The sequence below is a fragment of the Mobula hypostoma genome, chromosome 13, assembly GCF_963921235.1.
Source record: "Mobula hypostoma chromosome 13, sMobHyp1.1, whole genome shotgun sequence".
Classification (NCBI taxonomy): domain Eukaryota; kingdom Metazoa; phylum Chordata; class Chondrichthyes; order Myliobatiformes; family Myliobatidae; genus Mobula; species Mobula hypostoma.
The window spans coordinates 10,198,050-10,328,324 of NC_086109.1; the positions used below are offsets into that span (position 1 = coordinate 10,198,050).

Here is a 130,275-nt window from a genome sequence, read left to right on the forward strand (position 1 = left end):
CTCCCTTAATATCAACATGCTCCAGAACATCAACCTCACTCATATTGCCCTCACCATCATCAAGTTCCTTCTTATTGGTGAATACCGAAGAGAAGTATTCGTTGAGGACCTCGCTCATTTCCACAGCCTCCAGGCACATCTTCCTACCATTATCTCTAATCAGTCCTACCTTCACTCCTGTCATCCTTTTTTTCTTCACATAATTGAAGAATGCCTTGGGGTTTTCCTTTACCCTACTCGCCAAGGCCTTATCATGCCCCCTTCTTGCTCTTCTCAGCCCCTTCTTAAGCTCCTTTCTTGCTTCCCTATATTCCTCAATAGACCCAGCTGATCCTTGCTTCCTAAACCTCATGTATGCTGCCTTCTTCCTCCTGACTAGATTTTCCACCTCACTTGTCACCCGTGGTTCCTTCACCCTACCATTCTTTATCTTCCTCACCGGGACAAATTTATCCCTTACATCCCGCAAGAGATCTCTAAACATCGACCACATGTCCATAGTACATTTCCCTGCAAAAACATCATCCCAATTCACACCCGCAAGTTCTAGCCTTATAGCCTCATAATTTGCCTTTCCCCAATTAAAAATTTTCCTGTCCTCTGTGATTCTATCCTTTTCCATGATAATTATAAAGGCCAGGGAGCGGTGGTCACTGACCCCCAGATGCTCACCCACTGAGAGATCTGTGACCTGACCCGGTTCATTACCTAGTACTAGATCTAGTATGGCATTCCCCCTGGTCGGCCTGTCCCATACTGTGACAGGAATCCGTCCCAGACACACTTAACAAATTCTGCCCCATCTAAACCCTTGAAACTAATCAGGTGCCAATCAATATTAGGGAAGTTAAAGTCACCCGTGATAACAACCCTGTTATTTCTGCACCTTTCCAAATTCTGCCTCCTAATCTGCTCCTCTATATCTCTGCTGCTACCAGGGGGCTATATAATACTCCCAGTAGAGTAACTGCTCCCTTCCAGTTCCTGACTTCCACCCATACTGACTCAAAAGATGATCCTGCTACATTACCCACCCTTCTGTAGCTGTAATAGTATCCTTGACCAGTAATGCCACCCCTCCTCCCCTTTTTCCGCCCTCTCTATCCCTTTTAAAGCACTGAAATCCAGGAATATTGGGAATCCATTCCTGCCCTGGTGCCAGCCAAGTCTCTGTAATGGCCACTACATCATAATTCCATGTATGTATCCAAGTTCATCAGCTTTGTTCCTGATGCTTCTTGCATTGAGGTTACACACATTTCAGCCCTTCTACCTTACTGTCTTTACACTGTTTATTCTGCTTCTCTTTCCTCAAAGCCTCTCTGTATGTTATATCTGGCTTTACTTCATGCACTTCTTTCATTGCTCTATCGCTCTGGGTCCCATCCTCCTCGCAAATTAGTTTAAACCCTCCCGAACCATGCTAGCAAACCTACCTGCAAGGATATTGCTCCCCCTCGAGTTCAGGTGCAACCCATCCAATTTGTACAGGTCTCACCTTCCCCAGAAGAGATCCCAATGATCTAAAAATCTAAAACCCTGCTCCCTGCACCAACTCCTCAGCCAGGCATTCAACTGCCATCTCCTCCAATTCTTACCATCTCTGTCACGTAGCACTGGCAGCAATCCTGAGAACGTCACCCTTGAGGTCCTGTTCTTCAGCCTTCTGCCTAGTTCCCGAAACTCACACTTCAGGACCTCATCCCTCTTCCTGCCTATGTCGTTGGTCCCAACATGTATCACGACTTCTGGTTGCTTTCCCTCTCGTACCAGGATGTCGTGCACCCGGTCAGAGACATCCCGGACCCTGGCACCCGGGAGGCAACAAACCATGCGGGTGTCCTTCTCACGTCCACAAAATCTCCTGTCTGCTCCCCTGATTATAGAGTCTCCAATGATGACAGCTCTCCTCTTCTCTGTCCCACCCTTCTGCACCACAGGGTCAGACTCAGTGCCGGAGGCCCTGTCACCGTGGCTCACACGTGGTCGGTCGTCCCCGCCAACAGTATCCAGGACGGTAAACTTATTATTCAGGGGAATGACTACAGGGGTGCTCTGCACTACCTGTCTGCTCACCTTCGCTTTCCCCCCTCTGACTGTCACCCAACGACCTGCTTCCGACAGCCTAGGTGTGACTACCTCCCTGTAGCTCTCATCTATGACTGCCTCATTCTCCCTTATGAGTCGAAGGTCATCCAGCTGCTGCTCCAGATTCCTTACATGGTCTTCCAGATCGCCCAGCCGTATGCACTTCTGGCAGATGTGACTCTGCGGGAGAGGGGCGTTCCCCCAAGACTGCCACATCTCACATGAGAGGCATATCACCGTCTCAGGGGACATTATAAAAGCTAACTGTGAGCTAGCTTGTCCTCCGCCTCTTCTCGTCGAAGCCTCTCGAGTCAAAGCCTCAAAGCTCCACTGTGTTCAGTTCTGGTCGCCTCTTTATAGGATGGAAGTGGGAGCTTTACAAAGGGTGCAGAGAAGGTTTACCAGGATACTGCCTGGATTAGAGGGCGTGTCTTAGGCTACGTCCACACTACGCTGGATAATTTTGAAAACGCCGGTTTCGAGTAAAAACGACAGGCGTACACACTAAGCATTTTTCAAAATATCCCTGTCCACACTAACACGGATATTTGGGTGAATCTTCTCTATTGAGCACGCGCAGGACACACAGAAAACAAGCGAAGAGGAAACGGTATACTTAGTGCACGTTTGTCCAGTTACAGAGTAGAAAAACATAAAAGGAATTGCTCTTGGCTCTCGTGCAAGAGGACTTAAAACTAAAAAATAACAAATACTGGAGCATATGGAGGCAACCAACAGGGAGTTCACGGACAGTATGACCCGGCTGACAACGAACATTGAAAAACTAACTAACTCTGTTGCAGTAATATAGCACCTTGTTAAATGTATAAAACATGTCTGCATCAGTATTATCCTGTATTTCCATACAATGTTACATTAGGCTGTTACACATCCAGTGTCAGAGAAGTACTTGTATAAATAGATAAACCACCTTCATACAAGCAAGGACAGAAAATGGGGCAAAGTGAGTACACTTATTTATTCAGTAAACTATGGGTCAAAGTATTTGGTGAGTACATGTCTAACCCTTCTGGCTTCAGTCTCGTTGCCGTCTGTTCTGAAATTGTTAGGTTATGTGGGGGGTTGCGTTCGAGAAAACAACGAAATGCCGCGCTGCGGCCATCTGTTCTGGCACGTCATGACAGCGTTTTTAAATAGTCAAAAAAGCTCACTTTACAATTTAACTGTCTCACCGTTCACACTGACTGCGCGTTATAACAGCCGTACAGCAGTGCTTGTGTAGTACCAAGCAGAAGCAGAAAAAGCATTGTTGTTGTGATGTTGTCATGACAGCGTTTTTAAATCTCTCCGTTTACCCTGTACACACTACAACGGATATTAGGCGTTTTCAGATTTATTCACTCCGGAGACCGTTCCTGAAAATCTCCGTTTTCGGGGGATGAAAACGTCGCTTTAGTCTGGACAGAGGGTCAAAACGAAGAGAAAAAGCTTCGTTTTCAAAATTATCCGGCATAGTGTGGACATAGCCTTAGGAGGATAAGCTGAGAAAGCTGGGGATTTTCTCGTTGTAGTGAAGGGGGATGAGAGGTGGCTTGATAGAACTTCACAAGGTGATGAGAGGCAACGTTGCAGTGGACAGCCAGCATCCGTTTTGCAGAGCAGCAATAGCTAAAATGAGAGGACATACTTTTAAGATGATTGGAGGTAATTTTATTTTTACACGGATAAGTTTATTTTTACGCAAAAGTTTAAGTGCATGGAACTTACTGCCAGGGTGGTGGTAGAAGCAAATGCATTGGGGGGCATTTAAGAAATTCTTAGATAGGGACATAAATGAAAGAAAAATGGTTATGTGGGAGAGAAGAGTAGGATTGATTTTGAAGTACGTTAAACGATTGGCCTGTACTGTGCTGTCTATGTTCTATGTTATACTGCAATGCTGCAACACAGGTCTATCAACTCCCGTTTGATGCTTCTGGCACTTACGTTACTAACAGGCAAGTTAGCACGGACGACCGTGAGAATAGGCCCTTGGGCCGAATAGGTCAGTGCCAGCTATAAAGCACCCCTTTAAACCAAACCCTCTCCAGTTTGCCTCCGTTCCTAACAGTGTCCCCAGATACTACCATTTCGCAACTACACTAGGAGTAACTTAGAGCAACCAATTAACCCACCAACCCCATACCTTTGTGGGACATGGGAGGAAACTGGAGAAGGTACAATTCAACGCATGAAATATAATATATAATACCTCCTATACCTAATAAAGTGACCACTGAGTGTATGTTGAAAGAAAAGCACGTTTATTATCAAAGAATGTATAATAATGTATAATGGTCCTTTTCATTGACTACAGTTCTGCCTTTAATACCAACATTCCAAATAAACTGATTCCTGAGCTCCGTAACCTGGGCCTTAGCACTCAGATCTGCAGCTGGATCTTCAACTTCCTCACAGACAGGACCCAGGCTGTAAAAATAGGGGACAAACTCTCCTCTACAATCACTCTGAGCACCAGTGCCCCACAAGGCTGTGTACTCAGCCCCCTGCTGTACTCACTGTACACCCATGATTGTGTAGCCAAGTTTCCATCGAACTCAATATATAAGTTTGCTGATGACACAACAATTGTAGGCCATATCTCGCATAATGATGAGTTTGAGTATGGAGAGGAAATTAAGAACCTGGTGGCATGGTGCAAAGACAGTAACCTATCCCTCAACGTCAGCAAGATGAAGGAATTGGCTGTTGACTTCAGAAGGAGTAGCGGACCGCATGACTCAATTTACATCGGTGGTGTGCAAGTGGAACAGGTCAAAAGCTTTAAGTTCCTCGGGGTCAATATCACAAATGACCTGACTTGGTCCAACCAAGCAGAGTTCACTGCCAAGAAGGCCCACCAGTGCCTTTACTTCCTGAGAATACTAAAGAAATTTGGCCTGTCCACTAAAACCTTCACTAATTTTTATAGATGCACCGTAGAAAGCATTCTTCTAGGGTGCATCACAACCTGGTATGGAAGTTGTCCTGTCCAAGACCGAAAGAAGCTGCAGAAGATCGTGAACATGGCGCAGCACATCACACAAACCAATCTTCCGTCCTTGGACTCACTTTACACCGCACGCTGTCGGAGCAGTGCTGCCAGGATAATCAAGGACAAGACACACCCAGCCAACACACTTTTCGTCCCTCTTCCCTCCGGGAGAAGACTCAGGAGCTTGAAGACTCATCCGGCCAGATTTGGGAACAGCTTCTTTCCAACTGTGATAAGACTGCTGAACAGATCCTGACCCGGATCTGGGCTGTACCCTCCAAATATCTGGACCTTCCTCGGTTTTTTTGCACTGCCTTACTTTCCATTTTTCTATTTTCTACTTATGATTTACAATTTAAATTTTTAATATTTACTATTTTTTACTATTTTTACTATTTTTAATATTTAATATTTGTAATCCAGGGAGCAGAAAGCGCAGAATCAAATATCACTGTGATGATTGTACGTTCTAGTATCAATTGTTTAGCGACAATGAAGTATAAAGTATAAGTGTAATTATACACCTTGAAGTTTATCTGCTTACAGGCAGCCCAAAGCAAGAGAGGGTCTTCTGAAAGGTCCCAGCCCAAAACGTCGACTGTTTACTCTTTTCCATGGGTACTGCCTGGCCTGCTGTGTTCCTCCAGCATTGTTGTGTGTGTGGCTTGGACTTCTAGCATCTGCAGATTTTCACTTTTTTGGAACTGGCGAGTAGATGCCTTGGTACAGATCTGAAGGTAAAGCATCTGAATCCCACTATAGCACCTGGTAAATTCAAAATACCATACTAACTTGGAACAAAGCGATGGAATTGTAAATATGAAGCGCCAATTAACTCAATTCAGAGAAAAAAATTTGCTGTCCTTTCCCAGCAAAGCCTTTCTAAGACTTCAGAGCAAAAAAAACATCTCACTTCAGGAAATAATTAGAGATGGCCATTAAATGCCAGCTTTGTTGATAATATCACTGAATAAACAGAAAGATGAATTTATCAGCGAAACTGAAGAATGAAAATAAGATTTTTTTTCCGGTAGTTTTATTATCCTGACTTCTCTGCCTGAAAATAAATCCAATATAATCATAATGTGGAAGATTGCAGATGTTACTCAAAGGAAGATTATCACAGGTCCCAGGGTAAGATGTTTGAGAAAGGCATCTAGTTGTACCATTACAACAAAACACTTTAAGTTGAAGGTCTGGACCTCCTCATATATTTTTTAAATATCTGGGAGAACTTAAAACACAGTGCTGAAAGCCTCTACTTTTATAGACAAATGTATTCAATCTAGAACTCTTTCTTAACTTCAAATTCTTTTTTTTTTGATCCAGATGTTTATTCAAACTTGCTCAAACTCTGTAGGTGCCAGGAAAACTGCTATAAAGGACATTTTAGCATTTTCTATTTACTTTAGGGCTGCTTTGGCAGAGTAAAAACAGGAATGGTTCTCACAATATTCCTGCCCTTGATGCTTATCCTGTTTTTTTTTAAACAGCATCGTAATTGTACTAAAATGGAATGTGATTCTAAATCGTAAACACAGCACCGGCTCCTTCCAGTCCTGACGAAGGGTCTCCACCCAAAACTTCAACTCTTTATTCCTCTACATAAATGCTGCCTGACCTATTAAGTTCCTCCAGCATTTTGTGCAGTTATGAAGGATGATTTCAGATTCCAGAGCACTGTGTCACAGAGAGCCACTGCTTCACAGTGCCTCCGCCCATTCTGCTGCTCTCTGTGAAGATGTACTTGTTCTCCCTGTGACCATGTGAATTTCCACTCAGTGCTCGAGTGTCCTTCCACATCTGAAAATGTTCGGGTTGGTAAATTAATTAACCCTAACGTGCACAGAGTGGCTGAACATGGGGAGGACAAGTGAGATTGATGTTGATAAGGATTTGAGGAGAATAAAAAGCATGAAATAGATTCTTGATGGTGGATTTGGTGAGGCAAAGAGCTGGTATCTGTGCTATATGAATCTATTTTCAGTTCAAATCAAATGCTAAACACCTAAACTATTAATTTCATTCTCTATGGATTATACCTAACCTCCGGTATTTTCTGATTTTATTTTAGGTTTCTGGGGGTGCAGGAGAGGTTTACCAGGATGCTGCCTGAATTGGAGAGCAGGGGATATAAGGATTCAAATTCAGATTTATTTATTTATTTATTTATTTATCACAGGGTTGCTCTGATGTGTCAAGTGTGCTAGAGTAGTGGGGTAGTGCTTGTCGCTCTCACTTTCAGCTTCCACCGCTGGCTGGCAGTCTTGCGAAAAGGAGAGCTGAATGTACAAGTCTCTCTCTGCCAGTACATGGCCTCTCCAGCAGCAAGCCTCATGTAGAGCCTCCTCGCTGGCGACACACAGAAACTGAACTCCCTTCAGATTTGGGATGGCCTACAGAGAACGGGGAGGAGATCTGGCCCCTGCACACATGGATGAAGGCCACACAGGCCCACAAGTGAAGGCTACGGGAGTAAGCCCAGTCAGCAAATCCGGAGTGGAGCCTGTAAGACGGCTGGACATCATTGAACTTCCTTGCGGCAGCTCCTGCAGCCAGGCTTGTGCCAAACGTATTGCTTCATGAGCTTTCCTTTGGACTACGCTGGTGAGGCCGAGAGGGAGATCTTAGCGACTGGGCATCTCAGGATCTCCATACCTTCTGCCCAGGCTTGTGATGACGATCATCGGCCATTGTCCTTCAAGACAGACCAATGCCAGCCAACCAACCAACCTATTTATCATATGTACATTGAAACATACAGCGACGTGTGCCATTTGCATTTACAACCAACACAACCTAAGGATGTGCTAGAGGAAGCCTTGCAAGTGTTACCACACGTTCTGACAACAAAGTACTGTTGTGACTGCAAACAAAGTCACCAGAAAGTCACTGAAGCTGGCGGGTATAAGAGCCTATATTCTGCAAAACAAGCAGGCATCATACTGGAGACATGCTTGGAAGAAGAGGCTCATAAACCCAACATGCATCACATTTTTAAACCCTTAAGATGAATGGTAACTCAATACAGCTTCAGTAGGCGCAATGACATCATTTACTTCAGCATGACAATGCTTCCATTGAGTAACATAGAATTTGCAAAGACCTAGATCTTCACACAGACACTCTAGGTTGAATGTTAAACCACAACTATTTCAGAATCAGGTTTATTATCACCGGCGTGTGTCATGAAATTTGTTAACTTAGCAGCAGCAGTTCAATGCAATACGTTGTATAGAAGAAAAAATAAACAAATAAATAAATTACAGTATACGTATATTGAATAGATTAAAAATCGTGCAAAAACAGAGTTGCATTCATGCATATGTAGACATCTCAGGTCGATGGGGTGTTTCCTGGTTTGCAACCAACCCCAGTCTGCAGCTCCAGGAAGACCGAGCTGCATTTTAAACTCAATCCACAATCTGCATTCACATCTGAGCACTGGTTGCTGCTGAAATTTTTTTAGGCATCCGTTAGTCTCATGAGACCATGGATTTGCGCTTTGGAAGGTTTTGAAGTTAATATTTGTGATATACTCTGACTCCAGAAAGCGGGCTGACATTAGCCTGCCCACAATGTACAGCAGAATCACAATGTTTAACAGAAGGGATTGGATAAACTTGGGTTATCTTCTCTGGAGTGGTGGAAGCTGATAGAAGTTTATAGAATTATAAATGTATGAAGTTATGACTTATAAACTTATAATTATAAAATTATAAACATACGGGTGTTATAAACATATGAGAGCCATAGATGGAGTGGACAGCTGGTATCTTTATCCCTAGGGTCAAGATTTCTAATACCACTGAGCATGCGTTTTAGTTAAGAGGGAATACGTTCAAAGGAGATGTGTGGGGCAAATTTTTTGAGGTGAATATGCTACCTGTGTGGTGGTGGAGGCAGATATGATGCAGGCATTCAAAAAGCTCTTGGATAAACCCCTGATTATGCAGAGAACAGAAACCATGTGCAGGCAGAAGGGATTAGTGTAATTGGGCACCATCAAGCTCAGCATAACATTGCTGGCAAACGGCCTGTTCCTGTGCCTCAGTTCTTTGTTCTATTTCCAACATCTGCAGGTTTTTATTCGACAAGTGATTGTAGAATATCAATTAGAACTCGTACGGCCAGATTTGGGAACAGCTTCTTTCCAACTGTGATAAGAATGCTGAACGGATCCTGACCCGGAGCTGGGCCGTACCCTCCAAATATCCGGACCTGCCTCTCGGTTTTTTTGCACTACCTTACTTTCCATTTTTCTATTTTCTACTTATGATCTATAATTTAAATTTTTAATATGTACTAATTTTTAATATTTTTAATATTTAATATTTGTAATCCAGGGAGTGGGAAGCGCAGAATCAAATATCGCTGTGATGATTGTACGTTCTAGTATCAATTGTTTGGCGACAATAAAGTATAAAGTATAAGAATGTAGAATTGTTTAATTATTCTACATTTCTACAAATTTAGGGTGGAAATTGCGAATAGTGGAGGCATAATTTTAAGGTGATAGGAAGAAAGTATAGGGGGAAAGTCATAGGGAAGTTTTTTACACAGACAGTGGTGGGTGCTTAGCACAACCAGCACAAACTAAGGCAACTTGCAAGTATTGCCACGCATTCCAGTGCCAACATAGCACGGGTGGTGGTAGAGGCAGATACATTAGGGGCATTTAAGAAGCTCTTCGATAGGTACATATCTGATAGAAACATGGAGTGTTATTTAGAAGGGAAAGGTTAGATTGATCTTAGAGTAGGTTAAAATGCCTACTCTATGTGCCACAGTGTTCTATTTTCTATGTTAATCTTTCATAGCTGTTCTAGAGTTGATAATAAACAGGATGAAAAAGGGGAATGAGTTAGAAGGAAAGAAACAGGGAGGGATTTCAACAGGAGTTTTTGAAGTGAAGCACACCTGCAGAGAGAGTTGAAGAATAACCAGTAATATCTCATCACAGCTTGAGATATAATCATATAATGAAAGGACAGAATAGATGCTAAGCTTGATTGCAGCTGCAACATGTTATGTGAAGTGGTATTACCAGAGAAATCCACAAGAATGAGAGATGCTGTTTTCTCATTGGAGGCTGGAGTGGTTTATTTTAATAAACCTGAGGCTTCAAAGTTAATTGTGTGCCAAGTCTTCACAACATAACACCATTCTATCTCAGCAACCTCTGTCATCTCTACTGTCGACACTGGTTAACTGGGCTCTGAAAAATCACCTTCGGTCCTCAACCGTACTTTATTTATATGTGCACAATGAGAACAACCCCGGCCCCTGTCGCCACGCTGCTCTGAAGTCTGAACAGAGAAAAAACATCTTTGTATAGAATTGACTAACAGTTACTGATATAGACCAATCGGTAACCTTGTTCATATTTCCTATTTGCAAGATCAATTGCTGTTCGCTATACAGGTGTTAAAATTCAATTGAAACTACAAGATAACAACTGATTAGAAAAAGAGAAGATTTGCAGTTGTGAAGTTAGTAAAGTTATTTTAGTTGGTGTGTGCAACTTGAATCTTTACATTACATTCTTATTTTGTCTGTGTGTGCCAAATGGCTCCAGTCCACTGCTGTGCAAAGGGAAGCTATGCTCTTCAAATACCTTCTTCAAAAGACCTTTCTTGCCTGGGCTGACCGCACTCTATCTGCAAACTATCCAGGCCTGGACATTGTCTAAACCCTTGCCTTGTCACAGCTCCCACACTGCAGGCTTTGAAGAGTCATGCTGCAAAGCGCGTGCCGTTGAGTCAAGTTTGTTGTCATATGCACGTGTGGTGAGGCACGATGCGGCGTGGTAGTGTAGCAGTTAGCATGATGTTTTACAGGGCCAGCGCTCCGAGTTCAATTCCAGATTCTGTGCGTAAGGAGTTTTTACATTCTCCCCTTGAGTGTGTGGGTATCGTCCTCGTGCTTCATTTTCCGCCCACATTCCAAAGACGTACGGATTAGGGTTAGTGAGCTGTGGGCATGCTACGAAGCAAAGCGACACATGCAGGCTGCCCTCAGTACATCCTCCAACTGCGTTGGTCATTGACGTAGGTGGCGAGTTTCACCGTATGCCTTGATGTTTCAGTGTACAAGTGACAGATAAAGGTGATCTGTTTAGGTACAATGAAAAACTTGCCGCAGCGTGCAGGTTTAGATAACACACAATATAAATTATAGAAGAGAAAACACTGTGCAAAACAATACAGTACTGCAGGAAAACACACAAGAGACAAGTCCAGAGTACTGCAAGAGGTGGGGTTAGATTTGTGCAAAGCAGTTCAAGAAGCTGATGGCTACAGGAAATGACTGCTCCTGAGCCTCATGATATGGGACTTTGGTAAAAGTAGGAGCACTGAGAAAAGGACATGGCCCAGCTGGTGGGGACCCTTGATGATAGACGCCGCCTTCTCCCGGCAGTGCCTCATAAACTCATTCAAAGTTCAAAGTGCAAAGTCAATTCGTTATCAACGTTTGCGAATGTCACCATATAACAACTTCAGATTTAATTTTCTTTCAGGTATTCACAGTAGCACAAAGAAATAGAATAGAATTAATGAAAACCCTCACACAAATACAAAGACTGACAAACAACCTGTACGAAAGAGGGCAAACAATGCAAATACAAAAAGCAATAAATAAATATATATATGTTCACATACATAAATAGATAGACAGATAAATAAATAAATAGATAGATAGATAGATAATAATACTGAAAATATGCATCGCAGAATCCTTAAAAGTGAGTCCATGGGTTGTGGAATCAGTTCACATTAATCGTACTCCGATCCCAATTTATTAACAACAACCAAATTCTGTCATTCCCACCCCATTTCAGAATCAGAATCATGTGTAATATTGTTGGCATACGTCGCGAAACTTGTGAAATTTGTTGTTATGGAGCAGCAGTACTTTGTAATGCATAATAAAAGACTGCAAATTACAGCAAATATATATATATATATAAAAATGAGAAAAAATTAGTAGTGAGACAGTGTGCATGGGTTCAATATCAATTCAGAAATTAGATGACAGGGGAAGAAGCTGTTCCTGAATCATTGAGTGCGCACTTTTAGGCTCCGGTACCTCCTTCCTGATGGTAGCAATAGGAAGTGTGTATTAATAGAGACCAATTGACCTACTAACCCACTGGATACATTCAGGAGGTCAGACCACATCTGCAGGAAGAAAAACAGTTTTAACGTTCAGCTCGAAGTTGAGGGGGTTTTCAGCCGTTTCACTTCCCATATACGGGATCTGGCTTTGAGGAATTCCCAACATTTCCCGCTGCTGTTTCAGCTTTCCAGCATCTTCAGTCTTGCTCATTTTAACTTACAGACCTGAATGCTTTTGGGAAACTGGAGCACTCAGAGGAAACTCCTGCCGTAACAGGAAGAACAGGCAGAAACCGGCCAGAGGTCACGAGTAAATTCAGGGCCCTGGAGATATCAGGCAGTGACACTGCAATGTGCAACTTTGCAACAGCCCAGTACAGCTATATCCCTCCCATTCGGGATGCTTGACCGTCCCTGCATTTCAGTACTTCTCCAAAGGCTGCTGAAGCCCACAAATCCCTGCCTCAGCTTTTCTGACACTCTCTCCTCTTTTAAGACAGCATTTAAAATATAAGACATCCATTAGTCTTAAGAGACCATGGATCTTCACCTGGAAAGTCTTCACTCTCCAGGGCGCAGGCCTGGGCGAGGTTGTATGGAAGACCGGCAGTTGCCCATGCTGCAAGTCTCCCCTCTCCACAACACCAATGTTGTCCAAGGGAAAGGCATTAGGACCCATACAGCTTGGCACCAGTGTCATCGCAAAGCAATGTGTGATTAAGTGCCTTGCTGAAGGACACAACACATTCCCACGGCTGGGGCTCGAACTCACAACCTTCAGGTCGCTAGTCCAATGCCTTAACCCCTTGGCCACGTGCCCACAACAACATTTATAGTCCAGCCAAATATATCAGTGGTAAATTTTGTTCATTGACCCTGCTGTTCAAGGTCTCCATTTAAATTTGAGTTGTTTCTGTACATTATCTGCAAAAGATAAAAGATAAACATGCGAGATTCTGCAGATACTGGAAATCCAGAGCAAAGTAAAGCAATCCATTTTCAAATGGCGATGCCTCTAAAAAGTGGTATCCATCATTAGCGACCCCCATCATCCAGGACATGCCCATTTCTCATTGGACTTCATTACTGAAATGTCCTTTGTGGGATCACGCCAGGTTCAGCATACCAGAGATAAGGATCTGAGGCACAAGAGACTCTGCAGGTGCTGGAAATCTCGAGCAACGCAGACAAAATGCTGGAGGGACTCAGCAGGTCAGGCAGCACCTACGGAAGCAAATGAACAGTTGGTGTTCTGGCCTTTATGGTGGGCAGGTCATGTCAGACAAATTTGATGAAGTTTTTTGATGAGGTGATGAAGATGACCGGTGGATGTTGTCTACTGGACTCTCTAAGAGAGTAAGGTATTTGACCACATCCCTCTTGGCAGGCTGACCCAGAAGATTTACATGCTTGGGATCCACAGAGACTTGGTAGTTTGGATTCACAACTGGCTTGCCCACAGGTGACAGATACATATATATACAAACATATGCATATAGGGTTTCCAACGAGGGTTATCACCTCTGGTAAAGGGGCTTATCATGTTTACACTGGGGTAGCTGAGTGACCTCTGAGTGACCTTTGGTTCCCATTGGACACTCAGCTCTCACCTGTGCCTCCAAGTAGCTGTTTGCATACAACAGCGGCCACACCTTGGTATAGAGGCGGGCTGAAAGAGCTGAGGGTAGCCGGCAGCCCTCATACCCCCGGTGAGGTAGGAACACCCCTGTCCTCGCTTGCAAAGACACCTCTGGCAGACTGGGCGGATGTGTTTCTTCTCCAGGAAGCTGTATCAGTAAAAAAAAATAACTAGTCTGTGTAGACATCAACTGGTTTGTGTAGATTTTCACAAACAAGCTCGAAACATCGACTGTACTTTTTTCTATAGATGCTTTCTGGCCTGCAGAGTTCCTCCAGCATTTTGTGTGTGATTGCATGTAGATTTTAATGGTTTTTAACACCTGAAGAATACATTGCATATGAAAATAAGGAATTAGATGGTGCTCAAAGTTTTCAATCAAGCTAACCTTGGTGTAAAATAAAATTGACAATTCTGTGCTGAATGAAGTTTTAGAACAATTTGGTGACGGGGATGATTCCATGATCTGGTGATTATTGAGATGACAGCAGCAATAAATATAGTCTTTATTGGATCAGCATAACATAGTCACTGCATTAAAGCACCAATTAAATGATTCATGGAGATACCTCTGTTTGTGTAGAAGAGTGCATTGCTTGGTCTCTACTGCAGAAGAGGTTCACCAGAGTGCTTCAGTTAGTCCTGACGAAGGGTCTCGGCCTGAAACGTCGACTGCGCCTCTTCCTATAGATGCTGCTTGGCCTGCTGCGTTCACCAGCAACTTTGATGTGTGTTGCTTGAATTTCCAGCATCTGCAGAATTCCTGTTGTTTACATTTAAATTCACCAGAGTGCTGCCTGGATTAGAGAGTGTGTACTATAAGGAGAGATTAGACAAACCTGTTTTCACTGGAGCAGCAAATCCTGAGGAAAACCTGACGGACAGAATAGACAGTCAATATCTTTTGCCCAATACCAGATGGCATGCATTGAAAGTGAGAGGGGTGAAGTTTAAAGGAGACTTGCAACCTATCATCTACCGTCCCACCAGCCTCCACATCCAGCACATAATTCTCCGCAACTTCAGCCATCTCCAACAGGATCCCAGCACAAAGTACATCTTTCCCTCCTCCAAACTTCCTACTTTCTGCAGGGATTGCTCCTTACTCAACTCACTTGTCCATTCATCCCTCGCCACTGATCTCCCTCCTGGCACTTACCTTAGCAAGTAGTTAAAGTGCCCCTACACCTCCTCCCTCACCAGCATTCAGGGCCCCAAACAGGTGACACCTCACCTGTGAGTCTGTTGGGGGGTCATCTACTGTATCCAGTGCTCCTGGTATGGCTTTCTGTATATCGGTGAGACCCGACGTAGATTGGGAGACCTCTTCACGACATATGCCAGTGATGTTAAACCTGATTCTGATTCTTTCAATGGTTCAGAGGTTCCATTTAATATCAGAACGTATACAGTATACAGCCTGAAACTCTTACTCTTCACCAACATCCGCGAAACGGGAAAAAAACCAAAGAATGAATGAGAGAAACAGCAGAAACCCAAAGCCCCCCTCCCCCCCCACAATCTATGGTACTGTTCATATGTTACTGCTTCAATGAACAATGGCCCTCCGTTTAGACATAATAGATAGATAGATAGATAGATAGATATACTTTATTGATCCCGAGGAAAATTGGGTTTCATTACAGCCGCACCAACCAAGAATAGAGCATAAATATAGCAATACAAAAACCACAAACAATCAAACAACAAAATGCAAACTATGCCAGATGGAAATAAGTCCAGGACCAGTCTATTGGCTCAGGGTGTCTGACCCTCCACGGGAAGAGCTGCAAGTTCGATGGCCGCAGGCAGGAACGACCTCCCGTGCCGCCCAGTGTTGTATCTCGGTGGAATGTGGTCAAAGTCCAACAGTAGAAAGTTCAATATCCGGTCTACAAGCAAGTTCCTCGATCATAATATGACCCGGATTGCACCATCTGTTGTTAACCAGAATAGTAAGCACCCAACTCCTTTACGCTTACCGCTCTCAGTGCACTTCCGGTCAGCCGGAACAGTCTGGAAGCCGTCCATGGAGAAGTTTTGATCGGGTATGTCCTCGTGCAGCCCCTTTCCAATGAAGCACATAACACTGCACTCCCGAAATCTTCTCTGACACCTGGCTAGCGCCGTGAACTCGTCCATTTCATTACCCACTGAACTCCTCTTCTCCATAAGTCTCTGTTGTCTCGACCTGGTCCTCTTTCCTCGACTAAATACCGGAGATTCGGCAGATGCCGGTTTTTCCTGAATAATACACATACACACACACGATGCTAGAGGAACTCAGCAGGTCAGGCAGGATCAATAAACACTTGATGTTTCAGGCCGAGATTCTTCATCAGGACTCTGTTTAATGTCTCACGCAGCAAGTGGAACCTTCCCTTGATGTTGCCTGTTTTTTGTTCGGAAGCAGGATTTGAACCCACAATGCTAGTGATTCCAAGGGTGTGTGTTACCACAAAGGGTGTGCTGACACTAACACTGTTTGACATTGTAACTCAGTGATGATTGATGAAACTGCAAGTTCAATTCTTCCTTAAAAATAAGCATTCTGGACCTAGTCTTCTGCCTAGCCTTACCATCCTCTGGTCCCATTACCCTTCTCTTGCCTGTCTGGTCTTAATGAAGAGGTTGGATCAAGTGATCTCGCAAGATGTACTCTCAGTGACGGGCAGATACCAAGCCCCTTTCCTCAGAACCCCCGACGGACTCCGACAGGAGGAAAGAGTGGGCGGACCACAAAGAGAAGATGGAGTTACATGCAAACTGTCATTTTAACCATTGGAAAGATTACAGAGAATGATGAAAAATAACAAAATAAAAATGAAAGAATTAAAGTGTTGGTAAATAAGTTAAAAACATAAAACAGAAGTATTAAGAAACTTATAACAACACATATGTCAGACTGCTGGAGGAACTCAGCAGGTCAGGCAGCATTTAATGAGAGGAATAAATAGTTGATGTTTCAGACTGCAACTTTTCATCAAGTGTCAGTCCAAAATAGCGACTGTTTATTCCTCTCCATAGATCAAACAAAACTGTTGAAGGATCAGTCCTGAGGTGTAGGCTCTTGATCCTCCATCAACTGCTTCTTCCCCTCCATAGATGCTGCTTGACCTGCAAATGAGTGTGGAACAGTAGGGGTCAGTTGTCCAGAGTAGTTGGCAGTTGAAGTCTTATGATTTGCATGGGATTGGCTGAGTGTGAGACATACAGCACAGAAACAGGCCCTTCAGCCCATCAAGCCCGTGCTGATCCATCAAGCACCTGCACACTGATCCCATTTCATTCTCCCCTCGATTCTATTAACTCCCCCTTGATCAAAGGTTCCCAGACTTTTTTTTTAAATGCCATGGAGCCTTACCATTAACAGAGGGATCCGTGGACCACAGGCTGGAAACCCCTGCCCTAAATTTGACCTCCCACTTATACACTAGGGAACAGTTTACAGCGGGTAAGTAACCCACCACACTTCTGAGACGGGAGGCTGGAGGCCTGTCTCCTGTTTGGGTGGGGGGGGGCGGGGAAAGGAGACAAGCTTAGCAACAGATTCAAAAGGGAATTGGATTGGAATCTGAAGAGAGTTGCAGGGCTATGGCGACTGGGGAATGGAAGTGTTTGGACCGAAATTGCATTGAGCTTCAAGCACCATCTGCAGTTTCTTGTGGTCTCTTGCCTGGTATGAGGGCTGTGATGCACAGGATTGAAAGAAGCCGCAGTGGGTCATAAACCCAACTATGCCCATTGCGGGCACTAACTCCCCACCAATGAGGATGTCTTCAAAAACAAGTACCTCATGAAATCGGCATCCATTCAGGACATGCCCTCTTCTCATTACAACAATCAGGGAGGGGGTACAGGAGCCTGAAGACCCATAAGACCATAAGACAAAGGAGCAGAAATCGGCCATTCGGCCCATCGAGTCTGCTCTGCCATTTTATTATGAGCTGATCCATTCTCCCATTTAGTCCACTCCCCCGCCTTCTCACCATAAACTTTGATGCCCTGGCTACTCAGATACCTATCAATCTCTGCCTTAAATACACCCAATGACTTGACCCGCACCGGATTTTCCGTCTTCCCCATCAGACTTATACATGATACATAAACCCTGGAAGACAACATCGCTATTCCTCTTTCACACAATATCTATCTATTATCCACCCGTCTGTCTGTCTGTCTATCTGTCCGTCCGGCTGCCCATCTATCTGCGTTGATATCAGAATCGGGTTTAATGTCAAATATGAATTTTGTTGTTTTGTGGCAGCAGTAGGGTGAAGTAGGTAAAAAAAATGCTAAAAATCACAATAAGAAATGCACAGTGTAAAATTAAATTCAATAAGTAGTGCAAAAGGTGTGTAAAATAGTGAGGTGGTGTTCCAGGGTTCATTGTGCATACAGAAATCTCTAAAACGTTATGTGTGTGTCTTCAGGCTCCTATACCCGCTGCCTGACGGTAGTAATGAGAAGAGAACTGTATAACTCAAGTGACTGTTTTGATCTATTGCGACCGACAGACTTCTCGCCGCATGTCAGTGATAGTGAGCCCAATTTGCACTGTGTCTCCCTCCCCGTCGCCTGCAAAGAGAGTTGGACCTCGTGAGAGCGGAGACAGTTCATTGGCTGGGAGGCTCGGGGCGGTGTGCAGCGAGAGTGCACAACGTTATATAAAATGCTGGACGCTCTCCGATCTCGTTCCGTTGGAACAGCACTCCGCAGTGACCGAGCCGGACAGTGGGAAATGTCCACAGCCGATGCACTGATGCCACGGCCGGGGCCGAGAGAAATGAAGTGCGCGAAGACCCGAGTTAAAACTACGGCGCTGGTCGCGCTGGTGTTGTTCTCGCTACTGCTTATCTTCCTGGGCGCCCTATTGATCAGGACCTACACGTTTAGGGCCGAGCAGCAGACGGCAATCGGTCAAAGTGCAGCCCTCGCCTCGGATTTCAGCCTGAACGAGAAAAGGCTGATGCTGGACAATTTCAAGGGAGCTCTGAGGATTGCCACTGTGTCTTGGGACGACTCCGACTTCAACACGTCCGCACTGCGAGAGTTCAGCCACTATCTGTCTCGAGGTAACTTCTGCCGCTCTCTCCCGCTCTCTCTCCCTCTCTCGCCCTCTCTCTTAGACCATCTGTCCACTTGCCAGCATCTTGCACCCGGACTTGCTGATAGAAGGTGAGGGATTGCCGCAATTGTTGTCCCTAAAGAGGCATTGAACTTCGAAGGGAGAAGGTTGTAGATTATTTGTCGACAATTTGTGTGTGTGTGAGAGAGAGAGAGAGAGGAGGGCACACACACACACACACACACACACACACACACACACACTCACACGAGACTGCGGATGCTGGATTCAGTAGCATCAAACAAAACTGTTGGGGATCAGTCCTGATGACGGGTCTCGGCCCAAAACATTGACTGTTTATTCCTCTCCATAGATGCTACCTGGCCTGCTGAGTTCCTCCAGCATTTTGTGTTGCTCTGGTTTTCCAGCATCTGCAGAATCCTGTGCATTTAAGAACCAGAGGTTCTTCCACGACTGGACAGGAACCAAATACCTCAGTTAGTGCAGTCGTGTACCACCCCGGGGGGGGGGGGTCACATGACTGCCTACAGTGCTACTGTTTTACTAATCAGACAGAACACCACTAAATGCCTTTACTATTAATCTCTGACCAAAACATCGACTGCTTTTCATTTTCATAGATGCTGCCTGATCTGCTGAGTTCCTCCAGCATTTTGTGTGTTTTGCTCTGGATTTCCAGCATCGGCCGGATTTGTTGTGTTCACGAAAAGGCGTTGCACATTTTATTATTGTAAATATTTTTATAATGAATAAAGCCTATTTTGGTTAAGAAAGGAATGCTCAGTCAACAATCGCTATCCCAGCTCCCATGTGCACGGCATTTCGACTCCCCTACCTATTTCCATACTGACCCATTCATTCTCCGACATCCCTACTGACAGGGTGAAGCCTAACTCAAACTGCAGGGACAACACCTCATAGTCTATCAATTTTCCTCCCCTATCTCTCTTTCCCTCCTAACTTCTGATCTTCCATTTTTATCCCCTCTCTCCCCACCTCCATATTTCTCTCTCTCTATCCCTCCCTCCCTCTCTCTCCCCCCTCCCCCTCTCCATTTCTGGTTTTGCCTGCCATACACATCTCTCCTCATGTTTGCCACTATCTTCTCCTTTGTATGATCAGAGTCCAGTGCTTATATCCCTGTGTCCCTGCTCATCTCCCTCCAGCAGATGTCTCTCCCTGCCCCACCTCATTCCATCAGCCTCTTGTTGTTTGCCTCTTTTTCCTTTACTTGCCTCCATGGAAGATGTGTAGAACATGGAAATTTGGGCATACAGCACAGTACAGGCCCTTTGACCAACAATGTTGACCTTTTAACCTACTGCAAAATCTATCTAACCCTTCCCTCCTACATAGCCCTCCATTTATCAATCATCCATGTTCCTATCTAAGAGTCTCTTAAATGTCTTTAATGTATCTCTCTCTGCCTCTACCCTTGCCAATACATTCCTTGCACCCACCACTCTCTGTGTAAAAAAAAAATGACTGACACTCCCCCTGTAATTTCCATTGGTCACCTTAAAATTATCTCCCATTATATTAGCCATTTCTATCCTGGGGAAAAAGTATCTGGCTGTCCACTTATCATCTTATATACCCCTATCAAGTTACCCCTCCATTCCCTGTTCCCATTCTGGCGTATCGACCCATGGCCTCCCACTTTGCCACAATGTGGCCACTCCAATGGTGAAGGAGCAACACCTCATTTTCCGACAAGGTAGCCTCCAACCTGATGGCATGAATATCAATTTCTACTTCCTGTAAACTTCCGCTAATGCCCCCATTGACTTCTCAAACTTCCGATAATGCCCCATCTCCCCCTCGTACCCCATCCATTATTTATTTATTTATATACACACATTCTTTCTCTCTCTCTCCTTTTTCTCCCTCTGTCCCCCTCGCTATACCCCTGGCCCATCCTCTGGGTTTTCCCCCCCTCCCACTTTTCTCACTCCCTGGGCCTCCTGTCCCATGATCCTCTCGTATCCCTTTTGCCAATCACCTGCCCAGCTCTTGGCTCCATCCCTCCCCCTCCTGTCTTCTCCCCCTCCCCCTCCCACTTTCAAATCTCTTACTAACTCTTCCTTCAGTTAGTCTTGACGAAGGGTCTCGGCCCGAAACGTCGACTGTACCTCTTCCTAGAGATGCTGCCTGGCCTGCTGCGTTCACCAGCAACTTTGATGTGTGTTGCTTGAAATTCCAGCACCTGCAGAATTCCTCGTGCTCTCCTTCCTGTAACTTTTTTCCCTACCCCTTCCCTCTACTTCTATTCCACACTCTGGCCTCTCGCCTCTTCTCCTCAACTACCTATCACCTCCCCCGGTGCCCCTCTTTCTTCCTTTTCCCCTATGTTCCCCTCTGCTCTCCTCTCAGACTCCTTCCTCTCCAGCCCTTGACCTTTCCCACCCACCTGGCCTCACCGATCACCTTCCAGCTAGCCTCCTTCCCTCTTCCCCCACCATCCTTTTTATTCCTTCAGTCCTGCTGAAGGGTCTCGGCCTGAAATGTCGCCTGCACTCATTTCCACTGATGCTGCCTGGCCTGCTGAGTTCCTCCAGCATTCTGAGCATGTAGCTCTCAACCTCCGTCACTCCAAAAGGAAAAGCCCTCGCTTGCTCAGCCTACCTTCATAAAACATGCTCTATAATCCAGGCAGCATCCTGGTAAATCTCCTCTGTAAATCCACCCATTATCCACCTTCCTCCCTCCCCTACCCGGGACTACTGGCATCCCCTCCTCAGTCTACTAATCACCTCAGTTTCCAGTCTCACCAGTCCCCCTTTCCCAACAGGCCCTTCCCCCCCACAGATGCTGCTTGATCCACTGAGTTCCCACAGCAGATTTTGGCTCCAGGTTCCGGCAACAACAGCCTCTTCCTGTTTCTATCCTTGGAACTGTTGTTGAGGGGGGTAGTAGGGAGAAGTTAAATATCAAATTTGCTCATAAGGGGGGATGGTTAGTGGCAGTGGGTGAAAGAGACACAAAGACGCTGCAGAAGCTGGAACCTGGAGTTACAAACAAATGGCTGTAGAAGTCATCGGACCAGGCAGTATCCGTGAAAGTAGAGGGGATGGTCACTGTTTCATTCCGAGACACTGCATCAGGACTGAGTGGAGTGGGGGCATGTGGCCTGGTGAGACACGGACTTGGAGTTGATAAACGTCAACTGTTTATTCCCCTGCATAGAAACTGCCTGACCTGCTGAGTTCCTCTAGCATTTTATGCGTGTGTTTCCCAGGATTTCCAGCATCTGCAGAACCTCTTCTGTTTGTATTTGAATCCACTTCCTCTGTGGTGACTTTTTCCCCCTTTCTCTATCTATCTATTTTTGTCCTCCTCCCCTCCCGGTCCTGTTCAAGCACCACAGACCTAGTTCACCACAGGGTTCCCTGTCCTCTGCCCCTCAACTTCCTGGTGACGCATGGAAAACCTCATTAATGTCCTCCAAGGAAGGAAATCTGAAACATTGTGCAGCCTGGCTTAAACGTGATTCCTGACTTGTGACCCCAGACTTATCTGGTTTAGTTTCTATATAACGTCAGAGGTGAGTAAAGCACGGTAGGGTAACACTGTTAATATACCAGCTGCCTGACTTTAATCCGCACAAAATGCTGGAGGAACTCAGCCAGCCAGGCAGCACCTATGGCAAAAAATACAGTCGACATTTCTGGCCGAGACACTTCAGCAGGACGGGAGAAAAAAAGATGAGGAGTAGATTTAAAAGGTGGGTGGAGGGAAGACAGAAACACAAGGTGAAAGGTGGAACCTGGAGGGGAAGGGATGAATTAAAGAGCTGGGAAGTTGATTGGTGAAAGAGCTACAGGGCTGGAGAAGGGGGAGTCTGACAGGAGAGAACAGCAGGCCATGGAAGAAAGAAAAGGTGGGGGGGAGCACTAAAGAGAGGCAATGGGCAGGCAAGGAGATAAGGTGAAAGGGGGACTGGGGAATGGTGAAGGAGAGGGCGAGAGGAATCAATGTTCATGCTATTGGAACATCAATTTCTCAAACTTCCAGTAATGGCCCCTCCCATGGATCTCAAGTTGGGAAACCCTGCTCTAAATAAAGTTAACTGAAACACACCTCGGATACAGACCCATCACTGAGCAGCAACATGCTTGTGATGTAGCCTTTCTGTACCCTTTCCAGCTTAATGACATGCTCCCTGTTGCTTGGTAACCAGCAATGCACACAGTACACATTGTGGGGGTGGGGGTTAGTGTCACAGTTTATAGTGCCAGCAGTCAGGGTTCAATTCTCAGCACGGTCGGTTTAATATCAGAGAATGTATATGTGATACAGCCTGAAATTCTTACCCTTCACAGACATCCATGAAGCAGAAGAAAATCTCCAAAAATGAATGATAGAAAAATGGTAGAATCCCAAAGCCCCCCTCCCACCTCCACACACAAGCACAAGTAAAGACATTAAACCTCCCCCTCCCCTTCCCCCAGCCCCTGCACCACCCGCCATGCAAGGAATAGCAAAACTCCCAAAGAGACCATGACCTAAAGTTCATCAGAAGCCAGTGTTCACCCCAGCAGTTCAACATGCTTCAGGCCCTCTCTGCCGCTAACGAGGGAGAGAGAGGAATTGAGGGAGAGTGAGGTATGGCTCAAACCACAGCAAGAGCTCACTGTTTTGATGTTACAGTCTCGAGTGTGGCTTATTTCAACCGCAGCGTTTACTGCTGTCTCGACGTTCCGATCTCCTGCAGTTTCCCCCGGATGCTCCGGTTTCCTCCCATGTTCCAAAGACGTACGGACTTGGTTCAAGAGTTGTGGGCATGCTACATTGGTGCCTGAAGTCTGCCAACTCCTGCAGGCTGCCCCCTGGCACACGCTTCAACTGTGTTGGCCATTGGTGCAAACGGCGCGTTTCATTTTGTGTTTCGATATACTGTCCGTGTGACAGTAAGCCAGTCTTGAGGCTTCCTGTCAAAGAGTTTCTGACAGTCTAGTCAAGGAATTGTCACATGGCCTTCTCCCATGATGCAAGCAGAATGTCCTATGCTTACTTTGGTTCTGAGCAAGACTCGGTGCAGTGGGCTTAATGCCATAGTGGGTTGGGAAAGCTCTCCAGTTGCACCCTATGAGTCAAATACTGGAAATACTTCAGGAAAGAATTGCACATTGCAGAGAAGGATGGTAGGATCTTTTTCCATGGAATATTAGCTCCCTGTGCCAAATAGCTTCTCCTGTATTAATCTACTGCTCTTTAAAAAGTTTGTGGTGGATAGGATTGTGGTCTTGCTTAGATTAAAGTAATCAAATACTTGAACATAAATTTCAGATCTCAGCCAATGAATATCTGTTTGGTTAATTAAATGCATATGGAATTTGCAATTGGTTTATAATTGTTACAAGCAATGTTCCCTCTAACTTGTAATGACCAGTGGGCACAAAAATCTTGGGCTGTGCAATTTTTTTGCCCAGTGACAACAACATGTGCGCATGAATTTTTAAGTGAAAGTAAACCGAAGCTGTTCTAAGGATAGTGAACTACCAAGCCCAGTTTGTTGTTCGTTGCTTAAATGAAATAAAATAAAATAAAACATATCAGTGAATCTTAATGCTCACATAGTATACAACAGCATGTAAGAATACCAGTCTTTTCACGTGTTATTAAAGTTGTTTGAAATGGTCAAACAAAACTTATAAAATAACAAAGCTAGTTGACTAAATATCCAGATGTGTATCTTATTTGGAAATCATTACATACAGAACTAATTTTGAAGCTTAATTACATAATATACTTAACTGTTTAAAAAAAGGTTGGGGACCCCCGACTTAACATGCCAACGAGGTGGAGGATGACGACTTTTTTTTGCACAGCTTGAATTCCCTTGTGCACTAGTAACAAAAGCTGTGTGCATGCGCACACCTTAGAGGGAGCATTGGTCACATGTAACAATGCGCAGCGAAATGCTTATTTCGCATACCATCCAGAGAGATCATTTCATTGTAACTGAACAGAGGAAGAATAAAGTGTTAGATTTACAGAGAAAATGCAGGAAGCCAATAAGATGCAAGGTCAGAACGAGGTAGATTACGAGGTCCAGTGCCCATCTTATTTATATATTGAGATACAGCACAGAGCACATCACCTAGCAATCCCCCAGTATAATCCTAGCCTAACTATGGGACAATTTACAATTGAGCAATTAACCAACCAACAGGTCTTTGGTACTGTGGGAGCAAACCAGAGCACCTGGAGGAAACCCACGTAGTTACGGGGAGAATGTACAAACTCCTTATAGGAAGTGGTGGGAATTGAACTCGGGTGGCCTGTACTGTAAAGCTTTGTGCTAACCATTACACTACCGTGCCGCCCTAGTCTTATCATAGAAGGGAACCACATAGATGGGTAGATGCTGGTCTCAAACCTGAAGGTACATTCTTTTAGGCTCATACTTCTTCTACCTGATGCAATAGGGAGAAAAGAGAACGTGTAGGATGGGTGGGATCTTTGATTACGTTGTCTGCTGTACCGAGGCAGCAGAAAGTGTAGACCAGGGTTTCCCAACCTGGGTCCATGGATCCCATGCTTATTGGTATTGGTTGGGAACCTCTGCTGTAGACTGTGCAGATTGTGAGGTCAAGAGTTCATTAACGTACAAGAGGTTTATTCAAAAGTCTTATAACAGTGGGATAGCAGCCCTCCTTGAGGCTGGTGGTTTCAGGCTTTTGCATCTTCCGCTTGTAAGGAGGTTGAGAAGAGCTAATTCCACAGTGGTGGGGCCTTTGATTATTGTTGTTCTTTTTCGCACCTTGTGGCATATCGGGGAGCACTCTTTTGCCGTTTCCTTAGCATTTGTCTGTTTTTATGAAGCCGAATTGCTAGCTCGACAGATGGAGAGCATGCTGGGAGCCGGCCAGATTCGAACCAGGGACCATTCACCTTGAAGTCCAGTGCTGATGCCACTACACCACTGGCCGAGGGGCCTTTGATTATGTTGACTGTTTTACTGAGGCAGTGAGAAGTGTAGGCAGAGGCTGGTTTTTGTGATGTACACTTCTCCACAGTTTCTTGTGGTCATGACAAGAGCAGTTGCTATACTAAGCTGTGATACAATCAGAATGAAATATTGTGGTGGAAGCGAGCACCATTGATCAACGAACTACAGGGCTGTCGCTAAAGAACAATTTGGTTCAATCACGTCCATCAGACAAAGAGATATTCCATCCTTATCTATCGAGACCCATCAACTGTCAACTGTCAATTGCTATTTCCTTTTCTCTGTTCCTCCGTCTCATTCTCAGAATGAGGCTTTCCTTTCCGAACATATGAATCAAAGTCAGAATCAAGTTTAACATCACCAGCATGTGTCATGAAATTCCTTAACTTTACAGCAGCAGTACAATGAGATACATGAAAACTAAATATAGAGAAAAAAATACTGAATTACAGTAATATATATACATATATATCTACTAAATAGTTAAAGATAGTGCAAAAAAAACAGAAACAAAAAAAGTAGTGAGATAGTGTTGATGGGTTCAATGTCAATTTAGAAATTGAATGGCAGGTTGGAAACAGCTGTTCTTGAATCGCTGAGTGTGTGCCTTCAGGCTTCTGTACCTCCTTCCCGATGGTAACAGTAAGAAGAGGGCAAGTCCTGGATGATGAGGGTCCTTTATGATAGATGCCGCCTTCCTAAAGCACCACTCCTTGAAGATGTCTTGGATACTGCTGAGGTTAATACGCAAGATGGTGCTGACTAATTTTACAACTTTCTCCTCTTACTTCTTCTCTGACCTTCTCCTTCTTCAAAGAACAAGGTTTCTCTTCCTCTGCCATTAATGCTGCCCTCCCCACACATCTCCTCCATTTCCTGGGCATCCACCTTTGTCTCATCTTCCCGCGACCATAACAGGGATAGAGTTCCTTACCAACCACCCCACAAACGTCCGCATCCAGCACATCATTCTCTATAACATCAGCCTTCTTCAATGCGATTGGACCACAAAACACATCTTTACTTCCCCCACTGTCTGCTTTCTAGAGGGATCGCTCTCTGTATGACTTCCTTGTCCACTCATCCCTCCCCACTGATCTCCTTCCTGGCAATTATCCCTGCAAGTGGAACAAGTGCTCCACCTGTCCATTCACCTCCATTCAGGGTCCCAAACAGTGCCTCCAGGTGAGGCAACACCTCACCTGCAAGTCTGTCGGGGTCATCTACTGTATCCAGTGTTCCTGGTGGAGCCACTGGTACATTGGTGAGACCTAATGTAGATAGGGGTGGAACGCTTTGTCAAGCACCTTCACTCCATCTGCAATAGACCATAAGACCATAAGATAAAGGAGCAGAAGTCGGCCATTCGGCCCATCGAGTCTGCTCCGCCATTTTATCATGAGCTGATCCATTCTCCCATTTAGTCCCACTCCCCTGCCTTCTCACCATAACCTTTGATGCCGTGGCTACTCAGATACCTATCCATCTCTGCCTTAAATACACCTAATGATTTGGCCTCCACTGCTGCCCGTGGCAACAAATTCCATAGATTCACCACCCTCTGACTAAATAAATTTCTTCACATTTCTGTTCTGAATGGGTGCCCTTCAATCCTTAAGTCAAGCCCTCTCGTACTAGACTCCCCCATCATGGGAAACAACTTTGCCACATCCACTCTCTCCATGCCTTTCAACAGTCCTGATGAAGGGTTTCGACCTGAAATGCCAACTGATTATCCTTCTCATAGATGCTGCCTGACCTGCTGAGTTCCTCCAGCGTTTGGTGTGTGTGTTGCTCTGTCAACTGTCAATGTTAACTCCCTACTGAGTTCTGAATTAGGCCAAGAAGAACAGTTGGTATCTGTTCCTAATGGAACTGGAGTGACTCACTGATGACAAAACTGTTGCATAACACACTCAAAATGTTGGAGGAACTCAGCAAGTCAGGCAGCATCTATAGAGGGGAAATAAACAGTCGACATCGCTGGCCGAGACCCTTCATCGGGACTGGATAGGAAAGGGAGAGGGAGGGCATCAGTTATCAGGGAGTAGGGGAGTCCGAGTGGGGGGGAAAAGAGGAGCAGCAGTTGGCTTGACAGGTATTAGGTGAGTCCAGGTGAAAGGAGTTGGGGGGGGTGGGGAAGGAGCAGCGGCTGGCAGGTAATAAATAGGTGAGTCCAGGTGAGGATGGTGAGGGAGGGGAAATACTCGGTAGATCAGGCAACACTGTGGAGAAAGAAGCTGAAATATCATGGCACCGTAACGTTAGAAAATGAACTTGAATTAAGATGCAAAGCAGGGGGAGGGATGGAACAGGAACAGTTATTACCCTACATTAGGCCCGGACCAGTGCGGTTAACTTCACTCACCTCAACACTGAACTGATTCCACAACCTACAGGCTCATTTTCATGGTTTCTGCAACTGATATTTGCAATATTACTTAATTTTTTTTTTGTATTTGCACAGTTTATATTCTTCTGTTCTTTGATTGTTTGTCAGTCTTTGTGAGTATTTTTTCACTGTATTTCTGTGTTCTACTGTGAATGCCTGCATGAAAACGAATCTCAGTGTGGCATATGGTGACACCCTCGTACTTTGTTAATAAACTTACTTTGAACTTTGAGAGAATGATAGGGCGGAGAGCAGGAAAGACTTAAAGGCATAGATGGTGGTGACGGCTCCTTACATTGCATGCTCTCAACCATCACCTTACTGAGGTTAGGCAGCTGACCAGAGACCTCTGTCCTGGTCTAGTCTTTCAAGTTGTCTCAGGTGTAGCCCATTACTGCACTTGATGTCTAAAAATCTTCATCTCCCAGGGATGAGGTCTTTGGAACTTCGGTTGATGATCCTGTAGCTCTGGGCTTTAATGGGATGAGGTTGCTAGCCCCTTGCCCAACCCTCCTTCTTTCGTAGCTCCAGGGTGGAGTTTTACATCGCAGTAGTAATGTTAAATTTCTTTTTGTTGTCGGGGTTAATGAAGTCAAGGAGGGAACAGAGATATGGCCAGTAGGGGTTTCAGGAAATCTGAAATAAAGAACGTTGTGTGCCAGAGTTAATTTATCTTTCATTGCTCAGATTCAGATTCATTTATTTACCACAAGCATGTTGAAGCATCCAGTAAAGTCTGTTGTTGGCACTACGGTAGAGTAGTGGTTAGCGTGATACCACTGCAGAGCGGGACATCGGAGTTCCGAGCTCAATCCCTTGCGCCCTCTGCGAGGAGTTTGTGCATTCTCCCCTTGACCGCATGGGTTTCCTCCCACAGTCCAAAGATTGTACCGGTTAGTAGGTTAATTGGTCATTTTCAATTGTCCTGTGATTAGGTCAGGGTTAAATAGGCAGGCTGCTGGGCAGTATGGAACCACTGTATCTCCAAATAAAAATAAATTTTGCCTTTAGCTAAACCTGAAGCCAATTACAAGTGTGCATCAAAATAAATTAATTTCACTTGAAACAAATTGAAGAGCTACAGGGGGAAGTTCCCCATCAGAATACAATTGAAATCTGGAAGCGGACTTGCCTTGTTAAGAGTGGAGTCTTCTGTGTGTTACCTGATCATCTCCATGTGCAAACATTTCCATTGATCATGATACTGTCTTGCATCATGTCTGTATTTTCAGCCAATAATTTAGCTAACAGAATATAATGGTAGGAAGTGGGCTTCTAGGTCATATAATCATCAGTTCCAACTACTGCAATCGGCTGTCTGGTTGAATTAAGCTCCTAAATTCAGCTCAGAAACATTGGAAACTGTTCACGTAACCTGTCCTTAAGTTACAGATGGTCCATCAAGTCTACGTATGAAATGTGATGTTATTTATCTCTGCTTGGCTGCTTGCGTCACTCTAATTCTCTGCCATAGTCTCACTCCAGGTCCCTCACTCTCCTTCTCGTCTTCCCTCCTTCAATCTCCTCCACCTTCTCATCCCTCCCTGTACTTCAATTCCCTTCTCTCCCTCATTCTTTCACTCTTCCTTCCTGTCCCTCAGCAGGTCGGGCAGCGTCTATGGAGATATCCATAGATAGTGCAGAGGTAACCATAGATGTTGTTAGGGCATTCTTTGCACATATTAAAAAACAACTTCAGCAACTAACTTCATCCACCAATTTTCAAATCTGAATATAGACTGTAGGTTAAATTTAAAATGCAGCTCTGAACAATAAGTTCCTAAGAACTGTGAACCACAGTTAATTGGAAGACCAGATAATGCTGATTTAAATTCATTCGGGTACCTGTAATGTGGGTGCAAAGAGGGAAGTGTAAAGGTGGTGGATAGTTCAAAGGAAGCATTGTGGATGCATTGTAAATATGGAATTGTCCTTTGATCTTTAGCACATAAAGTGCCATGTAGTGTTGGGTCAAGCAGACCTCTTCTTCGGAAAGGGGTCGCAATATGATGCCTGCTATGTCTTATTTTGTCGAATAAAGTGACTGCTTCATATCTACCAGTACTTCTCTGCGGTGACTTTGTTCTCACGACAACAGATGCTGCCTGACCTACTGAATTCCTCTAGCATTTCGTGCGTGTTGCTCTGGATGTCCAGTATTTGCTGATCCTCTTGCATTTATGACCTCTAGCCTCGCCCAACCCAAGGAGAAAAAGCCTGCATGTATCCAACTGTCTATGTCCCTCATAATTGTGTATTCCTTTTTGTTTCCTTGCAGTGTTTCCAAATGTGTTTTCCTCACGCTTTGTGCACCATGAGATAGTTGCAAACTATAGTCACCTGTTCACTGTCATTGGCTCCAATGACTCTCTCCAGCCGTACATCCTGACCGCCCACCTGGATGTGGTCCCTGCAGTAGGAGAAGAATGGGAGGTCCCACCATTCTCTGCGGAGCAGCGCAATGGCTACTTGTATGGACGGGGCACTTTGGACGACAAGCTATCTGTCATGGTACTGGTTCTTTCAGTTAGTTTTAAACATAGAACATAGAATAATGTGTTTTTTTAAAATTATTGCATTCTTTATCTTATTGTGTTTCTTTTTGTGCTGCGTAGAATCCAGAGCAACAACTATTTCAGTTTCCTTTACAGTTGTGTACTGGAAATGACATTAAACAATTTTGAATAGCAATTACTGCACTCTCAGGGCCCAGCTCCAACTGGCATCAAGGTGACGATTGTCAGTGGATGGAAAGTTCAAACTTCGATGCCAGGGTCAGCAAGGACTAGTTAGACAAAGTTCCCTCTCAATTGTCTTGACACTCCCAGGATAGGGAAGGGACCATAGAGCACTACAGCACAACACAGGCCCTTTGGATCATGATGTACCAACTTTTTAACCTACTCTAACATTAACCTAATCCTTCTTTTCCACATAGCCCTCCATTTATCAATCATCCATGTTCCTATCTAAAAGTCTCTTAAATGACCTACTGTATCTGCCTCTACCACTACCCCTTGCAGGGCATTCCACGCATCCACTGCTCCCTGAGTAAAAAAAAACTTACCTCTGATATCCCCCCTATACTTCCCTCCATTCAACTTAAAGTGATACCCTGTCACATTAGCCATTTCCACACTGGTTAAAAAGTCTCTGGCTGTCCATGTCATCTATGCCTCTGTTGGATCTGTTTAATTTCTATCCTTAGGGTTCTTCCAGGAGGCAAAATCCCAAGATTTCTGTTTATTTTAGAGTACAAATTAACCAATTCCCCCTGGGATTAATAAAGTATGACTATGACTATGAAACAAACATGCAAGTACTAAACAAACTAAATAAAAAGCTGAGAAACAATGTTAAAAGGGGAATTACTGTTAAGAGGTTTAAGCCAAAGGAATAAAATGTGGCACTTCTTAAAAAATCACTTTTATTGATAAAAGAAATTGCTTAGATACAGCTTAAACTAGCTAACAGGCTACATAGTTACAACAATTGCATCATGTTGATAATGTGCTAATACTTAGCTATGAAAAATGAGAACGGTGATGAACTGTTAGTTTAGCTGCTATACCGCTTTCTGCCAGTGTGTGTGAAAAATACATGAGCTTGTTAAAAAGTACAAATCTTATAAAAAGTATTATTAAAAAGTAAACAGTGGTTTCCAATACCTCTTATCACCTTGTACATCTGTCAAGTTACTTCTCATCCTTCTTCGCTCCAAAGAGAAAACCCCTAGCTCGCTCACCCTACCCTCTTAATCCAAGTAACATCCTATTAAACCTTCTCTGCACATCCTTCCTATAATGAGGCGACCAGAACTGCTTAAATTGTGTTGTGAGAGGTATCTATTGCTTTGACAGAACTATTGTATGGGAATTATGATATAACCACTTAAGCCATTGACCCCACGGACTGTTCTGCTACAGACTTTAGAACATAATGGGCAAAAGATATTGAAAACAATATTTCAATGGCAAAATCGAAATTATTGTCTCATGCACAAGTACATGTGTGCACATGTATAATGAAAAACTTACTTGTAGCAGCTTCACAGGAATAGATCAAAAGATAAGCAGCATTCGCAAGAAAAGAAAACGTAGATGAATCATAAATACTTATTTTTCAAGAAATAATACAATTAGAACACAAAAAACCCCCAGTCCATTACAGTACCAGTGAAGGCTCATGTTGCATGTATTTCTGGGTTCTGGTTACTCGTTTTTTTTTGCTGTTTCTTTAATGGTTTAATCAGTGTGATTGATGCAATGTAATCAGCAAAGGATGCTTTGCCCTGCAGCCTGCAGCAGGCTAGCAAAGCAACACTGAGCTGAACTAAACTGAATACTACTGGACTCCTGGTTTCATGTTTGGTGTTCTGTGCGTTGTCTCCTCACTTTCTGCCATTGGCGCAATTTGTCCTTTTATCGCGCTTTCTGTGTTTGATGTCTTCTTGAATGGGTTCCATGGTCTTTGTTTCGCGACTGCCTGTGGGAAGACCAATCTCAGCGTTGTATTCTGTATACGTACTTTGATAATAAATAGACTTTGAATCTTTGAGATGCAAAACGCTGGGCTGGCAGGTTTTCCAGAATATTTCCATTAATCTTCCACAACACTCTTTTACTGCCTACAAGTGTCACACGGGATTATGATAAATTTCCCAGTGAAAGCAGTGAGTTTACTGAGATCGTAGGAAGCAGAGTCACTGAGTTTAAAGTGAGCACAGGAAGCAGGGTTCCGGTGTGTTGATAGGAAGTAGGGCTCTCATGAGGTTATAGTGAGCACTCAGTGTGCACTGCCTCTTCACCAGGCCTCGCCAACAGGCACCAAGACCTTGCCTGGCTGGTGGTGAGAGGGCTCCTCCCTGTGAGATCCTGCCTGCATGTCTGGAACTTCCGGAAGCATCACTTCCACTGCGGGATGAATGTAGTGGGGAAGAGATGATAGCTCACCTTTTTGCCGACTGTGGGTTTGAGGAGAGGATGTGGAGAAAGGTGCAAGGGTCTGTATCATGGTTCATCTTAAACAGGGAACACTCTGCTCTACAGGCTGTTCCCAGGGACAGACAGACAGAGACACACACACACACACACACACACACACACACACACACACACACACACACACACACACACACTCTCTCACTCTCTCTCTCTCTCTCAGCATAGTGAGGTGTCTGTAAGGACGGGTTCAGTCCAGGCAGCAGGTTGATGTCCTGAGGGAAACTTGATGAAGCCAATACTAAGGGTCTGAGGGGAAGCACCACAGTCAAGGCTCCTTGTGCTACCAGACATGGAGGGGCAGGTGTTGGGTTGGGAAGCTCCTGAAATAATGAAAGAGGTATTAAATCAGATTAAGGATTATAGATTAGATTTATTTGTCACATGTACACTGAAATATTGAAGCATACAATGAAATCCCTCCTTTGCACCAACGACCAGCACAGTCCACGAATGCTACAGGTGGCAGCCTGCAGGTATCGCACACTTTTGGCACCAACACTGCATGCCCACAACTGACTAACTCTAACCTGTTCGCCTTTGAAACCTGGGAGGAAACCAGAGCACCCGGAGGAAACCCACACGGTCACGGGGAGGACATCAGATTACGTGTTGGGTGTTTATTGTATGCCTCCGACACAAAGACACGTTACGCTGGGCTCTAAATGCAAGAGGTTCTGCAGATGATGGAAATCCAGAGTATCACACACAAAGAGCTGGAGGAGCTCAGCCGGTTCTGTAGACGGGAGAATGGTCTCTGAACAAAACATCGGTTGTTTATTTCCCTCCATTGGTGCTGCATGATCTGCTGAGTTCCTCCAGCGTTTCGTAAGTTATGCTAAGTTTTTATTAGTGGACTCTTCTAACCAGAAGCTTTGTTTATACTGGAGAGATGTTGAAAATTATTAAACACTTGTGCAGGAACACTGCAGTTCCACGCCAAGACTGAAGTGGAAAAAGCGATCAAGGCAATAGGTCTCAGGCTTCATGCTTGGAGTGAGGAAGGAAAAATATCAGCTGTTTGTACAGAGATTATCTTGTACAGTAAATCAAACAAGTGGAGCTTTATAAATACCAGCCTAAGGCCAGTTGGGTCAGGCTCTTATTGAGCTTGCAGGACATGCTGTCAGCAATTTATCTGCGTGACAGAATCCGCCATCAGTAATCAGTTGCTTTCATGTAATTGTGCATTGTTCAGTGAACCCAGGAGAGTGAAGAGAATCACCTCCAATTGGATCTTACCAAGTATTGAAAGGTCTAGATCAGAGGTTCGAGGTAAAGAAACTCCAAGCCAATGTGCAACTCCATTTTGCTGATTAAAACTTCCATTATTCGCTGATTAAAGTGAATAATGAGGTGACTGTGGAAGGTGAGCGCAAACCGCCTGCCTTCTGTTCACTGAACCGGAGAAGGAGCCTGTGTAGCCATTCGCTGTGCCTGGAGGATAGGCCTCGGCGCCTCCCTCTCTTTCAATGATCTTGGAGGATGTTGCCGAGGTTCTGCTTTTATGGATTTGAACTATGGACTATGGAGTTTTTCAGTCTTACGGTTTTTATATTCTGTAATCTCTCCCATTCTTTCTCATTGCTTTTTGTGTGGGGGATGGGGATTTGGGGCCGATGTTCTTGTTACGTTTCATGCAGGGGGAGGGATGTTTTGGGGGGGGTCAATGGTCGTGTTGACCTTTTTTTCTGCGGGGGATGGGTCTGCTGGTTCTCTCTGAACTGACTTCCATGGTTTTTCTTTGTTTTGTTGCTAACTGGGGAAGAAGAATCTCAGAGTTGTATACTGCATACATACTTTGATAATAAATGAACCTTTGAACCTTTGAATCTGTGAAATTCATTACCATAGATGGTGGCGGCTGAATCATTGGATATACTTAACACGGAGGTTGATAGGTTGTTGTTTAGTAAGGGCATGCATCAAACGTTATGGGTTGAAGGCAGGATAATAAATCAACCATGATGGAATGGTGGAGCAGACTCAATGGGCTGACAGTCCTAATTCTGCTTCTAAGCCTTATGATCTAATTATGCTCCTGTGGCAGAACATAGTAATACCTGATGAATAAGCTTTGTGGAGTAGGGCAAAGAAGACAGGCTGTGTTAAACTGCCCTTCGATAGATGAAGCTGAGGTTCAAAGAGCTTTAAACAGAGTAAATGAGCCACAACTTTTTCCAGTAGCCGATTGGTTGGTGGTAAAAATCCAGAGGTAGAAAATAATTGGCCAGAAATTCAGACACGCCAACTTGTTACAATCAGGGGTGCAAGAGCGGTGAACATGAGTTCAGGAATAAGTTTTAGTTGTCCACGTCATTGGTGGGGCCACACTTGGAGAACTGCGTCCACTTCTGATCACCCTGGTATAGAAAAGACGTGGTCAAACTGGAAAGGGAGCAGAAAATGCTTACGAGGATATTGCCAGGACTCGAGGAGCTGAGTTACAGGGAGAAGTTGGTCAGGATCGGTCTTCATTCCATGGAGAATGAGGGGTGACCTTATAGAAATGTTTAAAATGATGAGGCATGGATAATGTGGCTGGTAACTGACTTTTCCCCAGGGTAGTGGAATATTAAACATGGGGGCATACATTAAGGGTGAGGGGGAAAGGCTTAAAGAGATATGAGGGGCAACCTTTTCACACAGAGGGTGGTGATTATATAGTATGAGCTGACGCAGGAACTGGTTGAGGCAGGTACAATAGTATCATTTAAGAAGCATATGGAGGGAGGGGTCTTAGGGGGATATAGGCTGAATGCAGGAAATCAGAATCGGAATAAGGAAAGGGAGGATTTCTCCTTTCTGATAACAAGCTCCCCATCCCCACCCCTTCCTGTATTCCTCACTCTGACCGTTCACTTCTTCTCACCAGTTTATTACTTCCCCCTGGGTCCACTCCTCCTTCCCTTTCTCCCATTGTCCACTCTCCTCTCCAATCAGATTCCTTCCTCTCCAGCCCTTGACCTTTCCCCACCCACCTGGCTTCACCTATCACCTTTCAGCTAGCCTCCTTCCCCTACCCCCCCATCACCTTTTTATTCTGGTATCTTCCCCCTTCCACCTCATTCCTGAAGAAGGGTCTCGGCCCGAAACGTCGACTGCTTACTCTTTTCCATAGATGCTGCCTGGCCTGCTGAGTTCTTCCGGCATTTTGTGTGTGCTGAATGAATGAGTTCAGCACAACATTGTAGGCCAAAGGGCTTGTTCCTGTACTGTCCTGCTTTATATTCTAAGGGACCTGTATTGTTTCTGCAGGCCTGCCTGATTCACTTGCTCTGTGAGTTCCAGTACTCTGACAGTGGCTCATTGTTCTTGTGGGAAAGCAGTTGACTTTTCCCCCAGCGGAGCAGTAAAGACCAAAGACAATGTAATACGCGACAGCATAGCACCACGCTCTCCAAGAGTATTAGGGCCCAAGAGGCTCCAGGAAGCTAAGAAACTTTGTTTTGCAAAGGTGAGAGAACTATTTGTGCAATATTTTAAAGAAAAAGAGCAATTTGCCCTGGTTGCTGAGAGAGCCATTCAAGGGCAGGATAAGGAATAACAGAGAAACCTTCCCTTACAGAGCAAAAACAATTCAAGAGCATGGACTCAGCGTGGACAGAGTGGAATAAACAGGCTACGTTTCGGGCTGAGACCCTTGTCTTGGCACAAAATGTCCAGATTTCTGCATCTGCAGAATCTGCATCAGTATAACCGTGCCCTCCAGCGCCCACAAACCATACTCACAGCGTAGCACCCAGAAGAAACCCACATGGTTCACGGGAGTAATTTATGATCAAAGTATGTACATGTCACAATATACTACCTTGAGAATCATTTTCTTACAGGTTTTCACATGCAAAAAAAGAAATACAGTAGAACGACACAAAGAAAAACTATAGATGAGCATACACAGACTGACAATGTGCAACAGAAGACACTGCAAATGAAAAAATAATTTTGAGAATAATAAAGAGTTGTAAAACTTTGTTGAAAGCTCTTTACTGTACCCTTCCTTCTTGAACTTGTTTGGTCTGTTTTTACCCCAGGGAATTCTCCAAAGCTTGGAATTCCTTTTGGAACGAGGCTACAAGCCGCATCGATCTTTTTATATTGGGTTAGGACACGATGAAGAGGTGAGTCAGTTTTTGTTACCCTGGGTGTTTAAACTCCAAAGAGTGCAGAAAATATTTGAGACATTGCTAGCTCCAGAGGGCCTGAGTTACTGTATAGGGTAAAATGGCCAGACTTTCAAGGCTTTTATTCTGTCAGTGAGTGTATTATTTTTTTTTGGGGGGTGGTGTTAGTAAAGATGTTCTCATGATTTTATTTCTAATTGCCTGGATATTGTACATGGTGGCAAAGTGATATTGCTTGCCAATGGCCTAAGATTCTCTGTTGGAAGAATTACTGTGAAAGTTCAAGATATCTCTGGCAGCCTGCTGAAAGGGCTCCTCGTGTGATCTGAGCCACCAATGACAATGCAGGTTTCTTACACAGTCAACAAAGAAGAGAAAGGGGGGAAGGAAGCCTTGAAGCAGTGGAGTTGTTGATACAGCTCCAATAAAGTCGAGTTTATTGTCATGTGCACAAGTACATGTAAGCACAGGTGCAATGAAAAACTCACCTGCAACAGCAGCACAGGCATATCAAATCATATAAGCAGCATTTGCAAGAAAAGCATGAATTAAACATAAATAATACCCAATTTTTAAATAAAACACAATTAAAGCATAAAAAGACCATTTTAGTGCAGAATGATTAAAGTGACCCCAGTGCTGCCAAACTGTAATGATTAGGAGCAACACCACCTCACACAAAATGCTGGAGGTGCTCAGCAGGTCAGGCGGCATCTATGGAAAAGAGTAAACAGTGGACATTTCAGGCCAAGACTTGTCCTTAGGACTGAGAAGGAAGGGGGAAGATGCCAGGATAAAGAAGTGGAGGGAGGTGAAGGATAATAGCTGGAAGGATATAGGTGAAGCCAGGCAGACGGGAAAGGTCAAGGGCTGGAGAAGAAAGAATCTGATAGGAGAGGAGAGTGGACTACAGGAGATAGGGCAGGAGGAGGGGAGGGGATCCAGGGGGAAGTAATAGGCAGATGAGAAGAAGTGACAGGTCAGAGTGTGGAATGAAGGAATGGAATTTGGTCACTGAAAGGAGAAATTGATATTGATGCCATCAGATTGGAGGGTACCCAGACTGAATATAAGATGTTGTTCCTCCACCCTGAGGGTGGCCTCACCTTGGTACAAGAGGAGGCCATGGATCAATACATGGGAATGGGAATTAAAATGCTTGGCCACTGGGAAACCCCGTTTGTGGCGGACGGTGCAGAGGTGCTCGACGAAGCGGTCCCCCCCAATTTACGGCAGGTCTCACCAATGTGGAGGAGGCCACATCAGGAGCACTAGACAAAGTAGATGACCCCAGCAGATTCACGGGTAAAGTGCTGCCGAACCAAGAAGGACCATTTGACTTAATGCTGACTGGCTGGAGGGAAGTAGCTAATCATAAACTCAGGAGGTTCTGCAGATGCTGGAAACCCAGAGCATCATACATACACACCACAAAATGCTGGAGGAACTCAGCAGGTCAGGCAACATCTACGGAGAGGATAAAGAGTTGATGTTTATGGCTGAGACCCTTCATCAGGACTGGAGACAAAGGGGAAGTAGCTAAAATAAGGTGGGCAGAGGGGAAGGAGGACATGCTGGCAGGTATAGAAGACTTGGATCTCACACCACCAGGTTCATGAACAATTAATACTCTTCAACCATCAGGCTGCAGAACCAGTGTGAGCACAACCTATGGATTCACTTTCAAGGACTCTACAACTCACATCCTCAATACTATTTATTTATCTATTTATGTCTCGTACTGTGCAAAAGTCTTCAGTGTGTGTGTATAGATAGAGAGATATAAATATATAAATATATATAAATATATATATAAAAAAAAAATTAGGGTGCCTAAGACTTGTGCACAGTACTGTAGTAATTTTATGTATTGCACTGTACTGTGGCCAAATTTCATGACATATGTGGGTGATGATAATCTTGGTTCTGCTATGGGTCTCTGTTGTGGACTGAGAGTGGGAAGGGGGCAGGGAGAGGGGAGTCATGGTTGGGACAAGGGGAAGGGAGAGGGGGCAGAGAGCGGGAAGCACCAGAGAGACTTTCTGTAATGATCAATAAACCAATTATTTGGAATCGAATGACTGTGCCTGGTGCCTGAGGGCTGGGTGTGTCTGCCCCTGAGCAATCCCCTGGCCCTGGCACCCCTTCTCTGCCACTTGTCCCACACCCCTCCCGTGACACTCCACACTCCCATTCCCGCCAGGTTTTAAAATTCACTCTCCACTCCTCGTTGACAAATATAGTACCGTGCAAAAGCCTTAGACAACTTAGCTATAGATGTGAGGGTGGTGAGTGTATGGGAAGAGCTGCCAGAGGAAGTGGCTGAGGCAGCTACAATAGAATCATTTAAGAAGGAACTGAATGGGTGCGTGGATGCCCAAGGTCATGCTGGGAGCAGCCCACAAGCATTGCCACACATCTGGTGCCAACATGAGCATGCCCACTACGTTTCACAGCGGCAGCAGCAACATCAAGACCACAGGCCCCTTTGCCATCCCTCCCACCCCTTCACACACCCAGACAGGCCTCCAACTCCGGAAGATGGGTGGACAACCTGATCAGGATGGGCTGTACCTGTTTTATTCTATGGCCCTAAAAGGAATGGCCACAGATGGTGGAGGAATTGAAGATTCATTGACGCTGAGAGGCTGGAATTTGAAGAGTGAACATATCTAAGGAGTATAGGATTAGAGAGGAACTGTAAGACCATGAAGGGATTTGAAAGACAGGAGCATAGTTTAAATTGTAACGGTGCTCACCTAGGTGCCCGTATAGGTTAGCAGGCGCAGGTGAGAGTGGGAAAGGGGATAATATTTGTTTGGATGCCCTCAGTTTGTTGGATGAAAGCCAGCTAAGAGAGCGATGGAATAATGACGGTTTCCTGAGTGAAGGAATTCTGTGGGACTTTTACAAAAGGGGGATTTTTTCCAGTGTTCTGGCTGTCTGCACAGATGTCAGGAAACCACAGATCATTTTTTAAATGATTAGATTTATTTGTTCACACAGTAATAGTGATTAAATTGGTAACATTGTTCATTAGGAACTTTGACACCACATTTGCTGTAACTGGTTTTGACCATAAGATAAGTAGACTTGGGAGAAGAATTAGTCCATTTGGATCATCATGCCTGCATGCCATTCCATCATGGCTGATTTATTTTCCCTCTCAACCCCATTCCCCTGCCTTCTTCCCGTAACCTAATCAAGAAACTATCAACCTCTACTTTAAATATACCCAATAACTTGTGTTGGCGTGTGGCCAAGTGGTTAAGGCGTCGGTCTAGTGATCTGGAGGTCGCTAGTTTGAGCCTCAGCTGAGGCAGCGTGTGTGTCCTTGAGCAAGGCACTTAACCACACCTTGCTCTGCGACGACACTGGTGCCAAGCTGTATGGGTCCTAGTGCCCTTCCCTTGGACAACATTGGTGGTGGCATTGAGAGGGGAGACTTGCAGCATGGGCAACTGCTGATCTTCCATACAACCTTGCCGTGGAAACCTTCCAAGGTGCAAAACCATGGTCTCACGAGACTAACGGATGCCTATATATATAAAAAAAACTTGGCCTCTACAGCTATCTGTGGCAATGAATTCCACAGATTCACCACCCTCTGGCTAAAGAAATTTCTCCTTATCTCTGTTCCAGAGGGATATCCTTGTATTCTGAAGCTGCCCCACTATTAAAAACATCCTCTGCACCTGCACTCTACCTAGGCCTTTCAATGTTCAGTAAGTTTCAGTGAGATCCTCCCCACTAATTCTGCTGAACTCCAGTGACTACAGGCCCAGAGCCATCAAAGGCTTCCCAAGCATTAACCCCTTTATCCCTGGGATGATTTTCATGAACGTGTGCTGGATCCTCTCTAATGCCAGCACGTCCCTTCTTAGACATGGGGCCCCAGAGCTGCACACCATACAATAAGTACAATGCTCACAATACAGAGGCAGCACAGTAGCATGGTGGTCAGCATAATGCCAGTACAATACCAGCTGTAAGATTGGGGTTCGATTCCGGCTGCTGTCTGTAGGCAGTTTGTGCATTGTCCCCATGACTGTGTGGGTTTCCTCCAGGTGCTCCAGTTTCCTCCCACATTCCAAGGTGTTGTAGGCCACGGGGAGAAGGCAGGAGAATGGGGTTGGGAGGGATAATAAGTCTGCCATGATGGGATGGCAGATCAGACTCATCAGGCCAATTGGCCTAATTCTGCTCTATGTCTTATGGTCTTATTCCAAGTACCTATGTTTAGGATTAGTGACTTGTGAGCATGCCATGCTAGCACTGGAAGCATGGTGACACTTGTGGGATGCCCAGCACAGCTCTCGCTGATTTGATTTGACCCCTTTCATATATGTTCATGTGAGAAATCATGCTAATCTTCATATATCTATATAAGTGGAGCCTGTCTGATTAAAAGGCTTAGAAAAGCTGCTCTTCAGAGAATTCTCCCTGCCTCTCCTTCCTTACTGTGCAGCACATGCAGAGCACTGTACAGCAAGGGCAACTCACCAAATCCACTGAGTCACCATCCCAGCTTAATAGAAATTGTATCTCACATGATACCATCAAATAACCATGGAATTAGTGGTGCTCAGATCAATTCTGCTCACAAAATCTTCAATGAATGAGGCAGATTATTTCAACAACAATGAAGATTTAAGTGTGAGAAGTCCCAAAGGCTGTCAAAACAGCGACAGATCATGTTGTCTTACCCCACCCTCTCAGCAGGGAAAATGTTTAAATCCATCATGTTGCTGTCAAATGGAATTAATTTGTTTCTCTAAGCAAATAATTCTCTGCAGCAACTCCAGCATTAAACTTGAGAGGAATAAATACGACTGTTGCTATGGTAACACCACACAGGACACTGCCATCTTAAAATCCAGTGCAAGGAATTATGGGCAAGATTAACAGGCATTGAAGCCTCAGGGAATTAGCTCACGATGGGACCTCATAAAAAGAGTTGAAAGATGTAAGTTAGGGACAGAAGCTGTTAAGGACATAAATGCATTGCCTTTCTTCTTTCCTGGCGTGCAGGTCGGAGGGAACAATGGCGCCAGGAACATTGCCGCGGTCCTGCAGTCCAGAGGAGTGAAGCTCGCCTACCTCCTGGATGAGGGTTCAGCCATCTTTGACAAAATCATACCTGGACTGGAGAAACGGGTTGCAATGTAGGTACCAGAGACCCTTGTGTGAGCAGAGACTTCAGCTGCCAACGCAGAATCATAGAGTTATTTCAGACCCAACTGGTGGCGTAGTGGCATCAGTGCCAGACTTCAGGACAAAAGGTTCAGAGTTCGAATCCAGCCAGCTCCCCTGCATGCTTTCCATCCGTGCTGGGTTATGAACTGATGATCTCTTTGGAAACTCACCCAGCAGAAGGCAATGGCAAACCACTGCTGTAACTTGCCTCGTGTGGTTCCCCACTACGTCAGAGAGGCGTGGAGGGAAATCGTCCACTAACCGGAGAAACTCCGGATGCGATGTACCTTTCCTTTATTCAGCAATAAAAAAAACAGGCTGAAGACAGAAAAAGAATCCAGACGCAGGAATCCAGAGCAACAAATAAGATTAAGCAGCATCTGTGGAGCAAAATGGGCAGTCAGCATTTCAGGTTGAACACCCTTCACCTGGACTGAAAGATAGAGGGGAGTTACCTCATGTGCGTGTGAGTGAGTGGGAGGCTTGTTTTGTTGTTGTTGTTTTGTTGATGCTTGTTCTGTTCTACAGAATATTGTGGACAAGTTGGCACCAAAATGAGTGGCAACACTTGCGGGCTGCCCCCGGCACATCCTTGGACTGTGTTTGTTGTGAATGCAAACGATGCATTTCGCTGTACGTTTCGATGTACATGTGATAAGTAAATGAATCTGATTCTAAAAAAAAATGCAATCTTGGGGTCCAAGTCCATACCTCGCTGAAAGAGGCAACGCAAATAGCTGGTCTGATTTTTTTTAGAAAAGGCCTATGGTGGGGTTGTCTTACATGCCTTGTGAAACCTATTAAATACTGAAAGGCCTTGATAGAGTGGATGTGGAGAAAGTGTTTCCCATGGTGGGGGAAGTCTCGGACCAGAAGACACAATCTCAGAATAGAGCGACGTCCCATTAGAATAGAGATGAAGAGGAACTTCTTTAGCTAGAGGGTGGTGAATCTGTGGAATTCATTGCCACAGGCAGCTGTGAAGGGAGAGTCATTAGGTATATTTAAAGTTGGTAGGTGCATGATTAGCCAAGGTGTCAAAGGTTACGGGGAGAAGGCAGGAGAATGGTCTTAAGAGGAATAATAAATCAGCCTTGATGGAATGGCAGGTATAATCGATGGGCTGAATGGCCTAATTCTGCTCCTCTGTCTGATGGTCTTACAGTCTTCTACATGTAGAATAAGTGTAAGGAGTTATTTATGGTTGTCTAAAATTATGGTTAGCCCACATAATACATGTGTCATCAGGGACCCCGACCACCTAGGACATGCTGTCTTCTCACTGCTGCCATTAGGAACAAGCCTCATATTGAGATATAGCATAGTAACAGGCCCTTCAGGCCCAATGAGGCTGCACTGCCCAATTACACCCATTAATCTACTAATTTATATGTCTCTGGAATGGGGGAGGAAACTGAAACACTCGGAGAAAACCCACATGGTCAAGGGGTGAACATACAAACTCCTTACAGACAGCAGTGGAATTGAACCTGGGTCGTTGGCACTATAGTAGCATCAATCCTCAGACTCTGTTAGTTGTTGAGACAAAATTACATGTTCCCCTGTATGTTTTAATATTTCCATTTACCTATGACAAAGAGAGCTAATCTAATCTCTTTAAGATGTTAGATAGGCGCATGAGTATGCAGGGCATGTCAAAGATAGAATCTGATAAGAGAGGAAAGTAGAACTTGGAACCAAATAGAAAGTTGGGGAGTGCAGATGGGAACAGTGGCGGGGAGGGGACCCAGTGGGAGGAGTGTGTGGGTGATGGACAGATGGGAACAGTGGTGGGGAGGGGACCCAGTGGGAGGAGTGTGTGGGTGATGGACAGATGGGAACAGTGGGGGGAAGGGACCCAGTGGGAGGAGTGTGTGGGTGATGGGCAGATCGGATCAGTGGGGGGAGGGGACCCAGTGGGAGGAGTGTGGGGGTGATGGACAGATGGGAACAGTGGGGGGGAGGGGACCCAGTGGGAGGAGTGTGTAGGTGATGGACAGATGGGAACAGTGGGGGGGAGGGGACCCAGTGGGAGGAGTGTGTAGGTGATGGACAGATGGGAACAGTGGGGGGAGGGGACCCAGTGGGAGGAGTGTGTGGGTGATGGACAGATGGGAACAGTGGGGGGGGGGAGGGGACCCAGTGGGGGTGATGGACAGATGGGAACTGTAGAGGGGGGACCCAGTGGGAGGGGTGTGTGGGTGACGGACAGATGGGAGCAGTGGGGGGAGGGGACCCAATGGGAGGAGTGTGTGGGTGATGGACAGATGGGAACAGTGGGGGGGAGGGGACCCAGTGGGGGTGATGGACAGATGGGAACTGTAGAGGGGGGACCCAGTGGGAGGGGTGTGTGGGTGACGGACAGATGGGAGCAGTGGGGGGAGGGGACCCAATGGGAGGAGTGTGTAGGTGATGGACAGATGGGAACAGTAGAGGGGGGGGACCCAGTGGGAGGAGTGTGTGGGTGATGGACAGATGGGAACAGTGGGGGGAGGGGACCCAGTGGGAGGAGTGTGTGGGTGATGGACAGATGGGAACAGTGGGGGGGGAGGGGACCCAGTGGGGGTGATGGACAGATGGGAACTGTAGAGGGGGGACCCAGTGGGAGGGGTGTGTGGGTGACGGACAGATGGGAGCAGTGGGGGGAGGGGACCCAATGGGAGGAGTGTGTAGGTGATGGACAGATGGGAACAGTAGGGGGAGTGGACACAGTGGGAGGGATGTGTGGGTGATGGACAGATGGGAACAGTGGAGGGAGGGGTCCCAGTGAGAGGAGTGTGTGGGTTCTGGAGCATGATGGTATAAGTCCTAAGGCTCCTGTAGCTTGTTCCTAATTGCAGCAGTGAGAAGAGAGCATGTCCTAGGTGGTAGGGGTCCCTGATGACACTTTCCTGCGATGATATTTTGTGTAGGTGTGCTCACTGGTGGAGAGGGCTTTGCCCGTGGTGGACCGGGCTGTGTCCACTACTTTTTTGAAGGATTTTCCCATTCAAGGACGTTGGAATTTCCATACTAGGCTGTGACACAGTCAATTTACTCTCCACCACACATCAATGTAAGTTGGTCAAAGTTTTAGATGTCATGCCGAGCCTTTGCAAACTCCTAAGGAAGTCGAGGTGCTGCCGTGTTCTTTTCATAATTGCATCTGTGCTGGGCCCAGGATATGTCCTCTGAAATGGTAACACCGAAGAATTTAAAGTTGCCGACCCTCTCCACCTCTGATCCTCCGATGAGGACTGGCTCGTAAACCTCTGGTTTCCTCCTCCTGAGGTCAATAATCAGCTCCCTGCTCTTGCTGACATTGAGTGAGATGTTATTGTTGTGGCACCACTCAGCCAGATTTTCAATCTCCCTCCTATATGGTGATTCATCACCACCTTTGATTCGGCCTGTGACAGTGGTGCCGTCAGCAAACTTGCATATGGCATTGGAGCTGTGCTTAGCCACACAGTCGTAAATGTAAGGCGAGTAGAGCAGGGGCTAAGCACACAGCCCCTGATCGTGGAAGAATGTTGTTGCCAATAGAAACTGACTGTGGTCTGCAAATGAGGAAATCGAGCATCCAATTGCACAAGGAGGCATTGAGGCCAAGGTCTTGGAGATTATTGATTAATTTTGAGTAGATGATAGTATTGAAAATTGAGCTTTAGTCAACAAATAGCTTTCTGGTGTATGCACCTTTGCTGTCCAGCTGTGCCAGGGTTGAATAAAGAGCCAATGAGATGGCATCTGTTGCTCTTGTAGGCAAATTGGAGTGTTTCTAAGTTGCTTCTCAGGCAGGAGTTGATATGTTTCATCACCAAACTCTGAAAACACTTCATCACTGGATGATGGTCTTTGAGGCAGGTTACCATGTTGTTCTGAGGCACTGATGTAATTGAAGCCTGTGTGATGCAAACTGTTGAAGCAAAAAGTTAAAGATCTCAGTGAACTCTCCAGCCAGTTGATCAGCACAGGGTTTTAGCATTTGGCCGGGTACCCCATCTTGGCCAGATGCTTTGTATGGTTTCACCCTCTTGAAGGCTGCGTGTATATCAGCTTCAGAGACTGAAATCACAGGATCATCAGGGCTTGTAGGGGTTTGTGATTGTTCCTCCATGCCTTGACGGTCAAAGTGAGCATAGGAAGCATTGAGCTCATCTGGAAACGAAGCCTTGTTGTCACCTGTGTTGCTTGATTTAACATTATAAGAGGCAATAGTATTCACCCCTTCCCTTTTATACAGAAACAGACACATTGGCCCACCATGTCCATGCCATCAAGTGCCCGTCCACTTCCATCCCTTTTACTAACCAGTGGTGTAACATTATGATTGTTTGCAGAGTGGATGCACCACCGGTGGGGGGTCCTTGATAGATGCCCATCCTCTTTCACCCCCTTCTCTTCACTTTTTTTATACAGAAACAAGCACATTAGCCCACCACTTCCTTGTCAAGAAGCACCCGTCTACCCTCGTCCTTTTACAAGCCAGTGACATCGTATGCCCTGGAAATTTCAATGTTCCTTAGATGTTGTGAGTCTCAGTTTCCTATGCCCACTGAAGAAGCGCATTCCATATTCTCTGCTGGAAAAACATTCCTGAGTAATTGGCAGTTGGTTTATTATTGTCACATCTACCGAGACAGAGTGAAACGACTTTGTTTTGCATGCCATTCAGACAGATCATGCCAAAACATAAGCAGATGAGGATAGTGCAAAGGGAAACACAATATCAGAGTGCAGAATAAAGTGACTGAAAAGTGCAGTGAGGTGGACAGGAAGGAGCAAGGCTGCTGAGAGGTCGATGGTGATGTAAAGAATTCAACTTTATTGTACAATATGTCCATTCAAGTAGTTTATAGTTGTAGGATAGAGTTAGCCTTGAGCCTGGTGTTACAGGTTTTTAAGCTTTTGTATCTTGTGCCATAAGACACAGGAGAAGAATTTGTCCACTTGATGCATCAAGTCTGCTCCATGATTCAGTCATGGCTATTTTCCCTCAACTCCACTCCCCTGCCTTCTCCCCGTAACCCTTGACACTCCACGATCTTTTGCCTGAGTGGAAAGGTGGGGAGGGAATGGGGAGGATGAAGAAGCCTGGGATGTGAAGGATATGGGATTATGGTGGTCGGCAGCAGCAAGTGTAGCCAGAGAGTATGAAGAGGAGGTTTCATGTTAGACTGGGCTGTGTCCAGAAATCTCTGCATTTTCTTGGCTCTTGGGCTGAAAAGTTGTCATACCAAGACATTACAACTCTTGGATAGGATGCTCCCTATGGTGCCTCTGTAAGCATTGAGAGTACTTGGTAACATGCGAAATTTCCCAAGACTTCTGAGAGCATAAAGGCACTGGTGAACTTTGCTGTGGCATCTACGACTGGACCACCACAAGCGATTGACGTTATTGTTTACTGATGCTTACTGATTCCCAAGAGAGTGCGCACCTTTAAAGATGGAATGCAGAACCTAGGAATCTGTTCCATCTCAGATTCATTCTTTCCCAGAGATCAAGATGAACCCTTCATCTTTCAGTCTGTCTCCTTACGGCCCTTGCACGCTACTGCTACCGGCACTGCACTTCTGTAACTCAACATCTAATGTTGTTTCATGTCATTTCCAGGACACAGGTGTAAAGGAGAACAAAACAGTTGTTACTCCGGATCTGATGCAGCACAAACAAACACACAGTAAGATAAAGAACTCAATAATTAAAACAAAAAAAAATAAATATGAATACAGAAGATAGCTTATAGAAACCATAGAAAAGCTACAGCACAGAAACAGGCCCTTTGGCCCTTCTTGGCCGTGCCGAACCATTTTCTGCCTAGTCCCACTGACCTGCACACGGACCATATCCCTCCATACACCTCCCATCCATGTATCTGTCCAATTTATTCTTAAATGTTACAAAAGAACCTGCATTTACCACCTCATCTGGCAGCTCATTCCATACTCCCACCACTCTCTGTGTGAAGAAGCCCCCACTAATGTTCCCTTTAAACTTTTCCCCCCTCACCCTTAACCCATGTCCTCTGGTTTTTTTCTCCCCTTGCCTCAGTGGAAAAAGCCTGCTTGCATTCACTCTATCTATACCCATCATAATTTTATATACCTCTATCAAATCTCCCCTCATTATATACATAGATTGATTGTCTTCCCATAAAGTGATACTAGGCACAGGAATGTCTATACGTAAGATGACACTGAAAGGAAATGATAACGCAGTGGGGAGTATGGAGGGGGTAGGTTAGTGGCTGGAGGTGTTGATCAGCCTTACTGCTTGGGGAAAGTAACACAATATTCTGCATTCTGTTGCTCTTTGTCCTTTAGGACTACCTCGATGTGCTTTTGTAAGGCACGCTCCATCTGGATGACAAAGAATTTCACTTTATCTTGGTACTTGTGACAACAGTAAACAGACTGCATTCAAAAGTCCCTGAAGTGGTGTACCACACCATCTGTTCCTGGAACACCACCAGGACTATTTCCAGTTCGGATAACAGCTCTCCGAAAATTTGAGCTGACTCTTTTTTTTAAACAGTTTCTCCCCACTCCAGCCTACCCGGCTCCTCCTTTTTGAGTTCACCTCAGCGGGGTCCCAACCTTCAGCCTCTCCATCAACTAACCCAGCTTCACCACCTCACTGAACCCTAGAATGGGGAACTTGGAATAGTACATCACAGAACAGCCCACAGTGTTGTGCCAACCCTTGACCCTACTCCAAGATTGTCAGGAAATGGGAGGCTTGACCCCCCAAAAGCAGAGCAGCAGAGATGATTTAGCAGTAACTGGTATTTTACTAATGAACTGCAAAATAACAAGCTGCAACGGGCCGCAGAACAAGAGAGTGTAGATACTTAACATAACAAGGTAACTGAAAGCTAGGAATAACTGATTGATCCTGGTTGGTTTGATGGGCTTCCAAAGAACTGTGGATTAAAGCTGGGTTTAAATCGCCTGCAGGTGATGAGTTGGAAGTGAGTGGCAATTGACTACTGTTGGCTGGGTGAAGACCGAGAGGTGCCTGCCTGTGCAGGCCTGACAAAGATCAACCTAACCCTTCCCTCCCACACAGCCCTCAATCTTTATTTCACCCATGCACTAATCTAAGAATCTCTTAAATGTCTCTGTTGTATCTGCCTTTACCACCACCATTGGCAATGCATTCCATGCACCCACCATTCTCCGTGTAGAAAAACCTACCTCTGATATCCAATCACATTAAAGTTATGCCCCCTCAGATTAGCGATTTCTGCCCTGGGAAAAAGTCTCTGGCTGCACATTCTTATCTATCTACCCTCGCCTCTTCTTCTATTGCCCACTCTGGCCTCTTGTCTCTTCTCACTTGCCTATCGCCTCCCCCTGGATCCCCTCCTCCTTACCTTTCTCCCATGGTCCACTCCCCTTTCCAATCAGATTCCTTCCTCTCTGGTCCTGTACCTTTCCAACCTATCACCTTCACCTATCACCTTCTAGCTATCATCCTTCCCCTCCTCCCACCTTTTTATTCTGGTGTCTTCCCACTTCCTTTCCGGTCCTGAAAAGGGTCTCAGACCATAACTATTTATTCATTTCAATAGATGCTGCCTGACCTTCTGTTTTCCTCCAGCATTTTGTGTGTGTTGCTTTGGATTTCCAGCGTCTGTGTGCCTCTTAACATCCTGTACACCTCTATCAAGCCACATCTCTCCATCCTTCACCCTAAAGAGAAAACCCCTAGCTTACTCATCCTTTCCACATAAGACATGTTGCATCTCTTAGCTGCAGCTTCTGTCCAGATGTTGCATTCTGATGCACACGCTCCACACTTCCAGCAAGTGGTTAGGATGAAAGTACTCTGATCCTATCAATCACAGTTGGAAGTGTAGTGGAAAGGTTTACAAAATTATTTTAATTGAACAAGATGCTTTCCGGAGGACAAATGACCAGGGTTTTCCAGTGCTTTGAAGAGTGCACTGTTTTCTGAACTCTAGCGTGATTAATGCGAACTGAAAATCTGAAGTATGTAACTGGAAGACATTTGTTGCTTGAAATGATTAGAGCCACATTCCAGCACTTCATCCAGCAGAGGATCCGAGAAACTTACACTAAAGAATCTACAATTCAAGCAACACACTCAAAATGCTGGTGAACGCAGCAGACCAGGCAGCATCTATAGGAAATACAGTCGACGTTTTGGGCTGAGACCCTTCGTCAGGGGTAACTGAAAGAAGAGATAGTAAGAGATTTGAGAGGGGGAGGGATGGAGCTAAGAGCTGGAAATTTGATTGGCAAAAGGGACACAGAGCTGTAGAAGGGAGAGGATCATGGGACATGAGGCCTAGGGGGGAAGAAAGGGGGAGGGGAGCACCAGAAGAAGATATAATGAGAGGGACAGAGGGAGAAAAAAGAGAGAGAAAGAAAGGGGAAAAAATAAAAAATAATACATAAATAAATAAGTGATGGGGTAAGAAGGGGAGGAGGGGCATTAACGGAAGCTAGAGAAGTCAATGTTCATGCCATCAGGTTGAAGGCTACCCAGACGGAATATAAGGTGTTGTTCCTCCAACCTGAGTGTGGCTTCATCTTGACAGCAGAGGAGGCTGTGGATAGACATATCAGAATGGGAATGGGACGTGGAATTAAAATGTATGAAATGACAACTACAGGTCATGGGTTAAGGGTGAAAGGTGCTTAAGGGGCACCTGAGGGGTAACTTTTTCACTGAGGGTGGTGAGAGTGTGGAACGAGATGCCAGTGGAAGTGGTGGACGCAGGTGTGATTTCAACATTTAAGAGAAGTTTGCATAGGTACATGGATGGGAGGGGTGTGGTCCGGGCGCAAGTTGACGGGACCAGGCAGATGAATAGCTTGACACGGAGTAGATGAACTGAATGGCAATCCTATCGTATTCTATGGCTCTATGGCTCTCTGACTCTGAAAAGAGGCCAATCAGCCCAACAGATCTATGCTAGCTTTCCGAGGATTTCCGTGAGTCGCATAGAAACACTGATTTCCCTCTCACGTACACATCAACTCTGCCTGATTCTCCTTCCTCCCACCTACAAAAAGGGCTATTACAGCGGCCAGCTAACCAAGAAAATCTTTGGGATGTGGCAGGAAGCCAGAACATCTGGAGGAAACTCCAGATAGGCCACATCTGGAGTATTGCATTCAATTCCCTTTGCCCTGTTATAAAGTCAAAAGTCCATGTCAGTATATTGTCACATACCCAAATATGTATATGCATACATGCAATGAAAACTCTGCTTACAGCACATGCCCGCATTCACAAAAAGCATAAACTGGACATAAATGATGCATAAATTTATAAGAACATCATTAGAGCAAAAAAAGTCTGTTTTAGTGGAAAGCAATCAACATTGTGACAGTATTGATAAACTGTAGTGATTAGAGTTGCGCAAGTTGGTTCAAGAGTCAAATGGTTGTAGGCAAGTAGCTATTCCTGAACCTGGTGGTGTGGGACTTCGGGCTTCTGTACCTCCTGTCTCATATAGTAACGTCGAGAAGATAGCATGGCCTAGGATGGTGTGGGGATCTTCAAAGTTCAAAGTGCAAAGTCAATTTTTATTATCAGAGTACATATACGTCACCACATATAACCCTGAGATTCATTTTCCTATGGGCATACTCAGCAAATCTGTAGAATAGTAACTATTACAGGATCAATGAAAGATCAACCAGAGTGCAGAAGACAACAAACTGTGCAAATGCAAATAGAAATAAATAGCAATAAATAACGAGAACATGAAGGAACAAGATAAAGAGTACTTAAAATGAGGTAATTAGTTGTGGGAACATCTCAATGGATGGGTAAGTGAGTACAGTTATCCCCTGTTGTTCAAGAGCCTGACGACTGAGGGGTAGTAACAGTTCTTGAACCTGGTGGTGCGAGTCCTGAGGCTCCTATATCTTCTACCTGATGGCAGCAGCAAGAAAAGAGACGGCCTGGGTGGTGAGGATCTTTGATGATGGGTGCTGCTTTCCTACGACAGTGTTTCTTATGAAGAGATGTTGCAACACTATTATCACTTTGATTACCTTGCACGACTTTTTTTATTATACGTACTGTCTGTTTCTTGTATAAATCTGTATACAGTATGTTCTCCTTGTGAGTCCTGTTTGCCTGACACTATGTGCCTGTGATGGTACTGCAAATAAGTTTTTCATTGGCTTGTGCATTTGACAATAAATTTAACTTTGATTTTCACTCTGAGTCATTTTGCCAGGCAGTATATAAATGGAAGTTTATTGGAGTTAGCAAGGGATATGAGTTTTGTTTAACACGGTGACAGTGAGTTGAAATCTAACTTTTAAAATGTTTGACCCTGTCCAGGATTGCCACGTCTGAGAAGAGCTCTGCAACTATTGGTCTGAGTGTGACCACAACTTCTGGCCACTCCTCGATGCCACCGAAGGAGACGAGCATTGGAATCTTGGCAGCAGCAGTGTCCAGGTGAGTGAGAGGCTGTGCGCGGCGATGAATCACCCTAGCACTTTCAAAACTTTCAGATGCCTTCTGTGCTGTGGCTTTGTGTGTGCGCACATGTGGGTGTGTGTTTGTGTGTTAAGTTTCACCGGATTCTAATGTTGTTTATGAACCAGTTTCATAGCCTCTGACAACCAAACCCAACACCTGGCTTTCACATGTGGCTGAGGTAATAGGCCCAGCAAAGCTGACACCTTCAAACCAGTCACTCTGGGCAGATGGGGCTCATCGGCCGTAATTGGCAGCTCATCTAGGAGAAGGAAAACTCTCATCTCAAACCTCCACTGCCTTGCAGCGCTACCCACTCATGGGGAAAGCTTTGGGGGTAAACCCCGTGGAGAAATCCAGAGCTGGAGTCCCTAAGGCAGGACTATGTTGAGTTCAGCACTGATTAGCAACTCCTGCAATTCCACTAGTGCCAACCTGTGTTGGTCTCTGCCATTCCTTTGGACTCACCATCTGCATGGGGAGAGGGAGCCTGTTACGTGGGCACCAGCTTGCTCTCTGTATCATACTGCCCAGGCTTGCATATCATATAGACAGCTGGGATGCAATATCCATCATTGACCCCGACCGTTGTGTACTGGGAGAGGGAATGTCCCATTGGTATCACCTTCATCTTTGATGCAGAAAGCTGTGCCAGCCATCTAGCGAGTCTCTGGGTAATCCTCAGCAAAGTCTCTCCTTCCCTCCCCAGAACTTTCCTGTCTCTGTTTCTTCCTTGCTCTTTCTTTTTTCTGTCTTTTTCTTTCTTTGTCTCATTCTCTGTCCCTATTTCTATTTTCTTCTCTGGTTTTCTCTCTCCATCTTTTTTTCAGCCCTCTCTTTCCATTGTTTTTCCCTTCTATCTTATCGGTTTCCGCTACAACCCAGAGCAGCCCATCCCAAGCACCCACCACACTTTGTGTTTTTTAAAAAAAACTTCCCCCATTAACTTAGCCCTCTCACCTTTGACGTACATCTTCTAGTACTTACCATTTCTAAGATAAGGTTAAGGTAAGACCTGAATGCATCAATGCATAAAGATTGAAGGTGAGCTTTATTTGCCATACGTATACAGTGAAATGTATCATTTGCATGAACGATCAACACAGTCCCAGGAAGTGATGAGTGTTGCTTTGCTTCTGGTACCAACATAGCACGCCCACAACTCACTAGCCCGTACACCTTTGGAATGTGGGGGGAAACCGGAGCATCCGGTTTGTTAATTTTTTTTTGTGTGAGAGAGGGGTTTGATGTCCTAGTTGCTGTTTTCCGTGTGGAGAAACCTGCTAGTTTCTTATGTGGGGGGGGCAGCTGGGGTCAGCGATTTGTTTTCTTTTTTGTGCAGGAGGGGTTGGTGTTTTTCTCTGAATGACTTCCACAGTGTTCTTTGTTTCGTGACTGTCTGAGAAGACAAATCTGAAAAATTGTATGCTGCATCTGTACTTTGACAATAAACGAACCTTTGAAACCCTTGCAGTCACAGGGAGAACTTTAAAAAAACTCCTTACGGACAGTGAAGGGAATTGAACCCTGATCACTGACACTGTGAAATAATGTGCTAGCCACTAAGCTAGCGTGCCATCCTCATTTCCACCCTGGTTAAAAAGATTCTCGCTTGTTTACCTTATGTGTGTCTCTGTTAATGTTATGAATTTCTATCATATCTCCTCCCTAGTTACATCGCACGGTTAGCACGTCTCCACTCATGGCCTTGAGCGAGGTTCATGCTGAGTGCATTTGAGATGGATGATGTCCAAGGAAAGGGGAGGGAAGTAGGAACTGATATTAGAACGTTATCAAATGTCTGATCTGGCCGCCAAGTCAGATAGAAATAAACAATCGTCTGCATGGCACTGCCTCCCCCCAGCTAAGTACTTCCATCTTCCCCTTGGATACAGAACAAGTGCTTCCTTTCCACCAGCCAAATCTTTCCAGACAGGCAGCTGGGAATCCTTGTGATCTCAGCAATTTTATCAGGCATGTGATAGTGTACACAGAATGATCGGGAATAAACAGGGGACTGTAACGGAAGAAGAAAATCTCTCAAGGATGGATCAAAGGATCCAAAGGAAATGGTAAATAAACTGTGATGATGCCTGGATGATGATTGAGAGCTTTGCACTGGCAGATCATTAAAACAGTTCTGTTTTAAATTGTTATGTTTCTTTTTGATGCTGGCAGCTATCTTTTTGATGTTGAAGAGGCCTGATGTTAGAGAGGCGCTAAATTTGAAGGTCAGGCTGTGTAGGAGGCAGAGATGGCAGAGAAGTCAGAAATCCAGCCACCATGCTCCCTCGGGGAAATCCCTCCTAACTCCAACATAATTGCAGTGTAATTTAGCATGGAACAGGCTCTTCAATCCAGAGTCGGAATCAGGTTTAATATCGCTGTCTTATATGGTGTGAAATTTCTTGTTTTGCACCACCAGAGATATAAAATTACTATAACTTTTAAAATAAACAGAGCAAAATAAAGGAATAACGAGGTAGTGTATGGGAGGTTTGTGGACTGTTCAGAAATTTGACGGAATAACTCAAATATGTCAACCAAGGTACTTATCTCAGCTGGTTCCATTTGCCTGTGTTGGTCCATATCCCTCTAAACTTGATTACCTGACTGGCAGACCACAGTACGTGTGCTTGCAACACTGTGTGTCCGACAGAGTGATCAGCAGCACTGGGGCTCCACAGGGGACTGTCTTGTCTCCCTTTCTCTTCACCATTTACACCTCGGACTTCAACTACTGCACAGAGTCTTGTCACCTTCAGAAGTTTTCTGATGACTCTGCCATAGTTGGATGCATCAGCAAGGGAGATGAGGCTGAGTACAGGGCTACGGTAGGAAACTTTGTCACATGCTGTGAGCAGAATTATCTGCAGCTTAGAGTGAAAAAGACTAAGGAGCTGGTGGTAGACCTGAGGAGAGCTAAGGTACCGGTGACCCCTGTTTCCATCCAGGGGGTCAGTGTGGACATGGTGGAGGATTACAAATACCTGGGGATACGAATTGACAATAAACTGGACTGGTCAAAGAACACCGAGACTGTCTACAAGAAGGGTCAGAGCCGTCTCTATTTCCTGAGGAGACTGAGGTCCTTTAACATCTGCCGGACGATGCTGAGGATGTTCTACGAGTCTGTGGTGGCCAGTGTGATCATGTTTGCTGTTGTGTGCTGGGGCAGCAGACTGAGGGTAGCAGACACCAACAGAATCAACAAACTTATTCGTAAGGCCAGTGATGTTGTGGGAATGGAACTGGACTCTCTGACTGTGGTGTCTGAAAAGAGGATGCTGTCTAAGTTGCATGCCATCTTGGACAATGTCTCCCATCCACTACATAATGTACTGGGTGGGCACAGGAGTACATTCAGCCAGAGACTCATTCCACCGAGATGCCACACAGAGCGTCATAGGAAGTCATTCCTGCCTGTGGCCATCAAACTTTACAACTCCTCCCTTGGAGGGTCAGACACCCTGAGCCAATAGGCTGGTCCTGGACTTATTTCATAATTTACTGGCATAATTTACACATTACTATTTAACTATTTATAGTTCTATTACTATTTATTATCTATGGTGCAACTGTAACGAAAACCAATTTCCCCCGGGATCAATAACGTATGACTATACTATACTGACTATACTAAACTCTCCAAAGAGGCAGGAAGTGTTGAGGAAGCAGGGAGTCTACAAAAGTTCTTAGACATATTGTGAGAATGAACAAAGAGGTGCCAGATGGAATACAATGTACGGAAGTGTATATTCATGCACTTTGGTCGAAGGAATAAAGATGTGGACTACTTTCTAAATGGGGAGCAAATTCAGAAGACAGGGGTGCAAAGGGAACTGGGAATCCTCGTGTAGGTTTCCCTAAAAGTTAACTTGCAGGTTAAGTTGGTGGTGAGGAAGGCAAATGCAATGTTAGCATTCATTTCGAGGGGACTAAGATATAGACAATAGAGAATAGGTGCAGGAGTGGGCCATTCGGCCCTTCGAGCCAGCACCACCATTCACTGTGATCATGGCTGATCATCCACAATCAGTATCCAGTTCCTGCCTTATCCCCATAACCTTTGATTCCGCTATCTTTAAGAGCTCTATCTATCTCTTTCTTGAAAGCATCCAGAGACTTGGCCTCCACAGCCTTCTGGGGCAGAGCATTCCATATATCCACCACTCTCTGGGTGAAAAACGTTTTCCTCAACTCCGTTCTAAATGGCCTACCCCTTATTCTTAGACCGTGGCCTCTGGCTCTGGACTCACCCATCAGCGGGAACATGCTTCCTGCCTCCAGCGTGTCCAATCCCTTAATGATCTTATATGTTTCAATAAGATCCCCTCTCAGCCTTCTAAATTCCAGAGTATACAAGCCCAGTCGCTCCAATCTTTCAACATATGACAGTCCCGCCATCCCGGGAATTAACCTTGTGAACCTACGCCGCACTCCCTCGATAGCAAGAATGTCCTTCCTCAAATTCAGAGACCAAAACTGCACACAGTATTCCAGGTGTGGTCTCACCAGGGTCCTGTACAGCTGCAGAAGGACCTCTTTGCTCTTATACTCAATTCCCCTTGTTATATAGTAGCAAGTATGCAATGCTGGGGCTTTATAAGGCATTGGTCAGACTATACTTGGGAGTAGTGTGAGCAGATTTGGGTCCCTTATCTGGGAAAGGATGTGCTGGCATTGGAGAGGGTCCAGAGGAGGTTTACAAGAATGATCCCAGGAGTGAAAGGGTTAACACATGAGCGTATGACGGCTCTGGGCCTGTACTCAGTGAGTTTAGAAAAATGAGGAGGAACCTCACTGATACCTACTGAATATTGACAGGCCTACACAGAGCAGACATGGAGGTGTCTTTCCTATAGAAGATGAGTCCAGGACCAAAGGGCACAGGCACAGAGTAGAACAGCATCCGCTTAGAAGTACCGTGCTGCACCCCCTATATGCCACAAGTGAATTCCCTTGATCCCAGCTGCCTGTACCTGACTCATCCTTTCCCTGGTCATCCAGAGTTCCCTACTCCTGCCAAACTTGCCCATCACCTTAACGGGTACATGTAGACATTGATCCCATCACTATCTCACCTTTAAAAGTCTCCCACTTGCCTGTGGTCCCTTTCCCCGCAAACAACCTACACCAATTGACTTTTACAAGCTCCTGTCGCATACGCTCAAAACTTACCTTGCCCCAGATTAGAACTTGATCCAGTGAACTAGTCCCATCCCTTTCTGTCTTGAGATAAAATCAGGCCCTCTTGCTGCTCCAAATAAGGAGCCTAAATTTGGTTGGGTTCTGGTCAGAATAGGAGGACATCCCTTTAGAACAGAGATGAGGAGGAATTTCTGTAGCCAGAGACAATGTTCCCTCTAAAATGTGCACGTGTGTGTGCACACACATCTTTTGCTACTCGCACACAGAGGAATTTAAACTGCGCACAAAAGGTTGTCACCCTCTTCCTCGTTGGCATGTTAAGTATATTTCAGGATTGTACACAATCGCATTTCCTTTTCCAATTTCTGATGCAGATGGTGTTGACAACGTGGAGTTTACGATGATTTGTCTGCAGATTTTGGAACTGGCTTACTTATACTGATTTTATTGAAAAAACTATTCAGTGAGCACATGTAGTTGTCACAGGGCAAAAAATTGCACAGCACAAGATTTTTGCGCACACTGGTCATTAGAAATTCGAGGGAACATTGGCCAGAGGGTGTTGAATCAGTGGAATTCATTGCCATAGACAGTCATGCAGGCCAAGTTATTGGGTATATTTAACGTAGAAGCTGAGCATTTCTTGATTTGTAAAAGGACATCAAAGGTTACTGAATCAGTGTAATTCATTGCCACAGAACCCTATGGAGGCCAAGTTATTCAGTATATTTAAAACAGGGGTTGATAGATTCTTGATTAGTGAGGGAGTCAATAGTTACTGGGTGGAGGAAGAAGAATGGAGTTGAGAGCGAAATTAAATCAGCCATGATCATATTGCAGAGTAGACTCGGTGGGCTGAATGGCTTCCTACGTTTTAAGGGAGGCAGTCACGTGTTTCTGGCCTGAAATACCAGAAGTTCTTCCCACACCCTCTTGATTTAGCTACATGTAATTTCCATTGATTTGCATCCATTGGTTAGTGCTTCCCTTTTTCTCTTTGTCCATTCCCCATCCTAGTTCCCCTCTCACCAATTTTCTTCTCTTCACCTGTCCATCACTGTCCTCTGGTGGTCCCTCCCTTTCTCCTTTCTCCCATGATCCACTGACCTCTCCAGTCAGGTTCCTCCTTCAGCCCCTTACCTCTTCCACCTCTCAACTCCACACCCCCCTCACCTATCACCTTCCAGCTTGTACTCTTCCCCCCCGCCCCATCTTCTTATCCTGGCTTCTTCCCACTTCCTTTCCGGTCCGGATGAAGACTCTTTGTATTGCTTCAGTATATTTACTTGCCCAATAATAAATTATTCTCCTGCTGTGGCCGGTGAAAAGAAGTGATGATAAAACACCTTTTTGATAATCTGACTTACTTACAAAAGAAATCCAAACAGTCAGAAATTGATGTTGCAAACCACCCACCTACCATTTGAAAAGAAATTCTGGGAGGTTCAAACAGTGGGTATGGTTGTAAATCTGCATTAATCTGCACCTCAAAAGACCATGGGCTAGACTAAACAAGACCAAGAAAGTTTTGGATATCACAAAGAAATCCACAAATGCTGGTAACCAGAAATAAAAATAGACAATGCAGGAATAGTGCAACAGCTCAGGGAACATTATGGTGCTGTGTGTTTCCAGCATTTGCTGCACTTATTTTATCAAGAATACATTTAGGTAAATAGAACGATAGTATTGACAGCAGGTAACACTGTGGTTAGTAGAACACTATTACAGCACCAACGACTCGGCTTCAGTTCCACTGCTGTCTGACTAACAAGGATTTTCTCCTAGTACTTGCTTACTGCCCATTATGCCACTGGCGTTTAGGGCAGCAATGAAGGTCCTGCGTCTGTCCTTGGCCATGAAACCAATTTTGGCCTTGGTCTTGGCGACATTCAGGTCTTCCTTCCTCAGGCCAGTAGCTTCCCCTTGCTTTTCATTATCATCAGCCTTGCATGTTCTGGGGGGAGTCTTAAAAATACCATCGCACTCAGATGCAGAAGGATTCTTCATTGCTGTTTCCGTAACAGCTTTGTTTTACCATTCAGGGTTGTTAGCCCCGAACTCAGCCCTCCCCCGCCAGCCTGGAGGACCAGTGGACCACTCTTAGCCTGGCCTCTATGTTATTCATCTGACCCTATCAAGAGCCAAAGCATAAAGCCTTGACTCCAGCCAGCATAACTCTCCGAGTCATTGAGGCATGCAAACCTCCAAACCCAATGGCAAGGTTATGGTCCTCTTGGAGGTTGCTCTTCCAAGTGGACTGCCCCCGGGTGTTCCAGATCTCTCCCACGTTTCATAAGACCATAAGATATAGGAGAAGAATTGGGCCATTTGGCCCATCGAGTCTGCTTCGATCACATTTATTATCCTCTCAGCCCCATTCCAAAGATGTAGAGATTGGTACGCTAATTGGTCACATGGGTTTGTTGGGCTGGAGGGGCCTGTCAGTCTAAGTACAGAACAGAAATGGGCCCATTTGGCCCATCTTATCTATACTGATCAGGATGCCTTTCTATTTTAATACCATTCACCCACATTATCCCCATACCTCTCAATTCCCTCCCAATCCCTATTCACCAGATTGATTCCTGGGAAGGCAGGACTTTCATATGATGAAAGACTGGATCGGCTAGGCTTATACTCTCTGGAATTTAGAAGATTGAGGGGGGATCTTATTGAAACGTATAAAATTCTAAAGGGGTTGGACAGGCTAGATGTAGGAAGATTGTTCCCGATGTTGGGAAAGTCCAGAACGAGGGGTCACAGTTTGAGGATAAAGGGGAAGCCTTTTAGAACCGAGATGAGGAAAAACTTCTTCACACAGAGAGTGGTGAATCTGTGGAATTCTCTGCCACAGGAAACAGTTGAGGCCAGTTCATTGGCTATATTTAAGAGGGAGTTAGATATGGCCCTTGTGGCTAAAGGGATCGGGGGTATGGAGATAAGGCAGGTACAGGGTTCTGAGTTGGATGATCAGCCATGATCGTACTGAATGGCAGTGCAGGCTCAAAGGGCCGAATGGCCTACTCCTGTACCTATTTTCTATGTTTCTATCTCAATACCTGCTCAAATGGCTTTTTAAGTAAACACAAGAGATTCTGAAGATGCTGGGAATCCAAAGTAACACGCACAAAATGATGGATGAGCTCTGCAGGTCAGACAGCATTTAAGGGAAGGAATAAACAGTTCATGTTTCAGGCTGAGATCCTTCATCAGTTTTGGGCTCCTTATCTCAGAAAGGATGTATTGTCGTTGGAGAGAGTCCAGAGGAGGTCCATGAGGATGATTATGGGAATGAAGCGGTTAATATATGAGGAGCGTTTGGCAGCCTTGGGCCTGTGCTCAATGGAATTTAGAAGAATGGGGGGGATCTCAGTGAAACCTACCGAATGTTGAAAGGACTTGAAAAGGTGGATGATGAGAGGATGTTCTCTCTAGTGGGGGTATCCAGAACTAGAGGGCACAGCTCAGAATTGAGGGGGTGACCTTTTAGAACAGAAGTAAGGAGAATTTTTTTTAGCCAAAGAGCAGTGAATCTATGGAATGCTCTGCCAAAGAAAGTGATGGAGGCCAAGTCCGTGGGTATATTCAAAGCAGAAGATGATAGAATCATGATTGGTCGGGGCATCAATGGATGTTGTGAAAGAGCAGGTGTATGGGGTTGAATGGAATCCGGGATCAGGACTCGATGGGCTGAGTGGCCTAATTCTGCTCCTATGTCTTATGGTCTTATGGACATTCAAGAGCTGCAATTGTACCTGCCTCCAGTGCCTCCTGTGGCAGCTCGTTCCAACCACAACCCTCAGTGCAGCAGTCTGTCCCTCAGATTAGCTTAAAATTTCTCTCCTCTTGACTAAAACTTTCCCCTCCAATTTCGAACTTCTCAACTTGGATACCTCACTGAGTAGTTAGAGTTAGGGATTTCCAGTTCAAAGGTACAATGATAGTGCAGGGACTTGAGGACCTGAGTTATAAGGAAAAGTTGAATGGGTTAGGACTTTATGACCTGGAGCATAGATAGAGGTATACAAAATTATGAGAGATAGAGATAGGGCCAATGCATGTAAGCTTTTTTCACTGAGGCTGGGTAAGACTATAACTACATCATGGGTTAAGGGTGAAAGGGGAACCTGAGGGAGAACTCTTTCACTCAGAGGTTGGTAAGAGTGTAGAACGAGCGTAGGTGGTGGATACAGGTTCAATTGACCCACTTAAGAGAAGTTTGGATAAGTACATGCATGGAAGGGGTACGGAGGGCTACGGTTTGGGTGCAGGTTGATGGGGCTAGGCAGAATAATAGTTCAACATTGACTAAATGGGCTGAAGGGCTTGCTTCTGTGCTGTAATAACCTTTGACTCTAAAACTGCAGCAATGACCAGAACCAATTATTTCCACTTTCTCTAGACTGGAGCATAACCCGATGCCCAGAATGTTTGGACAGGGTCCAGAACGTGGATTGTTCGAACACTTGACTCCCCAGGTATAGTTGTGTCTGTAGCAAGTTGTTTCATTATTTGCACTAATCATTTATTTTATAGTTTATATTAATTGTGGGTTGGCAGGGTCTGCTAAGACCACAATCGCAGACATTATACAACATAGCACATAATGAATGAATGTTAATTTTGTCTTTGTACCATACTGCTGCCGCAAAACAAGACATTCCATTAACAGTAAGACAACGATAGCAAACCCAATTCACATTCTGATTCTTTTGCTCCAGGGAAAGCCATAGGAGCAGAATTAAGCCATTCAGCCCATCGAGTCTGCTCCGCCATTCCATCATGGCTGATCCCGGATCCCACTCAACCCCATAAGCATCTTCTCGCCGTATCCTTTGATGCCCTGATCGATCAGGAAATGGTCAACTTCCACCTTAAATATACAGATGGACTTGGCCTCTGCCACAGTCTGTGGCAGAGCATTCCACAGATTCACTACTCTCTGGCTAAAAAAATTCCTCCTTACCTCTGTTCCAAAGGGTTGCCCCTCAATTTTGAGGCTGTGCTCTCTCATTCTGGATACCGCTACTGTAGGAAACATCCTCTCCACATCCACCCTACCTTGTCCTTTCAACATTCAGTAAGTTACAATGAGATCCACCCACATTCTTTTAAATTCCAGTGAGTACAGTCCCAAAGCTGCCAAATGTTCCTTATATGTGAACCCTTTCATTCGCGGAATCATCCTCATGTACCTCTTCTGAGAGATGGGGCCAAAAACTGTTGACAATACTCCCAAGTGCGGCCTGACTAGTGTCTTATAAAGGCTCAGCATTATCCCCTCGCTTTTATATTCTATTCCCCTATAAAACAAATCCATCCCATCCAACCTCCGCAGTACCACTGTCTTCCAATTCAGGCAATTGTCATGTTCTTTGGGTTGAGCTGGATTGCGTTAGAACTAACAAATGCCTCATGGTTACTCCTCCTCTACACTAGCCCTCCATTCCACTGTCGCAACTACAGTATGAGACACCTAACACACTGCTGGTCAACCCTGCTTTCAGCTGTCCCACGGTCTCTCCCCTCCCAAAATAAATGAGTTTCTTCAGCTCTACAAGACTCTGAACGCCATGCACTGTTCTAACTCTGACCTCTTCTCCTTCCCTGAATTTAATCTCATTACCATTGGTCAACATGTCTTTTGACTCTGGAATGCCCATCCTTTGATTGAACTTTGGTCGTCTGCTCCAACAGTGCCCCAGCTGGCAGAGACACTGCTTTGCAAGGAAGGGTACAAAGCTTGCAGTGGGATCTGCACCAGCCGGAAAATGTGCTGAAAAATGGCAGACGGAGATCTGTGAAATGTTGCATTTTGGGAGGACAAACCAGGGTAGGACTTGCACAGTGAACGGTAGGGCACTGAGGAGTGTGGTAGAGCAGAGGGATCTGGGAATACAGATCCATAATTTCTTGCAAGTGGGGCCACAGGTAGACAAGGTTGTAAAGAGAGTTCTTGGTGCATTATTCTTCATAAATCAAAGTATTAAATATAGGAGTTGGGATGTTATGTTAAAGTTGCATAAGACATTGGTGAGGCCTAATTTGAAGTATTGTGTGCAGTTACGATCACCTACCTGCAGAAAAGATGTAAATAAGGTAAAAAGAGTACTGTATAGAGAATATTTACAAGGATGGTGCCAGGACCTGTTATAGGCAACAAGAGTAAGTTATAGGAGCAGATTGAATAGGTTAGGACTTTAGGGCTTTACCTGGAACATAGGAGAATGAGGGGAGATTTGATGAAGACATACAAAAGTATGAGGGGTATAGATAGGGTAAACACAAGTAGGTTTTCTCCACTAAATTGGGTGAGACTAGAAATAGAGGTGATAGATTAAGGGCGAAAGGTGAAATATTTAAGAGGAGGAACTTCTTCACTCATGGTGGGGAGAACATGAAACAAGCAACAGCAGCAGAAGTGATGGGTGAGGGTTTGATTTCAATGTTTAAGAGAAATGTGGATCCGTACATGAATGGGAAGAGTACGGAGGGACAATGGTCCTGGTATGGGTTGATGGAACTAGGCAGAATAACAGTTTGGCACAGGCTAGATGGGCCGAAGGGACTGTTTCTATGCTGTAGTGCTCTGTGACTCTACAACTCACAGTGCCGGAGACCCCAGGTTCGATCCCGACCTCCGGTGCTACTTCTGTGGAGTTTGCACATTCCCCCTGTGGGTGCATTTGTTTCCTGCAGGTGCTCTGCTTTTCTCCCTCGTCACCCAGGTATGCTGGTCAGTAGGCCAACTGGCCGTTGTAAATTGCCGGTAGTGTCTCAGTGAGCGGCAGTGGGGAGGAAGAGGTTTATTGAGAATGAAAGGAGAATTAAAAAAAAAAGATCAGATTAACATCAGATTCACGAGAAAGGGTGGATGCTGGTTAGTGCAGTTTTCAATTGGTGAAGGGCCAGTTTCCGTGTAACACCTCTCTACAACAACTCCTCATTGTCCTGCTCACTGCCATGCTCCATGATAAGGTGCATGAATAGTTTTCACTGAAATTAGGAGGTTTGAGTTGAACACTGCAGCCTGATGGGATCATATTGACAAATATTTCATCTATTCTGATAAAACTGAGACATAAGTAATTAGTTTAACAATGCAGGGCTGACTCATAAACTAGATAGTGAGTCAATACAGAGTCAACAAAGTTCTGGATAAACTTCAACATTAATATCAAGCTTACTATCTACTTTTGAACTGCAATCATCACAAAAGAAACACATGCAAGTCAAGATATCTGATCTCCAAAATAACTCCAAATGCATTTGAGAAATAGTAAAAACTGTTTCAACTGATCTTCAAAATGTGAGCAACACATGCAAAATGTTGGAGGAACTTAGTAGGGCAGGCAGCAACTATGGAGAACAACAAATAAATGACGTTTCAGGCTGAGAATATGAGGTGTTGCTCCTCCACCCTGAGGGGGGCCTCACCACGACAGTAGAGGAGGCCACGGACTGCCATGTCAGAATGGGAATAAGAAGTAGAATTAAAATGGGTGGCCACTGGGAGATTCCGCTGGCTGTGGTGGATAGATTAAAGGTGCGCGATGAAGCAGTCCCTGATCTACGTTGGGTCGCACCAATGTAGAGGAGGCCTCACCGAGAGCACCGGATACTGTAGGTGACCCCGACAGACTCGCAGGTGAAGTGCTACCTCACCTGGCAGGCCCTAAATGACGGTGAGGACAAAGTTGAAGGAGCAGGTGTAGCACTTGTTCTGCTTGCAGGGATAAATGCCAGGAGGGAAATCTGAAATATGACATGTGCGGTAAACCAGGATGTTCCTTTTGCAGTTTCAGTACCCGTGGGGGAAATGGCAGTCACTAAATGCCTGGCGCATTGCCCAAATTGCATAATATTGTGTCATGTCTGAGATGGCGAGATTAAGTTAATAATTGGATGTCCGCTTATAGAAATACCCTCTTTAAGTAATTGAGAGTGTCAGGATTCCAATGGTACTGAGATGTTTGTGATACTGCAACTGCTCAGAAATAGATTCTCTCTTTGTAACTTCCTCACTGGGGAACTGACTTACTGATTTCAGCACAGAGCAACAAGATGCAATCTCATGGGCCAGCCATCATCTGTATAGCCCCTGCCACATGCTCAGGCTGTAATTTCATCGCCTTGCCTGCTTTTTAATTGACAACTTTTGGGAGCCGTAAGAGAGAAATAGAAAATGAAATAATTTCAGGTTTTGCTTAAATTACTAAGGGGTAGTTTCCCCAATCATTCGCTGCCAACACAGCTGATGATGGCACTTTTTTCTAATTTTCTGCTACTTTCATTCATGTTCTTGTTTATTTGCTCACAATGTACGGGACATTGCAGGCAAAGACAGTGTTAGCAACCAGAATTGGAATTGGTTTATTATTGCCATGTGTACCAAGATCCAGTGAAAAGCTTCTCTGGCATAGTGGTCATACAGATCTGATCATTGCACACAGTTCATTGAGGTAGAACAAGGTAAAACGATAACAGAATGCAGAATAAAGTGCGACCAGCTACAGGTGGACAATAAAGTGCAGGATCAGAACAAAGTAGATTGTGAAGCCAGTCATACAAAAGGTCCATCAGGACTCTGAAGGCAGTGGAGGAAAAGCTGTCGTTCTGCCTGGTTAAATATCCTTTCAGGCCTTTCTATCTTCTGCCCAATGGAAGAGGGGGGGGGAGAGAATGTTCGGAGGTGGGGCGGGGTTTGCCCTCAGTATGAGTGCCTTGTTGTTCCATTCATGGGTCAACCACATTTTATTAGACCTAGAGTTATGTGTAGTGTTGGTCTGCTAACTAAAGGTAGATTTTATTCCATGGGACCATTAGTTTTTACAATAGTTTCTTAATAATTGTTACAGATTCCGTCTTTTTACTACCAATTTGAAAACGACTACAAGAAATCCCAGTTTTTCATGAGATAAATCCAGCAGCTGATTTACTCCAGGCCTCATGTCCTCTCCGACGCTAATTCAATGATGCTTTCCATTCCCTTTAAGAAGCTCCTATAATCCATCCTCCATAACTCTCCAGGGTAGAGAAATCCAGACATGCACTTTGAACTGAAGTGACCATTCCCTTGTCTGATTTTGTTTTTTCACTTTCTTCCTATTTCAGTTTTTACTTTGACTTACTACATCACCCATCGATAGATTTGTAAGCTGACAAGCATTAGGTCAATTCAGAGCTATGGTGGTGGAGTAGTGCAGCAGTTAGTGCATCACATTGTACCTCCAGATGTAAGAGCGGGGTTCTGTTCCTGTCGTTGTCTGTAAGGAGTTTATGTTCTCCCTGTGACCACATGGGTTTCCTCCAGGTGCCGCGGTTTCCACCCGCATAGGTTCTTGATTAGTAATCTTAAATCTTTATCGAATCTGAAGTGGCCTTGATAGATTAGTGAGGCTCAGAACCACGGTTTGGTGTAATTGGCAGACTGTGTAGAGAACCGGCAGACTGAATCGGAATTGTTATCCCTCAGAATCCCAGCAACAAGATTTGATCGTATTCCATCTGGGCGGTCTCCAACTTAATGGCACTAATTTCTCTAAATTCCCGTAATTCTTCCCCTCCCCCCCCTTCTCTCTTTCTCCATCCCTCGTTCTGGCTCCCCTCTGACCCCTTCTCTTAGAGGGCACATGCTATCACGAGGCTGGATAAACTTGGGTTGTTTTCTCTGGAGCAGTGGAGGCTGAGGGGAGATCTGATAGAAGTTTATAAGATTATGAGAGGCACAGGCAGAGAAGACAGGGAGTATCTGTTTCCCAGGGGTGAAACGTCTAGTACCAGAGGGCATGCATTTAAGTTGAGAGGGAGTAGGTTCAAGGGGAATGTGAGGGATAAGTTTTCTCATTCAGAGAGTGGTGGATGCCTGGAATGCGCTGTCTGGTACGGTGGTCGAGGCAAAGACATTACAGGCTTTTAAGAGATGTTTGGATAGTCACGTGGATTTAAGGAAGACAGAGGGATATGGACGTGGTACAGGTCGGAGGGGTTAGTGTTTGGGTGTTTTTGAATAAGAATCAGAATCATGTTTATTATCACCAGCATGTGTGGTAATATTTGTTAACTTAGCAAATTTCATGACACATGCCAGTGATAATAAACCTGATTTGCTTTCTAGCAGGTTTGGCAGAACATTGTGGGTCAAATGGCCTGTTCCTGTGCTGTACTGTTCTATGTTCTCCTCACTTGCCCATCAACTCCCTCTTATGTCCCTCCTCCTTCCCATTCTCCCATGGTCCACTCTCCTTTCCTATTAGATTCCTCCTTCTTCAGCCCTTCACCTTTTCCTATCTCCTTCCCGCTTCTTACTTCACCACCCTCCCCCAGCCACTAAACTTCCCCTCACCTGGCTTCATCTATATCCTCCCAGCTTGAACTTCTCCCCAAACCCCACCTCCTTATTGTGGCTTCTTCCCCCTTCATTTCCAGTCCTGATAAATGGCCTCGGCACGAAACCTCGCTTGTTTATTTCCCTCCATAGATGCTGCCTGACTTGCTGAGTTCCTCCAGCACTTTTTGGGTATTACCCTGGAACTGCAGCATCTGCAGAATCTCTTGTGTTTTTGATAGGTTAGTGATGCAGTGAACCAGTCTGTGGTAAACCGTGGTTGGATGCAATTGGAAAACTCTGCAGAGAGCCAACAAATTGAATCAGAATAAACACGAGATTGTGCAGACGCTGGAAATCAGGAGCAACACACACCAAATGCTGGAGGAACTCAGGAGGTCAGGCAGTATCAATGGAAATGAATAAACAGTCAATTTTCAGACCCAGACCCTTCTTCGTGACAGATTATTCTGAATCAGAATAACTACCATTCAGAAACCCAACAGCAAGATTTCTTCAATGAAACATTTCAGTATCATGCTGTCAAATATTCTTGGCATTGCTTCAAGGATTTTTAGTTACCATTAATGATTTCCGTTCTTATATTTGAGAAGACCTTTTGAGGGCCAAATGTTTTTGAACTGTTGCTCTACTTTCAGATCACATTTCTTGAACCAAAGCTAAAATTTACAATCAGATTATAATAAAATTAATCGTATTTTAATATTATGAGTGTGCGTCATAAAAATTTAATGTCACTTAGTGTATTAGTTTGCCAAAGAGTTCCAGAACTAAAATGTTTTTTTGACCTATAAAAAAATTACAGTAACCATAATGAGCTCAGTACAATAACATGCTGTAGATCAGTGGGTAGATGGGATCTCGTCCGTTCACAACATGCTTCCAGTTAGGCACTGAGAGTGGCGTGGTAACACAGCCGTTACGCATCGCTTTACTGCACCAGCAACACCCGAGTTCAGTTCCTGCCACTGTCTGTAAAGAGTTTGCATGATCTCCCTGTGACCGTGTGGCTTTCCTCTGGGTGCTCTGTTTCCTCCCACATCAGAATCAGGTTCAATATCATCGGCATACTGCGCATCATGAAATTTGTGAGCCTAGCGCCTGCAGCACATTGAAATACTTGACAAGTATAGAGAAAACAATAAAAGAATTCCAGTAAGTGCATATATAGTAAATAGTTAAATTAAAAAGTAGTAGTGCAAAAACACAAACACGAGGAAATCTGCAGATGCTGGAATTTCACGCAACACACATAAAAGTTGCTGGTGAACGCAGCAGGCCGGGCAGCATCTCTAGGAAGAGGTACAGTCGACGTTTCGGGCCGAGACCCTTCGTCAGGACTGACTGAAGGAAGAGTTAGTAAGAGATTTGAGAGGGGGAGGGGGAGATGCGAAATGATAGGAGAAGACAGGAGGGGGAGGGATGGAGCCAAGAGCTGGACAGGTGATTGGCAAAAGGGGATATGAGAGGATCATGGGACAGGAGGCCTGGGGAGAAAGAAAGTGGGGAGGGGGGGAAGCCCAGAGGATGGGCAAGGGGTATAGTCAGAGGGACAGAGGGAGAAAAAGGAGAGTGGGAGAGAGAATGTGTGTATATAAATAAATAATGGATGGGGTACAAGGGGAGGTGGGGCATTAGCGGAAGTTTGAGAAGTCAATGTTCATGCCATCAGGTTGGAGGCTACCCAGACGGAATATAAGGTAACGCACATAAAAGTTGCTGGTGAACGCAGCAGGCCAGGCAGCATCTCTAGGAAGAGGTGCAGTTGACGTTTCAGGCCGAGACCCTTCGTCGAGACCTGACGAAGGGTCTCGGCCTGAAACGTTGACAGCACCTCTTCCTAGAGATGCTGCCTGGCCTGCTACGTTCACCAGCAACTTTTATGTGTGTTGCTTGAATCTCCAGCATCTGCAGAATTCCTGTTGTTTGCGGAGTATAAGGTGTTGTTTCTCCAACCTGAGTGTAGCTTGATGGGCCGAATGGTGTCATCCTGCTCCGCTGTCTTAGGGAGTTGTTACAAAGAAGTGTAAGAGGTGCTCCATGCTGTGGGTAGCCTACAAGCACCGCCACACCTCCAGCACCAACATAGCAAACCTGCAACGTACTAAGCCTAAAGGCTGATTTATACTTGTGCTTCAAATGGACGCCGTAACCTACGCAAGTGGCCTACGCGCGTTGTGAGCATTTATCCTTGAGCGTTGGTGTGTCTGCATCGCTCTGCAATTCAGGCACGTCGCACACGCGCACACACCTGCCCGCGCAAGGCTTCATGGTCACGGTAGTCTTTCTCCGGGTAAGCAAGTTTAAAGCGAGCGTCTTTTTTTGTAAAAGCAAAGTGTGTCCTCCATAATTTTGGAGGTCTGTAAAGCTTTATGGAAAGCATTGCAGCCAGAGTTCCTTCCCTGCCCTTCAGTCGCCCAATGGGAAGCTACTGCAGTGTAGGATGAAATGCGATGCTGCCAGGTGGACCAATCACAGTTGTTGCGGTCTGCGTTGCCGCGACGCATAGTTACATTTTGGGAAAGGTGCACGTCAGGCTACGGCGTAGGGATCTGCGTAGGGTTCGCGGCAATGCCGTACCTACAGCGTCAAGTTGACGCAGAAGTATAAATCTGCCTTAATCCGTATGTCCTTGCAACGTGGGAGGAAATAGGATCACCCAGAGGAAAGGCGGGAGGAGAAGATAGCGGAGCGCTACGCGCGCGCAACCCTCCAGTGAAAATGATATCGTATCCGTTAAATAGGGACCATGGACAATTCTGATTTGATGGAGACAGATGTGAAAACACAGAGGAACATCTGGAGAAAATTCTGAAACGCAGGTTCGCTGCCGCTGTTACTGGGCGATCGAGAATTTTCCGAGGGAAGGCCCCAAAATCCCCAGCTTTGTCTGCTGTTGGCGACCGAGATTGAGGTCGAATTGTTCGGTTAGAGATGGTGCTCGGTACTCGGTGCTCGGTACTCAGTGTCGGAGAGCTGATCAGAGGCTCGAAGTTTTCGGACAACTCAGAGTTGGACTGTGGTTGGGCATGGCAGGGAGAGTTTTTCTCCCTTCATTTGAGAGACTTTGAACTTTTTACTGGACATGGACTTCTTCATCAAGTTATGGTATTGTTGCACTGTTGTAGCTATATATTATAATTATGTGGTTTTGTTAGTTTTTTCGGTCTTGGTCTGTCCTGTGTTTTGTGATATCACACCGGAGGAAATATTGTATCATTTCTTAATGCATTTCTTAATTTCTTAAATGACAGTAAAAGAGGACTGCGTGTCTTCATAATCTAAAAAAACCCATGCAGTCACGGGAAGAACGTACAAACTCCTTCCAGACAGTGGGGAGAATTGAACCCGGATCGACACCGCTATAAAGTGTTGTGCCAACCACTATGCTAACGTGCCACCTCTGATTGCATTGTGGTGTGTTGAAACCCTCCCTTGGGTGAACTGCAAGACTAAGTGTCCCGTTCACTTTTGTGATCGCCAGGCACATTCCAGGAGTGGTGCAAGTACATCAAAACAGGCATGTGGTTCCAATATCTAGGCAGGAATTTGATTACAAAGACTGTGTCCCAAGCTTATATTGGAGTTTAGTTCATGTAAGTATGAGGAATTGCATTCCAGGAAGATAAATAAGGAAAGGATCTCCACAGTGGTCCCTGAGAGTGTTATAGAACCGAGAGACCTAAGGGTACAAGTCACTTTTTGTCAGTTTTTATTAATGTATAATTTTCCATGAATTCATCATATTTATCATATCTCTTTATTTTCCTGTAATTGCCAGCAGGAAAATCTCAAGATAGTATGTGGTGGCATATATGTATGTACTTTGACATTAAATTTACTTTGAATTTGTTGATGTTGACATAAAGGAGCTGTCTCAAGTAGACAAGGCAGCGTAGGAGGTTTTTGGCACACTGGCCTTTATTAATCACTGAGTATAGAAGCTGGGACGCAAACAAAATGCTGGAGGAACTCAGCAGGCCAGGCAGCATCTACGGAAAAGAGTAAACCGCTGACATTTGGTCTTGGCCGGAAACTCCAGCTACTCGTTCATTTCCATAGGTGTTGCCTGGCCTGCTAAGCTCCTCCAGCATTTTGTGTTTGTGTGTGTTGCTTTGGATTTCCGGCATCCACAGATTTTCTCGTGTTTATAGAAGTTGGGATGTTATGTCGTAGTTGTACAAGATGTTGGTGAAGTGGCACTTGGAATATTGTGCTCAGTTTTGGTCACCCTGCTATAGGAAAGATGCTTTTAAAATGGAAAGAATGTGAAGGACATTTAGACCATGAGACATTAAGACATAGGAGCAGAATTAGGCCATTCAGCCATGGTTTGATCCATTTCCCTCTCAATCCCATTCTCCTGCCTTTTTCCCATGACCTTTAATGCCCTGACTAGTCAAAAATCTATCAGCCTTAAATACATCTGGTTACCTAGCCTCCACAGCCGCCTGTGGCAACAGATTTAGCACCCTTTGGCTGAAGAAATTCCTCTTCATCTCTGTTATAAATCAACATCCCTTTATTTTAAGAATGTGCCCTCTGGTCCTAGACTCCCTGACCAAAGAAAACATCCTCTTTGCATCCAGCCTATCTAGGCTTTCAACGTCCATGAGACCTTCCCCTCAGTCTTCTAAATTTCACTGAGTATAGGCCCAGATGATGTTGCAGGGACTTGAGGGACTGAGTGGACTTGTGTTAATATTATTTTATGACTGAATGTGCTGTGTGTGTGACTATATGTACTGTGTTTGCATCTTGACCGCAGAAGAACGATGCTTTATCCCTCTGTGTATATTGTGCATTGTGGAATGACAACAAACTTGAACTTGAATTTCAAATTAGGGAGAGAGATTTAGCAGACTGGGACTTTTTTCACTGGAGCGTGGGAGAATGAGAGGTGATCTAATAAAGGTGTATGAAGTTATGAGAGGCATAGACGGTGAATGCACACAATGATCTTCCCAGGATTGGAGAATCAAGAATTAGAGGGCACAGGTTGAACACTTGGCACACAAGCAAAAATTTGACTCTCTGTCTTGGTGCATGAGACAATAATAAACCAATTATTAATTAACTCGCCGTCAACTTTCAGCCTCTGAAAGAAGAAATTTCTCTTCAGTTTTGTCCTGTAATACAAGACTTTGATCCCTCACTAAGACACCTCTTTTGTGGCAAGTGTCCACCGGCAGCATTTTCAAGTCCTTTTAGAGAGATTGAGGGGCAACTTTTTCACCCAGGGTGTGGTCAGTATATGCAGTGAGCCTCCAGAGGAAGTGGTTGAGGCAGACACTTGCATAGGTATATAGATAGGAAAACAAGAGATTCTGCAAAGCAACACACACAGAATGTTGGAGGAACTCAGCAGGTCAGGCAGAATCTATAGAAATGGATAAACGAGTGTTGATTTAGGCTGAGACGCTCTCAGCCCGAAATGTCGACTCGTTATCCCTTTCTATAGATGCTGCCTGACCTGCTGAGTTACTCCAGTATTTTGTGTGTGTTGCTTTGCAGAATCTCTTGTGTTGGTGTATATGGATAGGAAAAGTTTAGAGGTATTTAAAAATGTTAGAGGCATACACCTTTGTTGTAAGGCGTGACTATTTGAGTTACTGTTGCCTTCCCGTCAGCTTGAATCAGTCTGGGCATTCTCCTCTGACCTCTCTCATTAACAAGACATTTTCACCCACAGAACTGCCACTCTGAATGTTTTTTTGATTTATACACCATTCTCTGTAAACTCCAGAGACTATTGTGTATGAAAATGCCAGGGGATTGGCAGTTTCTGAGCTACTCAAACCTCCCCGTCTGGCACCAACAAACATTCCATGGTCAAAGCCACTAAGATCACATTTATTCCCCATTCTGGTGTTTGGCCTGAACAGTAACCGAATCTCTTGACCATGTTTACGTGCTTTTATGCATTGAGATGCTGCCACATGATTGGCTGTTTGGATATTTGCATTAATGAGCAGATGTAGATGTATACCTTAATAAAGTGGCTACTGAGTGTAGAATTTTAGAATGTTTATTAGTAAAATAAACAATTTTTTTTACAGCTTCCTTTCCCCCTGAACGTGGTCATGGCCAACCTGTGGCTGTTTGCGCCGCTAGTCAGCAGGTAAGTAATAACAACAGAACTGACCTTCTGCTCGATCAGCTTTGTTATGTACAATCACCTAAAGATCCAGAGAACTCGGCAGGTCAGGCAGCATCTATGGAGAGAAACAAACAATGAACACTTCAGGCTGAGTCACTTCATCAGGATCTGTTAATCTGGATTTACAGCATTTCAAGATTCAAATTACTTAATGTCATTTCCTGTACTCAAGCGTAAAGGAGAACAAAATAATTATTGCTTTGGATCCGATGAAGCACAAAATAAAACACAATAAGATATAAAGACACAATAATACTAATTTAAAAACTCAATAACTATAAATACATAAGATATGTTTTTGACTTCTCCCCTTCTACTCCAGTCCTGATGAAGGGTCTCGGCCCAGAAAGTTGACTGTTTACTCTTTTCCATAGATGCTGCCTGACCTGCTGAGTTCCTCCAGCATTTTATGTGTGTTGCTTTGGATTTCCAGCATCTGCAGATTTTCTTATATTTGTGACATAAGTTACCTTAAATACATACAGTAGGTTGATTGTATGTCCATAAAGTTATGCTAGGCACCTGAGTGAAAATACGGTGACCAACAGGAAATGTCCCAGTGGTGATTGGGGCATGTAGGGGTGAATTAGTGGGTGGAGGTGTTGATCAGCCTCACTGCCTGGGGAAACTAACTACCTTTTGAATCTGGTGGTCCTGACATGCCACGTAGCCTCCTTTCTGATGGAAGCAGGATAAACAACTCAGGATCAGGGTGGGTGGGATCCTTCATGATGTTACTGGTCTTTATCCACTGATGTAATTGTGCAACCATTGATTGGTGTAGTTTATCTAAGGAATTTCTCATCTCAATTATAAAGTGGTGGATTTTTCAGAGGCGCAATCTGTTATCTTTGGCTTCTGATGGCTTTTCATTCATCGTAGCTTCCGTTCTCTGCTCTCTGTTTAATTTTTGGTATTTGTATACCTGTCTGTACTTTAAAATAAATGATCGTTAAGACTTCTTGACTCCTGGAAGAACCCTAAAGATAAGAAAATAAACACAGATCCAACCACAGATTGTGCACAGTTCTAGTCACCAGACTGCAGAATAGATAAGATCTCACTACGACTGTAGAGAGGAAATTTATAAGGGTATTGTCAGAACCAGGATGATGTTGCCAACAGGGAAGATTTGGGGTTATTTTATTTGGACCTGAGGAGGTTGAGGGGGAGTTAATTGAGATGTTTAAAATTATGGGGGGGGTGGTTCTGGACAGATTAGGGGAGTCCAAAAGTAGGGGGCATAGATTCAGGGTGACAAAGGAAAGATCTAAATTTTTTTCATGCAGAGAATGGTAAGTATATGGATCGAGCTGTCAGAGGAAGTGGTTGAAGGGGTACAAAAGTATCATTGAAGAAGCACTCGGATGGTACATGGCCAGACGGGGCTTAGAGGGATGTGGACTGAAGGCAGGAAATTGGGACTAGCTGAATGGGTACGTTGGTTGGCATGAATGGGTTGGGCCAAAGGGCCTGTATTTGTGTTGAAATGCTCTCTGACTCTTAACAGGTAATTGGATGTGTTTAAGACAGAGATTGATAGGTCTTTGACTGGTAAGCAAGTTAAAGGTACAGGGATAAAGTTGGAGAATGGGGTTAGGGAACAAAAATGAACCAGGATTGGATGGCAGAGCAAACTCAATGGGCTGAATGGCCTAATTCTGCTCCTATACCTTATAATCGTATGTTTCCTTTTAGGATTATGGAAAAGAAACCATCAACGAACAGTCTTGTGAGGACAACTACTGCAGTAACAGAGTTTCACGCTGGAATTAAGGTAAAAGGTTAATAACTTTGCCTCAGGATTAGACATTGTTTTTGGTACCTGCAGTGAATGGAGAGGTGATAGTCAGGTGAGCAGAGGCAAGAGGCCAGAGTGCAGAATAGAAGAGGGGAGTGGGAAAGGAATTTATTTTTACCGGAAGGAGAAATCGATATTCATGCCGTCGGGTTGGAGGTTACCCAGATTAAACATAAGATGTTGCGGGTGGCCTCATCTTGGCACAACGGGAGGCCACGGACCGACATGTTGGAACAGGAATGGGAATTAAAATGTTTGGCCAACATGAGGTTCCACTTTTGGCAGATGTAATGGAGGTGCTCGATGCAGCGGTCCCCCCGTTTTTCTTCCAGGTGAGTGAACACTTCACCTGCGAGTCGGCTGAAGTTGTCTATCGTCTCCAGTGATCCCGATGCAGCCTCCTCCCGATGAGACCTGTGGTAAATCGGGGGACCGCTTCATCGAGCAATGCCAGCTGTATGATCAGTGTTTGCTTCCTGTCGCTGTCTATAAGGAGTCTGCACGTTCTCCCCGTGATTGCATGGGTTTACTCCGGGTTTTCTCCCATATTCCAAAGACGTACAGGTTAGTAGGCTAATTGGAAACGTGGGAGTAATTGGACAGTGAGAGCCTCTTACTTTACTTTATACTTTATACTTTATTGTTGCCAAACAATTGATACTAGAACGTACAATCATCACAGCGATATTTGATTCTGCGCCTCCCGCTCCCTGGATTACAAATCGATAGTAAATATTAAAAATCTAAATTATAAATCATAAATAGAAAATAGAAAAATGGGAAGTAAGGTAGTGCAAAAAAACCGAGAGGCAAGTCCGGATATTTGGAGGGTACGGCCCAGATCCGGGTCAAGATCTGTTCAGCAGTCTTATCACAGATGGAAAGAAGCTGTTCCCAAATCTGGCCATATGAGTCTTCAAGCTCCTGAGCCTTCTCCCAGAGGGAAGAGGGACGAAAAGTGTGTTGGCTGGGTGGGTCGTGTTCTTGATTATCCTGGCAGCACTGCTCCGACAGCGTGCGGTGTAAAGTGAGTCCAAGGACGGAAGATCGGTTTGTGTGATGTGCTGCGCCGTGTTCACGATCTTCTGCAGCTTCTTCCGGTCTTGGACAGGACAACTTCCATACCAGGTAGCAATGCACCCTAGAAGAATGCTTTCTACAGTGCATCTGTAAAAATTAATGTTACCATGCTATATCTCTAAAGATAGTTGCAGAGAGACATGGAGTCGGTCATGTAAATGTACCGACTGAATGCTCAGTTCCAGCCCCTCTCTCCAAGTGAACAGCTGTGTTAATTTTACTTTTCAACATTAGTTCCATTTCATTCAAAGTTATTTTGCAGTATGATTATACTCACTGAATTCACTTGGACTTGACCCCAACCCAAGCCAATCCAAAAGGCAGTCATAAACATGGTGGGTTTGAAAGGAATTCAAAATAGCTACGTCAAAAAAAAAATCATATGTTCTTTATTCAGTGTACTCTTGCTGATTTAACTGCTGCCACGTGGCATGGGCTGGATAAATGTGTATCCCCAAGAGAATGGGATTTTCTGGCAAGGACATCCTCTCGAGAAAGACCCATAACGTCTGGAAATTCAACTCAGTCAAACTGAAACTAAGATGTAGCCATGAGGAGAGCCCAATTTCAGACCAGGGCAAAGTGTGCTGAAAGGGTCACACAACATGTTCAGTTCAGCTCATTTTGGGATGGATTTTCAGGCAATGGTTGACAGAGCTACAGAGTCATACAGCACAGAAAAAGGGCCTTCGGCCCAACCAATCTTTAATAGAGTGGATATGGAGAGGATGTTTCCCATCGTGGGAAAGTCTAATACCAGAGGACACGGAATAGAGGGGCATCCATTTAGAACAGAGATGAAGAGGAATTTCTTCAGCCAGAGAGTGGTGCATCTGTGGAATTTGTTGCCACAGGTGGCTGTGGAGGCTAAGTTTTTAGCTATACTTAGGACAGAGGTTGATAGGATATTGATTATTCTGGGCATGAAGGGATACAGGGAGAAGGCGGGAGACTGGGGCTGAGATGGAAAATGGATCAGCCTTGATGAAATAGCAGAGATGACTCGATGGGCCAAATGGCCTAATCCTGTTCCTATATCTTATGGTCTGATGATCAATCAATGCCATCCGAGATGCTCATCCTTCAAAACCTTTCCTATCCATATATCTGTCCAAATGTCTTTTAAATGCTGCTATTATGCCTATTATACCTCAACCACTTCTTCTAGCAGCTTCCTCCATATACAGACCACCCTCTGTATGAAGACGTCTCCTCTTAGATCCCTTCTTAATCTTCTCCTCTCAATCTTAAAGAAAATTTGTCTTCTCCATGGGGAAAGAGACTGTGCAGCCATACCCCGCATGATTTTATGTACCTCTATAAGGTCACAGTCCAAGGAATAAGGATTGAATCTGGCCAGCCTCTCCCTATAACTTGGGTCCTCGCGTCCCGCAAACATTTCTGTAAATCTTCTTTGTACTCTTTTCAGTTTAGTGACACCTTTCCTGTAACAGGACGGCTGAAACTGTGCACAATACTTCAGCTGTAGCCTCACCAACATTGTGAGCAACTGCAGCTGGAAAATGTTCCTATTTTTACAGGAGGCAGGGGGATGAGGATGGCAAGGATGATCTTGACTTTATTTTATTGAAATATGGTGCAGAGTAGACCCTTCCGGCCCTTTTGAGTTTCACTGCCCACCCCCGATTTAACCCTGACCTAATCACGGAACAATTTACAATACTGTACTAATTATTCTGCCAACTGGTACGTCTTTGGACTGTGGGAGCACCCGGAGGAAACCCACGTTGCCACAGGGAGAACGTACAAATTCCTGACAGTCAGTGATGGGAATTGAAGCCGGGTCGCTGGTGCTGTAAAGCATTGTGCTAACCATTATGCTGCTGTGCTGCCCACTTTCTAGGGCTTTGCACAGGTACAAAGCAAACTGATGAACCAGCCAGACAATAAATTAGTTTTTTCTGGTTTCAGATTTAGATTAGTTTATTGTCAGACAGACCACAGAGCAATGGAATTCCTTACTCAGTTAAAGCTGACAGAATAAACAGTCTACAACATGTATTTGTAAATACATCTATAAATACAGTGAGCACAAAACAACAGTGTTGGTATAATAACAGTGTAATCTGAAGTGGTGCAAACAGAAAGGTTAAAGAGACAATCATGGAATAACTGAGAGAGGTACAGTAGAATTAAGAGCCCGAGAACATGGCAGCACCACCAGGAAGTGATTCAATGATTCAAGATTCAAAATGAATTTATTATCGAAGTACCATGCCTATAAAAATTATACCCCCCCCCCCCAGAAGATTTCACGTTTTGTTGTTTTACAACATTGAATCACAGTGGATTTAATTTGGTGTTTTTGACACTGACCCACAGAAAAAGACTCTTTCATGTCAAAGTGAAAACAGATCTCTACAAAGTCATCTAAATTAATTACAAATATCAAACACTGATTGCATCAGTATTTACCCCCTTTAATATGATGCACCAAACCATCATTGGTGTAGCCAATCGCTTTTACAAGTCACATAATTAGTTAAATGGAGATCACTGTGTGCAGTCAGGGTGTTTCAATTGATTGTAGTAAAAGTACATCTGTATCTGGAAGGTCCAACTGTTGGTGAGTCAGTATCCTGGCAGACAAAAGAACATTCCTAGCAGCTCTGTGAAAAGGTTATTGAAAAGCACAAATCAGGAGATGGATACAAGAAAAATTTCAAGTCGCCGAATATCCCCTGGTGTACAGTTAAGTCATAGTCATAATCATACTTTATTGATCCCAGGGGAAATTGGTTTTCGTTACAGTTGCACCATAAATAATAAATAGTAATAGAACTATAAATAGTTAAATAGTAATATGTAAATTATGCCAGTAAATTATGAAATAAATCCAGGACCAGCCTATTGGCTCAGGGTGTCTGACCCTCCAAGGGAGGAGTTGTAAAGTTTGATGGCCACAGGCAGGAATGACTTCCTATGACGCTCTGTGCTGCATCTCGGTGGAATGAGTCTCTGGCTGAATGTACTCCTGTGCCCAACCAGTACATTATGTAGTGGATGGGAGACATTGTCCAAGATGGCATGCAACTTGGACAGCATCCTCTTTTCAGACACCACCGTCGGAGAGTCCAGTTCCATCCGCACAACATCACTGGCCTTACGAATGAGTTTGTTGATTCTGTTGGTGTCTGCTACCCTCAGCCTGCTGCCCCAGCACACAACAGCAAACATGATAGCACTGGCCACCACAGACTCGTAGAACATCCTCAGCATTGTCCGGCAGATGTTAAAGGATCTCAGTCTCCTCAGGAAATAGAGACGGCTCTGACCCTTGTTGTAGACAGCCTCAGTGTTCTTAGACCAGTCCAGTTTATTGTCAACTCATATCCGCAGGTATTTGTAATCCTCCACCACGTCCACACTGACCCCCTGGATGGAAACAGGGGTCACCGGTACCTTAGCTCTCCTCAGGTCTACCACCAGCTCCTTAGTCTTTTTCACATTAAGCTGCAGATAATTCCGCTCACACCATGTGACAAAGTTTCCTACCGTAGCCCTGTACTCAGCCTCATCTCCCTTGCTGATGCATCCAACTATGGCAGAGTTATTGGAAAACTTCTGAAGATGACAAGACTCTGTGCAGTAGTTGAAGTCCAAGGTGTAAATGGTGAAGAGAAAGGGAGAAAGACAGTCCCCTGTGGAGCCCCAGTGCTGCTGATCACTCTGTCGGACACACAGTGTTGCAAGCACACGTACTGTGGTCTGCCAGTCAGGTAGTCAAGAATCCATGAACCAGGGAAGCATCCACCTGCATCACTGTCAGCTTCTCCCCCAGCAGAGCAGGGCGGATGGTGTTGAACGCACTGGAGAAGTAAAATAACATGACCCTCACAGTGCTCACTGGCTTGTCCAGGTGGGTGTAGACACGGTTCAGCAGGTAGTCGATGGCATCCTCAACTCCTAGTCGGGGCTGTCATCAAGAAATGGAAAGAATATGGCACCGCTGTAAATCTGTCTAGAGCAGGCCGTCCTCAAAACAGAGTGAGTGTGCAAGAAGGGGATAAGTGAGGGAGGCCACCAAGAGACCTATGACAACTCTGGAGGAGTTACAAGCTTCAGTGGCCGAGATGGAAGAGACTGCGCATACAACACCTGTTGCCCAGGTGATTCACCAGTCACAACTTTATGGGAGAGTGGGAAAAAAAGCCATTATTGAAAAATATTCACATGAAATCTTGGCTAGAATATGCCAGAAGACACATGGGAGACTCTGAGATCAGCTGGAAGAAGGTTCTATGGTCTGATGAAACCAAAATTGAGCTTTTTGGCCATCAGACTAAACACTGTTTGGCGAAAGGTGAACACCACACATCGTCAAAAACACACTATCCTTAATATGAAGCATGGCAGTGGCTGCATTATGCTGTAATAATGCTTCACTGCAGCAGGCCCTGGAAAGCTTGTAAGGTAGAGGGTAAAATGAATGCAGCAAAGTACAGGGAAATCCTGGAGGAAAACCTAATGCAGCCTGCAAGAGAACTGTGACTTGGGAGAAATTTGTTATCGAGCAAGACAAAGATCCCAAGCATAAAGCCAAAGCTAAACAGAAATGGTTCAAAAGCAACAAAGCTAATGTTCTGGAGTGGCCAAGTCAGACTTCAGACCTCAATCCAATTGAGAGTTTATAGCTGGACTTGAAAAGGGCTCATGATCCCCATGCAATCTGACAGAGCTTGAGCAGTTTGGTAAGGAGGAATGGGGGAAAAGTTACATTGTCCAGATGTGAAAAGCTGATACAGACCTATCCACACAGACTCAAGACTGTAATTACTGCAAAAAGTGCATTTACTACATACTTAATTGAAGGAGGTGAATATATATACAATCAATTATTTTGTGTTTTATATTTATGATAAATTTAGATCACTTTGTAGAGATCTGTTTTCACTTTGACATGAGTCTTTTCTGTTAATCTGTGTCAAATAAAGCCAAATTAAATCCACTGTGATTCAATGTTGTAAAACAAGAAACTATGAAAATTTTCAAGGGGGGGTGAATACTCCTAATAGGCACCAAATGCATGTAGTATACAACCCTGAGATTCGCTTTCCCACAGACAGCCACAAAGCAAAGAAAAACCCTGGAACCTCTTCCAAAAAAAAAATCAAATCCCCAACGCCCAAAAAATAAGAACACATTGTGCAAACAGCAAAAGACGAGTGAAAACACCATATAAAACATCAAACCGCAGAGTCGTGGAAACAGTCGAGGAATGTTCAGTTCAGTTCAATTTAGCAGTGTGAAAGAGGTGACTGGTTCAGGAGTCTGCTGCAGTGGAGGAAAAGCTATTCCTGAGTCTGGTCATCTGTGCTTTCAAGCTCCTGTATCTCCTAGAAGAGAGAAAAGGAAATGGTCATGTTTTTGTGCATTTCTTTGCTTAAAGTTGATTTCAAAGGCAAATTACGGTATGACTATCAGAAAGAGTGTTTAGATTTAGATTCAGATTTATTTACCACAAGTACATCAAACAGTGAAACATGTTGATTGCGTTAACAACCAGCACGATCTAAGGATCTGCTGGGTGCAGTTTGCAAGAGGCACCATTCCAGCAACAACATAATATGCTTACAATGTTCAGCAGAACAGCACACAACCAACATACAACAAGCAAAAACAACAACACAAAAACAGCAATTCAAGCCTTTTCCCCCCCATCCCACCCACACTTACTATCAGGCCTCACGGTCTCCATCCCCAGAACAGGCTGCCTCCAGGCCTCTGACCTCCAGTCCTTGGCTCTAGCCCCAGACTTGCAACTCTCAGGCAATGGGCCTCTGGCCACCAATGTGAAGTTCTCTTTGAGGTTCTGTGTGGCTTCTGTTGTTACACTGGAAATCTCTGAATTGTGTTTCTTGCCTTGCCGGCTTTCTGGCCTAAGACTCCATTACAGAACTCCTCTGAGAAAGCCAGGGTGAAATTGAATAGGGGAAACAAAACTGCAGATTCTAGAAACCTGAAACAAAATCTGAATGTGCTGGAAATACTGAGCAGAGTGATTAGCATCTCCAGAGAGAGAAAAAATGTAATTAATGATCAGGCCAATGATCAGACCTGGCATCAGAAATGAAAAGGAAACTTGAGGCAAATAGTGGGAATAAGGGGAGCCTTTTCTTTTTGGCTACCTGTAACTAGTGGTGTTCACAGGGGTTCTGTGTTGGGACCGATTCTTTTTATGCTGTATGTCAATGATCTGGGTGGTGGAATTGATGGCTTTGTTGCAAAGTTTGCATATGATATGAAGATAGATGGAGGGGCAGGAGGTTTGAGGAAGTAGAGAGGCTACAGAAGGACTTAGATTAGGCAGAGAAATGACAGATGGAATACAGTGTAGAGAAATGTATGGTCATGCACTTATGTAGAAGAAAAGAAAGGGTTGACTATTTTCTAAATGAAGAGGAAATACAAAAAAGCTGAGGTGCAAAGGGACTTGGCAGTCCTTGTGCAAGATTCCCTAAAGGTTAATTTGCAAGTTGAATCTGTAGTGAGGAAGCCAAATGTGGTATTAGCATTCATTTCAAGAGATCTAGAATATAAAAGGAAGGATGCAATGTTGAGAATTTATTAAGCCTCACTTGGAGTACTGCAGACATCCCACCTCTCCCAGAAGTTCCGTGAGTCTCCCGCATATTAATAGAGGCTCCCTGATGCCTGCAAATTATATACAATATCACGGAAATCAATTTTTTTGAGAGCGAGCAAGAGAAAGCAAGAGAGAGCGCGAGAGCGACCATGAGAAAGAGCGCGCGCGAGAGAGAGAGCGAGAGAGAAAGCAAGCGGGAGAGGGAGAGAGAGCGAGAGAGCAAGAGAGGGAGAGAGAGAGCAAAAGCGCGCCATGGCAGAGTGTTCCAAAAAAAGAAAATATAAAACGTACGTCACCCCAGACTACACTAAAGTGTACCCCTGCCTAATAAGGGTTAAAATAATGACAGTGTTGCTCGCTGCACTGTTTGCAACAGTGACTTTTCTATTGCCCATGGTGGGTTAAGACTGTAAGAGACATGTTGAGGTGAGTTTAACAGGTGTCATTTGTTCATTAGCATAGCTAAGGAGCTACTCTACTGCAGACATCCCACCTCTCCCGGAAGTTCCTGGAGTCTCCCGCAAATTGATGGTGCTACCTCCCTGAATGAGATTTTGCAGGGTGGGATGTCTGGTACTGTGAGTAGTTTTGGGCCTCCTACAGACACCCCACCTCTCCCGGAACTTCCGGGAGTCTCCCGCATATTAATAGTGGCTCCCTGATGCCCGCAATTTATATACAATATCACAGAAATCAATTTTTTTGAGAGCGAGCGAGAGAAAAGCAAGAGAGAGCGCGAGAGCGACCATGAGAAAGAGCGCACGCGAGAGAGAGAGCGAGAGAGAAAGCAAGCGAGAGAGGGAGAGAGAGCGAGAGAGGGAGAGAGAGAGCGCGCCATGGCAGTGTTCCAAAAAATATATAAAACGTACGTCACCCCAGACTACACTAAAGTGTACCCCTGCCTAATAGGGGTCAAAATAATGACAGTTTTGCTCGCTGCACTGTTTGCAACAGTGACTTTTCTATTGCCCATGGTGGGTTAAGACTGTAAAAGACATGTTGAGGTGAGTTTAACAGGTGCCATTCGTTCATTAGCATAGCTAATGTTATTTAAACTAGCTGGCTAGCTGCTAAGGAGCTACTCTATTGCAGACATCCCACCTCTCCCGGAAGTCTCCCGCAAATTGATGATGCTACCTTCCTGAAGTGAGTTGTTGCAGGGTGGGATGTCTGCTCTTATCTTAGAAAGGTTCTGCTGAAACTGCAGAAGTTCGAAAGGAGGTTCATGAAAATGATTCCAGGATTGAATGGCTTGTCATATGAATAGTGTTTGATGGTTCTGGGCCTGTATTCACTGGAATTGAGAAGAATGAGGGGTGACCTCATTGAAACTTACCAAATAGTGAAAGGCCTTGACAGAGTGGATGTGGAGAGGATGTTTTCTTTTGAGGCAAGCATTCAGTCCATGACGACAGACAAGAAGGGCTCAGTTAACTCGACAGCCATATTACTACGACAAACACAAAAACAGACCGGGTGCTATGTCCCGGGGCGAGAACCCACTCAATTACATACAGGCAAGGGGGAAGTGATTATTACACACCCCAGTAACAGTCAGGGTGACCCACACACACACAAGTGAATAACACTGTATAACCCAAGCTAAACTGTAACATTGAATGAACTTGAACATCTCACCATAATCCCACAAATGCATTTTAAAAGAAGAACAATAAATAGAAATGCTGTCAACCGTGCCCACCTCCCGCCAGAGTCCCACACTGCCCCCACCTGAGGGGTCAGCCATCCCCAGCAACATCAGAATTCACAACAAGGTCCAAAAGTCTCGGTGGTGGTTGACACCACCTTCTGTGGAGCTGTGGGGTTCCTGTAGCCCCACCTCACCCATGGGATGCAATGTTTTATGCGGCAAGAGGCAGGGTACCCAGAGAGACTTTTCCTTCCTTCAGCTCACTGGGCCGGTGGTCTTTGGGGGCGGGTCCCGGCACTGCTCAGGCACCCGTATCCGATATACCACATTATGATGCGGTTGAGCACATCTCCCGGCCCCTTCCAGCGGCTTCCAAGTGTGGGAGATAGTAACACACATCAAAGTTGCTGGTGAACGCAGCAGGCCAGGCAGCATCTCTAGGAAGAGGTACAGTCGACGTTTCGGGCCGAGACCCTTCGTCAGGACTAACTGAAAGAAGACCTAGTAAGAGATTTGGAAGTGGGAGGGGGAGGGATGGAGCCAAGAGCTGGACAGGTGATTGGCAAAGGGGATATGAGAGGATCATGGGACAGGAGGTCTGGGGAGAAAGACAAGGGGGGGTGGGAACCAGAGGATGGGCAAGGGGTATAGTCAGAGGGACAGAGGGAGAAAAAGGAGAGTAAGAGAAAGAATGTGTGTATATAAATAAATAACGGATGGGGTACAAGGGGGAGGTGGGGCCTTAGCGGAAGTTAGAGAAGTCAATGTTCATGCCATCAGGTTGGAGGCTACCCAGTCGGAATATAAGGTGTGGTTCCTCCAACCTGAGTGTGGCTTCATCTTTACAGTAGAGGAGGCCGTGGATAGACATATCAGAATGGGAATGGGATGTGGAATTAAAATGTGTGGCCACTGGGAGATCCTGCTTTCTTGGAATTAAAATGTGTGGCCACTGGGAGATTCTGCTTTCTCGGAATTAAAATGTGTGGCCACTCGGAGGTAGTCCCTTCTTCTGGGGTGGGGCAGTAGTCCCATACTGGGGCCTCCTCCATGTACTGCCACATTGGCATCCTAGGCCCCTTTGCAGTGGTGCGCGAACAACTCCACTTCCTGCCTGCACCCAGGCCAACAGAAGCATTGCCCAACATCTTTGTAACCCCAAAATGCAGCCCCCACCAGCCCATGCACTAACTGCAGCACCGTGGCACGGAGCCCCCGGGGGGGGGGGCCACCAGCTGCAAGAGGCGTCTGTTGCCATCGAAAAACTGCCACGGCCAGAACAACAATGGTTGCTGACCTCCGTCGTCACCCAGTGAATGTATAGGGCTTTGGTCTCTGGATCCAGGGCATTGATGGAATCGCAGAGCAGACTCAATGGGACAAATGGCCTAATCCTGCTCCTATATCTTATGATCTTGTGGTCTTAATCAAATCAAAGAGGCACAGACTAGAAGGGCCAAGATGGCCTGTTTCTGTGCTGTAATTGTTATATGTTATATGGTATAAAGTTGCAAGAAAGGAGGATCAAGTATCAAAAGTAAACTTTATTCACCATATACATCTGCATGTATTCAGAATTTGCTGTGGTGGGGTTGGGTTGAGTTGTTCTCCAAACTTGGCAATCTATTTGCAAACGTTTCATCACCATATGAGGAGACATCATCAGTGCCCGTATTGGCTTATAAATGGGATTGAGGTCTACATATCTGCACATCTGTTTATAAAATTGTTTGCGGAAAGCCATGCTTCTAGGAACTTTCTTGCATGCCGTGTGTTTGCTTGCACCGTGACTTTCACTGAAGCCCAGTTGAATTTGTTTCCCCCTCGATCTTCATGGGTAGAGACTGGGGAAGAGTCGCCCCTAGTTACTGCCATGTGTTGCTCAGGGTGTGACATGCAGCAGGAAACAACAACATTCAACAATTATAAAGAATAAAGAATCATATAAGAATAAAGTTAGAGGCTAAAGCACAGATATGGAATAAAGTGTGCACAGATGCATAAATACCAGCATGTATTTACAATGTAAACAGCATTATAATAAGAGGTTTAAAGTTTACAGTGCAGTACAGTGATTGGGCAATAGGCAGAAGGTGGTGAGGGGCTAAATGGAATGGTTGATCAGGTTAACTGCCCGGGGGAAAGAAACTTTTACAATGATGTTACAAGTTTTAATAACCCTACAGTACAGGGAGCTTTTGGAACAGGCAGTTTGCAGGCTGGGTCGTGTCCACAGTGATTTTCCCTGTCTGCGTCATTGTTTTGGACGCAAGTTTTGCAGAGATGGTAGAAGGCAGCCAAAGGGCAGGGGAAACCAGCACAGACTGAATGAGGCAAGTGGGGCTGCTGCTGGCTGAGAGAGGATGGTGAAGCATTACTGATCACTCTGCAGGAGATGTAAATTGAGGGAGATGAATCAGGACAGAAGAGACAGAGAAATCAACGCAGGAGCAGTGAGATAAAACACACTACAATTACTGAAAATAAAACTGAATGCTTGGTTGCCTAGAGTTATTGAATTTATTGTCGATTCCTGGGGCCTGCAACATTCCTAGTCAGAAGATGAAGTGTGGTTCTTCGAACATAGGCTAGACTTCACTGAAACAATGTCAGCAGCCAGAGGGAGGGTCAGACAACTGGAATCTCATGTGGATACAGAAGGATATCCCCCAGGATTTAATGAGGAGGTTGATAGTTTCTTAATTAGCAAGCATGTTATGGGGAGATGGTAAGAGAATGGAGTTGACTTACGCCACTGGGGTTTAGGGCATCTATGAAGCTCTTCCATCTCCGGTGGTGTTGAAGGCTTCCTTCATCATATCAGTAGCTTCCTCTCGGTTTTCGCTACTGTCGGTCATGCAAGTCCCAGGTGGAGACTCCGTTGCATTCAGATGTAGAAGGATTCTTCATTACCATTTTGATAACAATTTGTTTGACCAGTCAGGGTTGTTAGCCCTGAGCTGAACCCCTGAACCTGGAGGACCGGTGGACCACTCTTAGTCTGGCCTCTACCCTTTGACCTCCTACCAAGAGCCACAGCATAAAGCCCCGACTCCAGCCAACATAGCTCTCTGGATCATTGAGGCACGCAAGTCTCTAAACAATGACGAGGTTGTGGTCCTCTTGGAGGAGAATGGAGTTGAGGGGTAAATCAGCCGTGATGGAATGGGCAGAGCAGACGCGATGGGCCAAATGGCCTAATTCTGCTCCTGCTGTATGTCTTGTGGTCTTATGGTTTGGGTTTCGTTTCTCCAGCACAAAGCAGTGCAAAAACATAATTAGCATTTTGAAATGGAGGAAGTATAAACCAAATACTTCTTGGGAGTTGTGAATGGTCTGAAGGAAAGCTGAAATGGGAGGCAAAGAGTAACTGAGTCTATGATACAATCGGGGCGCAGGAGCGATACAGATCAAACATGGGCAACAGGGACAGGCTTGGATAGACATCTTGGTTGGCATGGACATGTTGGGACAAGAGTCCTGTTTCTCTGCTGTATTACTCTGAAGGGACACCAGTTAAAGAAGAGGACATCTCAAAATCCAGGGCTTTTCTCTTTGGAACAAAAGAGGATGAAAGGTAACTCGATGGATGTGTACAAGATGATATTGCTAGAGACTTTTTCCCAAGGATGGAAAAATGGCTGATATGAGGGGGCATAATTGAAAGGTGATAGGAGAAAAGTATAGGGAAGGATATCAGAGGTAGATTATTTACACAGAGGGTGGTGAGTGCATAGGACGCACTGCCAGGGATGGTTGTAGGGTCAGATACATTAGGGGCACCTAAGAGACTCTGAGATAGCACATGGATGATCGAAAAATGGTGAGAGGGCTATGCAGGAGGGAAGCATTAGATTGATCTTAGCGTAATAAACGGTCAGCACAACATCGTGGACTGAAGAGTCTGTGTACAGTGTTGCATTCTCCTAGGTTCTATAAAAGCTGTGATCTCAAATTTGTCTTCTTAAAAAAAGAAAAGTTAGGAGAATGGAAATAGTCATAGTCATAGTCATACTTTATTGATCCCGGGGGAAATTGGTTTTCGTTATGGTTGCACCATAAATAATAAATAGTAATAGAAATAGTAATAGTACTATTACTATTAGTAAATAGTAATAGTCATAGAAATAATAAATAGTAATAGAATAGTAATAGAAAATAGTAATAAATAATTAAATAATCCCAACAACATTACTGGCCTTACGAATGAGTTTGTTGATTCTGTTGGTGTCTGCTACCCTCAGCCTGCTGCCCCAGCACACAACAACAAACATGATAGCACTGGCCACCACAGACTCGTAGGACATCCCCAGCATCGTCCGGCAGATGTTAAAGGACCTCAGTCTCCTCAGGAAATAGAGACGGCTCTGACCCTTCTTGATGACAGCCTCAGTGTTCTTTGACCAGTCCAGTTTATTGTCAATTCGTATCCCCAGGTATTTGTAATCCTCCACCATGTCCACACTGACCCCCTGGATGGAAACAGGGGTCACCGGTGAAGTCCATTCTGATTATGAATCTGAAGTCTTTATCAGAGGCGGAGTTGGGGGAGTTATGCCAGGGAAAAGCAGAATCTCTTGACTTCATCAGTATGTCTCTGTTATTTTGCTTGGATTATTTCCGAAGAGGCCTTGAAAAATCATTAGCACACATCCAACATTTACTAATGTGACAAAACCACAATATTGGCTTTGTATCCTGAGCAATCTATGACTTTCCATCCTGTTCCCTTTGAGAATTGAGTTATTTCTCAGTTGGTGGGCTGGGGTTCTGGAGACAGACTTCGATTATCCCTGGACACGTCATGAGCCGTACAACACTGTTATTCTTTGAGTATGTCATGCTTCCTCTCCAGTGTCAGATACAGCTGCAGAAAGTGATTAGTGATGGGAGTATCAGATGCTTGGGTGTCGACAGTGGCCAGGAGAAATCATGAAATCATAGGGGTTTCTGTGATCTGTAGAATTAATCAGGATGGGCAGAAAAGGGTATCGACTCACAGTTTTAGCTTGTGCTGGTGCACTGCGTGCAGTTCTGGACACCAAACTTGAGGAAAGATGTGAAGATTTCAAAAGGGCTGCGGAAGAGATTTACCATGATTCCAGGGATGAGGGCCTTTGATTATATGCATAGGCTGGGGAAGCTGGAAATTGAAGCCTTCCATTGATCGGGGTCGACCAACGATATTGCAACCTAGCCGTTTACGTGATACGCAAGCCAGGGCAGTACAATATGGAGAGCAAGCAGTTGTCCCTGCACCAGACTCCCCTCTCCACACTGCTGGTGAATCCAAAGCAACAGCAGAGAACGATACAGTTTGGCACCAGCTGCATTTCAGCAGTTTTCAGTCAGTGTTGAACTCAACATTGGACTAACCTAGGGACTCCAGCTCTGGATTTTTCCCCCGGGGTTTACTCCCAAAGCCTTCCCCATGAGTAGGTATAGGCGCAAGGCTGCAGAGATTTGAGATCAGAGTTTTTCTTCTCTTTGAAGAGTTGCCAACTACAGCTGACAAGTCCCTTCCGTCTGAAGTACCTGGGTTAAAGATGCCCATAACCCACCTTTGCCCCTGTTGCTATCAGTAGAAATGGTTCCATCGGGCTTAGTAGCTAAGCCATACATGAGGGCCAGGAGCTGGAGTTGGTTGTCAGAAGCTATTTGGGACACACAGTATTGGGACCATTTAATAGGTAGTGGAAGTTTATCCGCACCAACTATAACAACCTTAAGGAACCAACCTGGGAATCTCCTCCTTGGAATAGAGCAAGTTACAAAAAGAGCAGCATCCATCTTCAAAGACCTCACCATCCAAGCCATGTACTCTTCGCCCTTCTGCCATCAGGTAGGAGGTACAGAAGCTGTAGATAGCACGCCATCAGGTTGAGGAAGAGTTATAACCCTACAAGCATCAGGCTCCTGACCCGGCAAGGATAACCTCATTCACTACTGCTCTGAACTGATTCTACGCCATGCAGACTGACCTGCGAGGGCTCTTTTCAACTCATACTCTCAGCGTTATTTTCAATTGTACGGCTTGTCTTTTGCACACTGGTTTATGCATAGTTTTTCACAAATTCTGTTGCTTTTTTTTTCTTGTAAATGTCTGCCAGAAAATGAATCTGAGGAGAAGGTGGTAACATATACAGTACATAGTTTGATAATAAATTAACTTTGAAACTTGTAGCAATATTGGCAACCATGAGGTAAATAGAGAAAAAACATTGGCAGAATGACGTAGAATGAAGATGATTGATGAAACAACCAAGGGTGATGTGAGGGGAAACACTTTACACCATTTTTAGGGTCCAGAATGTTGAAGTGGCAAACGTGGATCCAACTGGAGTATTTCAGAGGGAGGCAGGGAAGGATCTGAAATATTCAGACAGCAGGACTAACTGGATTGCTCGCATATAATCAGCATAGAACCGAAGGGACAAATGACCCTCTTCCGTTCTCTATTAGAGTCACAGAGTAATGCTGCATGGAAACAAGCCCGGCTCAAACATGCTGAAAATGGTGCCCCTCCTAAGCCAGTCCCATTTGCCTGTGTCTGACCCCTATCTCTGGGGTCCACAGACCACTTGGTTAATGGTAAGGGTCAATGACATAAAAAAGGTTGGGAACCCTGCTCTAAACCCCTTCTAACATGCACTTATCCAAGTGCCCTTGTAATGTTGTTGTTGTACCTGCCTTAACCACTTACTCTGGCAGCTCATTCCATGTATGCTCTCTCTCTTCTATGTAAAGAAGTTGCCCCTCAGATTCCTATTTAAACTTTCACTTCTCATGAATAAGCTCTTCTCGGGCCTCCAGCCAGCTACAGGTGTTGATTATAACCAACGTTTCGATGACAAACTCTGCCATTATTTGTAAGATATCTTTTAACACAAACGGTCTAAAAGCTTCTGGAGACAGAGAGCCTAGGTACCCACAAGGAATGCTGGGAAGCTGACTCTGAGTAGAAAAACCTTCCAACTATTAACAGATCAGCTAGTGATGTGCTAAGTGATAATATCAATCTGATCTACGAGCTTTCTTGAACTAAATAACTTAGCCAGAGTTGTCCAACTTGAAACAAGCCAAATTAACATACAGTGTATTGAACTGCACCTCGAGCATTAAGCCCATGTGCTGTGGGGCTGCAAGTCTGTGCTACAGAAAGTGCTTGTTTGCTAAGCTGTTCCTTTAACTTCAAAGTGATTACTGCTTGTTGTTTACATTAAGAACCAAAGACTGGCTCCTGGTTATGACAAGAAGCTAAACAAAGAATATTAGTTGGAGGTTTAACTTGCTCAAAAGCATCACTTTGATCTCTAGTGTTTAGAAAGCTGAGCTTGGCAAAGAATAGGTAAGGGGCCCCCAGCCCTGGACAATGAAAATCCTTCACATACCAAAAAGAAGACGATGTCTCCACATCCCCAATGTTTTGATAAGACACTATAAAATCACACTGTCATCTACTACATTCCCAGGAATGAAGTCCTTGCCTCGTTAATCATTCCCTATAACATCATGTCTGAATCATAACATTCTTGTATATTTTCTCTGCACTCTTTCTAGTTTAAGGACGTCTTTCCTATAATAGGGCAGTTAAAACTGTGCACTGTTGAGCCGTAGAGTCACAGCACAGAAGCAGGTCCTTCGGCCCGTCCAGTTTATGCTGAACTCTAATTCTGCCTAGTCCTATCAACCCACACATGGACCATATCCCTCCCATCCATGTACTTATGCAAATTTCTCTTAATTGTTGAAATTGAATCGACATCTACCGCTTCCACTTGCAGCTTGTTGCACACTCAACACCACCCTCTGAAGAAGTTCACCCCTTTAGATATTTCACCTTTCACTCTTAACCTATAACCTTTAGTTCTAGTCTATAAACTTTAATAACCTTTAGTCCAAATGCAGTGGGAAAAGCCTGCTTTCGTGTACCCAATCTATACCCCTCATAATGTTGTGTACCTCTGTCAAATCTTTCCTCGATCTCCAACACTCTAGGGATTAAAGTCTTAAACTATTCAACCCTTCCCCATAACTCATGTCCTCAAGTCCTGGCAATATCCTTGTAAATTTTCTCATCACTCCTAGTGTAGCCTTTCCAATGTCTTGTGCAACTGCAATATAATGTCATCTTGGCCTGAAACGTTGACTGTACCTCTTCCTAGAGATGCTGCCTGGCCTTCTGCGTTCACCAGCAACTTTTATGTGTGTTTCCTGAACTTAGTGCCTGACTGATAAGGGTGAGCATGCCAAACACCTTCTGCACTAACCTATCGAATATTGAAAGGACTTGATGGAGTGGATGTTTCCTTTAGTGGGAAGTCTAAGACCAGATGGCACAGTCTCAGAAGAGAAAGACATCACTTTAGAACAGAGATGTGGAGAAATTTCTTTAGCCAGATGATGATGGAATTCATTACTATGGACAGTTGTGGAGGCCAAGTCACTGGGTATATTTAAAGTGGAGGTTGACAGGTTCTTGATAGTCATAGTCATAGTCATACTTTATTGATCCTGGGGGAAATTGGTTTTCATTACAGTTGCTCCATAAATAATAAATAGTAATAGAACCATAAATAGTTAAATAGTAATATGTAAATTATGCCAGTAAATTATGAAATGAGTCCAGGACCAGCCTATTGGCTCAGGATGTCTGACCCTCCAAGGGAGGAGTTGTAAAGTTTGATGACCACAAGCAGGAATGACTTCCGATGATGCTCAGTGCTGCACCTTGCTGGAATGAGTCTCTGGCTGAATGTACTCCTGTGCCCACCCAGTACATTATGTAGTGGATAGGAGACATTGTCCAAGATGGCATGCAACTTAGACAGCATCCTCTTTTCAGACACCACCATCAGAGAGTCCAGTTCCATCTCCACAACATCACTGGCCTTACGAATGAGTTTGTTAATTCTGTTGGTGTCTGCCACCCTCAGCCTGCTGCCCCAGCACACAACAGCAAACATGATAGCACTGGCCACCACAGACCTGTAGAACATCCTCAGCATCGTGCGGCAGATGTTAAAGGACCTCAGTCTCCTCAGGAAATAGAGACGGCTCTGACCCTTCTTGTAGACAGCCTTGATGACTCTGGATGTCTGAGATGACAGTGAGCAGGTAGGTGAATGAGGTTGAAAGTGATAGTAAATCAGCTGTGATGGAATGGTGGAGCAGACACAATGGGCTGATTGGCCTTATCCTTCTCCTGCGTACATAGAACATAGAACATACGTCTTATAGTCGAACCTGCCCATAACCCTTTCAGAAAACTATGTACTTGTTGGGCCATGTGTGGAACTATCCTGTGATTTTCGAGCCAGCATCAGGCAGAAAAAAGTGGGAATGAGATGTGCTGAAGGCAGACTGGAAAGTTGGATACAAGTAACCAGCTGTTAGTGCTGCTGCCTCCCTGCCCCACTGACCCAGGTTCAATCCTGGCTCCAGGCATTTATAACTTGGATACCATTCTCCAAGGGATTGTGTGGTATTTCCTGGCTTCTCCAGTTCCCTCCCACATCACAGTAATATGCTGGCATGTTAATTAGAATCACATTTAATATCACTGGCATATGTTGTGAAATCTGCTGTTAGGCGCCAGCAGTACATTGCAATACATAACAATAAAAACATTATTAATGTCAATTACAGTAAGTGTATACTGTATGATAATATATGTGCAGTATAGATACAGTACACACACACATATACATATACCCACACACAAAAAAAATAAATGAAAGTTACATTAAGTTACAACTGCAGTTGTACAAGGCCTTGGTGAGACCACACCTGGAGTATTGTGTGCAGTTTTGGTCCCCTAATCTGAGGAAAGACATTCTTGCCATAGAGGGAGTACAAAGAAGGTTCACCAGATTGATTCCTGGGATGGCAGGACTTTCATATGATGAAAGACTAGATCGACTAGGCTTATACAGGGTTCTGAGTTGGATGATGAGTTGGCTGAGTTAGTCCTGACGAAGGGTCTCGGCCTAAAACATCGACTGCACCTCTTCCTAGAGATGCTGCCTGGCCTGCTGCGTTCACCAGCAACTTTGATGTGTGTTGTTTGGTAAGTTCCTTCCCTTTTCAGTCTTAATTATTCTCAAAGTCCAAGAATAGGAAACAAAGAATAAATTGTCAACTTTTCTTATTGCTTTTCACGGGAGTTCTGTTTTCTCTGAAGTGTGCTGTTAGAGGCTGGTGGTTTCTTGGAATGCAGCCACAGAACAGGGGCACATTGAAACAACAGTAAGCTCATAAATTGCAAAGGGCTGCTAAAGCAGTCCTTTACTCAGACTCTTCACAATTTTTTTGCGGATTTTTTCAAAGAACGTTCAGAAATATTCCGGTACATTTTAACCAATCTGCATTCAAGATTATCCATTGTTTACTGTCATTCTTCAGTACACTAGAGTAAAGGAGAACACAATGATGGTTACTCTGGATCCAATACAGCATAAAATGGGAGATTCTGAGATGCTGGAAATTCAAAACACAAAATGCCGGAGGTGCTCAGCAGGCCAGGCAGCATCTATGGAAAAGTGTCAACAGTTGACATTTCAGGCTGAGACTGTTCTTCAGGACTTAGAAGGAAGGGGTAAGATGCCAGAATAAAAAGGTGGGGAGGGGGAGGGGTAGGAGGCTAGACGGAAGGTGATTGCTGAAGCCAGGTAGGTGGAGAAGGTCAAGGACTGGAGAAGAAGGAAGCTGACAGGAGAGGAGAGTGGACAGTAGGAGAAAGGGAAGGAGGAGAAGGTCCAAGAAGAAGTTTATAGGCGGGTGATAAGATGTGAAAGGTCAGAAAAAAAACAATAAGCATAAAGAACAATAAAAAATAAATACAAGTTTAAAGCAATCCTGCAAAACACAATGTACAAATAACTTGTATTCACCGAGTGATTGTCTTGGTGATGTGTATATTGTGGTGGAGTGGGTTAATGGGTGGAGATGTTGATCAAACAATCAGCTTTTTGAGTCTGGTAGTCCCAGTACGGATGCTGTGTGGCCTCCTTCCTGATGGAATTGGGACAATCCATGAGCAGGGTGGGTGGGATCCTTCATATTTCTGGCTTCCCCCCCATCATGACAGAAGAACATAATGATGTAATTTCATTCATTCTGTAAATTGGGCCAAGAAACTTAACAAAAGTCTAGTCTGTGGGCTTCGCTGGCATCTGGAATTTCATGTATCGAAACATGTAAGGGGGTTGGTATGATATCTTGATGTAAGAGCTCAGTTTTGTATGTTAAAGGGGTCTATAATCTGTCACCTATTGGACCCATTGAGAGCAGGTTGGTGGGGGGGGGAGGGGTCATAAGCATTTAATTCTAGCTTATTCTTCAGAACCAAGCAGACAGTAAAGTAGATTCCAGTGCAGATATAACAGGAAATCCAGCGAAATACAGCCAGGAATTAAATTACAGATATGCACAGGATGTTGAGAGATAGATTGTGGAAGGATTGAGGAAGGAAATCACAAGCAGACAATGCTGAGAGGGAGGGGCGAGAAGGGGAAGAGGGAATGAGTGAAAGAGACAAAAGAGAGTGCAATAGATGGAAAATCAGAGAGAGAAATGGGAAAGAAGGGAGAAAGAGAAATACAGTGAGAGAGTTGGGGAGGTGAGGGAGAGGCAAAAAGAGGAACAGTTGGTCAGAAAACCAGAGAAAGAGTTGAGGTAGATGCAGGAAAGAGAGAACTAGAGAGAGAGAGAGAGAGAGAGACAAAATGAAGACTCGATATGAGAGAGAGGTAGGGGGAACGAGAGAATGAAAAGGGTGAGGGGTTGAGTTTGGAATGTACCTAGCAGCCTCTCTTCTGAGCGTCTACAATGGAGCTGATGTCACTTCAATATTAAGCTGCAGCTCCTGCGCTGAATTTCAAGACGCTCTGTGCTGTTGGCTGGGAGTGAATCAATTTGCATTACCACAGGCTCGCACAGACTGTGGAAAGCACATAAGCAGGCTGTAAAAAACAACTAACATCTCCAGGCCCGTCTGTGATGGTCAGGAGGGCTCGTGTGACTTTTGCAATTAAAACTGTGCCCAGTTTCCCAATCCGTGCTCCCTCAACCCTGTACTAATGACATCCCCAGACCAGACCAAACCCTTCCAACTCCGGGTTCACTCAGTTAGAATCTGGAACAGCTAAGCTGAAGGGACGTTAGGTCAGTGTTGTGCAGGCCCGATAGGGTGAGAGTGGAAAATGAATGAATCGGATGCACTGTATGGTAGCATGGTGGTTAGAGTAAACACTTTATTGTGCCGGTGGCCAGGGTTCAATTCCTGCCCCTGTCCGTTAGGAGTTAGTACGTTCTACTGTGTTGGTTACTTCCAGGTGCTCCAATATCTCCTACATTCCAAATGCACACAGGTTAGGGCTATGTTGGCACCACAAACACAGCTGTGCTTGTGGGCTGCCCCCAGCACATCCTCAGACTGCATGATCTTTGTGGAAGCGATGCATTCTACTGTATGTTTCAATGTACATCTGACAAATAAAGCTAATTTTTAATCGTAACACCCGGTAGTTCAGGCTAACAAAGACCCTCCTGGGCCCATCACTCCACCCGCTGGAAGTTAGTGGTACTGCAGCTGGCTTCACTCCGCTTCAAAACTTTTCCAGGACATATTGGAATTGGAAAAACTTTGAGCAGAGAACCATTCACCTTGTTGTAACTTTGTCACATGCCGCATCCTTATGATTATCTCTGTTCTCAGATGTCAAGCACACAGACCGAATCAGCTCCAACCATCTTTTCAAGGAGAATATCGAGATCCCTGTGTGAGAAGCTATCTCCTCATCTTGCCTCTAGAAGTGACGATGGCATGGACGTTAACCTATTAGACTAACAACGTAGAGACAGGAATTCAACTCTCTAGCGTAATGCTACTACAGCGCCAGTTGTATGATTGGGGTTCGATTCCCACCGCTACCTGTAAAGGAGTTTGTACATTCTCCCTGTGACATCACGAGTTTCTTCCGGGTGTTCCAGTTTCCTCCTGCATTCCAAAAATATGGGGATATGGCTGCTAAGTTGTGGGGGTGCTATGTTGGTACCTGAAGCACGGCAACACTTGCAGACTACCCACAGCACAATCCTTGCTGACGTACTTATTTATTTATTTGTTGGGATACTGCACAGAATAGGAGTTTCTGGCCTTTCAAGGCACACCACCCAGCAACTCCCTACGTAATCCTAGTTTAATCACGGGACAATTTATAATGGCCAATTAACCTACCAACCGGTATGTCTTTGGACTGTGGGAGGAAAATGGGGCACTTGGAGGAAGCCCACACGTTCCATGAGGACATACAGAGGCCCCTCACAGATGGCATCAGAATTGAACTACAGACTCCGACGCCCTGAGCCGAAATTGTGTCGCGCTAACCACTGCGCTACCGTGGTGCCTTCTCCACCCATAATCTAATGGCGGAGAGGAAGAAGTTGTTTGCAAACCGTTAGTGTGTATCTTTAGGCCCCTGTACCTCCTCCCTGATAGTAGCAATGAGAAGAGAGCATGTCCTCGGTGATGGGAGTCCTTCATGGGAGATGCTGCTTTCTTCAGGCACCGCCTTTTGAAGATGTCCTCGATGCTGGAAATGCCAATTTCTGCAGCTTACTCATGAAACAGCTGTAAATCCCGTCGGGTCACTGATGTCATATGAATCAGAATCACTTTATTGCCAATATGTGAAACATAACAGAATTGATTGTGGTTCAGTGCCAGGTATAAATAGCCATAGTCATAGTCATAGTCATACTTTATTGATCCCAGGGGAAATTGGTAAAACACAGGACAATACTATAATAGACAACACAATAGGAACCAACCATTCACAAGACAATAGCACAAACAGCCACAAGCAATCAACAATTAGCAGAGTGGTCACATGCGCAAATGTCAATAATCAAACTTAAACTGTGAACATATGAACAGACCCAATAATGATCAACAGAACAAGGAGAGCAGGAAAGGCCATGTAATGGATGTTGTGCTGGGACAGTTAGGGGATTATGAGGGAGGGAATCGGCTCTCCACACCCAGTTTGGCTAGTACCTGACCCCAGACCCAACAATGTAACTGACTCTCAAATAGCCTACAAAGCCACTCAATTCAAAGATGATAAGGAATTGGCAATATTTCATGAGTCTTAGATAAAACAGCAAGAAACAGGCTCGTCGGCCCAACTCAATGAACACGTTATCTATTCCCATTCTATCAGATTTGACTCACATCCCCCATACTCTTCTAATCCATTTACTTACCCAAGTTTAAGATCGTTTATTGTCATCTGTCTACATATATACAACCAAATGAAACAATGCTCCTCCAGACCACGGTATGCCCACAGTGCATAGTGGCCATGGTTATGTTGGGCTCGGATTGGCTGTGGTCAGATTGGCCTTGAATTGGCAGTGGTCAGGTTGGGTTCAGAGAGGCCATGGTCAGATTTGGCTTGAATTGGCCCTGATCGGGTTGAGCTCAGATCAGGTAATGCTAATGGAGTCAGGCCAGGTGTGAATAAGAGAGCATCAAGCTGATACAGGACTTTGGCTTTTACTATTACCTAGGATGTTCTAGATACATTAATGTGGAACATCTTTTCTTGCAGGTCTCTGCATTGTCCTGGGCAAGTGCTTAGTGCAGAGCTGATGAGGGAATTTGTTGACTTGACTTCATTAATTCTCTTTTTCTTCCTATTCAGGCAAACATGATTGCTTCTTCTGCAAGAGCAACAGTGAATTTCCGCCTTCACCCAGCTCACAGGCTAGAAGAGGTATTCTACATATCAATTACAGAGCAGATGGAAATGGTGTTGGATGAGGCTTGGTGGCTAGCACTCTTATCTCTGTGCACCAAGTCTAGAGGAGGTTCATGAGAATAATCCCAGGAATGAAAGGGTTAATGTATGCTGGATTGGGCCTTTACTCACTGGAGTTCAGAAGAATGAGGGGTTATCTCATTGAAACCTGTCAAATATTGAAGGCCTAGATAGAGTGCATTTGGAAAGGATGCTTCCAATAGTGGGGGAGTCTAGGACCAGGGGGCACAGCCTCAGAATAGAGGGACGTCCCTTTAGAATGGAGATGAGGTTGAGGAGGAATTTCTCAAGCCAGAATGTGATGAAACTGGAATTCATTGCCACAGTCAGCAGTGGAGGCCAAGTGTATATATATATTTAAATTAGAGGTTGAGAGGTTCTTTGTGAGTAAGGGTGTCGAGAATTACGGGGTGAAGGCAAGCGAATGGGATTGTGAGGGATAATAAATCAGCCAGCGAGTACTCGATGGGCTGAATGTCCTGTTCATCTCCCATGTCAAATGGTCTTATGTTCTAAGTCCCATCTCTCAACTGGAGTGCAAGGATTTAGGTGTCTATCAGAGGGTGTGGCACTGTCCGAGGTACCGTCATTCCCATGTCCAGACAGAAGAGATCCTCTTAGCTGTTATTTCAAAAGTTAACCAGCCAGTATACGTGTGTCAAACACAACTGAAACAGATTCTCTAGGTTCAAGTTGGGCATGGCTGGGTTGGGTCTGGTTTGGAATGCCTATTTTCAGATTAGATTAACATTGGTTTGTAGCACAGAAACAGAACACTTGGCCCATCGTCTTCATAACAACAATTTTGCCTATCTACACCAACCTCATTTGCCTGCAGTAGGCCAGCCTGTACTTTGCTTTGTCTACTCACCTGTGTGGTAAAATGACTTTTCAATGTATTGTTTGTACACTTAGTGGCCACTTTATGAGGTACACCTGTATATCTGCTTGTTAATGCAGATATCTAATCAGCCAATCATGTGGCAGCAATTTAATAAATAAAAGTATACAGACATTGTCATGAGGTTCAGTTGTTCAGATCAAACATCAGAATGGGGGAAAATGCAATCTAAGTGACTTTGACTGTGGAATGATTGCAGGTGCCAGATGGGGTGATTTGAGTATCTCAGAAACTGATAGGATTTTCACACACAACAGTCTCTGGTGTTTACAGAGAATGGTGCAAAAATTTTTTAAAAATGCAGTGAGTGGCAGTTCTGTGGGCGAAAACACATTAATGAGAAAGGAATACTTTTCAACCCAGTGTGGTCTTTGCTGTTGTAGCCCATCCACTTCAAGGTTTGATGTGTTGTGCATTCAGAGATGTTCTTCTGCACACACATGGTTATTTGAGTTACTGTCACCTCCCTGTCAGCTCAAACCAGTCTGGCCATTCTCCTCTGACCTCTCTCATTAACACATTTTTGACCACAGAACTGCTGCTCACTGCATGTTTTTTTTTTGTCTTCTACACTATTCTCTGTAAACTCTAGAGCTTGGTGTGAGTGAAAATCCCAGGACATCAGCAGTTTCTGAGATACTCAAGCTGCCCCATCTGGCACCAAAAATCATTCCACCAAAGTCACTTAGGTCACATTTCTTCCCCATTCTGATGTTTGATCTGAACATCTGAACCTCTTGACCCTGTCTGCATGCTTTTATGCACTGAGTTACTGCCACACGATTAGCTGATTAGATATTTGCATTAACAAATGTACAGGTATACTTAGTAAAGTGGTCACCTCATGTATTTTCTATAAGATCTCTGCCAGTCAGTTGTCCATCCTTCTGAACTGTGTTCTATCTTCTTTCAGCTCCTCCAGCAGATCCAGCATATTATTTCTGATGAGCGAGTTAAGATTGAAGTTCTACAATCTAGTCCTCCAATTCCAATGAGTTCCTATGATGATGACGCCTTTGGGTACCAAGTTATCAAAGCAACAATTGGCAACATTTTCCCTGATGTGGCCATCACTCCAGGTAAGAGAAGACAGGACCAAAATTAAAAAGTTTCCATCCCATTTTGTTTCAGAGGTTGCAATAACTGGAGTCACTCCGGGCTGAAGTTATTGATCTCTGTGTCCGCTTGTTACTGACTGGATTCCCTGTAATGGAGGGAACTTCAGCCAATTTCACATGTGGATATGCTTATGCTGCATTCGTGAATAATGTGTTTTTGGAAGTTAACTTTGCATATCAATATAGTTTGGTCAGTATTGGATCCAGAGTAACAAGTATTTTGTTCTCTTTTACACTCATGCACTGAGCAATGACAGTAATCAATCGTGAAACTTGATGTTATTAGAGGCTGTGGATTACAAAGAGAAAGGAGCTTTTGAATATTTCTTCACAAAATCCAAGAGAATCTGCGCAGCTCTCTCTATATCCACATCTTGAGATTTTGCAGACCTTCCTCTGGGCTTTATAAGGTGTTGGTCAGACCACATTTGGAGTATTGTGAGCAGTTTTGGGCCCCTCATCTATGAAAAGATGTGCTGGCAGTAGAGAGGGTCCAGGGGAGGTTCAAGAGAAAGATCCTGGGAATGAAAAGGATAATGTGTGAGGAGCATTTGATGGCTCCTCACAATGCCTGTTCTTGCTGGAGTTCAGAAGAATGAGGAGGAATTTCGTTGAAACATACCAAATAGTTGAAAGTCCTGGATAGAGGGGACGTGGAGAGGATATTTCCTATAATGGGGGAGTTTAAGACCAGAGGGCAGGCCTCAGAATAGAAGGATATCCTTTTAGAACAGCGATAAGGAAGAATTTCTTCAGTCAGAATCTGGTGAACAGGAGGAAGTCATTGCCAAGGACAGCTATGGACACCAAGTCATTGGGCATATTTAAAGCAAAAAGTTGGTAGGTTCTTGATTAGTCAAGGTGTCAAAGGTTATGGGAAGAAGATACAAGAATGGGTTTGAGGTGGATAATAAATTAACCATGATGGAATGGCAGAGCAGACTCGAAAGGCTGAATACCCTAATTTTGCTGCTTGGTCTGATGGTCTCTACTTTCCCCTCTAACACCAGTTTCTTACACATTCACCTCACTGGTGTGGCCCGTGATTTCTGGCACCCGGACCCACTATTCTCACATCTCCTCCCTCGTCATTCTCAGCAGCACTTTCCCTAGCCTGTCCTTAAACCTAAACCAGTCCTGAGGCAGGGCCTCGGCCTGAAGCATCCACCATCTCTCACCCTCCACAGATGCTGCCTGATCTACTGAGTTCCTCCAGCAGTTTGATCTATATTCCTCCATCTGCTGTCTCCTTTGTCTCCTTGAAACTACAAATCATCTCTTTGAATGTTTCTTTCTTTGTCTTTTGTATTGTATCATGAGCAATGCTGACTGTACACTCAGTGGCCACTTTATTAGGTACGCCTGCTTGTTCATGCAAATATCTAATCAGCTAATCATGTGGCAGCAACTGAATGCATAAAAACATGCAGACATGGTGGAAGAGGTTCAGTTATTGTTCAGACCAAACATCAGAAGGGGGAAGAAATGTGATCCAAGTGACTTTGACTGGAATGATTGCTGGTGTTTGAGTATCTCAGATACAACCGTAGTGATCCTCTCATATCCCCTTTGCCTATCACCTGTCCAGCTCTTGGCTCCATCCCTCCCCCTCCTGTCTTCTCCTATCATTTTGGATCTCCCCCTCCCCCTCCCACTTTCAAATCTCTTACTAGCTCTTCCTTCAGTTAGTCCTGACGAAGGGTCTCGGCCCGAAACGTCGACTGTACCTCTTCCTACAGATGCTGCCTGGCCTGCTGCGTTCACCAGCAACTTTGATGTGTGTTGCTTGAATTTCCAGCATCTGCAGAATTCCTCGTGTTTGCGGTATCTCAGATACTGTTGGTTTTCTGGAATTTTCTCTAGAGTTTACAGAGAATGGTGTAAAAATACAAAGGCTCTCCAGTGAGTGGCAGTTCTGTGGGTGAAAATGCTTCATTAATGAGAGAGGTGAGAGGAGAATGGCCAGACTGGTTCAATCTGACAGGAAGGTAACAGGAATTCAAATAACCCAGTGGCATGGTCAGAAGAGCCCATCTGAAGCAGATGGACTACAGCAGCTGAACTACAGCAGCTGAAAACCACACTAGGTTCCACTCTTGCACCTAATAAAGTGGCCACCAAGTAAATATTTGCAAGTTTGTCATCCTTGTTTCGTCTTCTGAAATATACTACATGCATTTACTGATTCTGGCATCTACTCAACCACTGTGCAAACATTATTGTTCAAACATACAGAGTTCTGCAGCTGTTCCCACTGTCTGTCATCACTGATTGCTGTCGTTAGATCACCCATGCGCATAGCAGCAGCAGACTTTAACCATTAACAAACCCTGGGGAGCACCTCGTCCCTTCCGAGTCGGAAACGCCTACCCCAGATCTTTACTTTCCAACTGTAGATGTTTTCTATCCATGCTGCCACATCTCCTCGCTAACGTGTTCCTGAAATGTCCAATAGGTCGCTTGGAAGACCCCTAATTTAGTGCCTGCGGAGAACAGGAGAGGCATGGAATTTTAAGACCATTAGACCATAAAAGGTAGAAGCAGAATTATACCTATTGGCTCCACCATTCCATCGTGGCCGATTTATTATCCTCCTCAGCCCCCATTCTCCTCCCCTCTCCCTGAAATCTTTGACACATTTACAAATCAAGAACCTATCAACCTCTGCTTTAAATATACCCAATAACTTGGCCTCCAAAGCCCTCGGTGGCAATGAATTCCATAGATTCACCATGCTTGGGCTTAAGAAATTCCTCCACACCTCTGTTCGAAAGGGACGTCCTTGTACTCTGAGGCCTAGGCTCCCCAGCTATAGGAAACATCCTCTCCACATCCGCTCTACTGAGGCCTTTCAAAATTCAATAGCTTTCACTGAGAGCCCCCCCCCCCCCATTCTTCTAAGCTCCAGTGAGTCCAGGCCCAGAGCCATCAAACAGTTTCGATGGATTACTGATCCATGACTGCAATCTGGTTAAAAATAATCTTACAGAAATTCCAAACATAGCATCCTTTAACTACTCGTGCTTTTCCAGAGACCCACTGATCTAGGATTATGACACAATTGGCAGCCATTCAGTCCATTGAGGTTATGCTAGATCCTTTTATGCCAATCCCATCAATGCCATTTTCCCTTCTTTCTCCATAGCCCGGGTTCTCACGTGCTTTCCCAACAACACTCCAATTATGAAGAACTACATTTAACAACCAGATTTAAATTGGTTTATTATTGTCACTTGTACTGAGGGACAGTGAAAACCTTGTCTTGCATACCGTTCATACTGATCAACCCATTACAACAGTGCATTGAGGTAGCACAAGGTAAAAATCATAACAGACTGCAGAATAAAGAGTTACCATTACAGAGAGCATGAGGGTAGACAATAATGTGCAAGGTCATAATGAGGAAGAGTTCATTTTATCATACTAGGGGACGATTCAATAGTCTTATAACAGTGGGATAGAGGCTATCCATGAGCCTGGTGGTTGTGTTTTCAGGCTTTCATATCTTCTACACAAGGAAAGGAGTGGAGGGTGAAAAGAAGGGTGTTTTAATTAACACAGTAGAAGGTGTTGAAGATGTCTGTGCTTCTGCACACTCTCCAAAGTTACAACGAAGACGGAACCTCAAAAGTCTATATCCAGTGCCCTCTACTCAACTCATAGCTTCTTAAATAAAAACCATGGAATTATTAAACATTACCTGCCTTCCAAAGTTGGCTTCAAACTTACTGTCCACCTCCAGAACATCTTTCACAGTTGCCCCTTCATTTAGCGATGGTCCATTAAAATTATACATTTCTTTCAAAAATTAAGAACAGAAATTCTTGGAAACAACAGGAATTCTGCAGATGCTGGAATTTCACAGAAATTGTTGGAAATGTTTTTCAGCCCTGATGTATTCTGTAAAAAGTGAAAAACAAAGTTAATGTTTCAGGTCAAAGACCATAATGTTCTGTGGAATGTGTTTTATGTTTTTGCTGTGCTAATTATTTATATAATTTCCTCCCCTTTGCATCCAGGCCTCTGCATTGCAAGTACTGACACCAGGCACTACCAGAACCTGACCACAGAACTTTACAGATTTACCCCAATGATCTTGAAGGAAGAGGACATTGCTCGGTAAGATGCTGGTACAAGGGTACTGTTCATGTCTTAAGTATTCTCTTTATGAGTTCCACCTCAGCAGTTTATTGGTAATAGTATTGATTTATAACTGTCATGAAAGCACAGGATGGGAAAAAGCAGCAAAGGGCCATAAACTCAGCCAGCGCCATCACGGGTACAACCCTCTCCATCATCAAGGTCACATACAAAAAACAATGTCTCAAGAAGGTGTCACCCATGAACAAGGAACCCAACAACCAGGACTCGCCTTCTTCTCATTGCTGCCATCAGAGATGGAGTACAGGAGCCTAAAGACACACGCTCAACATTTTAGGAACAGCTTCTTCCCCTCTGCCTTCAGATTTCTGAACGGTCCACGAACCAGTGAACAGTCCCTCAGCGTTTTTGCTCTCTTTTTGCAGTGCTAAGTTTTATATTGAAGTTTCTTATTGTAATGTGTTTTTTTTATGTATTGCACTATGCTGCCGCCGCAGAGCAACAAATCTCGCGACACATGTGAGTGATAATAAACCTGCTTCTGATTCTGAGGTACAGTGAAGTCTAAAATCACGTAGCACCAGGCTCCAGGATAGCTTCTATCCTGTTGATGCAAGACTGTTGAATGATCCGCTAGTACAATAAGGTGGACTCTTGACACAACCTCTCTCCTTGCACCTTACAGTCTGCCTGCACTGCACTTCTCCAGTAGCTGTAACACTTTATTCTGCATTCTGTTACTGTTTTCCCTCGCATTAAATGCATGGTTTTCATGAAACATTGGTTGTCAGGAAATGTAGAGGAGGCTTGACTCAAACACAAAGCAGCAGAGATGATTTAGCAGCGAACTAGAGCTTTAAAAATAAACTGTAAAGTAATAAGCCACAAGAGGCCACAAACCACATGAAAACGGACACTAAACACAACCAGGCAACAAGGCAGGAGCAAGTGGTTGGGGCTGGCTGGTTGGATGGGTGAACAAGGCGTGCAGATGAGAGCTGGGTTTAAATAGGTTGCAGGTGATGAGTTGGAAATGAGTGGCAGGTGACTCATGGCTGGGTGGAGACTGGGAGCTGCCTGCCTGTGCAGGTCTGAAAAAAACTATTTGTAGCAGTATCACAGGCACATTACATCATATAAGCAGCATTCACATGAAAAGAAAAAAACATAAATAAACATAATTTAACAACAAAGAACACAATTAGAACAAAATCTCCATTTGAGTGCAAAGTGATCAAAATAGTTACAGTGCCAAACTGTAGTGATTAAGGTTTTGCTGGGGGGTGTTGGTTGAAAGGAAGTAGCTGGTCGTGTAGGACTTCAGGCTTCTGAACCTCCTGCCCAATGGTGTGCCCATGATATATTGGGTTGAGTCCACTACTCTCAGTGGCTTCTTAGGTTCCTGCACATTCAACTTGCCGTACCAGACCATGATGCAATAGTCAGGGCACTTTCAACAGGACATCTGTAGAAGTTTGTTCGTGGACAACGACAAGCTGAACTTCCTTAACCTCCCAAGAACGTGAAGACACTGGCACTGCTTTCCTAATGCTTTGTACAGACAGCATGCAGAACAAAGACTGTGCCTTAGTACATAGAGGTAGATTTGGAAATAAAGCGTTTACCCTTTCAGTGTATGAGAGACCTGTTCACGAGTTTGCTGGAAGGGACAGGAGCTGTCCTTCAGCCTGGTGACGTGCATTCTCGTTCTTCAGCCGGATGGGAGAGGAGAGAAGAAAGAGCGACTTTAACCTGAAACATTAACTCCGTCTCTTCCCACAGATGCAGCCTGACTTGCTGAGTGTTTGCAGCATTTTCTGGTTTTGTTTTATAATACATTAATACTGCATTTTCTTGAAAAGGAATTGCCAAGTCAGTGAGGTTCTGCCGGTTATGAGGCCACCAGATGGTGTCACTGTAGCTTAGTGGTCAGCACAACGCTTTACAATACGGGCGACCCGGGTACATTCCCCAGCACTGCTTGTAAAGAGTTTGTATGTTCTCCCCGTAACTCTGTAGGTTTCCTCTGGGTGCTCCAGTTTCCTCCCACAGTCCAAAGTCTACCGGTTGGTAGGTTAATTGGTCATTGTAAATTGGTGGGTTGCTGCACAGTGTGGTTTGAAGGGCCGGAACAGCCTACACCATGCTGTCTCTCAATAAATAAAAATAAAAATAAATAATAAGATGCACAGATGAGGTAAAACATTTTGCTAATATTCACCATATTAGGATACATATTTGAAGAGAAAATCAAAGCCAATAGTTCTGATTATCAATTCATATTTATTTCAGATCCAAATTCAGGTTTACTTATCACACGTACATCAAAATATACAGTGAAACGCATTGTCTGCATTAACAACCCACACACCCAAAGATGTGCTGGCAGTAGCCCGCAGGAGTCACCACACATTCTGCCATCAACATACAGCACCTCTAAAAAGTAGTCACCCCCTCCCCTTCGAAGTTTTCATGTTTTATTGTTTTACAACATTGAATCACAGTGTATTTAATTTGGCTTTTTTTGACACTGATCAACAAAAAAAGATTGTGCTGTGTCAAAGTGAAAACAAATCTCTATAAAGTGATCTAAAAATATAAAACACAAAATAACTGATTGCATCAGTATTCACCCCCTTTAAATCATCATTGGTGCAGCCAATTGGTTTTTGATGTCACATAATTAGGTAATGGAGATACCTGTGTGCAGTCAAGATGTTTCAATTGATTTTAGTAAAAATTCACCTGCATCTGGAAGGTCCAACTGCTGGTAAGTCAGTATCCTGTCAAAAACTATGCCACGAAGACCAAAGAAAACTCGAAGCAACTCCACAAAAAGATTATTGAAAAGCACGAGTCAGGAAATGGATACAAGAAAATTTCGATGTCACTGAATATCCCTTGGAGTACAGTTAAATCAATCATCAAGAAAAGGAAAGAATTTGGCACAGCTGTAAATCTGCCTAGAGCAGACCATCCTCAAAAACTGAGTGACCGTGCAAGAAGGGGATGAGTGAAGGAGGCCACCAAGAGACCTGTTGCAACTCTGGAGGGGTTACAAGCTTCAGTGGCTGAGATGGGAGAGACTGCAACAACTGCTGCCTGGGAGCTTCACCAGTCTCAGCTTTATGGGAGAGTGGCAAAGAGAAAGCCACTGTTGAGAAGAAATCACATGAAATCTCGGCTAGAGTTTGCCAAAAGGCATGTGGGGTCTCTGAAGTCAGTGGGGAGAAGGTTCGATGGTCTGATGAAACCGAAATTGAGCTTTTTGGATATCAGACTAAATGCTATGTTTGCCATAAGCCAAATACTGCCCATCATCAAAAACACATCATCCCTACCGTAAAGTATGGTGGTGCGTGCATCATTGTGTGGGGATGCTTCACTGCAGCAGGCCCTGGAAGGCTTATGAAGGTAGAAGGTAAAATGAATGCAGAAACGTAGAGAGAAATCCTGGTGCATTCTGCAAGAAAACTGCTACGTACTTGGGAGAAGATTTGTTTTCCAGCAAGACAATGACTTCAAGCATAAAGCCAAAGCTACACACATGAATGGCTTTAAAACAACAAAATTAATGCCCTGCAATGGCCAAGTCAGAGTCCAGACTTCAATCCAACTGACAATTTATGGCTGGACTTGAAGGGTTGTTTACTCATGATCCCCATGCAATCTGACAGAGCTTGAACAGTTTGGTAAAGAAGAATGGGGAAAAATTGCAGTGTCCAGATGTGCAAAGCTGATAGAGATCTATCCGCACAGGTTCAGGGCTGTAATTGCTGCCAAAGGTGCTTCTACTAAATACTGACTTGAATGGGGTGAACTTATGCAATCAATTATTTTGTATAATTAATTTAGATCACTTTGTGGAGATGTATTTTATTTTCACAGGAAAACATCTTTTTCTGTTGATCAGAGTCAAAAAAAGCCAAATTAAATCCATTGTTTATTGTTTTACAACTTTCGATCACATGAAAAGTTCCAACAGGGGTGACTACTTTTTATAGATACTGTATGCCTAATATGTTCAGCAGAACAACACAAGCAACTACAACCAAACAAGACAAGACAACAATAGCAAAACAAACTCCTTTCCCACCCATTCAACACACACACACACACACAAACACCCCCACCCTCCAGCCCCAGGACAGATCAGTTTCCAGCCTCCATTGCAGTATTGCATATAGTAAGCTCTGTGATGGCAGGTATTAGCAAATGTTCCCTGCTCTGTCTGTGAATAGTTTTCTCACCATGTATAATCACTATAATTTACTTACTTCAAAGTTGCTGGTGAACGCAGCAGGCCAGGCAGCATCTCTAGGAAGAGGTACAGTCGACGTTTCAGGCCGAGACCCTTCTGAGCATCCTCAATTTAATTACTCTTTTGTTTTCTCAATGTAAGAACAGCCTTAGGAAAGGTGCATATTTCAGCCAGCCAAATTGGGTAATTTTCTTGTCAATCAAGTCTAGCGATCACGCTAGTAATTGAGAGTGACTTTATACACCATAATATGTAAGTAACTATCCTCCACTCGCTGTATATCCTGGCAAAATTACCCTCCTTGTACTGAGGGAAGTTGCTTGTTGTAGTTGAGAGCATAACGTAACAGTTAGCACGATGCTATTTTAGCTCGGGGCATCCCAGAGTTCAGAGTTCAATTCAGGCACCGTCTGCAAGGAGTTTGTAAGTTCCCATTATGAACCACATGGGTTTCCTCCAGGTGCTTGGGTTTCCTTGCACAGTCCAAAGACGTACCAGTTAGTAGGCTAATTGGTCATAGTGAATCGTCTTGCAATTAGCCTGGTGTTCAACAGGTGGGTTGCTGGCTCATTGGGCCAGAAGGACCTGTTCAGCTCTGTACCTCTAAATAAATAAAGTAACATAGAATACTACAGCAAAGAACTGGCCCTTCAGCCACCATGTTATTCCAGCCTTGCCTCCCACTCAACTCGCCGTCTTTCTTTCATCCACGTGCCTATCCTAGAGCTGCTTAAATGCCCTTAATGTATCCGCCTCTATCACCACCCCGGCAACACATTCCACACACCCACCCTCCCTGTGTAAAAAAACCAACCTCTGACATCCCTCCCCTATACTTTCCTCCAATCACCTTAGAATTATGCCCTCTTATATTAGCCATTTCTGCCCTAGGAAAATATCGCTGGCTGCACACTAAGCCTCTTCAAAGTTCAAAGTACATATAGGTTACCATATACAACCCTGAGATTCATTTTCTTGCAGGCATTCACAGTAAATCCAAGAAACCCAATAGAATCAATGAGAGATCACACCCAACAGGACAAAAAACCAATGTGCAAAAGACAACAAATTCTGCAAATTCAAAAGAAACAGAAGTAATAGGCAATAAATATCGAGAATATGAGATGAAGAGTCCTTGAAAGTGAGTCAATAGTTTGTGGAATCAGTTCAGAGATGAGATGAGTGAAGTTATCCAAGCTGATTCAGAACCCTGATGATTGTAGGGTAATAACTGTTCCTGAATCTGGAGGTGTGGGATCTAAGGCTCCAGTCGGGAGCAGGTTTAATCAATTTTTGACACACCCAGGTGGCCGTACTTGCCTATGTGGAATGATTTGAATAGGTCATTCATATTCAGTGAGTGTTTAAGTTCCAGAAGACATGCCCGACGTAAACAGAGCTGAATGGGACTAACATCAAATAGCTGGAATCTCTGCTGTGTCGTCAGGGCAACAGAAATTAACCGTACTTGATTTCCATGCTGAACCTATATACATTGGCTGATATGGCAGACACAGATTAACCGGAGTAACTGAAGTTACGTCCACACTAGACCAGATAAATCCGTAACTGAAGCTTTTTCTCTTCGTTTTGACCCTCTGTCCACACTGAAACGGCGTTTTCCTCCCCCGAAAATGGAGATTTTCAGAAACGCTCTCCACAGTTAATAAATCTGAAAACGCCTAATGTCGGCCGTTGTAGTGTACGGGGTAACCGGCTAATTTTTAAAACCGCTGTCATGACGTGCCGGAACAAATGGTGGCGGCAGCGTGGCATTTCATTGTGTTCTTGAAGGCAACCTCCAACACCACAACAATATCTGACAGTAGATGTGTCACAGCCTAATGTAGCATTGTATGGAAATACAAGATAACACTGATGCAGACACGTTTTATGCATTTAACAGGTGCTTTATTAATGTATTGCTTGTGCAAACATTCAATAGATGCAATTGTCACTTTTGCCCAATAACTCGTTTTATTGCACATGTTAAATACAGCAAAATAATACACAAAGACATGGCAAAAGTAAAGGCAAACAAATGAGGTAACAGCAAATTTCACTTTTGCCCAGTAACAAGCCTTATTGCATTTAGTTGTAGCTGTTGTCCCTTTCATCGGTGAAGAGACTATGGCTGTAGGAAATGTTTCTGGACAAACGCGCACCAAGTCTTTCGTTTGGCAATTTCCTTTTAAGTTTTTCTAGTCTGTAACGGGACAAACGCACACCAAGTATACCGTTTCCTCTTCGCTTGTTTTCTGTGTGTCCTGCACATGCCCAGTAGGAGGAGATTCGCCCAAATATCCGTTTTAATGTGGACAGAGGTATTTTTAAAAACGCTTAGTGTAAAAACACCTGTCGTTTTTATGCGAAACTGGCGTTTTCAAAATTGTCCGGTCTCGTGTGGACGTAGCCATAGTCACAGCATGGAAACGGCCCATCACGTCCATGTCGTCCCATTTGGTTCACCTGCAGCCAGAGACACTCTCCCAGGACAGAAATGGCTAATACAAGGAAGCATAATTATAAGGTGTTGGTCATATAGTGGGGACACCAGAGGTATGTTTTGTTTTTACACAGCCTGTTGGGTGCGTGGAGTGCACTGGCAGGGTGGTGGTAGGGACATTTAAGAGACTCTTATGTAGGTACATGGATGATAGAAAATGGAGTGCGATGGAGGAGTGAAGGGTAAGATTGATTTTGGAGTAGGTTAAGGGGTCAGCACAACATTGTGGGCCAAAGGGCCTGTACTACGCTGCAGTGTTCTACATTCTACGTACAATAATCTCATTTTCCCACATTAGGTTCATAGCCTTCATGCCCTGCCTCTTTATGTGATTGTCTAACTGTACTTGACCATGTTATCTCCTCTGACCTAAACACAAGAGATTCTGCAGATGCTACAAATCCAGAGTAACACACACAAAATGCTGAAGGAACTCAGCAGGTCAAGCAACATCTATGGAAAGGAATAAAGAGTCGATGTTTTGGGCCAATACTCTTCAACAGGGCTTTTAGTGTGTGTTCTAGATAACAACTGCACTTGGTACCAAAAAATTTACCCCTCTGGTCCCCTTCAACACTCCTTACTTTCCTCTTACACCTACGTCCTCTTCCTTATACCTTTAACACGGGAGAAAGATAATGTCTCCTCTGTCTATGCCTCTCATAATCTTATAAACAATTATCATCTCACTCCACTGCCTCCTTCACTCCAGGGTGAACAAGTCCAACCTGTCCAATCTCTCCACATGACTAAACTTGTCCAATGCAGGCAACATTCCGGTGAATCTCCTCCGGCCTCTCCCCAGTGCAATCATATCCCTCCAATGGTATGGTGACTGGAACAACTCACAATACCTCAAATATGGCCACAACAATGATTTGTAAAGTGGCAAAATAAACTCTCAACTTTAGATATCCTGTGTCCCGGACTATGAAGGCAAGCATTCCATGCACCTTTGTCACAACACTCTCAGCCTGTGTTACCACCTTCATGGAACTGTGGACTTCAACTTTCTGTCCAACAATGTTTGTAATTTTTTCAATTTTTATCTAGAGGTAACAGCACAGCAACAGGGTCCTTCTTGTTCAACGAGCCCACGTCACCCAGTTACACCCACGTGACCAATAAAACTGCTAACCCCCATGTCTTCAGAATGTGGGAGGAAACCCACACAGTCAGGGGGATGTTACAAACTGTAAAGTTTTAGAGACAAACCAGCAGCAAGAGATTTCACACTGATTTGGGTTTTAATGTTAAAACCACCATCTTTATTAGTATCTACTTATAATATAGTAACTCAACCAAGATAGACAAAAGTTAACAGTGTTATGTATATATATGTGTGTAAGTATAACTCCCAAACACACACACACACACACTCTCTCTCTCTCTCTCTCTCTCTCTCTAAAAATCTGAAGCAAACTCCTTCAGCCTGTGACTGACATCATAGTCCCACCTCACTCAGGCGCTTAAAAGCGACAGTCCACAGTAAATGAAACCTGTGGGTTCGTAACAGGGAGAATGTATAAACTCCTTACAGACAACGGTGGAAGTTGAACCCAGAATGCTGATGCTGTAATAACATTACAAAAACTGCCACGTTACTGGCCTATTTAACACCCTATCATTTATAGTATCTGCCCGCCCCCTACTGTCTTCCCAAACTGTGTCACCTCACACTTCTCAGAATTAAGTTCCATCTGCCACTGCTCTGCACAATTTCCGATCTGATCTCCATTCTGCTGTGGACTTAGAAAAGGCTTTTTAAATACTCAATGCAATACCAGTGCTGACATATGTTCCTAAGCCTTTCAAAAATAGCCTGTGCTCTCTCGCAGTGCCCTGCAGAATGAGAATCAGGTTCATTATCACTGACATATATCATGAAATACATTGCAAAGAAATAAGTAAGTAGATACATAGATACCTCTCTTTTCTGCTCTCTCTTTGCACTACCTATTTAATATATATATATATAGTTATTCCTTACCATGTCCTCTGGCACATTGGCTGGCAACCTTGCTGTTTCTTCTGCATTTTTGACTGTATTTTATGAGGCCGAGTTGGTAGCTCGACACTCAACCCAGCACGGGTGGAAAGCATGCAGACAACTAGCCAGATTCGAACCTGGGAGCACTTGCCTTGAATTGCGGTGCAGCTGCCACTATGCCATCAGCCGGCTATAAAATGTTATATTTCTTATTGTAATTTATAGTTTTTTTATATTTGCAATGTACGGCTGCCACAAAACGATGAATTTCATGACATATGTCATTGATAGGGTGGTGGGGTGGAGATGTGTCTCTACCAAGGGAGGTGTAAGGTGCTCCTTCCCTCCGCTAGCCTGCAGGTCGCCCTTGGGCAAGGTGTAGCACCTGCTTGGCCCCCGATCAGGGTCACGTGAAGCCACGGGAGAAGATGGTGGATGGTCGTATGAGTGGCTGGTGGATATCACATCCTGGTTATGTGACCACTGACGTCAAGGGCAGACAATCTCTGAAGAGTATTGATAATAGCTGGGGTCACCCGTCTTGTAAAGACACTGCCCAGAAGAAGACAATTGCAAACCACTTTTATAGAAAAACTTGGCTAGAACAATCATGGTCATGGAAAGACAATGATTGCCCACATCATACAACATGGCAGAAAATGATATTAAACCTGATTCTGATTCTAGATAGATGGTGCAAAAGAGAAAGTGAGGTTGCCTGAGCCAATAGGCTGGTCCTGGACTTATTTCCTGGCATAATTTACATATTATTATTTAATTATTTATGGTTTTATATGGCTATATTTATACCCTGTTCTTGGTTGGTGCAACTGTAACGAAACCAAATTTCCCTCGGGATCAATAAAGTATGACTATGACTATGACTTTCATGGCTTCATGGGCCTTTCACAATCAGATGGTAGAGGGGAAGATGCTTTTGCTAAAATGCTGAGTGTGTGTCTTCAGGCTCCTGTACCTCCTCCTTGATGGTAGTAGTGAGAAGAGGGCTTCTCCCTCTACATTCAGTTTTAACAAAGGACTGCAGCTGGTGCATTAATGTGAAAATATCATAATTAGCTATGGGGTTAAAGGGAGAAAGTAAGAGAATGGGGTTGAAAGAAAAGATCAGCCATGATTGAATGGCAGAGCAGATGGGCTGAATGGCCTGATTTTTCTCTTCTATAGCCTTATCATTGATAAGAAATGATTTTTTTTTAACATAACTGTTTTTTATTTTTTCAGGTTGCATGGTGTGAATGAAAGAATACCTGTGAGGAACTATGAAGAGGTGGTTCAGTTTTACTTTACCTTGATACAGAACTCAGACTCTTAGTGCCTCCCAGGTTCCCACAATTCCTCCTATGATCTGCAGGGAACGAGCCAACAGAAGGCCCCAGGATCAATGCAATCTTGAAACGTATGAAGTTCTCACAAACCTCGCCAGCAGTTAATTCCTTCCACAGCTCTTGAAGTGGATTCAGAAAAAAGACGCAACCTCATTTCTGCATATCAAAGGATAAACTTTTGACAGCACATGCTTTTGGAATGTCGAGGCACGTGGGTGTTTGGAACAGGGTATCCGTAGAACTGGTTTACTAAGTCTTCCTGAAAGGATGAGGAAGTTGTTCTCAGAGCAGTCCGGGACATGTTAGTGCTGTGGATACTAGTGGGAGAAATTGCTCCTTTAAACTGTTGTCCCTTGCTCGTGGAATCGCTTGATAATGGACAATTCAGAGAAGCTGAGGAACATCTGAATCCAGATGAATTTTTTTTGCAGCAGAACATGCCTTTGCTGTTAACGGGCACATGAAGAAACACTAAATGAATGAGACCTTGACCTTGGTTGCAATAGCAAGGCCTCGTCTAATTCTAATCAATATGACTATCAGTTAACTACAATATGACTTATCACCACAGGCTGGAAATACTCCGCAGGTCAGATTCAAAAGGCATCTATGGATGTGGAAGGAAACAGGGAATAATGTCTTGTCTTATCCATACTGCACCAACCATGGATCAACCATGATTGTATTTGAATGGCAGGACAGGCTCAAAGGGCCAAATGGCTTACTGGTCCTACTTTGGCATTTCTAAGACAGGTTGCATCCTTGTGGAGGGAATCAGAGTTAATCATTGATCCAAAGCATTAACCCTGATTCCCTCTCGACAGAAGCTGACTGACATTGTATCTTGTAATGACATAGAACGAGACTGTTCAGTCTTGAAGATCCATACCATCATCCAGGGGTGCAATTCTCATTAATCTCTTTCTTCTCTCCCCTGCAATTACCACACGGCCACCAGTTTCCCTTGACGTGTTTTTGCCAATGACCTAGGCGGGCCAGCCAGCATCTATGGAGAAGAGTAAACAATCGATGTTTTGGGCCGAGACCCTTCGTCAGGACTGAGAAAGAAGATGAAAGGTGCCAGGATAAAAAGATGGGGGGAGGGGCCCGTCTTCAGGACTCGGCCCGAAACCTCGACTGTGTACTCTTTTCCCTAGATACTGCCTGGCCTGCTGAGTTCCTCCAGCATTTTGTGTATTTTTATATACGCAATTTCCATTTACCTACTAGCACATTGTTGTGATGTTGGAAACCAGGGAACTGGCAGAAAGCCAACCGGTCACAGAGAGACCTGCTGAGTTCTTCCAGCATGTTTGCCGTTTACTACAACTGGAGTACTTCACTTTTAAATTGCACAAATCCACGTGATTACATATAGCAGTGCAGTGATTACTTTGCCAGATGTGCAGACCATTGCACAATCTCGAATCCAATCACAGCACAGGGAAATTTAAATTCATCTAAATAATTAGCAACTCACGTCAACAGTGACCATGAAACTTTGGTCTGAGAACTCTACCCTCCTTTCTGTGTGACCCCATACTCATCAGTATGGATTGACTGTTAACTGTTGACGGTTAGAGACAATTAAGGAGGGACATTAATTGCTGGTGTTACCGATAAATGCCTTCTCTACATATCATTCAATATCTTTTGAGTGATGTAGATTTTATGGATTTATATTTAACATATAATATTTTCAACATAATATTTATTGACCAAAGTTAATGTATATTAATTTCATTCCTCTATAAATTATAAAGCTAAAGTTTACACTATTCTGAAAAGGGAATTTCTTCCAGCTAGGCTCCTGATTTCCCTTGTCAGATCAGTATATTAGTTATTGCCATAATAAATATTTTTGAGTGGTCGAATTGAAATCTTTCAGGATCATGTACTCTTGTGTTGTCCGTTCATAATCTAATTTAATTCAAGTTTAATTGTTGTTCAACCATACACGAACAGTCATGAATACAGCCAAACGAGATAGTGTTACTCCACGGTCAAGGTGCTAAACCCCACGTGAATCAGATCAGTTCATTGTCAGATACACGAGGGAAGCAATGGAATTCCTCACAAGCATGCGTGATCATAGTCCTGGCGTTAGAAAATGGAAGGCTCAGCTGAATGTTGGCGCCAGAACGTGTGGTGGCACTTACAGACTGCCCCTAGCACATCCACGGCAGAACGGTAGCATAGTGGTTAGCGCAAAGCCGTGCAGCAACGGCTGTAAGATCGGGGTTTGAGTCCCACCATCTGTGAGGAGTGTGTACGTTCTCCCCATGACTGCGTGGGTTTCCTCCGGGTGCTCCAGTTTCCTCCCACATTTCAAAGACGTACGGGTTAGGGTTAGTAAGTTGTGGGCGTGCTACGTTGGCATCAGAAGCATAGTGACTTGTGGGCTGCCCAGCACAATCCTCACTGATTTGATTTGACACAAACGATGCACTTCACTGCAAGTTCCAATGTACATGTGACAAATAAAGCTAGTCTTTACCTTATCGTTTGTGGTTAACACAAGTGACAGATTTCACTGCAGGTTTTGATGTACGTGTAATAAATTAATCTGAATGTGAATGTTCCTTCCAGCAGCTTACTGAATGCAAGCAATGCTTACCTTCTTGCTTCTTGACAGTTTCTTGGGCAGTACTGTGATGCAGTTAGCGGAGCCACCGCCTCACAGCACCAGTGACGAGGGTTCAGTGCTGATCTCTGGTGCTGCCTGTGAAGAGTTTGCACGTTCATTTGGACCTTTGTTGGACCTTGGTTATCTATAATTAAATATGTAAATGTACTCAGCATGGTAAGTTTGCAGATGATACTAGAATTGCCAGTGTGGAAGGTTATGAAGATGCACGGGGATCTTGATCAGTTTGTATGCAGGCTGAGGACTGGCAATGACTTTCAATGCAGATAAATGTGAGTTATTTCAGTTTGGGAGATCTGAGGGTAGGACTTGTACCGTGAATGGTAGGGCTCTTGGGAAGCGTTATGCATCAGGGGCACCTGGGAGAGTAAGTGCACAGTTTACTGGAAGTGTCTAGTCAGCTGGAAAGGGTGGTAAGGAAGATGTTCGGCAAGCTTCATCAATCAGGTATTGAGTATAGAGTCATAGAAAAGTACAGCACAGAAACAGACCCTTCAGCCCATCTAGTTCAGCCTGAAATGTTTAAACAGTCTACTCCTACCGACTCGCCCTTAGCTCTCCATATCCCTACTACCCATGTACCTATCTTAACTTCTCTTAAACGTTGAAATCGAGCTTGCATGCACCACTTATGCCAGCAGCTCGTTCCACACTCTCACGGCCCTGTGAGTGAAGACGTTTCCCCTCATGTTCCCCTTAAACTTCTTACCTTTCACCCTTACCCCATGACCTCTGGTTGTAGTCCCAACCAACCTCACTGAAAAAAACCTGGTTGCATTTACCCAATCTATACCCCTCATAATTTTGTATACCCCTATCAAATCTCCTCTCAATCTTCTATGTTCCAAGAAATAAAGCCCTAACCAATTCAATCTTTCCTTATAACTCAGATCCTCCAGTCCCGGCAACATCCTTGTAAATTTTCCCTGTACTCTTTCAACCTTATTTACATCTTTCCTGTAGGTAGGTGACCAGAACTGCACACAATACTCCAAATTAGGCCTCACCAATGTCTTGGGAGTTGGGAAGTAAAGTTGCAGTTACAGAAGACATTGGTGAGGCCTCACTTGGAATGTGAATGGTTTTGGCCATCCTGTTATGGGAAAGACGTTGCTAAGCTAGAAAGCATGCAGGGAGAATGTTGCCGGAACTTGGGGCCCGATCTGACAAGGAGTGGTTGTGTGGGTTGGGAGTTTATTCCCTGGAAAGTGGGAGATTAAGCAGTGAAGTGATATAGACAGATAAGACTTTGAGGGGCATGGACACTGAAAACACACAGTATTTTGTACAGGGAGGAGGTGCTAAAAATAAGGCATAGGTTTAAGATTGGGTGAGAGATCTAAAAGGGACGTCGGGGGCAGCTTTGTTATACAAAAGGAGGTGCATCTTTGGAATGAGCTGCCAGAAATAGCAGCTGAGGTGGGCGTTTTAGCAACGTATGAAAGGTAAGGACATGGATAGGAGAGGTTTCAAGGGCGGTGTGCAAAATGCAAGCAGTTTGGACTAACTCTCTGGGCAACACATTTGGCATGGACTAGATGGGCTGAAGGGCTGCCTCCATTCCACGACTTTTCCTGTGACCGAGTGATTTCCCTCCAGGTGACCCAGCTTCCCCCTCACGTCCCACGGGTGGCACGGTAGTGTAGTGGTTAGCACAGCACTTTACAGTACCAGTGACCCAGGTTCAATTCCCAGCAGTGCCTGTAAGGAGTCTGTGCATTCTCCCCAGGAGATTCCACCCACAATCCCACAATCTAAATTGTCCCGTGATTAGGCTGGGATTCAGCTGGGGGGTTGCTGGGTACTGTATCTCAGGAAATACAAATGAGCAGACAGGACAGAATTCGTTGGGGGGGCAGGAGGCTGAGGAGTGACTTTATCGAGGTAAATAAGATCACGAGGTCAGAATCCTGAGTGGACAGTTCTGAGCATGCCCAGTAACACGGGCGTGGCGATAAACCAAGGCCAACTTTCTACTGTACAGTTAAACAGGGACAGGTGTCAACAGCGACCTGCAGATCGAGGCATTCGATACCTGCCTCACGCAGTGTCACGTTGAGTCTGGACGGTGTGTTAGACGTTACATAAACACAGCACAGAGCAGGCTCTTTGTGTTTGTGCAAGACAAATACATTAGTAATCTTACGGCCAATTAAACTAATCCCCTTATGCCTACACAATGCTCCAAGACTATCTTGTGCCTACCAAGGCTCGCTTTTACCAGTCGAGGCATTGAGTTCAAAAGTCAAGAGGTTACGGTACAGCTTTATAAAACTTGGGTTAGGCAGTACTGAGTACAGTTCTGGTCACCCCGCTACAGGGAGGACGTTGAGGCTTTGGAGAGGGTGCAGAAGAGGTTCACCAGGGTGCTGTCTGGTTTGGAGGGCACGAACTATCACGAGAGGCTGGATAAACTTGGGTTGTTTTCTCTGGAGCAGCGGAGGCTGAGGGAAGATCTGATAGTTTATAAGATTATGAGAAGCACAGCTAGAGTGGACAGAGACATAAACACGACGAATTCTGCAGATGCTGGAAATTCAAGCAACAGACATAAAAGTTGCTGGTGAACATAGCAGGCCAGGCAGCATCTCTAGGAAGAGGTGCAGTCGACGTTTCAGGCCGAGACCCTTCGTCAGGACTAACTGAAGGAAGAGCTAGTAAGAGATTTGAAAGTGAGAGGGGGAGGAGGAGATCCAAAATGATAGGAGAAGACAGGAGGGGGAGGGATGGAGCCAAGAGCTGGACAGGTGATAGGCAAAAGGGATATGAGAGGATCATGGGACAGGGGGCCTAGGGAGAAAGAAAAGGTGGGGGGGAAACCCAGAGGATAGGCAAGGGGTATAGTGAGAGGGACAGAGGGAGAAAAAGGAGAGAGAGAGAGAGAAAGAATGTGTGTATATAAATAAATAACAGATGGGGTGCAAGGGGGAGATTAGGTTGGAGGAAAAACACCTTATATTCGTCTGGGTAGCCTCCAACCTGATGGCATGAACATTGACTTCTCTAACTTCCGCTAATGCCCCACCTCCCCCTGGTACCCCAACCGTTAATTATCTATATACACACATTCTTTTTCTCTCTCTCCTTTTTCTCGCTCTGTCCCTCTCACTATACCCCTTGCCCATCCTCTGGGTTTTTTCCCTGCCCCCCCCCCTTTTCTTTCTCCCTGGGCCTCCTGTCCCATGATCCTCTCATATCCCCTTTGCCAATCACCTGTCCAGCTCTTGGCTCCATCCCTCCCCCTCCTGTCTTCTCCTATCATTTTGGATCTCCCCCTCCCCCTCCCACTTTCAAATCTCTTACTAGCTCTTCCTTCAGTTAGTCCTGACGAAGGGTCTCGGCCCGAAACGTTGACTGTACCTCTTCCTAGATATGCTGCCTGGCCTGCTGCATTCACCAGCAACTTTGATGTGTGTTGCGTGGACAGAGAGTATCTGTTTCCCCGGGTTGAAATGTCAAATACGGAAGGTTGAAGGTGAGGGGGGTAGTTTCAGGGGGGATGTGAGGGGTAAGTTTTTTTATTCAGAGAGTGGTGGATGCCTGGTATACGCTGCCTGGTATGGTGGCAGGGGCAAATATATTAGAGGCTTTTAAAAGACATTTGGATAGACACATGGATATACGGAGGATGGAGGGATATGGACACGGTGTAGGTAGGAGGGAATACTGTTTGGGTGTTTTTGATTTGCTTTCTAGCTGGTTCAGCATGACATTGTGGGCTGAATGGCCTGTTTCTGCGCTGTACTGTTCTTTGTTCTATTTCTAATGTCCATATGCCTTCACTGATCTGCCGATCTAAACCTCTCTTTAAGGTGCCTAATGGATCTGCCCCTACCACAACACAGGCAGTGCATTCCAGGCATCACCGCTCTCTGTGTAAAAAAAACTTGTCCCTCACATTACCTCTGAACCTACCCCCTCACACCTTCAATGCATGCCCCCCGGTATCAGACATTTCAACACTGGGAAAAAAATACTCTATCTCTTCCGCTGATAGAAAAGTAAAGATAGCGTGCAGTCAGATTGTCAGGAAGGGCAGGCAGGTGATGAGGCCTAGTCACAGCCAACAATATCAAATCATTAGGGATGCACAGTCAGAAAGGATAGCAAATATGGTACTCAAGGTGTTGTGTCTAAATGTGCGTAGTATAAGAAATAAGGTGAATGATCTTGTTGCACTATTACAGATTGTCAGGTATGATGTTGTGGACATCACTGAATCGTGGCTGAAGGATGGTTGTAGTTGGGAGCTGAATGTCCAAGGTTACGCGTTGTATCAGAGGGATAGGAAGGTAGGCAGATAGAGGGGGTGTTGTGGCTCTGCTGGTAAAGAATGGCATCAAATCAGTAGAACGATGTGACAGGATCGGAAGATGTTGAATCCTTGTGTGTTAAATTAAGAAACTGCAAGGGTAATAGGACGTTGATGGCAGTTATATACAGGACTCCCACCAGTGGCTGGGATGTGGACCACAGGTTACAACAGAAAATAGAAAAGGTGAGTCAAAAAGGCAATGTTATGATAGTCATGGGAAATTTTAACATGCAGGTCGATTGCGAAAATCAGATTGGTAATGGATCTCAAGAGAGTGAGTTTGTTGAATACCTACGAGATGGCTTTTTAGAGCAGTTTGCCATTGAGCCTATTAGGGGATCAGCTATACTGGATTGGGTGTTATGTAATAAACCGCAGGTGATTAGGGAGCTTAAGGTAAAAGAGCCCTTATGATGTGTTCAACTTGAAATTTGATCGGGAGAAAGTAAAGTCTGATGTAGCAGTATTTCAGTGGATAAAGGGAAATTACAGTGGCATGAGAGAGGACTTGGCCAAAGTAAATTGGAAGGAGCTGCTGGCGGGGATGTCAGCAGAGCAGTAATGATGTGTGTTTCTGGGAAAAATGAGGAAGGTGCAGGACACGTGTATTCCAAAAATGAAGAAATACTCAAATAGTAAAATAGTACAACTGTGGCTGACAAGGGAAGTTAAAGCTATTGTAAAAGCAAAAGAAAAGGCATACAACAAAGCAAAAATTAGTGGGAAGATAGAGGATTGGGAAGTTTTTAAAAACCTACAGACAGCAACTAAAATAATCATTAGAAGGGAAAAGATGGAATATGAAAGCAAGCTAGTAGAAATATCAAAGTGGATAGTAAAAGTATTTCAAGTATGTTAAAAATAAAAGAGAACTGAGAGTGGATATAGGACTGCTAGAAAATGAGGCAGGAGAGGTAATAATGGGGGACAAAAGAGATGGCTGATGAACTAAATGAGTATTTCGTGTCAATCTTCACTCTGGAAGGTACTAGCAGTATGCCTGATGCTGTAGTGTGTGAAGGAAGAGAAGAGGGTCCAGTTACTGTTACAAGTTTATTGATGAGACAGTCCTGGTTCGCCGGGCAGAGAGACTGTAGGTGGAAGATCAAGAAGCAAAAGGACTTCCGAAGATGGGGAGTTAACCTGTGAGGACACGATAGGAGGCACAGATTGAGTGGACAGCCAGAACTTTGATCCTGGGATGGAAATAGCTAATACAAGTGCAAAATAATTTGAAGTGACTGGGGCTGTCAGAAGCAGGGCTTTACACTGAGAGTGGCAGATGCCTGGGACACCCTGCCACGGCTGGTGCAGGAAGCAGATACACTAGGGGCATATAAAGTACTCTTGGATGGGCAAATGGATGACAGAAAAATAGAGAGCTCTATGGGAGGGAAGGGTGAGGTTGACCCGAGAGTAAGTTAAAAGGTCAGCACAACACTGTGGACTGAAGGCCCTGTACTGTGCTGTAATATTCTGTTCTATATTTTATTTATTTATTTATTGAGATACCACGTGGAATCTGGCCCTTCCAGTCATGTCGCCCTGCAATCCCCCAATTTAATCCCAGCCTAATCACGGGACAATTTACAATGACCAATTAACCTACCAACCAGTACGTCTTCAAACTGTGGGAGGAAACCGGAACAAGCACACACATTCATGAGGAAAACGTAGAAACTCCTTACAGGCAGTGGTGGGAATTGAACCCATGTCGCCAGTACTGTAAAGTGTTGTGCTAACCGCTACACCACCATGCCGCCCACTATAGCCGCTGAAATTCAGAAGAATGGGTGCGGGGGGGCAGGTAGGTCTTAAAGGAATATGGAACTTAGAAATGAATAAATGGTGATAATGCTGATAAATGTGAGGTGCTACATTTTGGTAGGACTAATCAAAATAGGACATACATGGTAGATGGTAGGGCATTGAAGAATGCAGTAGAACAGAGGGATCTAGGAATAATGGTGCATAGTTCCCTGAAGGTGGAATCTCATGTGGATAGGGTGGTGAAGAAAGCTTTTGGTATGCTGGCCTTTATTAATCAGAGCATTGAGTATAGGAGTTGGGATGTAATGATGAAATTGTTTAAGGCATTAGTGAGGCCAAATTTGGAGTATTGTGTACAGTTCTGGTCACCGAATTATAGGAAAGATGTCAATAAAATTGAGAGAGTACAGAGGAGATTTACTAAAATGTTGCCTGGGTCTCATCTCCTAAGTTACAGAGAAAGGTTGAACAAGTTAGATCTTTATTCTTTGGAGCGTAGAAGGTTGAGGGGGGAGTTGATAGAGGTATTTAAAATTATGAGGGGGGATAGATAGAGTTGACGTGGATAGTCTTTTTCCGTTGAGAGTGGGGGAGATTCAAACAAGAGGACATGAGTTGAGAGTTAAAGGGCAAAACTTTAGGGCTAACATGAGGGGGAACTTCTTTACTCAGAGAGTGGTAGCTGTGTGGAACGAGCTTCCAGCAGAAGTGGTTGAGGCAGGTTCGATGTTGTCATTTAAAGTTAAATTGGACAACTATATGGACAGGAAAGGAATGGAGGATTATGGGCTGAGTGCAGGTCGGTGGGACTAGGTGAGAGTAAGAGTTCGGCATGGACTAGAAGGGCTGAGATGGCCTGTTTTCGTGCTTAAATTGTTATATGGTTAGTAAGGTGAAAAATAAGTCAGAGGCAGGAAAGTTGTTTCCACTGGTAGGTGAGACTAGAATTAGGGGACAGAGCCTCAAGATTTAGGGGGATAGATTTAGGATGGAGATGAGGAGAAACTGCTTTTCCCAGAAAGTAGTGAATTTGTAGAATTCTCTGCTCAGGGAAGAGGTAGAGGCTGACTCATTAAAAAGACTGAAGACACATTTGGATAGATTTTTGCATAGCAGGGAAATGAAGAGCTATCTGGAAAAGACAGGCAGGCGGATTTGAGTCCAAGGTCAGATCTATCATGGTTCTTTTGATGAGCAGAGCAGGCTTGACAGGCCAAATAGCCTACTCCTGCTCCTAATTCTTACGTTATCCTCGTGTGGGAGAAACCGAAGGCTTCATTATGTTCACTTCAAGGATCAACTATATTTGCCATCTACATTTACAAGTATTAGGAATTTGTTGTGATATGTTTGTCAGGGCACGATGTGCAATAAAAACATCTTTCAACAATAATAAAGAATTATATCAAAAATAAAGTTGAGAGGTTACAATACAGATATGGAATAAAATGTGCTTAAATACATAAATACCAGCATGTATTTTACAATGCAAACAGCTTTATAAGAAGAGGTTTAAGGTGTTGACAAAGCAGTGACAGGGTTAATAGACAGAAGGGAGCCGTGTAACTAACTACAATGGTTGATCAGATTAACTGACTTGGGGGGGGGGGGAGAAACTTTTAAGATGGCATGACTTTTTTGTTTGTTTTAATAGCCGTATTGTGCTTTCCAGAAGGAAGCTCTCGAAAAGGTTTAGTGGGTGTGTAGTGTCCGCTGTGCTGAATTGTATTGCGAAGCAGGGAATCCCCGGAACTGGGTGGGATGAAGAATTGAAAGGCTGCGTTTTACTGCCCTCCAGTGGCGGATATACGTATGACAAGAAACTTCAACGTGATGATAAATTTGGGATCACACTTTCTGTAATTTAAATCAAGTTAAAATAGAAAGCAAATCAATGTTCTGCTGTAAACCTAAATATAAATGTGGCTTCATTGTTCAGATTTTCACAACCTGTGTCACTCCAGTTGTTCAGATACCCAAGCCCTGGAATTTCCTGTTCTAAACTTCTCCACTTCTTTAACCCCTCCTTCTGTCCTACTTCATGATCTGCCCTTCTTTAAGCAGATTTCAGCTCCAAGGTTGCAGTTGTTTTCCTCAGAGAAAAGTACACTGGGAAGAGCTTAATCCAGACGGAGAACACGATGGCCTGGAGATACAGGAAACTACAAATGCTGGAATCTGCAGCAACACACAAGATACTGGAGGACCTCAGCAGGTCGGGCTGTGTAGAGTAGGGAAATGGATGGTCAACATTTTAGGTCGAGACCCTTCACCAGGACCAGATGAAGGGTCGCAACCCAAAAGGTCAACGGTCCATTTTTCCCTCAAGAGATGCTGCCTGACCTACTGAGTTCCTCCATCAGATTGCATGTTGAACACAGTGGCCTGGTTTCAACAGGGTAGACAGAAGAAGCAAGGCTCATTTATTCGAGTTTCAAGGACCGAAGGCCACAAATTACATTTGACATAGAACAACAGAACAGTACAGGAGAGGGATATGCCCTTCACACATCATGTTGTGCTGAACTATTTAAAATAATTATACCAAATTAAACCATTCCTTTCTGCTTATACAGATCCATTTTCCTCCATTCTCTGCACATTTGTGTGCCTTTCTAAGAATCTCTTAAAAGCCTCTATTGTGTCTTCCTCCACCACCATCCATGACCCATTCCAGTCCCCTTGTAAAAAAATTGCCTTGCGCAACTCCTTTGAACAATCCCCTTCTCACCTTACATGCCATGCCCTCAAATATGAGACATTACAACCATGAGAAAGGATATTAACCGTCTGCTCTATCTACATGCCTTAAAAATGTCAAAACTTCTGTCAGCTCTTCTCTCAGTGTCTGCCACTCCAGAGAAAACAACACATCTTCTCCTTACAGTCCATGTCCTCAAATCCAGGCTGTAAACCTCTCCCGCACACTCTGCTAAACCTCCCCATCCTTTCTATAATGGGGTGACTAGAAATGAATGCAGTCACCGTTCCTCTCCAAGCTGTGAGGGTGCCTGGCCACACGGTAACTGAAATGCTCCCATGCGCACAGCCATTGGAATTAAGATAGATGAGAAAGAGTTTATGAAACATGAAAGATTTTCTTTGTTGTACTGCATTTCATCATACCCTTCCATTAATAAATAAAATCAAAAGTATGTGATTTTTCAGTTTTCTTTCTGAATATTCTTAGTCTGCATATTGCAAAAAAAACATTTAAAGTGCCACGCTGCTTTTAGGTTGTGTAAAGGACTACTGCTCAGTGCAATGGTTGGTCCGTGCAGCTGTGAAAAATAATTAAAGGGAACATTGAATACAATGACGTAGGAGTAGCCTAACAAAAGTTTTATAAAGTTGCAAGGAGGATAGTTAGAAGGGTGTAGGTGGAGCCAGGTGGCTTAAAGGGCTAAACGGTTGGAGGGAAAAGTATCTGATAGGAGAGGAAAGTGGACCATAGGAGAAAGAGAAAGAAGAGGAACCAGGAGGAGGAGATAGGCAGATGAGAAGAGGTAAGAGACCAGAGTACCTTTCCTACCCACCTGACTTCACCTATCACCTTCTAGCTAACCTCCTTTCCCTCCCACAACCTTTTTATTCTGGCGTTTTCACCCTTCTGTTCCATTCCTGAAGGACAGGCTCAGTCCGAAACGTCGACTGTTTATTCATCTCCATAGATGCTGCCTGACCTGCTGAGTTCCTCCAGCATTTTGTCTCTGTTGCCCTCGGATTTCCAGCATCTGCAGAATTTCTTGTGTGTAAGATTTTTTAAATTATGTTTTGCATTGTACTGCTACTGCAAATCGACCAATTTCACCACCTACGCCAGTGATATTAAACTTGGTTGTGACGCAAGCTCCACAGAGACAGCACCAGGGATCAGAATCGAACCTCGATCGTTGGAACTAGCAGGTTCATAGCCCTACTATGCAGGCTGCCAGGCTGCACTTAATGTCACAACATTTCAGGGGGATTATCCTTGCATTGGAAACAATTCAGAGAATATTCACCAGGTTGTCTCCTAAGATAAAGGGGTTGCATCTTGGAAAAATTCAACAGAGAGGTTATTACATCAAAAGATGTGATTCTGGGAGGACTTGACCAGGTCGATGCTGAACGTATGGTTCTTTTCATGGGCTAATCTCAAAAGAAAAGAGGTTTTGCATTTGAGATGGAGCTGAAGAAGATAGGAGCTATGAATATTGAATATTTGGAGTTCTCTCTGAGCCAGTGACTGTAATTAAGGCTCAGATAGAGAGATTTTTCTTCTATAGAGGAGTTCACGTTTTTGGTGAACAGGCAAGAAAGTGGAGGCTAAAATCAGATCAATCATGATCTTATTGAATACTAGAAAAAAACTAAGGGGCCTGATGGCTCATTTGTCTTACAGCCTTGCATTCAACTTCTGCACAGAAGTGTCAAGTAGCTACTAAAAGTAGCCATGCAAGTGGTTAGGGTGGTAAAGAAAACAATAGTCACATTTGCCTTCATTGCCTTCACTGAGTATAAGAGTCAGGAAGATGCAGATTAGAAAACTTTGGTTAGGCCACTTTTGGAGTACTGCATGCAGTTCTGGTCACCCCATTTCAGGAAGGAGGTGAAGGCTTCAGGAAAACTGCAGAACAGGTTTACTAGACTACTGCCCGGAT

The 130,275-nt window shown here is 44.4% G+C and overlaps 1 protein-coding gene across 1 annotated transcript; it reads left to right on the plus strand.

Moving 5' to 3' along the window:
* Nucleotides 1–18,477: 18,477 nt before the first annotated feature.
* On the plus strand, nucleotides 18,478–121,447 carry LOC134355417 (N-fatty-acyl-amino acid synthase/hydrolase PM20D1-like). The gene is given in 12 exon segments (XM_063065268.1): nucleotides 18,478–18,915; nucleotides 30,555–30,787; nucleotides 37,311–37,397; nucleotides 42,432–42,565; nucleotides 52,911–53,030; nucleotides 62,608–62,683; nucleotides 74,613–74,674; nucleotides 76,412–76,490; nucleotides 100,561–100,632; nucleotides 102,492–102,657; nucleotides 106,716–106,815; nucleotides 116,797–121,447. Coding segments are annotated over 12 exon segments (1,704 nt in total). The 5' UTR covers nucleotides 18,478–18,512; the 3' UTR covers nucleotides 116,969–121,447.
* The last annotated feature ends 8,828 nt before the right edge of the window (nucleotides 121,448–130,275 follow it).